The sequence below is a fragment of the Sinohyriopsis cumingii genome, chromosome 1 (assembly GCF_028554795.1).
Source record: "Sinohyriopsis cumingii isolate HCF-2022 chromosome 1, ASM2855479v2, whole genome shotgun sequence".
Lineage (NCBI taxonomy): Eukaryota > Metazoa > Mollusca > Bivalvia > Unionida > Unionidae > Sinohyriopsis > Sinohyriopsis cumingii.
Genome location: NC_142961.1, coordinates 131838330 through 131963138, shown reverse-complemented (window position 1 = coordinate 131963138; position 124809 = coordinate 131838330). Strand labels below are relative to the sequence as shown.

Below are 124809 nucleotides of genomic sequence, written 5' to 3'. Positions count from 1 at the left end.
ACACAAACGTACGCGAACGCATACAAACCGCAAATATACTATCCACACTCGGGAGGAAGAAGAAGAAAAAGAACCAAATATGCGATCTACACAACGTACGCTAACACACACACACACACACACACACACGCACACCACAGAGGGAAGAAGAAGAAAACCATTATACACTATCCACACGCAGTGAAGAAATAACCCTTTATATATATACTATCAACAGAGAGTGAAGAAAATAACCCATTATATTCCATTAACACAGAGTGAAGAAGAAAAAGTTTTTTGAAAGCACCTAAGCCCTCACCTGCAATGACCAACTCTGCCAAACACCTACACCCCACCCACCCTCACTCCCAACACTACAAAACCCATTTAACCCGTTATTTTATGGCATCAGTGTGTGATTTAGGAAACATCAAGACACAAAATGATGGACGAATAGACTGACTATTGTTTACGGACTTGCATGCCTAAAGAGCGTGCGTGAAGGAAAACATCCTTCCATTTCAATTCTAACTAAAACATGATCCAGAGGGATAGAGAGAGGTGAAAGAGCACAATTTCATAAAGTGTGAGTAAAAACAAAACACGCCATCCTTATTATACAATGTCAAGACCAAGAGACACTTACGTTTTCTTTCTGGTCTATTCTCTTTTAGAAGGTAGTATGAAATTTCACATCAGGGCCAACGCATCGGCTCACATTGTCAATTTTTCCATTTCCATGTTTTTACCGGCACAAGTTCTTCATCATCTTCAATTTCTTCTTCTTCTGAATCCCTCTTCTCTGTTTCGTCTTGTTTTTGTTTCTTCTCTTTTCTCGTAGGGCACTCTGAATTCCAGTGTCCTTTCTCCTGACAACGATATTAGGTATCTTGACTTTTGTCTCTTTTTCTTAGACGAAGCAGGTATTCTGGAGACAAATACCCATTTACCTTTGCAGATATAGCAAACTTCATTAGCACTTACACACTTTCGTATGACTCTCATCAAATCAACGACCAAAAGAGTAAGTTTTGTTGCCACTTTCGCATGTGAATTATGCTTTCGTATGACTTTTAGCAAATATTTGACCAGCAGGTCGATCTGTGCTGACTCTTCCATCTTCTTGATCGTTTGAGAGCGGAATGAATACTCTGACGCTAAGACACTCTCCTTATATACATGGACCTGCTGCGTATGAAACCTAGTCAAATGTAATTTTGCAATAAGATGAAACGATTTCATTGAGGAAGTAAAAAGCAATGATGTACCGTATCGCCTCACACAAAACCTGAAGTTTTAGTTCAAATCCGTGTCAGCGATTTCGAAGACGACATAACTGAGCTTTAATCAATGCTCTCCAATTATGCCACAAAACCACGAGTCCTGATTCACGCCAAAAGAAATTTCGTTCGGTCCATAAAAAATAGTATCACATCTGAGAAACGCAAAAACGAACTTCGAGAAAACTGAGAACGACGGCTTACACCTACAACGTAAATGTGTGAGTTCAAGTAGTGCGTAAAACTTAGTCAAATTAGATTTTTATAGTCAAGACGAAACGATCTCTTTTCGAACAAGAAAGCAGACACCAAGCGACAATGGCGATCCGTGTCACACAACACTTTTCAAAATGTATATTATCAGAGGTTTGTTCTAGCGATCTGCACGGTTAAATTAAATGTTGATGTATTTTGCAATAAGACGGACACAATTTCCATGGGATCGCCCATGGTACGATTGTTCGTGCATTAGTTTAATTTTTAAAAATATTTTTTTATATAAATCGCCTATAGGATAGACCCAGTAAAGCATGGCCATTCTCGTCACTGTCTGAATAGCTACTCAAGTCAATTCGAAGCGAACGCGGTAAGAAAATAAGTATAGCCAATGAAATGGCTTACAACGGGTGATGCATTGTTTTGTTCTAGGGCTGTGTGGCATAATAATCCCTATGTTCTTGCGTTGTTACCATTACAGTGCAGACAGACTGAAATGTGAACTTACAAGCCCTCTTTGTGTGTGTTGTACCATTTCCTCTTACCACATCAAAATACTGAGCGTCACAGTATTGGTTCGCGTTTTCAAGCTGACCATTTTTTTATATCTCACTTAAACATTTCGACATAAACACTCACATCGGTAGAGTCAGAACAGACGTGTTACAGTATTGAGGGGCATGCTATCTTTTCTTTTTCAAACTAATAAATTTGGGGTTTGTATGAAGTAAAGAACCGAAAGTACAGTGAAACTCAAGGATGATGACCCAATCTGTCTGTCTATTGATGCGTGTATTTACTTAAGAAGAAATATGACCTCTAAAACACAAAGAGATACGGCAAGCATGATTAGATTAAACACAACGATGTTTTCCTTCACGCCCGTGTAATTTAGAGTTTCAATCGTCTTTGAAGACAAACTTGGTCTCCTTTTGTAGGGCTTGAAATAATAAAAAAAACTGAAAAATCTTAAGCACTTTGCTATAGATAATTTCATCAACAGACCAAACAACATAAATACCGTTACAACAATAGAAAGCCTTAAATCTTCTATCAAAAAGAAATGCATGAAAAAAATTAAAGATTAACGATAACTAACCAATGAAACCGAATTTAACAAAGGCAATGACATGTGAAGAAATGCCTCTCACTTTGGAAAGGTAGGCGAATGTACTCTGTCATGCACCGTCAACTTGAAAAAAAATTATAAACAGAGAGAAACCTGAATTCAAAATTCAGTTGTTTCTTTTTCTTCAAAATTATTTCGTTTCTTTTCTCTTTTTTTTTTGGAACAAATCTAAGCACTAATATAGAGTGGAAAAGGGAAAATGCACATACAAGCTTTGATATTTCTGAAAAAAGGAGGGGATATTTCTAACGTTCATAACCACCTATATATGCTTGGACTTGTCTGTGACTTATCCACAAAACAAGATATACATATTTCTGGTCAAGCTGCAAGTGTGTGCGTGTTTTTGAACAATCGTACCATGGGCGATCCCATGGAAATTGTGTAAAATACATCAACATTTAATTTAACCGTGCAGATCGCTAGAACAAACCTCTGATAATATACATTTTGAAAAGTGTTGTGTGACACGGATCGCCATTGTCGCTTGGTGTCTGCTTTCTTGTTCGAAAAGAGATCGTTTCGTCTTGACTATAAAAATCTAATTTGACTAAGTTTTACGCACTACTTGAACTCACACATTTACGTTGTAGGTGTAAGCCGTCGTTCTCAGTTTTCTCGAAGTTCGTTTTTGCGTTTCTCAGATGTGATACTATTTTTTATGGACCGAACGAAATTTCTTTTGGCGTGAATCAGGACTCGTGGTTTTGTGGCATAATTGGAGAGCATTGATTAAAGCTCAGTTATGTCGTCTTCGAAATCGCTGACACGGATTTGAACTAAAACTTCAGGTTTTGTGTGAGGCGATACGGTACATCATTGCTTTTTACTTCCTCAATGAAATCGTTTCATCTTATTGCAAAATTACATTTGACTAGGTTTCATACGCAGCAGGTCCATGTATATAAGGAGAGTGTCTTAGCGTCAGAGTATTCATTCCGCTCTCAAACGATCAAGAAGATGGAAGAGTCAGCACAGATCGACCTGCTGGTCAAATATTTGCTAAAAGTCATACGAAAGCATAATTCACATGCGAAAGTGGCAACAAAACTTACTCTTTTGGTCGTTGATTTGATGAGAGTCATACGAAAGTGTGTAAGTGCTAATGAAGTTTGCTATATCTGCAAAGGTAAATGGGTATTTGTCTCCAGAATACCTGCTTCGTCTAAGAAAAAGAGACAAAAGTCAAGATACCTAATATCGTTGTCAGGAGAAAGGACACTGGAATTCAGAGTGCCCTACGAGAAAAGAGAAGAAACAAAAACAAGACGAAACAGAGAAGAGGGATTCAGAAGAAGAAGAAATTGAAGATGATGAAGAACTTGTGCCGGTAAAAACATGGAAATGGAAAAATTGACAATGTGAGCCGATGCGTTGGCCCTGATGTGAAATTTCATACTACCTTCTAAAAGAGAATAGACCAGAAAGAAAACGTAAGTGTCTCTTGGTCTTGACATTGTATAATAAGGATGGCGTGTTTTGTTTTTACTCACACTTTATGAAATTGTGCTCTTTCACCTCTCTCTATCCCTCTGGATCATGTTTTAGTTAGAATTGAAATGGAAGGATGTTTTCCTTCACGCACGCTCTTTAGGCATGCAAGTCCGTAAACAATAGTCAGTCTATTCGTCCATCATTTTGTGTCTTGATGTTTCCTAAATCACACACTGATGCCATAAAATAACGGGTTAAATGGGTTTTGTAGTGTTGGGAGTGGGGGTGGGTGGGGTGTAGGTGTTTGGCAGAGTTGGTCATTGCAGGTGAGGGCTTAGGTGCTTTCAAAAAACTTTTTCTTCTTCACTCTGTGTTGATGGAATATAATGGGTTATTTTCTTCACTCTCTGTTGATAGTATATATATAAAGGGTTATTTCTTCACTGCGTGTGGATAGTGTATAATGGTTTTCTTCTTCTTCCCTCTGTGGTGTGCGTGTGTGTGTGTGTGTGTGTGTGTGTGTGTGTGTGTGTGTGTGTGTTAGCGTACGTTGTGTAGATCGCATATTTGGTTCTTTTTCTTCTTCTTCCTCCCGAGTGTGGATAGTATATTTGCGGTTTGTATGCGTTAGCGACGTTGTGTGGATAGTATATTTGGGGTCTGTATGCGTTCGCGTACGTTTGTGTGGATAGTTTATTTGGGGTTTGTATTATATCCCTTCTGTGTTGATAGTGTGTTTGGGGTTTGTATGCGTTCGCGTACGTTTGTGTGGATAGTTTATTTGGGGTTTGTATTATCTCCCTTCTGTGTTGATAGTGTATTTGGGGTTTGTATGCGTTCGCGTACGTTTGTGTGGATAGTTTATTTGGGGTTTGTATTATCTCCCTTCTGTGTTGATAGTATATTTGGGGTTTGTTTTTTCCTCTTCCCTCTCTGTGTGTGTGTGTGTGTGTGTGTGTGTGTGTTCGCGTACGTTGTGTAGATCGTATATTTGGTTGTTTTTTCTTCTTCCTCCCGAGTGTGGATAGCATATTTGGAGTTTGTATGCGTTAGCGACGTTGTGTGGATAGTATATTTTGGGTTTGTATGCGTTCGCGTACGTTTGTGTGGATAGTTTATTTGGGGTTTGTATTATCTCCTTCTGTGTTGATAGTATATTTGGGGTTTGTATGCGTTCGCGTACGTTTGTGTGGATAGTTTATTTGGGGTTTGTATTATCTCCCTTCTGTGTTGATAGTATATTTGGGGTTTGTTTTTTCCTCTTCCCTCTGTGTGTGTGTGTGTGTGTATGTGTGTGTGTTCGCGTACGTTGTGTAGATCGTATATTTGGTTGTTTTTTTTTCTTCCTCCCGAGTGTGGATAGTATATTTGGGGTTTGTTTTTTCCTCTTCCCTCTGTGTGTGTGTGTGAGTGTGTCTGCGCGCGTATGTTGTGTGTGTGTGTGTGTGTATTGGTCTCTGTTTGCCCCTATAAAACTCACTTTATCCCTATCAGATACACTCTACCTACCTACCTACAGTAGCGCGTATTCAGGTCAGCCACTTACAACACTGTTGCCGTTTATCCCTAGAGTTCAGTACAGTGACGTCACTGACGCTGGAAATTTTGAGACTATAAATATCGACTTGGGGATTTCCACATTTTGTAGCTATAAATATATACTAGAATTCATAAACAGGAACGTCACTCAAGCTGAGGCTATAAAAAGATAGTGGGATTTTCCAAAGGAAAAACCCACAAGTTGGAGCTATAAATAGATAGTTGGATTTCATAGGAATTTCAGCTGATTATAGATACATAGGTATTTATCCACGATCGTCACAGAAGTTGATATTGTAAGTAGTTACTAATTTTATCCATTTTAGTCTAAACCATTGTAACTTAATTTTCGGGGATATGTTTATTTTCCTTTAAATTCTGGGACAATTTCGTCATTTTAACGTTACTTTTAGTCACATTCATTTTGTCGTTGAGCATTTCCTTGATTATCGCTATTTATAGCATCATTACAATTATGCAAATTTTTGAACACCCCATCAAGATTTCAGGTCTTGGTAATGCTTTATATATAAATCTCACGCTTGTACTACTGTATGTATGTCTCTGTCTCTGTTGTGTTTGACCCTCTATCATCATTGTCCCTAGACAGTCCCACCATGTTCAATTCCCCTTGACGCTATACAGATCCACCATGTTCAATTTCCATATGTTCAATTCCCCTTGTCCCTAGATAGACCCACACTTTATTCCCCCATGTTCAATTCCCCTTGAGGCTAGAGTGGCCCAGGGTTTTTTCTCCATGTTCAATTCCCCTTGAGGCTATAGTGGCCCAAGACTATTTCCCATGTTAAATTCCCCTTGAGGCTATATTTGCCCACGATTTTTCTCCATGTTAAATTTCCATTGAGGCTATATTTGCCCAGGGGTCTCTGTAATGCTAATTCCCATTGAGGCTCTAGTGCCCCACCTTACTACTTCCAGATTGTGAGAACTTAGTCGATGTTAGACAGTGAAAACTTGTGAATGATAGTTTGTTAGCTATATTAAAATCAAGATAAATTTCAAGCTTCTAAATCAAGGATAATAAAGAGTACATGATATTGTTTCCTTTACTTTGTTTTCAATATTATATTATATTTTATTAAAAATCGCCAAAGTCTCTTAGCTGAACCTATAAACCAGTCTGCTCGTCAATCGCGTGGCACGCATATTTAAGGAATGTCACAAATGTTATACTTATTTAAAGATATTTGGCCTTAATTATCACCGATACCAGTGATTTATTGGTGTATTCCTTAAATATGCGTGCCACGCGATTGACGAGCAGACTGGTTTATAGGTTCAGCTGTTCTGGAGAAGAAGTTGAAAATAAGTGATAGAGTGACAGAACATTATCTTCAGTAACATTCACACCAAGTTTGTTGACTTAGTTGTTCTTTAGAAGATGAAAATAAGTTTTCAAAACAGTCCCTATGGAAACCATACCACGGAGAGCCTTCCAGCACAAGCTTTTGAACAAGCATGTCATAAGAACCATTCATACCATCAAACTAGGTCAACCATTCTAGAAAAAGAGCCTAAAGTGGATTTTACATCAGGTTGCTAAGAAAGCCACACCACAGCGAATTTCCCATCAAACCTTCACATCAAGCGTGAACAAAATTGACTCAGCTGCTCAAGAGGGACCTGAAAAATGGGTTTTTATATGCATTTACCCTAGAAGCCACAGGGTTTCTAGAAACATGGTCACAATTCTGATGGAATATGAAGTACGAAACACTCCTACCACGTTTAATCGAAACTGTCTCAGTCAGTCTAGACACATCCTTACCAAGGTTGATAAAAAAAATTCAGACGTTCTGGAGAACATGTCAAAATAAGTTTTCCATTTTATTTTTGTGTGTCAAGGAAGCCACGCAGTGTTAGAGGATTATTTTTTATGTCATGGAAGCTACACAGTGTTAAAAGGAACCACCCAGAACAAAATATTGGTATATCATATCCTGATAAATCTTTGGTTTGGGTGCCCGTAATTGCTATGTGACTCTTTTGGTTCTTTATCGTTATCTAGGATATGATCGACCTTGGTGTTATTGCCCGGATCGAGTTGTTGTTGTTGTTGGGTTTGACGACATTTCTCAGCACACGATATGCTATACATGGCGGCCAGTAATAATGGTGGAGGAAGAACCCGGGAAATCCCCGGAAAGAACCACCAACCATCGAGAAGCTACTGGCAATCTTTCTCACATACCCACATTGGCCGAATCTGAGACTCGAACCCACGCAGACAGAGGTGAGATGGCAGTGATCCGTAACGGAGAGCGCTTTAGACCATTCGGTCACTCGGGGCCCCGCCCGGATCGAGTAAATAATCAAATAAAATTAATGAATGGAATAACGGAAATCTGAGCAAAGATATAGAATAGAACAAACACGAGCCTCCATGTATAAAATATAACAATATAATCAATTATATAAACAAAATGAAAATGAACATGACATTTGAACGATACATTTTCTCTTAGAAATAAAATTCCAAAATTTATAAGAAATGCAATTTGCCGTTCTAGTATACCGATAAAACACATTTCATCATAAAATCGAGCGAACGATCGAACTCGTTTGTTTAGTATGCCTGCATAACCTGGTTGCTTCTGGAGTCGATGTTTTCCCACCTTATGTGATGTTTAATTGAGAATGGTTCTAGTACACGTCTTCTTTCTTTTTAATACCTTTCTGTTCATACATTCCAATTTATAAACAGAGAGATCACTTTCACGCACTAGTCCTGTGACACGAAACAATTATGTCGCCCAATTAGGCAAATAGCTTTGTCAAAAGTGCACTGTTTTTTCAGCGCAAACGCAACAGCATGTGCTGAACATTTCTGTCTTTTTCTGGTCTTTTATTTTCCGCTGGAGAAGTAAAAATTCCTTTAGAGATTTGTTTCCATTTTTTCATTTAATTTGGAAACATTGGTCTTAAATAATTGGCTGGCATAGTAGAGTAGAGTAGTAGAGCCATGGGGTACGGTTACAGGTCGAGATTCTTGGGTACGTGTGCGTTTGAGCAGCATTACCTGCATTTTTTTAATGAGTCGTTTTAATTTTGTGATTTCTTCTTCTTAGAGTGTAAACTCAACTCGCTGCAGTCTCCTCACTATTGTCTGTCTTTCCGGTTTTGGTTACTTAGATTCGACTTTAGGATCGCACCGTAAAAATGAACGAATTCTGACGCCATCTAAAGAGCTAGTTCCATCTGGTTTCAAGGCGATTTGTTTTTGGTTTGAATATTGATTCTTGGATCAGCCAGTTTTGACATAGTTATTTTATGTTTTTTAAATTTTTTTTTTTGTCATGACGAATGATGTCTTGAAATAAATGACATGCTGTCAAAGTAAACCATTGTAATACTTGTTTGGGACTAGCTTATGTTAAATGCACACGTACTTGAGCATATATTTTCGTGATTGAAAGCATAAGGTGCACGCGTCAATTTTGCGCAGGAAGCTGCGTACCCCCGAGTGAAGAAGACATTCGTCTGACTTTATCTATTCTTTATACTTGCCAAGAGGTGTGCATAGCGAGTAGGCAATATCATCTTTCTGCCAAACTGATTCGTCACTGGGCGCCCTTCTTGACACCAATCGTAAAACAAATTGCACGTAGTCTCTAATAATCTGGAGTGGTGAGTTTTAAAATAAACACGTGGTATAGTCATAAGCATAACTTACGCCAAGGTGTTCCTAATTGTGTGGACAAAATTTAAAGCTGAGATTTATCTCCTGGAGTTTTAAACAACACCACATAATGAGTACTTAGACTGTGCGATGGGCTTTACTTTGTTGAAATATATTTTAAGTAATGTGAATAATATTTGCTTTACGATGATATTCTCTTCACGTAAACCAAAGATTATTTTCTTCTTCGTCTACTTCTAACATGTAATTAAAGATGACAATCATCTTCGATTTTGATAGCCAAGGTTCCGATATGATGATTCTATTTACACCTTGGCGGATCGAGCAGATATTTTAATGCTTTGTTCTAACGACATCTGGTGGATTTCATGAGTTGCCTCCCTTAGTATGTAATGCCAACTAACCAATAGTGTGTAACAGCGGTGCATTGTACATCGTCTGAAAATGGTGGAGGCAAATAACTTTAAAAGGATACTTTGTAAGTTTAACATCAAAAGTATGACTACATATCTTAGAGAAGCAATTACAGGTGTATTTGAGCGAAAGGTATTTGTACAAACACGAACCCGCAGTGGAAAATTACTTATTTATCAGACCATTAAAGTTGTGTGCTCCCCTTGTTTCGATCATGTAGGAACAGTGTACAAACTTAATTATGATTGGATGCGGTAGCCTGCTGCCGTATCCAGTGGAATTCGTAGACCCGAAGCACAGAAATATCTGCTCGATCTGCCTAGGGGGAAAATAGGGTTATCATATTGGAACCTTGACTAGCGAAGATGGATGACAATATGTCTTTGACTTAATCAAGTACGATCCCTGGTACCCCAAATATGTTTCAACATGGCGGTCGGGTATTTGTAATAGAACATTTCTCGTTGTGCCACATATCAATCCACAATATTAAATTCGAGAAAATAGGCACATCCCACATTAAATATTGGAAATTATTTGGAATACTACTGGAATTCAGTTGGAACTTCTTCATGCAATTGGACTTGTGATGGAACTTTTATGATTTTTTGTGACTTAATTCACAATACTGTAAGTTCTTTTTTAAATTTTCACTTTGTATTCCAAGGAAATAGAAAATCAAAACAACAACATTTGTTGGTTTAAGACCATATAATCTTAACAATGTGCGTGTGTGCGTGTGTGTGTGTGTGTGTGTTCTTACGTGTTTAGGCACTTTTAAACAGTAACAAAAAAAGAATGAAGACAACAAGCTTCGTAAAATTTAAAAAACAATTTATTTCCCTAGAAAAACGAGGCAAAAATTAGAAAAAGAACTTACGGTTTTACGACTCAAATCCAAACATAATCAAAGAATCATCCAAGAATAAAAAAATAGAAGTCCTAGTAATAAAAAGTCGTTATGAAAATGAGTTCGAATCCCGATGAAATCCAAAATGGAAGGCGATGACGTATGCTGTGGTCAGCATCGTACTGATGTATCAACAGTTCTTTCTTGAATAACAAAAAATAATATTCGTGTTTGAATTCTGTGTAAAGTTCGATAACTGTTCTTGTCCAAGAATTAATTTAGAGCGCAAGTATTTCAATGGAAAAATAATCTTTTGGAATCCAAATAATTTGAAGAAAACAAAATAATTAGCCAAAAACAACTGGTCACAAAATAAAACACTTAAACTTCTCAAGTGTCAAGGCAAGTAATGACTATTCTTTCTCAAAACATCAACAATAAATCTAGCTAAGGCCCAAAACAGTTGCCCGGATGCGGGTCAATCCACTGGAAAAATAACCTAATTGATACATGTCATCTGTCACGTACTCCAAGTATGGCCTCGAATGTACTTTATGAGTCTTATTCTAAGAAAGAATTTTAAAAAAAGTTGTTTACATTAACTCTTACTGATTCTGAATCAAGTTCAGGAACTAGATCAGCTTTAAATACAAATTTTGTATCATTAGTTTTTACAAAAAACAGTCAGGTAAAAAAGAACTGAAGTGAATTTCTGGAAAATGTAAACTCCAGTAAATAAAGTTACATTACTTTAGCAAGTAATGGAATATAAAAAAATTAACCTAACAAACAAACAATTAAATCAAATATAAATTAAATGAAATATGCATAACAGTATATCTACTCCAGCTCCCCTATACCTTCACTACTGAGATTTTCATTATATTTTTTACACAGTCACTTGTCGTATTTTTAAAGTCTTGGCTTTTGCTATTGTATAACTCTCATCGTCATGACATGACAAAACAAATACAAATTAATCTTACCACTGATGAGAGAACCTCATTCAAACATCTTGATAAAATTTCCATGTGAGACTATTGATTTATCGACATAACACTTTTTCAGTTCGTCATCAACTGTGACCTTAGTATATTTATTCTGAGATATTGGATTGTAAAGAATATCGATATCATCAGAAAGCGAATCTGTAACCCAAGCAATCTTACTAAAATATTCCGAATCCTCCTTGTGAACCAGAGACAACTTTATCTTATTTGTGTTTTTGAAGTGCGTGCTGTACTTTTCGTTGTCAAGCATAAGTGTCATATGATTATCTCGGAAAAGAGTTGTTTTCATCTTTAACGTAGGATCCTTTATTGATATTTCTTTCATATTACACATTTCACACAAAATTTAATGAGCATCGTTTTTCGTATCTCACAGCTCTATTCGGTGTCATATAAACTAGCAATCGTCTTTGACACTATCTACTGTATCAGATCTAACATAATAAACTTCTCACCTCTTATACAGTCTCGAAGTTGATTAAGAGTTTTGTTATAGGTCGCTATTGCTATTTTACAAGACGTATATTTGTTCATATTTTTTTTGCTCGATGTTTTTATTTATTGCTAATAATACAATATCTGCTCCTGACGCTATCAGGAGTAATGGATTTGTGGTTCCGCCAGCTGATGCAATTCCAGTCGTTGTAAGTATCATTGGAATATAACTGAGTACACCAATTATTGTATTGTAATATTGTCTGGCTTGTCTGACGCAGTGAAGTTTCTTTTTAAAATTGCTGCATTTGTTCAGCTCGTCCCTGTCGTTATCTTGGAAACTTGATGAGATATGATTGAAATCAAATAAAAAATTGTTGTCATTTTGAAACTGTTTCAGTTATTTTTTATATTGACGTAGTAAAGGTATTTGCAGCGGCAGCTTTATCAACCATAGCACAAAATTTACTATTAACAGGATCAGCAAAATATTCTCTGTACTTTTCATACACGTCAGATGAGATATAATTAAATCTGATATCTGTTAAATCTTTACGATCTGAGGATAAAACTAGGGTCTCGAAATTTGTTGGTATTTTAGTAATATCATTGACTCTATCAAATTAAATATCTTCTGGTTCATCGATATAAATAACAACATAACATAACTGCCCCAGTTTAAATCTTTAAAGTACTAGATATTGCCTGAGAATTACACCTGCTGTTGCAAAACTGAAAACACCGCGAATATCTGCCGCTTCTATATTTATGTCACTGACGGGTACGTTTAGGTATCCAACAATCAACTCTTTGATATTTCTGTATATTAGATCTGTCAGTAACTTTCCAGCTTCTGTTTTATAGTTTTTCAGCGCAATTTGTTAGAACTACGATGCGCGTCATAATCTTCGTCAATACTAGGTCCTACATTTGCAATATCGTCAAGCTTTTGATAAAATATGTCTCATTCAGCCTTATCATATGACTCAGTCCTATGCTCAGTATCTGAAACTACGTTTAGTGTAGCGCTAATATGATATACGTTATAATTTGTGTGATCGCGCTGAGTATTAAATATTAATTTTCTGCCGATATCTATATTTACAGTCATAGTTCCACCAGTTAGTAACAAGATGTTATTATCGACCACGCTACGCTGTGCATAACTTACCGCTTGTGAGTTATTTATTTTAGCAGGAGAGGATTCTGTTTGTAGATTTACTATTTTTCCCATTCATATTGATATTTCCAGTCATTTTTCCACCTCTCAGCAATAATTTGCTATTATCGATCCTCTTAGGTTGAGCAAAACTTACAGCTTGTTTGTCATTTACGTTAACAGCAGGAAATGTTGTTTCAAGGTCTAGCACTCGCTGACCTTGACATACTTAAATTACCTGTCATTGTATCTCCATATTTTTTTTAGATAATTTGTTAAGTCTGCGACAGCCGCGGTGGTTGTAGTTACTTCTGTCTTTTATTCTGTTGAGATTTTGATTAACTTACCACATCTTGTGTAATAGCTCATTCTTATTATTACTGAGCGATAAAATTTAACTTTGACCGCCTGATAAAATTTAGTTTTATAAAATGCAGTTTAAAATAGAATGAGAATAATGAACGTTGACACGGAGCGATTAATCAAACATCAACACAACCACGAACTACCAGATTATCATTATCTGATAGTAGGACGAACTGGATCAGGCAAAACTAACCTGCTGATGAATCTATTACTTAACGACATCTAAGATTGAGTTTATATTTACACTATAAATCCACAGTAGGTTAAATATGGTTTGCTTAGCGAGTATAACGAAGAATAAAAAATTGAACAACGCGTTGGTGATGATAAATTTATCATAAAACAACCAGAAGATCTGATTCCAGTTACCGAGCTAGATTCGGATGATCATAAAATAATTGCATTTGATGACATACCGCTGAGCAACGCCGAGATGGATAAGATAAAATCTTATTTTTCACTGTTGCATAACAGAAAATGTAATGCACTTTACCTAGCACAGGGTTTTGATAATGTCGATCGATTTGTCAAACGAAATACAGGTTGTTTTGTATTATTCGCTGGACTCGATAACATTTATGCACAAAATATAGCATCAGAACAGTGCGGAGGTGTATGAAAAGACAAATTTGCTGAGCTTCATCATGACGCTACTGGGGGGTGGGGGCGGGGCTCTAACGTCGGAGCAGCCTACTGTTCAGGGAAATTACAATTTCTTTGTATTTGATAAGCAAGCATTATTTTCAAATCGCATGTTTAGATGTGGAATAGTGAAGTTTTTAGATTGTGAAATCTAATCTTACATATACGTATAAAAATGGATGCGAAACGAATAGAGGTTCTATAGAAATTTGTTGCAACAAGAGCCGCATTTAAGAAAAAGGTTGAAGAGGAACGCAGAGGGCAACAACAAACTGCAGAAGAAACTGCTAGACTTTTTAAACTAGTGACTGAAGCTGTATTGGGCAAACAACCAGATATTTCTGCGGTATCACCGCTGAAGATAAAAAAGTATTGGAGAAAGTAATACTTGGCATGCTTGAAGAAGGACAGAAGAACGTTACTGAGCAAGTAGGAGATTCACCTGTAACAGAAGCAGAAATTATACGACAAATTAATGAGCAGAAGAAATTTGATAAAGAGCAAACAGAAAAGCAGCAGTAATTTATTGAAAGAGTAGATGAAGAAAAATTAATTAATTATTATCAGAGTCATGTTAATGATGAAATAAAAGACAAGGAAGATGATACATTTGAGGAAAATTGTATTGATAAAAAATTCGTTCCTCTTAATAAAATAAAAATCTGGTCTCTTAATAAAATTTTGAATTTCTTAAAGATCTAAAAGAAATGACAGAAAGATTAGATATTGCTAAATCTATTTTAAATAACGCTAAAACATCTTATGAGGCTGGTGAGGCTTATAATGCGACACGAATTGCTACTGTTGCTGACATTTATACGAAAGTTTCTCCAAATATGTTAAGAGGTGTTCCGGTTATGACGCACGACACAATTTTAAGCCTACGGCTAAACATTTACTGATGCTAGAAACGTACAAATGGTAGGTAAAGGCGTCAAAATCTATAACTCTCAAGCTGAAATAGTTGATCGTCTGATGATATTAGTCTCATCAAAAGAAGCTGGAAATGTGAGCTCAAAAATAGACAACGTAATTGTTGAAAGTTTAGATAATCTCAGATCAAACGGTTATCTAACATCCGCCGAATATTATATTTTGCATAGTGATCTGATTCGCTAACCGCAAAGTACTCCAAGTTTTATCTATCAAATAAAATAAACATGTTATCAACTACATTACTGCTTGATTCATCTCAGATTACGGCGGACAGTTCAAACTTTTCTGTATTTTACAGCTCAGTTATTGAACTTAACAGCGATAAACAATATGAAATATTTTAGTATCAGCTACTGCTTGGCACGCCATGGCAAATGTTAAAACTAGCATCAATGATGATTTTGCATTCGGAGTAAGATAAGTAGGTGTTATCGATTGTAATTATGTTAAGATAAAACAAGGCGCCTACAACGATACATATCTCAACAAAACAATGAAACATCTTATAACCGCTGGCAGCAGCTGTACTTATCAGATAATTTTGAGCTCATTCCAAACTATGACACAGTAGGATCAAGAATAACGCTGAAAAACAACCTGTTCATGGATCTCAGTAAACAAGATACAATCGGATCATTACTCGGATTTAATAAACAACAGTACGGATCTGCAACTGTTGCAACAATACTATATGATAGTGAATTAGCTGTCAGCATCACATAAATAAATGCAATTTTAATAAACTGCTCTATAGCAACTGGATCGTAATCAACACGAGGTAGCCAAGGACAAACAATTTATTGTTTTGTCCTGATGTTCGAACAGGTTCACTAATGCAAGTAAATTCAGGACAGATATTATACTATCATGTCAGTGTCGAAAGTCAAATATCATCTATCACAATGACGCTGACTGGTCAATCAGGTCGACAGCTCAGTCTCAATAATGAAATTGTAACATATTATCTTCACTTGAGGTCTGTGAGCTAGTAATTACAGTCAATATTATCAGACACCTTTGTATAACAAAATGAAACAACGAAACATTTATCGCAGAAAAATCGTAGGAGGTTTCTTTGGAAATATTGTCCCTAAAATAATTGAAAAAGTACCTTGAATTGAAAATAAAATAGCACATGTTGCGTTTGACGCATTAAAAGCTTTTGCCATAGGTGCCTCATCTCCAGCAGGTGCAGTTGTCAGATAAATGATTGCTGATAAATGTAAGGAAACTCCACCTATCGCAAGCGATAGTGATATAAAACAAGTAATTTCTGAAATAGCTCAAACATAAAAAGCAGCTATTAAAAACGACAAAATAAACCCCCAGCTATCTCCTCCAGGCGAAGAAATTATTAGAAAATTAGTAACTAAAACGAGGCCACGTCCAGATTTTGCTGCGTTCTAGAGATTTGTATCGAACAATTACAAATAAAAAATATCTATCAAAAATTTCATTGACCTGACCGAGGAAATAACAACAGATAACTCAACAACAGAATTTGAGTATGTTGAGTATCTCGACGAAAACTCAACCGAACCTAACAAAATGGGCAAACGAATATTTAATATACGCGATGAAGATGTGTTTATGCTGCCTTATAAAGCCGTACTTGAAGTAAGAGGAAGTGTAAGAACAGCAACAGGAGCTAATTTTGCTGCTCTTACTCAAGTATCACTTGTGAACAATGGTTGGAGTTTGTTCAAAAGCGCCAGATATCAACTAGCTAATCAAACTGTAGAAGATATTTCTATGCATTTACCAGTAACAAGTACTAGTCTTAACGAAATTTCGTTCAGCGATGATTACTCACGATCTGTTGCAACAAATATGATATGGTTTAATGATACAGGAGTTGGAAATACAGTTTCAAACGAGTTTGTTTATTTTGATACACTTAATGCTGGAGCTGATGCTGCTGCCAGAGCAGTTATAATAAGAGATTTTCTTATCGCAAACGTCGCTACATACATTTGAAATTGTTGCATCAGTGCCGATGCAAATGAGGCTGATGCAATGACTTCGCTGATAGCAGTTTGTAATTTTCTTGAAATTACCCCACCTGGAGCCGCGGCTGATGGAGCTGCAATATTATAAGTAGCAAATCGTATTATAAATGAGACTGTTATTAGAAATCGTCATATAATGAGGGTTATGCTAAACGAAAAAAAAAATCACAGACAACTCAAATCAAATAACAATGATGCTTCTGCTTGGCACACTATTTGGATTTTGCAGAGACTATAATGAGGTATTTCTTGGTATAAAACATACACTTATGCTTGGCCGAGCTGATCAAAGCGATTGTCTGATGAGAAGTACTGCTGTTGCTGATTATCAGTTTGTAATTTCACGACTAACGCTGTTGATGTCATGTGTCGTTCCGATAAAAAAATCGAACTTAAGGCGATGTTGACCACGATGACCAAAAGAATTTCTTTTATGCAAAATAGCATTTATCAAATAGTAGTACCAAATTCGACTGATAACATCTGGCTAATAAAAACAGCGCCAAGCGAACGCTTACCAAGACATGTGTTTACTGTGTTTCAGCGACAAGATCGACATCATAGTCAACTACAAAACAATTCTGTTTTTGATAGTCCAGATGTCCAACGTATATTTATCGGAATAAATCCTGAACAAACAATCGAACATAATTTTACAGCTGACGCAAACAGGAACATATCACGAGCTTACATGTATCTTATGGACGCCATGCAAAAATATCAGGAAGCTCATAGAGGATCTCAAATTTCAATTGAAGAGTTTAGGAAACTTTATCTGTTATTTCACCTTGATCTCAGTTAAGCCAGTTAGTAATCTAGTGATTTTGTCTAACGAATATAATAAAAAATGCCTGGGAAACGTAAAACAGTAACGGAACATCAAACAACTCGAAAAACGAGAAGCTCAAAGACGAACCTCAAAGCGGTCCAAGGTAGATTCATATGGCCGTTGCAAACCGGAATGTCGGCAAGTTTACTTCCGAATCTGCTTCGGATAGGACGTGGAAATGGACTAGTTTTACCTGGTACCCGCCGTTAAACAACTTTGAGATTCTAGATAAACTGAAAGATATCAATGGATTTCGAGGAGTATTTTCTAAAGATGAGTTATCACTTAACTCTCTGCCAACAGCTTCAGCAAGCTATGTCATAAATATACAAAGCTTTAATGATGGATCTGGTACACAACAAATCAATTACTCTTCTAATCAACTGCAGCCATTTGGAACTGCAGCTTGTGGATATGATTGTGTTATGTTTATCAAGCAGATGTTCGGGACGCAAGAGCAGAGTGGAAAGCAATTCGACGGTGATTTTCTGAAATTTGTGTTACAATTTACACCTAAACCAAAGTTGGAAAACGACAAAATTGCAATTTTATCTAACAAGCAAATATACAAATGACTTCATATTGCCTCAAGTGCAAAAGGAAAACGGAAAATAAAATACAAACATAACTATGGAAACAACAAAAATAACAGATAAATGCTAAAATATGTTTGTGCTACCTGTGGAAGAAAAAAGAGCATGTTTCTTAAACGTGACTCACTACCTGGAGGAATGTAAAGAAGTCTTGATATTATTTTAGTCGACGATTACATTATAGTAAAATTGCAGAGCCAATTTGCAAGCAAATCATGTTACTGTAAAGCTGACTAGGATCTGTGTATAGAGGAGGATACAAAAATAACTTACTGTCAGTGTTTTAATCAATGAGTTGTAATAGGATCCGGCTTAGATAATCACAAATTATTTGGCAAATTACCGAAACCCCAGTCGTGGATGGACATTGCCATTTTACAGGTTCACAGGTCTATGGAACCCGTTCGATAAGCATCTTGATGAAAATGACAATCCTATTCCAGGAGAAGAACGGTATAATCAGATTGATGAAATTGCAATGCGTCATGACACATGTTTCCAAGACAACGAAAACGATAAATCTAGTTGTGATCGTATTATGCTTCACGAGCTAAGAGATATGAAGCCTAGTGGAATACGAGAGCGAATTAATCGTAAGCTAGTACAAGGTATCAGTGGAGCAAAGTATAAACTCGGGCTTGGAAAGCCTTGACTTGGTAAGGATCATGCGCCTCAGCTCCCGCTCGGAGATGTCAGATTGCAACGCACTCTCGCGCATGAACTTCACAAACTAAAAAAGTTTCCTCGACGAAGGGTAGTCTCAAATGCAGTTGATGACATTTGGGCTATAGGTCTAAGTGATATATCGAATATTGCTAAGTACAACGACAGCAAAATGTACCTGATGAGCGTAGTTGGTATTTTTTAGTAAATACGCGTTTATTGTACCTGTTGCAGATAAAACAGGAAAAACTATAACTAACGCGTTCACAGATATCATTATCAACATGGAAAGAAAACCAAATAAAATTTGGACTGATCACGGAGTGGAGTTTATTGATATACAATTCTAGCAGTTTCTAACGCAGAACAATGTCATCACGTATATGAACGGTAATGAAGGAAAAAATGTCATTGTCGAGAGATTTAATCGCACGTTAAAAGAAAAGATCTATAAGCAACTCACAGCTGAAAACACTGGTAGGTATGTTGATGATCTGCGAAAGATTGTATCGGATTACAATAACACTTAACATAAAACACTTTAAATGTCGCCAAACGAAGCAGTCACAAATCAAATACTGGTGAATGAGAATATGCACCGAAGACACATATTTAAAGTTGGTGATCGTGTTAGAATTTCGTTAGTGAAGAAACCATTCGAAAAAGAAATTCACTCCAACTTGTTCCGAGGAAGTATTTATTGTGGATAAAATTTTAACAACAATACCTGTAACTTACAAACTAAAAGATCTAGCAGGAGAATAAATTATTGGAAGCTTTTACGAACAGGAGCTGCAGCTGATAGAGCAGGATATAATCGTCATCGAGCAGGTAATAACAAGATAAGGTAAGCGAAGTTTGGTTAAATTGAGAGGTTATAGTAATAGTTTTAATAGTTGGATGCCGACTAGTGAAATAAAAAATCTTTGATCAGATCGCTAGCGATCTAATCACAGTATCTCTTTTCGTATTTCAAACGGACAGACTTGTCTTTCTCTGGCCTGCACAATAATATCAAATGTTGTTTTCGCGTTGTTTATATTTTTGACGACCATAAATTTCTAGCTGTCCACGACTCATTAGCGGCTTTAACATCTCCCAGAATATCTGATGCTCAGAGATAGCAAAATGAAACTTTTTTTTAGCTACGTGATATTTTACATTGTACCGTGATTTTGTTGCTACATAAACGTGTTCATATTGAGGTTTTATACCTGGTTCATCAGCAAATTTATCCTCGACGACAGGAAACAAATAAGTTTCTGGATCAAACTTGGGATTCCTCAAGCCTTGATTGATAATGGTATTGAGATGCTTTGCATCTTGACTGCTAACAGTATTGGAATTCTTCAAATCCTGATGCAATACACACTCGGAGTGCTTGCACTCTACAGCATCACGGTCGATATCAGATAAAGATCTGACAACCTTTTTTTGAACAATAAAATTGTTTGAGACATCTTATACATAAGACTTTTATCTATCACTGCAATAAAATTTCAAATGATATAAGAAGCATCGTCAGACCTAAAATCTTAAATATAAACCTGTTATTCGACGCTGTCAAACTATTTATGAGCAATGAAAAAACAGAACAAAAATATGTTGATTTTATGGTTAAATACGATTCTTACTCGGCATTTAGCTTGTTACTGACAGATTCTGCGGTATCACAACTTGAGGAATATTTAAAAAAATATTTTTCGATATGACGGGGATACTGTTATGAAGTGGGTTCACTTTTATTTGACAAGGGAAGATCTCAGAAACATTCTGAGAATTTTTCCGTAAATAAACTGCTAGCCGTGGGGTGCAAAGCATTCTAATTTCGTGGTAATGATAAAATATGGATTGATTTGTTACTCAAGCTAATTTGGTGAATCCTTATCAGCTAGAAGAGTCTATAAGGAATATGTTCCGTGGCGTTGTTAACGCTGTGGGTGAGAACGGAGTAGAACGAGAAAAAAATAATAATCTGATTTTGTTAAGCAGCATAGAACTTGATCATATGTTGAAATACGGCAAGATCTCTGTCGAGTATGATAGAGAAACGCTGAACAAGTATGTCAATTTTTGTTTGACAAATAGCGACATGGCACAAATATTAGACAGCAGATGATTTGTAGCAACAACAAAAAAAAAAAACAAACAATTCTATCCCTACTTGTTTTTGAGAAGGCGTATTTGCAGTACTATCAAAGACACGTTTGATTGATGCTGAACAAATGTTAGAGTGTTTCGATGCTGTATAGACTGATGGAAATTTTATTTCTTCACCTGTGATAGAGTTTGTTTGGACGGACAGATTGTTTAAGATTTCCTCGACGAACATTTTCTTGTTGCGACACAAGGTCAAGGATCTCAAATCGGTTTTCAGTTCAAATGCCGTTCCGTACAACAACGAACCACTAGGAATCAAATCATGAAAAACTTCAAACACAAACCTGTGAGATCTGTAACAAATATAATCAGTGCCAGTTCCTCGAATGAAATTTGTAGATAACCAATCTCATCAACATTTCCAATAATATTTCTTGTTTTAATATGTCTGATAATTCCTCTGTCGTTAGCCTCGCAAAGATCATACATCAGATGTGGTTGAAACTCGTCTTGCAATGATAAATTACTGATATTATTACCATTTACCTGATCATTCATATGACAAACACGTATTTCATCTGGAATCTCCTCACAGAACAGAGTGTAAATAAAATTCTTAATAAACATTTCAGTGTACTCGGTATCATCAGCACCTTTCACTTTTATCTCATAACCCGCTGAAGTTCTAATTCCAAAGAAAGCTTTAGTTTTAAGATTAATCACTACTCCCAGCATACTTCCTGCATAGCAGTTGTACTTCTGGCGATCGTAGAATATCTCCTGCTCACTAGCCGTTGATATAAGTTCACTAAGCATAATAATCTTATAATACTAGCGATTTTATTTATGTAATTGACATTTTCGTATAATAGCGATTTTGTTTATCTAATTGACATTTTCGTATCGTGCTATTAGAGAACTGTAAAAGAGTATATATAGCGATTTTGAAATTGAGTGATATCGCTAAGAAATGTTTATTCTCGACAGAAAGCTATCAACCGAAATAAATTGCAATTGCATCTGTTGGGTTCGATGATAGGTGGAGACTGGATAATAAACTTTTGCTAGTACATTTCTCTGCCACAAACTTATATCATCCACTTCTGCCAACAATTAAATCCGAGCTTGCCGCGCAGAAAGGTCTGAAAATAATAGTACAATTTCATATTCAGTTTTCTAAGCTAAATGTTTCTTCGGAGCAGCAAGCTGCTCTGACGCAAGAATCCCAACAGCAACTCGAGGAATTAGCTGATCCCTATGTCTCATCAAAATCTAGTCGAATTTTAAATGGGACAGATTTGATGTCGTCGTCAGATAATATATTTCAGGAAATATTAAGAAAATCTATGAGTACACAGCATGAGGATCAGGTTGAAAACTTGATTAAATAACAGAAATACTATTTCACACTATGAAATATAATCCACTGCAAGGTAGCTTATATGTCGAGCTTCCAACTAAAATAAACAACTTAAAATGTTGTGTTAATGTCAATAACAATGACGACAATAAATGTCTTCTATGGGCTATATTATCAGCATTATTTCCAGCAGGAGATCATCCTTATCGAATATCGAATTATATTTGTCATATTAACAATATAAACTTTAGCGGGATTAACTTTCCTGTTGCTGAGAATCAGATTCCAAAATTTGAAAAACAAAACAATCTCCTGTTATCAGAATGTATTAACGTCTTCGAAGTCGATGACGAATCACAAAAGATATATCCCAGATATATCAGCGATCGAACATCATCAGATCTCGCGAGACCCGCACAAACAACAATAAATTTATTGTTTTATAAAAAATCATTAAGCGTGGATAAAAAAAATTTACCGGGCAAGACGGAGGTCAGTATAACAAGTATAAAGAAAAGAAATATTTCTGTGTTAGATGCTTGCACGGCTGTAAGTCTCACCTGGTACTCGATCGACATCTCGAGTATTGCTCTGACATACAGCAGATATCTATGCCTGGCGAAGATGAAAAGATATTATAATTTACAAATTACAGGCACAATATAAAAGTTCCTTTTGTTATTTACGCAGACTTTGAATATATTTTGCTAGGAGCAAGAAATAACCCTGATAAATCTTCGACAAGAAAAATTCACGAACACATACCTTGTGGAGTAGCATGTAAAGGTGTCTGTGCTGCTGATAAACGTTTATCAAAATGAATAAAGATTTATCGTGGAGTGGATCCTTCTGTCTGACGTCTGAAAAACCTTATCAATGAGATTGATTTCATCCTGATGTTACTCGTTAAGACAGCAGCAATGAAACCGCTGACAACTAAACAAGAAGCTGATTATACTGTAGCAAAAATATGTCATATTTGTGAAAGGGCGCTTATTCAAGATAGTGTAAAATATCACTGTCATATAGCTAGAAAGTATCGCGGTCCAGCACATGACAAATGTAATTTAAAATATACCGCATCAGATTTCGTTCCTGTTGTCTTTCACAATTTCAGAGGATATGATTCTCATATTATAGCTGAAGCATTCGGGAATAAGAATATAATAAACCGTCTGAAAATTAACAACAACGATGAAATAAAGTGCATCCCAAATAACACTGAAAAATACATGTCTGTGACACTGTGTAAGATAAGATTTATTGATAGTTTGCAGTTTATGGCTGCATCATTGAACGAACTTGTAAAAGGCTGTGGTAAGTTTGATAATTTGACTGAACATTTCGGTGACAAGTCAAGCTTGTTGACACGAAAAGTAATTTTTCCTTATGAGTATCTTGATGATTCGAGCAGATTTGATGAAATAAAATTACATGACAAGGAAAAGTTTTATTCTCGGTTAAATCTCGTGCGTGTCAGTGATGATGATTATGCTTATGCTAAATCGATATGGGACTCGTTCGATATGGGACTCGTTCGATATTGGACTCGTTCGGCTGTAAAAAAAAAATTGGTGACTATCATGATTTGCATATTATCACAGATGTGTTGTTGCTCACATATATATTTGAAAATTTCAGAAATGTCAGCGCTGATAACTACTGACTCTGCCCAGCTTGGTACTATTCTGCACCGGGACTAAGCTGGGATGCATTACTGAAACATAGCAAGAATGTTTTTTAGAGTTATTAACAGACCCAGATATGCTCTGTTTCATCGAGTGGGGGATCAGGCGGAATAAGCGTCATAACAAAAAATATGCAAAGGCTAATAATAAATATTTACCCGACTATGATAATACAGCGCCATCAAGTTTTATAACCTATCTCGAAATGAACAACCTGTATGTGTATGCCATGTCCGAATCTATGCTTGTTTGTGGTTTCAGACGGATAAGTGAAAACAATTTTTTGATGAAACTGATAAAACTAGACTGGATTATATTAGTTATTTTGTTGAAGTTGATCTTGACTATCCTGTTGAGAGATGCACGATAAACATAATGACTATCCCTTTTGTCCAGAGTCGATGTGGATAGATTACAGTTTATTATCTGATGAACAGAAAAATTATTGCAGTGTAAATCTATCTCAAAAAATTATGTTGTTCATAAACTAGCTTATAATCTGCTTGACAAACGGAGATACGTTTTACCTTATAAAAATCTAAAACAAGCAGTTGATCATGGTCTGTATTAAGAAAAGTTCATCGTGTTTTAAGAATTTAATCAATCAAGTTGGATGAAAGATTATATCGGCGTTAATACTAGCCGAAGAGCAGTTGCAACAAAGGAATTCGAAAAAAAACATCACTTTTTTAATTCATTAATAACAGCGTCTTTTGCAAGACAATGGAAAATATCAGAAAGCGAGCCAATATTGAGATCGCTAATAACGTGGAACGTCATACTAAACTTGTTGCATCTGATGATTTTGTTAGTATGAAAATATTTAATGAAAATCTACTTGCCGTTCATAAAAGAAATACTGATTTGAAGTTGAACAAGCCAGTTTAGGTTGGTATGGCAGTCCTTGAGACATCAAAGAAGTTAATGTACTGGTTCCGCTATGATTTTGTTAAGGTTAAGTGGCCTGGTGCAGAAATGTTATTTACTGACACTGACTCACTAATGTACAAGATGAATCTGACGATATTTATCAAGAGTTTTACGATAGCCAAAAATTATTTGATCTTTCAGATTATCCGAAAAACAACGGATTTCACTATGACAATAACAAAAAGGTAATAGGAAAGTTTTAGGATGAAACACATTTTGTTCCTATCGTCGAGTTTATCGGATTACAAAGTAAGATGTATTGCTTAAAACTGTCAGATAATAAAATTAAAAAACGAGTACAAGGCATCAAAAGAAATGTAGTATGTAAGGAGATAGGATTCGATAATTATAAGGCTGCGCTAGACGGATTTTCTAGTTATGTTGAGATAATGGCAATAAGATCAAATTGTCATAAAATTGAGACTGATGTTATTATAAAATGTGGTCTGTGTAATTTTGACGATAAAAGATACTGCTCTGATATCATTAACACATTCGCGTTAGGATATAAAAAGTATGATGCTGACTTTGGCAAGGTGGACTTTTTAGATTGTTTATTACAGTAAATTTTGTGTAAATGTTAGGTATAGCAAAGTTTTGTGTGAAATATAAAATAAAAACTGCAGTAGTCTTCTATAAGGGGATTGTTTCTGAGCCAACCCTTTTTTGTTTCACGACTATGATGATTTCTCTGATGGGTCCTTCAAGCTTTGTAATCGATAATGAAATCAACGCTATTGCAACAACAAAGTTGTTTTCGTAGTTTGTTTAGACTAACGCGTTGGGTTTGGGGGACGGGGAAATCTGAGAGGAGTGAAATCATGCTGCCATCAAAGTCCAAAATGGGGGTTTGGCTCAGAAACCCCCTATTAAAAGACTACTAAAGTATCTTCCAGAAGGGAGGAAAATCCATTCATAATAATGCGATAATGACACAAGCCAATATTTAGGCAAGCTACAAGCACATATGAAATACCAAAAACTAATGTGATATGCATGCAGCATATTAAGGCATTATACAATCTTGAATTATCCTTATAGCAGTCTTGCACTATTTGTGCAAGACGGTGACGATTTCCCCACATTTAACCATTTTTATTAAAAACAAGATGGTTTGCTTAACTAAAATTTCAATACTAAAACTTAATTATCCAAATTTTCCATTATCTTTGCCGTGACTTCAAAAATATTGATATTATCTGAAGCATTATAAGCAAGAAAATTTAAAATCTCAATTTCAGGGTAAATTCTTAAACTTTATGTAAAACTGCTGCCATGTGATTCTTTTTGTAAGTTTAAATGCTAGCATTTATATAACCAGAAAATCGCATTTGAGTAAAATATATTTACGTTATTTGTTTAAATATGCTTTTAATAGAAAACGATTTCGAATACGATTGAACGATTAAACGAATGAACGATTGAAACAAATGTTGCATCAACGAAGGCGTGGTCTATTATCAAATGGTAAACTATTTGTTTCGTGCGCTTGCGCCGAATGTTTCAGTGTTTAGTTATTTCCGGTCCACATGATAAAATTAACCTAGAAAAAGTGTGCAAAATTCATTCATGGTTACGGGTTGTAACTGACGGTGAAGGTAAGTTTTAATACTTGTTTCTAAACGACGTTTTAAAGCACTGTCACATGGCGTTTCAGTAATTTTAATGAAGTCTGCCTGTTGCCGAAAAAGTATTTCAGATTTTCGTCTTTCATAGATCACCCAAACAGCTAGGCCTACTGTATACTTGGCTACACAGGGGTTCGTACGAAGAAAATTGGGAGTATCCTCCATGAATCAAGGGATGGGGTGGGGTGGGGGGTCTAACCTGTGTTATATTGTTACAGGTTAGACCTCCCCATCCCTTGATTCATGGAGTATACTCCTAATTTTCTGTGTAACGAACCATCGGCAATAGAACCTTTAAATGGATTACTTGTCCCAATACACATTCTGTCACAATACTTGCAAATATGTATATTTTGATATTAAGAACGAGTTTCCGCCGCCATTCTTGCATAGGTTCGATTAGTTACATCATTAACCGTTGTCAGTAATTCAGCAACCCAGATTTGTAATGGTAAAATATTTGCTGACTCATTGACAGAGGCGTAGCTATGATATTTTATGCCCGGGGACGAACTATAAAATTGGCGCCCCAGCCCCCTCCCCGTTTAATCACATTTTTGAATATTACCCTTGTTTACTTATTATAATGTAACGTTGTAAGCCTCATTTTGGCGCCCCTGTACCTTGGCGCCCGGGGACATATGTACCCCCCTGCCCCCCCCCCCCCCCCCCCCAGCTACGCCTCTGCTCATTGACATTGACATTGCAGTACATGTCAGTTTCAGGTGCATACACCATGCGGCAGTGGCTTAAGAGCGTCATCTTGCAGGAACACAATAAAAACTTGAGTTTCCTCTGACCCTTTCCACCCCATTTATAACACCATGTTGGCCAATGCTGCATGTCATGTAAATCTGTGCAACGATATGACATTCCTGTAAACAGTGGATCATGTGTTGTTTTTGGTTGAATAGCAATTTGTATCAAGAAAGAACGATCGTCCTTTAGTTAAAGAAGTGACATTCATAAAATGTACAAAAATATCACACATTTCTACCCTAAATATATATGAAAATTTGATTTTAAGTGTCAACATGAAGATCTACTCCATGACCTTTATGAACTTGTAACCCAGAAAATCTGTTTTCCTATGTATCTTTTAGAATAATACAGATAAATACAATATATAAAAGATGGAAATGTATACCTTAAAACAATACTGTATTTTAATCCAAGTTTACAATTTTGCAAAAAGTTGTCCCACATATACAAAATCATCTGCTATCCAAAATGCCAACTTGCCGCTAAAACAGGATTCTCAAGAAATTCCCCGGCATATATTCTGATTCTAAATTCTTTAGTAATTTTTTCCCCCTAAACAAGACGTTGTAAACACATTACATCCTATTCATTGTCTGCATGTGAGTCACAACACATGGCAACAGAGTTGGTGTAAACTAGTACAGTGGCAAATATTTTGTTATTTCTGTGTTATGCATGGCATTAAAAAGAAGGCATTTAAATGGCATATAGCATGTATCACCTCTCCCCGACAGTTATCACATGGGGCACATATCTTTGAAGTTTGGTTAACTTCCACCTATCAGTTTAAGTGGAAATTTGGTTGTGTGCAGCTCGATGAATGTACATGCATGATATAACCTACTAAAGCATGGGCATACAAAAGAACTTAGTCATAATTTCTTGAATTTTAAGGAAATGTTTAGTTTTAATGGTTTCATTTCAGTCATACAGCAGATATGTACTTTTGGACTGCCCATCTGTACATCAGTATCTTGATGAAGGCTCCATATAATGTGCACAAATCTGTACACATGGTCAGTTTGTTGTGTTTCTCAAGAGTGACCGTTCAGTCTTTATGCTGGTAACACTAATTTCCTGACAGAGTACTGGATATTGTATTTGTATTTTATTGAAGCAAATTGACTAAAACTGGATACGTAATTTTTTTTTAATGCATCTTATTACTTAAAACTCTTTAATTTGAAACATTATTCTGAATCTGTCTACATTTTGATTCTACCAGAAGCATACCCTGTGGTTTATTATGGTATATTCGGTCAATATAAACTATGCTGTTGAGACAAGTTTCGGATTTTCCATGAATATTTCTAATGAAGTACGTGAAGGCTGTGAGAAAACTCATTTAAACCGAGACATAATTGAATACACCCTGACCAAAACATGTATAATTATTATCTTGATGTTTAGGACCCGGTCTGTTTTGTAAGTTCATGGTTTGTGTTGTTTGCAGCATAACCCATACAGTTTTGAAGAATGCAATTAAAGTTAGAAACCAGGAAGTAAAGTACCAGATTCATGATATTCTTGTAGAGTTCTCATTAATGTGCTAAATACATGTTTGACACAGTCAGTTTTTAATTAAAAATTTTAGTATCAGTTTTGGAAATAAATCCTTTCCTTTTTTTATTGAACTTAAGATACCCCTTAGGCTTGGTGGGAAAGGACGAGTCTTTGGTACCAAATATGGCAATTTTCTTAAAGTAACTGACAGTGATTCATTATATTATGAAAGACAGATGTATATAACACAAGTCAGAGGTGTTAATTGGTTGGTCTATTACTGTATTGAAAAGCAATATGTATTTCAGGTCCATATTTTGGGGTTGCCTAGCAGCCTCTTAATAGAGTTGCCACTTTATTGTTATTTTTATTAACCCAAGCATAAACATGGAAGGTACATGTTGTGTTGCCTTTGTCAATTCATCCATCTGATCTGTACAGTTCATCAAAGCTTGCTTGAGTTTCACATTTGGTTCAGGCATTGTACACGTAAGTCCCAGAGCAATACACTTTGTATATACATGTATCTTTGTATTGGAGAGTATACTGTGCATATTACCCAAAGGTAGGTCACTATGACCTTATGTTTAACTCATTAACTTGGTTCAGTTTTGTGTTTAGGTCAGTTTTTATGGTATTATTGGTCACTGAGTCATGTGACTTGGGATTTTGATGCGTACTGGTCAGTTCAGTATCATCATATCAAAAGTAGGTCATTGCGACCAATATGTAATGCTTCAGTCACTTTGGTTCAGCTTTACATTTAGCAAATTATCTCAGACTTTATTGCCCACAGGGGACCGCTCTGGTGGCCTAAGTGGTTAGAGCGTCCACCTCGAAAGTGAGAGGTCGTGGGTTCAAACCCTGTTTGAGTCATACCAGAGACTTCTAAAAATGGTTCTAGCAGCTTCATCTTTTGGCCCTCAGCATTTGGAGGTTAGTGTTAGGACTCTTTGGCCTGATGTTAGGATAGTTTGACTTGGTGGGATTCTTTATGATACTACATGTTTGTGGCTTGATGCCTCAGTGCTAGACATCATTATAAACTGCCACACTGCAGACATCATAGCGACATGACTGAAAAAATGTTAAAGCTACATTAAAAATCACAGACACGCACATGAAAACACATTGACCACAGGGACATGCAACTTTGGATGTTAATGTTTCTTGGCAAGTACATTAATGCCCAGCAAAATTCTGGTTATTGTGACCTTCATGTGTGTTGATGTATCTGGGTGAGTACAAATGCACCATACCAAAATTAAGTCACAGCAATATATAATTTACATCTGTGACTCAGTATTAGTTTTCCTTTTATTTCAGTTTTTCATGCACATTTGACTGCAGGTTTGTGGAGAAAAGGCATTTTTGTTTTTGAAGTTTCAGCAATATACTTGAACAGATTTGCAGGTTATTACAGGCTTAGAATTCAGCATAAACTTATAGCCAGAAAGACTAGTGTGCGATATGTTTCCAGTACCACTCTTCATTGTGCAGGTATTGGAACTACATCACTTGACTCCAAGAAAGCCTTTGATCTTGTTGATCATGAAATTCTGCTGCAAAGTTGAACTGTTACAGGTTTGACAATCCATCTTTAAACTGGTTTAGCTCATACCTAAACCACTGGTCTCAACAAGTAAGCATTGACAATATTAGCTCTCAACTTTGACTATTCATTCAGGGGTCCCTCAAGGCTCAGTTTTAGTTCCTGTCCTCTTCCTTATCTGTATCAATGATCTATCATTAAATAATGAATCCACAAATACAGATTTGTTTGCAGATGATGCAACTGTGTATACATCTAGTTCTGATACTGAAATTATTAAAATGAGATTTAACTCTGACCTTATTAGAGTCCAGAACTGGGCACAACAAAATTGGATGGTAATTAATGAAGGTAAAACAAAATGTATGATTTTGGAGACATCACAAAAGCTACACAAGTAAGGGAACCCAGAACTATCTTTTGCAATAAATAATCATCTGTTAGAAAATTTCAAACATGAAAAGCTTGTAGGTGTGACCGTAGATAATAATTTATTATGGAATGACCATATTGATAAGCTTAGTAAAACACTCATCCAAAATTGCCCTACTCAGCAGAATCAATAAATATTTACCTATGGAAACTGGCAATATATACTACAAGTCATATATTCTTCCAACAATGGATTATTGTTTAAATGTATCGGGAACATGTGCTAATCTCAGCTTGACAGGATTTATAAACTTCAGAAAGAGCAGCACACCTAATTTTAGATGCATCTATTGATCATCCATCAAAAGCATTGTTTACAGAACTCAAATGGTTCACAGTATATGACAGGTTAGATTTTCACAAGGCAGTTCTTTTATAAAAATGTCTACATGGAACTGCACCAGAGTATCTTCAGGCCTTATTCAGGCCTTTTTCAACACAATACCAGTTGAGATCAATACCACATGGAAACCTAGCACCAAAACCAAAAACAGCAATTTAAAAAGAGCATCCAATACTCTGGTACAGTTCTGTGGAACAAGCTTCCGCTACATGTGGGGCCCCGAGTGGCCGAGTCGTCTAAAGCACTCACTGTTCCGGATCACTGCCATCTCACCTCTGTCTGCGTGGGTTCGAGTCCAAGGCTCGGCTAGCGTGGGTACGTGGGAAAGCCTGCCAGTAACTTCTCATGGGTCGGTGGTTCTTCCCTGGGTTTTCCAGGGTTCTTTCGCCACCAGTTATACTGGCTGCCATGTATAACCTATCTTGTGCTGAAAAGTCTGTTGAAAATATTGGAATATTTAAGAAGAGATATCATGAGCATGTATGTGTTTCTAATAGATAATGGAATTTAGTATTTTAATACTAAACATGTTAAAATAAACAGTAATTATTGCTATCTTCATATAATGTGCATAGTTATACTCTCCTTAAGAGGGCCTCAGGGGAGAACAGGCCTTGGCTAATGAGTCACCCTCTATAAATAAAGCATTATTCTTCTTCTTCTTATTATCATTATTATCACAAGACCAAGATGCAACAAGCATTTTAATTGGCTGATTGAATTTCCCTTCGCTACTACAGTGGTTCCTTGACTTACGAGTGTCCCAACTAACGAGTTTTTCGAGATACGAGCCGTCTCTTGGCCGATTTTTTGCTTTGAGTTGAGAGCTAAAATTCGGGTTACGAGCCAGCTTCAGATACCCCACCACTAGTTGGCGCAGCGAACGCCACAGTGAACGTCGCAACATCCACCCAGCATCCCGTGTCTCACTCGTTCACTTTAAGCGGTTAGCTCGCAGTGGAAGCATCAGTGTTGTGCGCGCATTTGTGCTTGCAGTTAGTTTGCAAAACTTCGTTTTTGCAACCATGGATCCAAAGAAAGTGAGTGCGAAGGACAGTGCTGAGAAGAAGCAGATGATGTGCATTGAATTAAAGAAAGAAATTATCGAAAAACATGACCAAGATGTGCGTGTAGTCAACTTGGCGAAGCAGTACGAGTGTAGCACTTCTATGATCTGCACCATACTGAAGCAAAAGGAGTCGATAAAGGCTATAACGCCAGCCAAGGGTGTTAAAATAATTTCTAAGCAGCGGACATCTATCCATGAAAATATGGAGAAGCTGCTGATGGTGTGGTTGATGGAGAAGCAGCTCGCAGGAGATACCGTGATGGAGGCTATAATCTGCGAGAAGGCACGAGCTATTTATGCTGATTTGCTGCAGCAGACCCCAGGCACTTCAACGGACGAGGCATCGGGCGAACAGTTTAAAGCCAGTCGGGGCTGGTTTGAGAATTTTAAAAAGAGGATCGACATTCACTCCGTTGTCAGGCATGGTGAGGCAATGAGCACGGATATGAAGGCAGCTGAAGATTACCTCAAAACTTTTGCAGAAATTATAGCAGTAGAAGGATACATCCCCAGCAAGTCTTCAACTGTGATGAGACAGGACTCTTCTGGAAGAAGATGCCAAGGAGGACTTATATAACGGCAGAGGAGAAGAGGATGCCAGGCCACAAACCCATGAAGGATAGGCTAACTCTCGCACTGTGCGCCAATGCGAGCAGCGACTGCAAGATTAAGCTGCTGCTCGTTTATCATTCGGAAAACCCCAGAGCCTTTAAATCACATAAAATTCTGAAAGAAAAACTGCAGGTTATGTGGAGGGCAAACCCGAGGGCGTGGGTCACCAGGCAATTCTTTGTGGAGTGGGTGAATTTGGTCTTTGGTCCTGACGTTAAGAAATATCTCCAGGAAAATAACCTACCCCTACAAGCCCTTCTCATCCTGGACAATGCACCTGCTCACCCACCTAACCTCGAAGGTGACATCCTCGAAGAGTTCAAGTTTATAAAGGTTCCCTACCTTCCACCCAACACCACCCCTATCCTGCAGCCCATGGACCAGCAGGTGATTTCTAATTTCAAGAAGCTCTTCACCAAGCACCTGTTCCGCCGCTGCTTTGAGGTGACGGAGAGTACAAACCTCACCCTTCGAGAGTTTGGGAAGGACCACTATAACATCGTGATATGCCTCAGAATTATCAACATGGCCTGGCAGGGTGTTACAAAGAGGATCTTGACCTCTGCGTGGAAGAAGCTGTGGCCTGAGGTTGTGTCTGAAACGGATTTTGAAAGACTCGAACCCGAAGCGGCAGTGGTGGAGGAGATTGTATCCCTCGGCAAGTCCATGGGCCTGGACATGGATGAAGGTGACATCAACGAGCTCATCAAGGAGCACTCCGAGGAACTGACAGCGGAGGAGCTAAAGGAGCTACAGACGCAGCAGCACACAGAGGTTTTGAAGGAAATAGGTGACGCGGAGGAGGTTATCTCTACAAGTGAGATAAAGGAAATGTTGGGAATGTGGGAGAAACTTTCAGACTTTATTAAAAAGAAACACCCAGAAAAAGTTGCAACTGGGCGTGCGACAGTGCTATTTAATGACACTTGCCTAACTCATTTCAGAAACATTCTGAAACAGAGGATGAAACAGACCTCATTGGACAGGTTTTTATCGAAAACCCCTGCAGATGAAAGTGAGTAAAGCGTTGCAAAAAATGAAAAAATCAGCGAATAAGATTCAGTTATTCACTTCGGCCTCTCTTCTCCACCTCCGTCAGCATCTTCAAGTCATCTGATCTCCAAGGTAAATGCTGTACATTATACTTAATAAAACCAGTTTATTGCAGTACATTCTATTGTATTGTGTTTTTATACAATATCCATTATTTATAAGTACATTTTTCTTATTTAAAAACATGTAACAAAAAAATTGCGGTGTTTTTTGGGGATCCGGAACGGATTAATGGCATTTCAATTCATTTCAATGGGGAAAATTGATTTGACATACGAGTAATTTGAGTTACGAGCTCCGTCACGGAACGAATTCAACTCGTAAGTCAAGGAACCACTGTATTTTTAAAAATATGTCTGCAATGACAGATTCATGTATTCATGTTGATTTCAGTCACAAAGACAGAATATAGTGGTCATTCTAAATGGAAGTTTCTCATCCATGGCAATGCAAAAGGTATTATTAAATTTAAAGTAAAGAAGAAAAAAAAGAAAAAAAGAAAAAAACCAGCAGTAATATAATTTCAGTAATTTACCCAGATTTGAAAAATATTCCAAATTGCCATTTATATCGATTGGAAGCATCTTAACTTTCATAAATGTAACTTACAGTCCTGTGTTACAAAGCTTCAAGTTGGTTCATACGTTTATAACTGTTAATAGTAGGCAAATTAAGAAAGAGAAACTACCAGTCCCCCAATCTACCAAAAGTAATACCTTGCAATGTGTAAATTTGTGTTGTAAAGTGTAGTCACGTTAAATCTGAAATATCCTTCTATTGTTTTCAGTAAATGTCAGTACCAAAATATCTTTCCCTGGTATTTTGTAAATGTCAGCATACATAGATGGGTAAAACCCAAATACTGTATGTACTTACTTATACGAGTCCAATTGCAGATTGGTCAGACCCAGATCTGATGTTGCATAATGTGCTGGCAGATCTGGGTCTGTGCAGTTTGTTAGGAGTAGTCAGTAAAACAAACAGCATAGACCTTGATTTGCAGGGGATTGTGCTACAATATTAGGGTCTTTGTTGTTTGCAGTTTGACTTGAATTATAGGTGAGTAAATATGATCCCCCCCCCCCCCCAACCAGTATATGGTATACATCACTACCTATGGAAGGGAAAACAATATATACATATGGTGTGTTTATCTGCATTATGGTTAATTGCAGTTTCCAGCTCATGTATTTAGAAATCTATTTCATTTTTTTTATTCTTAATTTTCTCTGGTCAGGTGCTAGACTAGGATGAACCTTGTTTTTGAAAATGCTGACCTTTTAAGTGTGGGAAGAAAATATTACAAGTAAAGTCCACTTGTATTAATTAAACAATCTTGCATCGGATTGGCTCATCTTACTACCAATCACAAAAATGTATTTTTGATAAAATTTCGAATAAACAAATTTATATCATCAAGATGTTCAGCAAGTTTTATTATGAGCAAGCTGTCAAGATGTTTGCAATTTAATGAAATTCGGTGCAGGTAGAACTAGTTCTCAGGTTTGGGTGACACAGAGCCTTTTTTATTACAAACCAGCCACCAGCTCAATTACTGTCTAGTTTTCCAGCTGAGCTGTCTGTTTCTAGAACATTTTTTAATTTTATAGTTGCATTGGCTTAGCCTTGTACATTTAGTTTTTAGCAGGTTACTTTAAAACGTAATGAGAAGACTGCCAAGTTCATCTGAAGCAAAAAACTAAACCAGATTCGTAAAAAAAGTACATTTTAGAATACAAAATGCATAAATTTCAGCAGAACAGTTAATGCCATAGGGATAACAGTGGATAATTTCTAATTTATACCTGACGAAAAAGTATAAAATTTTAAATGTAGTTAAGAAAATACAGAATTTCATACTTGTCATATACTTTAGAGGTAGATTTCTTTACAACAGTAAAGGTATTATTAAAATTAAATCTTTACTTGCAAGTAATTGTGTCTTTTTCTGATATTGATTTTACACTAGACAGAAAATATTCTTGTATAAGTTTATACATATATTTGGAGGGAATTATTTCTGAGATTTATGCCACATTTGAAAAGTCAGACGGTTTGATGAAACAGAGTTTAACTGCTGATTGTATTGCCATCTCTGTTAAAGCGCCATTTCATATATTCAGTGTCATTACTCAATTTTACCCAAAAGAACATATTTTTAGTTAGTTTTTGATAAGCAGGATTAACCAGATATACTTTTCTCATGAAACACGTTAAAATAAATTGCAATGATTGACAAAACCAATGGCCTTACACCTGGAAAACCTGTGAAATCATAATTAAAATTTGTGTGAAAGCCATGGGAATCTGTATGCCGTAAAGTAACGCTTCATTTGTAAATTTCACCTTTAATGATCTTGGTTAAGATCAAATGACTCCATAGTAAATATTTATCTTTAGAAATAAAGGGTTTTTACGATCTGCATAAGCTTGCATATTGAAATGGTCAACAGGTTAGTTATTTAATCCATGAAAGATATCAGGGTGACTTGGGCCTCTTTTTTACTTTGAGTTTTCCTTTCAGCTATAATATTTCTTTTTTTTCTTCTTCTCTGTACCCCCCCCCCCCCCAAAAAACCACAACAAGTTCATTTATGAAATAACATAGGACATATATATAGACATGAGGAACAAAAATATGTTTCTCCACAAAGGAGGGGACAGAATTATAACAAAAGAAAATATTCCAGCCCCCACCCCTCAGTCTCCTTGATAAATTAGTTGGTGGTTAACTATACCTTGCTTGTGTGTGCTTTCATGTACTGCAGCTCCTTTGCCTTTTCAGAAAATGGCATAAAACTTTAAAATACAAAAATTAATATTTAATGTTAATTTGGTTACTAGTCTTGCACATATAACTTTGATCAATAAGTTCCAAGCTTAACGACACCCTTTTGAATTTACAAGAGCGGTTAAACAGTGACATCTAAAATAAAAGGGAAGATTGAACTTTGCTATTAGTTTTTAGTTTATTGAGAAATTTTCACATCTAAATGCATAGTAAAAAGATAATTAGAATAGCTTAAAATAAAGCTCGAATTTAATTATCTTAACAGCAAGCATGTTTTCATTTTTATGATAAGATAATTCAAACATAATTTTTTAATACAGCTGTTGTATTTGTTACAAATTGATTTTAAATATTACAAGTATAAAATTGTGTATGATCGTTTAATCTTATGTTTGTCACTGTCACATGTGGCAAATGGGATGTTGTGAAAGCTTTTCGAGCCCAGTCATCTTTTAGAAGATTGGGGGACTTTGAAGAAAAACAAAAAGTCATTTTATAAGTTGTTTTGTTTAAGTTAGTTACCTGCATATGTGAATGTGTTGAGTACACACATTTATTTGTGGTACTGTGAATCGTCCTAAGATATTTAGGAGAGGACATTAGTTTTGTTTGAATTTGATGTAATTTCTGAAGGCTCCTAAATATTTTCTGGTTTGTTGAGTAAGTTTATTTTATGTTTATTTGACCTAGACTGGCTCTCTCTCAGAAACATCCTGCCTGGGTGTTGGCATCCCACTCATCCTATGTACCATGTCAATGGTGTAGCTAGTAAATTGTTGGCTTCAGTGTCAACACTTCCTATATTTATCAACAAGCTCTCTAATGTTAGCAGTCTTTCACACGGTGTCAGCTATAGTTAAGCTTAATCATCCCACTTTTGTTACAGTTATTAGATTACAACTTTTATGTGCCTATGAACATACACATAGCAAATTCCTCTACTTTTAGATAACAGCTTTTGGGTATTGGGTGGGTCTACTATTTTTCTTTTGAGCTGAGAGATTGTTTTTAAACCTCAAGATTATAATTTTTGTCAGAAAATAAAAATTATGGATATAATGTGCTGTTATTGTGCTACTACTCAGCACAAGATTATTGTTCCAGCTATTATTTGACAGAATTTTTTAATTAAAGAAATTGTTAGGCCCCTGCCCAACAACATAAATTGTTGGCCCCTAAGATAATTGTGGCTTAGGGTGGTACATAATTTTTCATGGAATCCAACTCATTTCTAATGACCATTTGTCATTTTTAATGGGCTGTTTTACAAAACTGAACGCACCGATGACCCATGGACCCTGTCTTTCCTACAGACAGGCACAGTAGAGCTAGCTGGAGTGCAGTAGTGGGACACGTAAGAAATTAAATCATTAATTTGCTATGAATTTTCAACAAAATATAAAGGAAACATTTAGGTTGAAAAGAAAACCCTTACTGTAAATAATATATATATATATATATATATATATATATATATATATATATATATATATATATGTGTGTGTGTGTGTATGTGGTCCTCTGTACAACGAGACATTTATCACTTCTGTTCACCAGAGAGAATACCTTTATTTCCAATATAACAGAGGGTATTGGTTAGTTCATGGATACAGCAGCTTGTAAAAAAATTATGCTTTGTCACTGAAGACTAATTAACTGTAATGGGGCACAACTGAGTGTAAAATAAAATGTACTTGAGGGCCATTCACGTTATTGGATGCTATGAGAGGATCTGCACGTAGACAGAATAAAACAGTATTAGATTATGGATAATTACATTTTAAGCAGTGTTTACATGGTAGAGATTTCTCCAAATGTTTGCTTTTAAAAATGAGCTGCAGAATGACCCCTTCAAGGCCGGCTCAGTATGACTCCAGTAGACAAAAAACTGACACTCGTGATTAATAAGATGCCAGTTTCAGAGGATGCAATACAGTTTGGTATTAGACTGTGTCAGTTAGAACTTCTGACATATATTAAACATAATACAAGAGCAGCATTTATGCATTGTCCATTAGATATATTTAGTTCCTGTTTGATGCCATTTATCAGTAAATTCGGTGTAAACCATTGATATTTATTTTTCTTTGAAAGAAATTTACAGTTAGCAAAAACTTAAACTGATAGGAAAATATTTTCATTAGTTTCTTTAGTTTCATGAGTTTCCTTATTAATTTGGGGCATTGCATTTTAACGAGGTTTTTGCTCGCAGAAAATAAAATAGGGTTACATATTTTGTATCTAAAAAAAATCTGATACTGATTTAAATCAACATAATTATTTGTGTCTTTTAAGTTGGTAAAAATAAAGCAACATAAATTTGAATAGATAAGCAGTAATGGCAATTAAACCAAATACCCAAAATGCCATTCTGCCTGTTAAACGAAACATATGGGTTAATTGTTCTTTAGTTTATAAAAAACAAGTCAACTATTTTTGAATCTAGTAGAAAAAATACTTGTATACCAAATGTATTCAAACACTGAATTTAGAGTCCTGTAATCACTGAAAGTATATATACTTTCTGAGAGCATACATCAACATGTCCACTCCCTCCTCGACTTCATTCTAATGATAATTTAAATACATGTATTTAAAATATAATATCGTAATATATGACACATATGCTTCAGATTCAACTATAGATATAATGCACACACATGCACGCTACATGCTGTGTTAGCTGAACAGTGCGAACAAAAACATGATCAATGAAAAATATTATTAACTTTCCAAATCAACATTTTGATTAAAAAGCAAAGTTTATTTGAGAAATTGTGGTGCTCACACAAAATGGTACAATTAAAGCATGATAGTATTTTACATTCCCATTCAGACATAACATGGTTGAACAGAAGGTTTTAGATTGTGATGGTAAATCGAGATATAGAGGATCAAGTCAAACTGATATTGACAAATCTCTATGCAGGGTCTCATCTTGAACAGAAAATGTGTATTGGGTATACCCTTTTGAAAAGGGAGTGGGTGGATTCTTTGATTAGGAGAAATGTAATGAAGTAATGAAGATGGGGCTTTACAGTATAATGCATTATTTTGTACATTTTGGTAAATTTCATTGCACCATTAAAACAAGGTTTAGCATCATTCCTGCAATCATATGTTCTGGAATAGACCTTATGAATAGTAATGGAGGAGGCATAATAAATCAATGCTCTGCCATTGTAAGTTTTTGTGTAGAACTTGGATTACAGTGTCCAAGATTTGTTGAACATTCTTCAGTATAAGATAGCCTCCCTTACTTATGAATCCTATGAATGTGCATGTGTGTCTGTGTGTCTTGGATGGGGTGTGTCCTACACTTCTGATTCCAGGCTGCAGATTTGTAGAAATTTGGATATTATGAAATCCCATTTCATTAGGGGTCAAAGGTCATTCAGTATTTAAAATTTCTCTGTAAAGGCAGGCAAATTTTCAGTTTATGGGTCATAAAGAATAGCCATATATAGTTTCTTTTGTTTCTTATTCATCACATCATCACAGGGCTTCCCATATAAGATGAGGGTCTTTTAATTTCTGTGTATTGAATAACCAGCTAATTCAAATAATGTTTTTGAAGTGTGAATAGTTGTTGTCAAGTGCAATTTATGCAAGCTGGCTGACCAAGGAATCAGTCCTGTTTTGCGGTCATGTATAAACTGTCAGTCAGTGAACTAAATTTTTTTCAGAGTGCACAAAACATTAAAATGCTCTGAGTGTTTAAAGTCCGTGATGATTTAATTTTATGAGCAGGATACAGTAATTTTTTGTCAAATATAAATTTGGGAGAGGACATCATATATGCATATTTTGAATTTTTTTTTAATATTGTGCACATAAATCAATCATACATGGTATTTGTTCAAAAACCAATTTTGATGTGAAAAAAGGACACCTGTGTGCAATGGTTGAAGTCCAGAGCAATGTTGCTCCAGGATGTGTGGTTCATTTCTCCTAAAAAAAATTATGCTAAAAAATCGTGCATTCAGATTGCCACGAGCTTAATGAAACCTGTAATATTTATTATTAGTAACAATGCTCAGTCCTTATAATAAAAGCGATTTTGCAGCTGAGTGTTGAGATAGATACTTGTATTCTAGTTATTAAAAATTGTGTTTTACAAACAGCACTTGGTGTGGTAATGTCTCTGTTGCTGTTACATTCAGTTCTAATGAGTATGATGTGTTGTTGTCATAACCTGTTTATTATGGAAACCAAGTTCATGAACAGTTCATGCCAGTTCATGAATTATTCATGATCATTTCGTAGGGGATATGGCCCACCAAGCCGAATCCTTTGTCATGCAAAATGATTGACTTCACAAGGTTTCATGAGAGATAAAAAAGGTGGTGCAGCCCTCTGGTCATTGAAAATGCCCTCAGGGTTGTTTGAGTTTGAAACCCATGGTATAGAGCTTTCCGATCTTTTCGATTGTGTAGAGCCTTCTTTTGTTTGGAACTTTAAATTAAACTGAAAGCAGCCAAAAACTAATAAAAATGATATGTCTTCAGTGCTCTGGATATGAGGAAGTAAGCAGTGCATTTAAATTCAATCATTTTTTAAGTGATGTCTGCAACAGTAGCATTTGCTACAACAATGCAATTCAGTAATGAAAGATTTAGGGCTCAAGCAGTGCTCTCAAAATGTTTTTACATGGTCAGGCTGAGGGTACATGGCACATGAAGAATCACTTGTCCAATGTACAAATCTGCTTACCATGAAGAATTTAAGGTTCTGTTAAAAAAAAAAATCAACATGCCTCTTTGGCAAGTAGCCCTTGGAAGAAGATGGAGCCCATGTAAATGTGCATGCTCTCTTCAGTTTTGGATTTAGGGATATTATGTAAATGGGCTGATGGTTGTTTTGGGTCAATGTTTTAATGTCATTTTTCTTTTTTCTTTAAAATGGGAAAAAGATGCTTTTTATTTTTTAGTAATTTCACAATGTAATTCCTGATAATTGTTCTTATTTTGGGTTTTTATCATAGCTTTAACGATTTTTCAGTCATATCGCTACAATGTTTTCACTGTGGCAGTTTATAATGATGTCTAGCACTGGGGCATCTTGCCACAGACATGTAGGATCATGTCCCACCCAGTTACATTATCTTGACACCTGGCCGACCAGTTCTAACACTAACTTCTTAATGCTGGGCACCAAGCAAGGCAGCTGTTGGTACCATTTTCACAAGTCTTTCATTTGACTTGGCTGGAACCTCCTGCATCTGAGTTGGATGCTCCCACCACTTATGGTCTGATGTTAAATGTAAATAAATTGACAGAAAAAATAAAAACTCTTCATTTGAATCACATAATTGTGTAATCTGCATTCATTCCATATTCAGTGAAAGGAACTATCCACCAGCAAAATTAGATGTTTATGATGGATTCCTTGCAAAAGATAGGCCATTTGTGAGAGATGTCAGAAAGTTTTTCCAATTTATTTAATGCTAAATTTAATTTACACAAAGTGTTTTACTCATGTGCCAGCCAGTATTTTTAACTGGTCATTACTCAGAGCTGACATGTTCTTGTGTTCTTTTTCTGTTACAAGGGGATTAAAAAGTAACTTGAATCTATTTTACAAAAGCAGAATCTAATGTTATCTAAATGAGATTCAGTTAAATACAGTATATTCTTCTATCATGTGAACATTTTAAAATTGATGACACTGAGAGTCAAAAATACACACTTTGACAATGATGTTTTTGCCATGGTTGTAGCATGGTTGCCATGGTTGTAGCATGTGTTTCCAGCTCATTTTGTTACTGCTCAGATTTATTTCTTAAAATTCAATTTTATTCATTTCTGCAATTTTTCACAAAAGACTTTTAAGTATATTTGCAAATCACCTCTCCTAAACACTCAGTTTACGTTTAGTGTGAATGGTTATCATTTTTTTCTTCTGTTAAATGTGAATTCACATGTACAAGACTATGAAACCATTCTAGCAAAAGTATCAGTCCTTGTAAGCAAAATAAGTATATACATCACAGATGAAGGGCTGAACTCATAACCAGGAACTTGGTTGAGATTTTATACTGACACTGCTGTGTGGATGTGTCTTTCATATTTGAGTGGGCAATTTATTTTTTGTGCACTGGTGCAAAAATGCAGCATACAGTAAGATTTTGAATGCCTCTGGGTGTAGAGCACCATCTCATCATAAACTTTTAAAAATAATAAGTCCCAGTGCCACAGTTTTAAGGCCCTACCATAACTATAGAAGAGTCACAGAGTATTACTAATGTAAGTCAGGTCAGACACAAATTTGTATATTGTATAAAAGTTATAATGGCCACATTTTCTTAACAAAGTAATGTAAAAAAAATGTGTTAATCAACAGTAAATTGAACTTTATCTTTTTAGGACAAAATATCTAAATTATGGGGGGAAAAATGGCCATAAAATTTAAATTTGGGCAATGACTATCGCTGGATATGAGTCTGATCTGGAACAGGATTCAGTAGTCCTATGCTTTTCTTGTACAGTAGTTTTCAGGGCCATATTTTGATTCTACTGGAAAACTGTAGCACCGACCTAGAAGTATTGGCAATTTATTTCAGTCAGAAATTAGTATGAAACAGCCTGGGTTAATTGCAACAATAAAATTTTGGGGCCTCCATCCCCAGTGACTCTGCTATTAAATACTTTATTTTTCCAAAGAAATAAGTTTGTGCAGATGGAATAAGTTTCGGTTTGAAATTAAATAATCCTGAACTAGATAATAACTGTGCCAGGTAAATACTTTTGAAGACCAGAAGTAACATGTGTGTGTTTGTGTGTGTGATTTGGATTTTAACGTAGCTTTAACAAGTTTTTAGTCATATTGCTGTAATGCCTGCAGCATGACAGTTTATAGTGATGTCTAGCACTGGGGCATCATGCTGTGGACATATTCCATGATGTCCCACCCAGTCACATTATCCTGACACCTGGCCGACCAGTTCTAACACTGACCTCTTAATGCTGAGCGCCAAGCGAGGCAGCTGTTGGTACCTACTACCATTTTTATAAGTCTTTGGTATGACTCGGCCAGGGATCCCAGAAGTATGGGTACAGTTCATAATGGACTGGACTCAAGCTATAGAATAATGAACACTATTTAAAACTACATTTCATTTTCAGTAATAAAAAAAGCATGAAATAGAATGTCATAAAGAACATTATTTTGTAACATTGTTTTGTTCACTATAGAAGTAAAGTTGTTAAAGTCATTTTACATTTAATGCTTGTCCAAGCATACAGTGGCAGATGGATCTTGGGCCGTGTGTTGTCCTAAGGAAGATAATGATTGAATAGCTGTGGATGCATTCCCTCCCATCTGCTTGGGTGGTCAGTCACTGCTGGTTTCTGACCATCTTCGTTAATTTTGTAACTTATGAGAAGGAATATTTTTGGTTGATTCATTTATTCAGCTGATTGCTTTGCCTTCTCAGTGAGAGGTTTATGTACCCTTAGTTGCCAATGAAGCTGGTATTGCTACAAGTTAGGTTGTGTGGCAGTCATAATGTCCCGACATATTTTTACAGCATCTGGGGTTTCGAACTATTGTCTTTCAGCCAGGTTTCAGCTAAATGTTGGATAAAACAATTTTGGTTTTTTAATTAGCAGCATAAACAGAGAAATGACTAGAAAAATCTTATCATTAATCATGGTTCATCTCAGGGCAAGGACTTTACTTGAATTATGTACCCTTAGTTGCCAATGAAGCTGGTATTGCTGCAAGTTAGGTTATGTGGCAGTCATAATGTCCCGACATATTTTTACAGCATCTGGGGTCATTTATCATGGTGTATCTTGGGACAAGGACTTTACTCTAATTACAGCTTGGGTCATTTATCATGGTGTATCTTGGGACAAGGACTTTACTCTAATTACAGCTTGGGTCATTTATCATGGTGCATCTTGGGGCAAGGACTTTACTCTAATTACAGACAGGGCAATTTATCATGGTGCATCTCAGGGCTAGGGCATTAATAATAATAATAATAATAATGACTTTATTTAAAGAAGAATTTCATTTGATCACCAGGCTAATTTTCCATGAGGGATTCCATCCACTATTTGTATAACTTTTGCGGTGTTTGCAAGTTGTGGTGACTTTAGACAACAAAGCTATTAAGTAATAGATAATTAATCTACTAATACATTTAGTATAAAATATGTACAGGTCATTGCACAGACGAGTACTTACAATTTTTTTATATAAAGATTATCAAATTTGTCTAGCACATTACAGGTGAGTATATGAAAGAACATTGTTTTTAAGAAGAGTAGTACTGCATTGTACAGAATCATACAGATGACTGTTTTGTAGATGTTGACCAAGATGCTTCTTAACTGGAGTAAAGTCCTTGCACTGACATGCACCATGATAAATGATCCTGGTTGTAATTAAAGTCCTTATATATATATATATATATATATATATATATATATATATATATATATATATATATATATATATATATATTACCCTGGCTGTAATTAGAGTTAAGTCCTTGCCCAGAAAGCACCATGATAAATGATCCTGGTTGATCCAGTGGTTCAGTTTAAACCTGCAACCATTTGGTGACAAGTCCAGCTAGCTAACCACCTAACCACTGTGGTTTCTGTCTCCATTAGATGCCTCTTATGACAGAGTATAGTGCATTGGGCCTATTTTACATCCACAAGCCCATAGGTTGTGGAGAAGAGGGGTGGGGGCCAAAAATCCAAAAGCATGGATCAGCAAACATTAAAGATTTTATGATTTTACTTTATAGTAGACTGTCTCTTAGACATGGATTTAGATGCCTTGTGCCTTGTTTTAGGGTCCCATGTGCTGTCCCTCGATGCCAAATGAGTCCCGATCCTTGATAACATTTCAACATTAGTGATTTTCTGTAACACATATAAAGTAATATGTTATATGCCTTTTGTTATGTTAACAGTTGTGCATAATCTCTTTAATGTATTTTTTTGTTTCATTTCATTTCAGTTTCATATTAAGTTTTCAATTTCTGAGCATAGTTATCACCATATACATTGAAGGACCACAAGTGAGATTAGTTTTATAAACTAATTCAGTTACTCTCTGTAAATAAAGACTATTATTATTATTATTATTATTATTGTACTTTTCAGCCTTTGATTATCTTTTTCTTGCAACCCTTTGCAATTCAAGTTTGGATTCATTGGATTCATTTCCATTGCTGCATAGGTATCACTTGTTTTATAATTTAATTATATTTTAGTCTTCCTCGCTTACCATTTATGTGCTACCTTGGCCCCCAAATCATACACATACACCAGTACTGACTTGTGGAGTAGGTTGCTGAGTTCAGGGTATTTCTATTACATACAGATTTTTTTTTATCTTACTATTTTTAAAAATGAGTACAGGTAAAATTTTCTTAACTGAATTATGTTTGTGATAAGTTTGCATTAGCTCAGTGAGCAGAAGATCTTGCCTGTGGTGCCATCTAGCACTTAGATTGTTTGTCAGTCCCATTGCGTCATTGTAAAATTAAATTTCATGTTACAATCTCATCCAATCATTGTGAAGACTCCTTGGTGTGTCTTTTCATATTTTGTGTACAGGGAATACATTTCTGGCATCTCAGTCTGCCTACCTTTTTGTGTCTCCTGAATGTTGGCCAGTATGAAATTAAATATACATGTAGATTACAAAAGAACTTGTTTAATGTTACAGATAATTACGTCAAAATTAACCCTGTTAAAAGCATGCATCGTTAAAATGCAATCCAACTTGCTGTTGTTACATTGCAGTGCAAGGAAAAAAATAGATGAGTCACAGTGGGTAATAGATTTTAGTTACATATGAAACTGAATCCAGATGGCATTTGTTGCATCAAGACAAGATAGTGACATTGAATTATATTACCTATCATGATTAATATTGGTTTACATGTAATGCAGTTAATAGCAGTAATAGATGCACAGGACTTTTGGATTGAATATATCAAACTTTATGTGAATTGGTGTGGTAAATGATGAAAGATAAAAAAAAAGATGCCAGGACCTATCATCGTTTTCATCAAATACATATATTAGACAAGTTCAAAGATGGGCACAACAGAATTTGATTGTAAGGCAAATTAAAATGTGTGTTTCCGGTCAGCCTACTGTCCCTGTTTTTTGTTGCTGACTCTAGCACATTTTTCACTCAAGGTTTAAAAAAAACAAAAAAAATTAATGAAAACAAATTTAAAAGAAATTTGGAAACATTAAATTTCTGAAATTGATTTGTGCATCTAATTGAGTTGGTTTTGCCCAGTACTCGAAGTGCTTAGTCATTATATATCCCAAATATTATAAAATATTTAATGTTTTATTAAACACCCCCCCCTCCAAACCTACCCTAATTTTAAAACCAGTTCACATATAAAGGGGTGGGGGCCTAATAAATGAAGATAAAACAAAAATGCATGATATTTGGTACCTCACAATATTTTACCCAAACAAATTAGGCAACCCAACACTATTTCATATAATAGATAATCATGAGAGAATAATAATTTACAACAGGATGACCATGTTGACAAATCCAAAATGCCCTACTCAGCAGAATCAAGAAATATAATACCAACAAAAACATATATTTTATATTACAATGCATATATTCTTCCAACTCTGGATGACTGTTCAACTGGATGTTGAAACTGTGCCAAATCTCGGCTTGATAGGATTTATAAACTAAAAAAAATTTCTGCATGTGTACTTTTAGATGCAGCTATTGATTCATTGCAAGCATTGTTTACAGAATATGAAGAAGAAGAAAAAAATTGATTTTCACAAGGCAGTTTGTGTATATAAATGTCTACATGGAGCTGTACCAGAGTATGGTCAGGATTCATTCAAGTCTAATATTCAGTACACTGCCAGTTAAGATGACACCACATGGAAAACTTCATCCACCAGAACCAAGAACAGAGCTTCCAATACTCTGGTACAAGATTTCACTGCTTGTACAATCTGTAGAAAATATTACAGTATTTAATTAGAGATATCATGAGCATGCATGTAATACTATTAGATTAGGCCCCCAAAAATGTATGCTTTTGGTTTTGGTCAGCTGACCATCCTGTTTCTCTTTGCTGACCCTAGCTAACACTTTTTTCCCCCCATGGTAAAAAAAGACCTTCCCCCATTACGTTAAATATATTTAATTTTTTATAAAAAAAACTGCCTACCCTAATTTGATTAACCAGTGCAGTAGGAAACGCACATATTTTTTTTGCCTTGTAATACTAAAAATATGTTTAACTAGTCATTACTGTTGACTATTTTATGATGTACATTGTAATGCTCTTTAGAGTGTTTCAAGGGAAAATAGTCTTTGACTAAATGAGTCACCTTCTATAAATAACTGACTGAATGAGTCACTCTTTATAAAACTAGTATTATTATTATAACTTTTTAAATTTCTTCTAGTTTGTTCAAGAATTAGTTACAGTGAGCAAATTCTTACCTACCTCATTTTTGTCAAATTGCACATCTCCATTATGTAACATTTAGCTTTACCACAGAAGCCCTTATTTAAACAAATATGTCATTTTAAACATTTAGATATTAAACAAATTATCTGCAGGTATCTTTATTCCAGCAGGTTTTAGCATGATTTAGTTATTATAGTTTGAGCAGTTTTATATGTTTGCTACTGGAGGCCAAATTACATTTGTAGCTATTCAGTTTTCACTTCCCTGTGATTGGAGTGAACAGTTTGATAATAATAGCAGATCTTTCACTAATCATTAGTTTGTCAATAATGCCTTGTATACACCTGTGTTTGTCAGTAGATTACCTTTAATGTCACTGCCATACCTACATTTGTATATATGAACAGTAGATGAATCAGCAGATTTTTATTTATGTTCCAGACAGCAGAAGGGTTTTAAAAGCAGCTACACTATACCCGTATAGATTTCAATCTTCTGTTACGCCTCTTTTTAAACTTCTTGTTCAAAGTGGTTGGGCTTCGTGTGTGGACAGTGAAACTAATCTCAATCTAAAGTTAAACTAGATGGCACAAATAATTTCATTGCAATTAAATGCCAGACAGTGCTCAGGGAAGGTATGTAGATCTAGACTGCCTGTTGATAAATATTGTAAGGGTTTCATGAAGGCTTATTGCCCTTATACTGGTGAGTAAGACAAATTTAGAAATGATTGTTGTTTTTTTTAGTTACACAAAGTCATTCATGCATTAAACATGCTGTCATGATTCTTCCACTTGTGATACACATGGTCTTGGAGGACTTGGGAATTTTTTTTCATTTTTGGAGTTCGGTGGTGTAGTAATATTACAGTAGATCGTGGATTTTTTTTTTCTTCCTGGAAATTGTGATTTCTTAGCAGTGCCATCCCCTTGCTGTCATTGGCAGATACAGTGTCTCACAAATACATTAGTCAGTTTTTTTTAAAATAAAAAATAACCTTGGAAACCTTGGTTTTTCAGAAGTAGGTTGCTGAGAAATTTAAATTGTGCAACTAGTGGTCCAGGATTCAGTGAAACATGGTACACATGTTGAACTGGTGGTCCACATGTGTCTGTCAAACATGGTACACATGTTGAACTGGTGGTCCACATGTGTCTGTCAAACATGGTACACATGTTGAACTGGTGGTCCACATGTGTCTTGTCAAACATGGTACACATGTTGAACTGGTGGTCCACATGTGTCTTGTCAAACATGGTACACATGTTGAACTGGTGGTCCACATGTGTCTGTCAAACTTGGTACACACATATTGAACTAGTAGTCTGTTTGTGTCTTTTACTATTCACAGTTCTTCAATGTCAATATCTTTAATGTTTTTATGTTTTCAGTCCAATTACCCATCCAAGTCATAAACTATCTACATTCTAATTTCCAGGGAAAAACCATCATTTATGATATGATAGGGGCCCGGACAGCCGAGTGGTCTAAGGTGCTTGCCCTTATTGATCTCTTATGCCTCACGACAGTTCACTTGGGTGTTAGTCTTAGCTTGGCTAACATGGGTATGTGAGAAAGCTTACCAGTAACTTCCCGTGGTTGGTTCTTCCTTCGGTTTTCCTGTGTTCTTCCTCCACCAATATATATTGGCTGGCATGTATAGCCTGTCATGTGCTGAAAAATGGCATCAAATCCACAGAAACCACCACCCATTATTAAATGAAACTTGGTACACATAGTACAGATATGCTGTTTGCTATTCACAATTTTTTGTTTCAATATTTTTAATGTTTTGTTCTGTTTGTCTTTTGATCCTTCCATTATCCTCCATCTCCTAAGACTCAGAGCTGTTATCTGTATGAATCTGTGTACACATTATTATGAGGCTTATGGTGTATTCGTGTCTTTTGCTATTAACAGTTCTTCAGTGTCGGATTTTGAAGCATTTTCATCCACTTATCGGTACCAATCTAACTGCAGAAATTCTGAATGCATTCTGTCTCTAGATCGAACATGATCTAAGTCAGAGGTGGGCAAACTTTCCAGTGTAAATGCCGCATACACAAATTTACACCTTGTCGCAGACTGCATAGTTCATTAAGTAAAATAATTAATATTTGAAATAGCAAAAACAAAAGGTTTTTCTAAATAACATCATAATTAATTTTCAGTTGTTAATATGTTGTTAATATTTGAAAACTTAAACTTCAAAAGAAGCACATTTATTTGCTAAACAGAGTAACATAAACAGAGTGCGAATGATGACTTGTTCCTAGGCTGCATGAAAACCCTTGGCGGGCCGCATGAAAGCTCTTGGTGGGCTGCATGCGGCCTGCGGGCCGTAGTTTGCCCACCCCTGATCTAAGTGTACTGTTAGAGAAGGACAAGGGTCTTTGGTTGAACTCTAGATCCTCTCTAAAATAAATATGAAGTATGATATGGAAAATCACTGCCAAAAATAAACACACCTCTATCAAATACTTAAAGAAATCTGATAAATTTGTCAGCAGCCTGCCAGACATTTCAAATACATTGACAGAATCAGTCTCCAAACTTTTTGCAAAAGAACCATTTTTTAACTTCTGCAAATAAGAAAAGTTTCTTTCAATGTCAATCTGCTAAAGTTGAAGATTACAATAAACCTTTTATTCTTTGAGAACTACAAGACCCTCTTGAATGAGCATATAGACTTCTGAGCACCACCAGATATGTATACCTCTGTACAGCTCTCAATAAACTTCTAAACATTTACAATAACATTTGACTTTCTAATGTTTGTTGAGAAGCATGTGATACCAGTACCAAAACCCGAAAAGGAACATGCTAACCCTTCCAACTATTGTCCCATATCAAGTACAAACTTACCTGAAAACCCATGGCAGTGAATCATGAATGGCAGACCCCTGGTATCTGCAGTCTAACAGACTATTACCTGACATTCAATGAATGTTGATTCTCATGCCTGAGAAGCACAGTTGACCTTCGAGTCAACTTTATAAGCATTTTTTGGACAAATACTTTCCAAAAGAAACAATTTATAGCAGACTTTTTTTAACTTGGAGAGTTCGGCTGAGACCTCTCTTGCTTTGTTGGTGGATATCAACTTCTCTAAGTCTGACTTAATATTAGCAGGGACACCGCTTTGTAGGTCATGGTCAGTAGGGGAGATGAAAACATTGATCAGCATTCCTCTACCTCCACTTTTCAAAGTAGAAAAAGGTGGTGGTGGGGATTAAATTGGGCCTGTCCATCCATCATTCATATGTCCCACTTTTGTTTCTACACACTAACTTTCATAATTAATTAAGGTATTTCAACTAAATTTGGTTTGAAGCTGGATATGAATGAAATCTTGGCCAATTTCAGTTGTCACATTGTTTAGTAGAGGTATAGCCCATGATTTTAAAGTCCAAACTACTTTCATTTCTGCAATATAATTTCATTTAGTGTATTCACTTTTTCACTGATGTCATGATGCTGAAAAAGATGTAAATATCGAAATCATTAATGATCTCTTGAGATTCTGATTTAACTCACTCGGCCCAGGAGGTTTTTGTCGTTTTCACCTGAAATGCTAGTTGGAAAGACATTTTGGGGACTATTTCAGAATGCATCATAATACATTGACTTTCAACAGATTTTCCATGAGACTGATGCCTAGTTGTATTAGAAACATCATTTTCCATTGGTTATTTTGCTTGTGCATGAGCAGAATGGTAAAAGTTGGATTTTTTTTTTTTGCTTAATGGACCCATCATTTTCGTATGGAGACCACTCTTTATTCCAAATGCCCACCTTATCCTAGTTTTTGCAAATTTTCACCGATCTGTGAGCATTTCAGACTGGTCTGCCTTGGATCTGAGACCAAAAGGTCTAAAATCCAGACATGAAAGCAGATTCTGACCATAAGCCAATTTTGGGTGAGAAAAAAATTGGGTCCAAAAAATTTGGTTTTTCCCTCTGTATTTTGTAGTGCAACTAGAACGTCCATATTATTTGGTATCATTGTAGAGCTATATCTGTCTGCTTTTTTGTAATACCACCCACTTAGGTGTACCTTGATGCTGCAGAGCTCGGAAGTAGGGTACAGCCTGAGGCTGTCTTCATGCCTACAGACGGGATTGGGGCTGAATGAGTTAAGAGGAGCAATGTTAAATTGTTGCACATTTACTTTTCCTTATTAAAAATGATTTATGACTTTTCACTGAGATTTTTATTTCTGACATATATTTGCTTGTAAGATGAGTCCAACGGCAAACTGCACAGTCCCAGATCTGCCATCACTTAATGCACCTGCAGATCTGGGTCTGTGTAGTTTGTTTAATCAGTATAACAGACTTTTTTTGTATTAAATGATTAAACAGAAGTGATTTTTATAAAAGAAAACGATGGACTAATACACAGACATGCCCTATAGAAGAAAGTTGCGTAAGTGATATTACTGTGGAATGTTCTTGTGGTAGGAAAACGTCTTTGGTTTTGATGACTCTTCAAGTCAACATGTATGGAATTCCCAGTTTATACCAAATTAATGATGTTGGGAGTTCTAGTGCTGAACATCTTATATTTCATGGACACATAAAATGAGCATTACCGGTTGATTTGTCAAACCCATAAAAAGAACATGTCCGCAGGTGTAAATTCGGGTCAAGGAGAAACAGGGTGGAATCCAGATTAGCTGACAAGGTCCTCTTTTGCAAAGCTTTGATTGTTCAGTTTATGAATTAGCCAATATACACCTGTTACAGTACCAATAGTTTCTGTGAAGCTCTTTATCTATACATTGAAAACTGAAAGTTGGCATTGAAAAAAGATTAAAAAGGAATTCCAGGAAGATACGTATACTTGACCAGTGCTGTGTTCATTTTTCTTGGTTCATTTGCTAATATTTCCTAAAGCCTTGATAAATATTTTATCATATATAGTTTGTACTCCATGAAGCTACAACAATTCATTATACAACATGCTTGCTCACCCATGTTCTTGGAATCAAGGCCACAGACATAGACAATTTCCTTTCAGGTTTTTGTTTAAGTTTTTGTATGCCTGTATAATGTTCTGATGTCCATCCATCCACTCATCCTAGTACACATATCCATCTGTTTTCAGTTTTGTTTCTGCACAATAACTCGAGTTTTCCACCATCTACAGTTACTAGACTTTGTGGATGGGATGCATTTAGGGTAAAGAAAAAGCTAATCAGTAGTGGGGTCATAAAGTCAAAGGTCAAGATCAGTGTGGCTGAAAGAATAAAAATGATTTCCACACAATGACACTAATGAATTTTACAACAGATACTTGGATCACAATTTGGGGATAGTTTGCACTTGTGGCAAGAAAGAAATCTATTAATTTTTGGGTCAAAGGTTAAGGTCATTGACTGAAAGAATAGGTTTCTGCACAAAAATGTCAGTTCTCAACCATGGACCATCACCAAAATTTGTGGATGATTTACACATTGGATAGGAAAGAAGTTACGTCTGTTGATTTGGGAAGGATATGGGGTGGGTAAGAAGGTCAATAGCCATGGTCACTGACAGAAAGAAGAATAGGTTTTGGAAAATAACGTTAGTTCAGGACCATGTACATTAATCAGCATTTGTGGGTCAAAGTTCTTAGTCATTGTGACTGAAAGAAAAAAGTTTTTTAAAGAATAACTTTGTTCTCAGGTGAGTTCAAACTATGTAGACAGCTTGCACATTGGATAATAAAGAAAAATACATGTATAGATTCTGGTATCTAGAGTCAGAGGGCATGGTCATGATAAATCTAAAAAGAAAATAATGGCATCTGTGCATTATGTTCAGGGCTTTCCATTAGATAGTTGGATGGTGAGTTGCCAAAGCAGGCAGTGGTGTTTGGGGTTCTCCTCCAATGGGGATATGTTTTTTTTATAAAGCAGCAAGGTACCGATAAGGAAAGCCCTGTATATTTAATTCAAGACTGCATACTCTGATCAGTGTTTCAGGTCGTAGAGACCCATATGTCAGTAATAATATCCATGATGAGCTACTGGTGCCTGCATAGAGAACTTATGAACATCTGCCAGGTACATAGCGTGCCATTCATTCACTGTGCTCTTGCTTCGTTTGCTCATATTTCTGAAACTTTTTGATAGATTTTCTTAGACTTGCAATAAATCATTATGAAAGTTAGTTTATTTTGTGAAATATGCATCAAGTACACATAGAAAATATGCATTTAGGCTTTTGATCAAAATTTGTCATTTGCATATATTTTTCTTCATCCTTAGCATGATTCATTATGAAGCCAAAACAATTCATTGCACAACATGTTGTTCATTCAACCTTTTGACCTTTGGGTCAAGGTCATACTTTTTACAGCAGATCATGGACTTGGCATGCAGTCCCAGGCCTTGTTGCTAGGTTACTTATTCGTTAGAAAAGTAGATCAGTTGTTTGAGGATCAAACTTGTAATCCAAGGGTTGTGGGTACAGTACTCACTCAAGCCAGCACAGGTTGGCTGCCTCACCGTGCCTTTGGGAAAGACACTTTGCTCTTATTTTCTGGGCATGATGTAGTCAGTTAGATGTTCTGTTAAAACCAACTAAGAGCTTATACAGAAAACAATTCACATATACTGTGCAGTTGAAGTGCCTGCGGGTAGCAATAGTCTCCTTGACATTAGAATTAACTATACTTGTCATCTTAATGAACAAAAAAACTTTATTTTGTGATATCATCCCACGCATGCTCACTCATAGCTCTCATACTGTTGTTGGATTTAGACTGTCTATCTGATCATGCTGAAGACAATAAGCCACTGGCTCTGGAATTTTATGTACAGCACACAACCTTGGGAAAGATGGGTAAGGTCTTACTAATTTGTTTAGTAACTTAACAGTGAACATTCTGTTTCAAAATTTTGTAAATTTTTTTTTATGATAGTTGAACAAGTATTACACAGTATATGCTGTGAATCACAAAATTTTCCATGAGCACTAAATTTGTGCAAATTTAGCAAGACAGTTGAATTCACGGAAACGCCTTTCATGTAGTATACAGTAAAACTTAGGTAGCTCATGTGACATTAGTCGCAGATGCTCATATTTTGTATTGTCTCTTCTTGGTACTGTATAGCCAATTTTGTGCCAGGGTTCTTTTAAAAGCAATTTCACACATTGTCAAATACTTATTGTCACTGAAATTAATTTTGTAGTGCTGATGTTAAGTCTTTTTCTTACCTGTGACCCACAACAGCTCATATCAGGTGAAAATGCAAAGAAAGACTTTGGACCACAGCACATACAATTTTCGTACTTATGCTGTATATGGAGAGAGTGTGTGTAACAGCGGGAATGCCAAAATATTGCCTTGCTTACATGGCAGCCATCATTGTGTAACGGCGGGAATGCCAAAATATTGTCTTGCTTACATGGCAGCCATCATGGCTAAGGTCTCTCATTGTGATGATACGTTTTGTTCTTGTTTAATACATGGACTGATATCATGATTTTGGAGGGGGAAAAAAACTGAATATTTTTCATTGCACTTTTTATTTCTATAAAATATTGTTTTGTCTTCAACATTTATTGCAATGGTTACGAGTTGTGACCATGACGAAAAATAATAATGCCACAGTAAACAGTATCAAGCTAACCACTCAGACTTATCTCTGATAACTCTCTTACAGGGACCAGCATTTCATTGTCATGGTTACTTTTGTCTGAATTGATTTTTGTTTACAGGAGATGCTTTGTTCATAAAAGCCATATACCATATACATGCTTAAAAGACAAGTCCAACTGTAAACTGCACAGATCCAGATTTGCCATTGCATAATAGACTGGTATATCTGGGTCTGTGCAGTTCATTAGGAGTAATCAGTAGATAAACAAAACAGACCCTGATCAGTATGTGCATTATACTATGGTAGATCAGGATCTTTGTTGTTTGCAGTTTGACTAGACTTACAAGTGAGTATATATGGTTGTTTAACATCTTATAATGAGACTACCTTATAATAAGGTGCATGATATAGTACCCCCTAATTATAATGTCCAGATATTTTTACCCTGGTTTCATTTACAGGGCTTTCAATGGTTTTGCATTGCAACTTATTCATAATTATTTTAAATAACAGAAGTAATTTAAATTTTATCACATTTATTCTAAAACATGTGTTTTTTAAATGAAGATAATAAATATTTTAAACTCAGCTGCACCTTTCTTTATTTATTTATAGTTATTTCATATGTGTGATTCCCATAAAAAGGCCATCCCTCTTATAAAGCCACTTGTATGCTGCCGAAGGAGTGGCATTAGTAACAAAATTTTAATAAATGTCTTTCACAAATATGGACCTTGCATTGAAACTTGTGTATCTGTTATTTATTCCAAGATTATCACAAAATTTCTGGATGCAGACAGTTCAGACAGTGATAAAAAAATTCTGTCTTTCTTGCATCATTGCTGTAGCATACAGGTGTGACGCACAGGTTTTGATCTACACTACTTCAGGCAGAAACCTTAATGTTTTCTGTATATAAAATCTCAGAGAAATCAAAATAGTGGCAGTATTTCCCATAGTTTTAAAACTGAGATAGTTACAAGTGAAAACATGCTTTCAGTCAGATACTATAACGTAATGCAGTCACATGTCCAGGTAAGGGATGATTGATTAATGTAGGTCATTTACCTGGTGGCTTGTGTAATTATCTGTTCAGACCTAATCCCAGTGCAGATAGTTAAATCAATACAGAAATTGCTATGTCATTCTTCTACTGTTTTATGAAAAGGACAAGCCCCTGTATGCAGACTTGCCAGCTATTCTCAGAAACTGTTTATGATGCTAATATTGTTAATTGCTCAGGATTGTTTGTGATCTAATGATAGTTGGGATAGAATCAGATCTGCTAGGAAACCTTAAAGTTTTTTTTTACATTTTTGTCATAGATATAGCATTTTAGAGCTTTAAAACTACATTTGCATAATGCCATGTGCACAAAGCATGTCATTTGAATCTCGCTTATTTTCCAGAAAAATGGGTGAGAATAATGGGTCTGCTCATATATATTTTTGTATAACCACTTGGAAACCATGACCTCCAGTAGCTTTATAACCACTTGGAAATCTTGACTTTCAGTAGTTGTATAACTTCTTGGAAACCATGACCTTCAGTAGTTATATAACCACTTGGAAACCATGACCTTCAGTAGCTGTATAACCACTTGGAAACCATGACCTTCAGTAGGTGTATAACCACTTGGAAACCATGACCTTAAGTAGTATAGATAGATAAGAAGCATATTTGCATATTTTATGCACACAAATATAAATTTTGTGCACATTTAAATTCTGAAAAAGCTTCGATTTTAAGCATTTAGTTCAAAGATGTAAAGGTACTGACCTTGTTCTATGAGCACTTGATTCAGAGCCAAATAATCAAACATACCCTGAATTAGTATTTGTCATGAATCCACATGAAACATTAAAAAAAGCATGACAAGCGTCCTCAGTCATATAACATAAGTTTGTAGTCTGTATTCAAACAACTGAGCAGTCTCTATATTCATTGTGAATTGTTGTAACCATCACTCAGATGCATGCAGAAATGTTTTCATTTACGATCATGTGCCGCGCTGGTGGCCTAGTGGTTCAAGTGTCCGCCTTGGATGTGGGAGGTCACGGGTTCGGTCCCCGGTCGAGTAATACCAAAGACTAATAATAATGGTACCAACAGCTGCCTTGCTTGGTGCTCAGAATTAAGAGGTTAATGTTACGACTGGTTGGCCTTATGTCATGATAATGTGACTTGGTGGGACATCATGCTACATGTCTGCAACATGATGCCCCAGTGCTAAACATCACTGTAAACTGCCACACTGCAGACATCGTAGCGATTTGACTGAACTTTTTTTTAAAGCTGTGTTAAAAAAACAAATCACACACGCTAATTTGTGATAGTGTAATGTTTACCAATATGTTACACACCGAGCTTTAAAGTTACAGGGAAATGCTGTGTAACAGACAACAACCAAGTAACAGTGGTTAACATGAAATTAATTTTAAAAAAATAAATGAAGTCATTGTATTCAAAGTTTAAAAAATGAAACAAATCCTTTCACAGCAGTGACAACTACATTTTGACGGTAATCTGTTTTTTAAATAAGACTGTTATTCCTCATTTATAAGAAGAGCACCCAAGGAGAGTAAATCTTGCTGGAATAAATTTCCTTTAATAACAAATATAGATTTCCATTAATGAAAAATATACAGGAAGGCCATTAAGAGGCAAGAATGAGATTTGTATAGTTTGGAAAGTTAGAGTTTTGCCATTTTTCCAAACACCCCATCCCAAAAAAACAATGCAGTTCCAAGCCAGAAAGTAAAGTGTCCAGTTTGTTAAATTCCAATGTGGAGCTGATCATTCGGTAAGAATTTATTATGTAAATACCCAAGAATAAATGCAAAACCTACAATATTACAAACATAACTTCACATTGAAATACATACTGTACATTGTAACCAGAGAGCAACTTTTCTGCAATAAAATCACCTGTTAAGTCCCACACCATAATTTCTTTTATTTTAACACCTGTATGCAGAAATCGGTGCCCGTATTCATGCTTTGCAAAATATCCACCCATATTTGTATGTCTGTCTCTATATTTAGTGCTTCCTCATCCTTTTATATTTGTTTCTTTCAAATTTACCATGTTATCAATTTTAGCTTAGAGCTTTCATTATATTGATTTGACTGCTATGGTTGTCAATTCTTAAAGGTATTTGATGGGAATGACTAATTTATTGTGATTAGAAACCCCTTTTCATCCATGGTGTAATGGCATTAGTGTAAAGGGACACACACACACACACTTTTAAACAACCCAAATGCATTCTTTTAACAGTGAAGGAAACTGTTTTCCTGAAATCATGTACATTGGGCAAAATTGAACTTTCAGTATCACCTCCAAGTAATTTCAATCTGAATGGAAGATGCTTCTGCCACATATGTAGTCTAACTTGCTTCCTTCCATTTGTCTTGGATACCTGAAGAAATTTATTTGGTGGCATGTGGAGTGGAGCTTAAAAGTTTCATGAAATTGTTTACAATCCATTTGCCATTTATATCTGTATTCACATAAGGTAATAAAATATGTTGAATCGCCACACACATAATAAAAGTGATCTTTTACTTCTGACAAAGGCTACTGATAGGTATTCAGAGTTTTGGTTTAAAAAAATTTTATTCAACTCACTGAACTTAAGTAAAAATTTGAACAATTGGTAGAAAACAAGAATGAAATTTCTTAATAAACCAAAACAAACCCAAAACAAAACCCCCAAACATTCAAGAAATTATAAACTGGCATCTACTCAAAAGCAAGTTTTATATGACATCAACTTCTAATATGGACAGCATAGTAAAACCAAAATGTGCATGATTCAAATGATTGAAAGGTATGTGATGATGATGATAATAATGATGATGATTATGATAGTGATGAAGATATTTAAATTGTGTTATGATGTTGATGTTAAGAATGCCTTCATAATATAATTGTAGCTGTGATATTATTATTATTATTATTATTATTATTATTAGTATGTGAGAAAGCTTGCCAGTAGCTTCTCGTGGGTCGGTGGTTCCTTCCGGTGTTTTCCCGGGTTCTTCCTCCACCATTAATACTGGCCGCCATGTATAGCCTATCGTGTGCTGAAAAATGGCATTAAACCCCACAACAACAACAACAATAATTATTATTATTATTATTATTATTATTACTATTATTAAAAAAGATAAAAAGGGAAAATTCTCAGCCAAACTGGACATTAATGTATTAATCATTTCATGAATTTAAAATGGATTGGATAAAAAGATTTGAATGATAGAGTATGAATTAACATACACATTATGTTCTATGCGTATTTACTATAAAACTACCATTTACAAATTGGTGCATAGAAATGCATATTTACTACAAGAATTACCTTTACACAGTGGTGTGCTATGCATTTTTACTACAAGAATTACCATACACAGTGGTGTGCTGTGCATATTTTCTATAAGAATTACCTTACACACAGTGGTGTGCTATGCATTTTTGCTACAAGAATTACTATACACAGTGGTGTCCTGTGCATATTAACTATAAGAATTAACATACACAGTGGTGTTCTGTGTATTTATTTCTATAAGAATTACCATACACACTGGTCTTATAAAAATTACTTTACATTGTTTTGTTCTATGCTTATTTACTATAAGAATTATCATAGAAGAGATGCAGGTGTTTTATTGGTAATGATGATTGTGTAGAACAGATGATAAAATTAATATGGCAAAACTGCCAAAGCAAGCAACATCGTTTCATTTGTTATGACTATTTTTGCCTCAAGTGTCGTACATGTAGTAGTATTCTTTTTCCCCATATGAAATTGTGTGTGCCCCCCAGATTTTGAGGAAATTGATACATTGTTTTTATTTGGCCTTGGGCCCTTGATGCAACACTTAAAAACCAAATTTTTGTGATTTCTCTTGGGTTGAATGGTATCATAGCTAAAGCTGCAAGGTTTATCAAACTTGACAAATATATGCATGAAGTATTTATTTTGATGTGGAAACACTGAAGAAACTTTATGACGGTGAACCATTTGAGAAAATCTTGGACTTTTAAAGGGAGTGTAGTTTATATCACAAATTTGGATCCAGTGTTTTTGAAATTGTACCTGTTTTATCTCTGTCTTTTATTTTAGTTGCCTTTTGATTAATGTTAATACTTTATATTAGATTGGTGTCCTTCATGTTTCAATTTTATGAAAGGCTTTAATACTGCTGCCCACACCTTCCTGACAGTTCTTCAAGTCGACATTTCTTTTTAACTTTACTTTTAATTTGCGCCATATGGGGCTACCATTGGGGTCATGGAACAGTACATACTTAGATACATAAATATGTACACACTACGCCATTTGAATAATGACCGATCCGGTGGCCTAGTGGTTAGAGCGTCCGCCTCGGATGTGGGAGGTCGTGGGTTCGATCCCCGGCCGAGTCATACCAAAGACTTACAAAAATGGTACCAACAGCTGCCTCGCTTGGCGCTCAGCATTTAGAGGTTAGTGTTAGGACTGGTTGGCCTGGTATCAGGATAATGTGACTGGGTGGGACATCATGCTACATGTCTGCGGCATGACGCCCCAGTGCTAGACATCACTATAAACTGTCACACTGCAGACATCGTAGCGATATGACTGAAAAATTGTTAAAGCTACGTTAAAAATCCAAATCTCTCTCTCTCTCTCTCTCTCACACACACACACACACACACACACACACGCACCATTTGAATACGATGAGCAGTAAGAGAGTCGCTGATGGCTATTTTTATAGGTAAACCATTGAGGCAGCTTCTGACTGTTTCATTAAATTCATCTCTTAGGACATACCTTTGCAGAATATACTTGCTTACAAGGCAAGCCAAACTTCCAACAACAAAGATCCTGATCTGCCAGCACATAATGTGCGGGTAGATCTGGGTCTGTGCAGTTTGCAGTTGGACTGACCTTATAAATGACAATATAGAGCATGACGGTTGTTTTGTAAATTGTCCATGGGATGAGAAAATCAATGATGCAACTAACGGGATATGTATGCAGTGCTTTTTTAAGTTTTGTGATGACTGAGAAACTACAGTATTTCTCCAAAATAAGATCTTGTCAAAGGTTCTGTTTGCAAACATGTTGTTCAAAAGGTAAATAATGTACCTTTGAAGAATTTTTTAGTACGATCATTCAGATCAACCCAATTTGTAATGTGCATAACAAGCAGTTCTCTTCAGCTTCTGCGTTTTTTTTAGTGATGCCACATTCGATGTAAAATCTTCGAAGCTTTAGGAAAAGAACTAAAAGAAATGTCTTTCTCAACAGTATTAGCAGAGATATGGAAATGTATCATTTAATTGGAGCGGATAGTTTCTGCCTCACTGGCAGCCAGAGCATGTTCATTTACATGTATACATTTATTGATTTTGTAAGTGTTTACAAGCACTTAACTAAACTAAAGCATTTACACGTGTAAATTTGGCAGCCGTAATCGCAGCTACTAGAAGAAAAAAAACATGAAGATCGGATTGATTAAACCAGGCTTTCCTTGAACGCACGCATACACATGCAAGGTCACGTTACTTCAACTTCATAGATACTACTTTGAGACTCGAGACTTTTGAACCTTGTGATAAGAGAAAATTGTGCTGTGTCATTCTTGCTTCCGTACTAATTTGCATGAAATAGACAAGCCCCTATTTAAAGTCACATCAACCTTTCAGAGAGTCATGAATATTTTGTTAATTGTCGACATGCTGTGCTGTAATTAAATAATTGTATTTAGTACACGTCACTAGATATTGGGTCGACCCAGATCTGTAGTAAACTAGCAGTAACTTTCTATGACACCTTTAGGTCTAGTTGATGTGCTGTTTAGTTTGCAGGAATCAGGTTAAGGTTATTTCACCTGTCCATACATATATGTATGCATGATGTACAATGTGATGCAAATGCTGCAGTGTTGTAGTACACATGCAAGTCCAAGAGACTTAAGGGGGCCCCGAGTGGTCGAGTGGTCTAAAGCGCTCTCTGTTACAGATCACTGCCATCTCACCTCTGTCTGTGTTGGTTCGAGTCTAGGATTCGGTTAACATGGGTATGTGAGAAAACTTGCCAGTAGCTTCTCTTGGGTTGGTGGTTCTTCCCGGGGTTTTCCTGGGTTCTTCCTCCAGCATTAATACTGGCAGCCATGCATAGCCTATCGTGTGCTGAAATATGGCGTAAAACCCCATAACAACAACAACCAAGAGACTTAAAGCCTAGGAATATGTGGGGAAGTTTTGTATGCGGGAAGGTGTTAGATTTTTGTTCCACAATATCCCCACCCACAGAGATATTTTTAGTTACTGGATAGATCAATATGATAGTAATCTAAAAAGAAAAAAAAAATTGAAATGTTGTTTTGCAGTTCAAATGTTTTTACTTATCTCTTATAGCCAGTTGTAACGTGTAACCTTTGAAATGTCACAGAAGATAATTCCTATCATTCTTTTGCAGGAAATATTTGAAATATTTGTAGTGGGAATGTTGGATATATATTAGGTGTCAGTTACCCTCCTTAAACCTACATTATCTTATTTGCATACTTTTGCAGGTGTGGAATTTGCTAATCAAGAAATGTTTTCTCTTTGTTGTGGACATGAAAGTTTGTGTAGGCAATGTGTCATGTTTCTAAACGAGCACCATTGCTTTCATAAAACTGCATGACTTTGCAGTTATTCTTTTTGAAATTGTACAGACTGCCTTAAATGAATTTTTGAAGTCCTGAAGGATTGCTTCCAAAACTAATTGTCATACAGTCAGGAATGTAATGCAGAGGTGAATTTTGTGGGTGGGATGATGGACTTGACTGCTGACATTTGCCAGCATTATTCAGTGATAGCTGATAGTGCTGCCAGACATGTAGAGATGCAAATTATCCAGGATATTTTTTATGTTACTCCTCGACTTCTCCACATTTCAAGATGTTCCCCATTCCTTGTTCACTAGGAAAGAGTTAAAATAAATTGTTATGAAACTTTGATTTTCTGTTTACTCTTTGATATAATTTTGTACTTTCTTCAGATTTTTCCATTATATTGTAATACATATTACAATAGACTGTCCTGGATCACAAAACAGTTTTACTGTAAAAAAAAAATTCTGGCAATAACAAAATCTACCACGTAGTGGGAATTGGTCGGATGTTGAACATTTTAGCTGTCTTGGAGCTGAACATCTGTATTCATTAAAATGCAACTTTTCAAAAACTTAAACTCCCATTTTTTGAACGAATTCCCAAATTTTTCATTGTTAGAAAGACAACCTAGTGTATGAGAATAATTTTTAAGCCAATCATAAAAATAAAGTATTCTACAGCTTCACAATTTACAGAATTAGAGTATGCTATTGTCAAACCTTTCTAATATTTAATGGGAATTTACAGAATTAGAGTCTGCTATTGTCGAACCTTCCTAATATTTAATGGGAATTTACAGTTTTTCTTGCGGTGCAGTTATTTTCATTGGATGTTGTGGTGGCTTCAACACAACAAAAAATTTAAAGTACTGTAGCTGTAATATATGCTCAGCTATGGTGAAATATTATAGTCATTTTTCTAGAAGCAGCGACAATGGCAACAGTAGTGATGGCATTTATGTTGGAAATGTTTTGCATCAAGTTTTTTTTAATGCCCTATAGCTTCGGCACTTGCTGCATTCAGTTGAATTTCTTCGATAATATCACTCAGTATGGGTCTGTAGTTTATGTTGTGGTATGCTAGGAAGTTTCTTTCATGCCTTTCTCATGCACTTAGCGTAACAGTCAACAATGTTAATGATTTTGAAAGTCACCCATTATTTACACCACTGGATGCATTCAACTGAATCTTTAGGATTTTTATTGTGGGTCTAAACATTTATGTGTGTACTTTGATATTCTGGGAAGTTCTTCTCTTGTCTGACTTGGCTGCATAAGCAGAAAATTTAATTAATTGTTATGGATAGTGGTAAAGTTTTGTGTCAGAAAGTAACAGGTATTGTTGCATATATTAAAAACATTTTGCTGATATGAAAAGATATTGCTTGATCAGGACTGACTTGCTCTCTTTTGCAGAAAGCAGGTTTTTTCACTGTTCACAAAGTTGAAGTTTCATGTAAACATTTCTGAAAGCTACATTTCTTCAGCACATTCGTTGTATTCATCGTAAAATTTATAATAATATTACTGGAGGTTTAAAGTTAATCTGGTGATATGTCAACAAGTTCCTGTCATGTCTGTCTTACCCATATATTTTGGGGAGCCCCAGGTGGCTGAGTTATCTAGAGCACTCACCTTTACCAGTCACTGCCATCTAATCTGTGTCCTCGTGGGTTCGAGTCTTGGGCTTGGCCAGTGTGGGTATGTGAAAAAGCGTGTCAGTATCTTCCCATGAACCAGTGGTTCTTACCCAGGTACTTCCTCCACCAGTTAAACTGGCCACCAAGTATAGCCTATCAAGTGCTGAAAAAATGGCATTAAACAAACAACAACCTTAATCAGTATGGTCAGCAGTGGTCAAGTTTTATGGATGCAGGTCAAAATGTGAGAAAATGTCATTCAGTGCAAACTGCAAAAATAGATAAATGGACAGTATTGTTTTTCCTTCAGTATTATCATAATGGACTTTCCAGAATTGATCAGAAGTTTTATAATTTTCTGTGTTATTATATTGGACCTTTCCAAAACAGAAATCTGCCATTGGAGGATATACCTCAAAATATGATAACTGTTATTTGAAACCTTAGCATTAATTTGGGTTAAACCAAAGCACTTGCATGATGTTGTATGGGTGCATTTTCTTAGGATTCCTACCATTTGGAAATATTCCATTTGCTTTCTTTTCAGTTAAATGATAAGGCAGGAAAATTAATTCGCCAAATATCACTTGAAAAAAGTAATTCATATGCATGAATGACAGCAAAACTTATTGCAGATTCCATTAAAAAAAATATTGTTCATAGTTGAAACAGTAAATAAAGTGCTTTACTCCTGCTATTCAGTGTTGTAAACACATACACACACACACACACACACACACACACACGCACGCACACACACACACACACTTTTTCCTTGTATTTCATTCTCTTTTACATTCAGTTTTAGTCTATTTTTCAAGCTAACTGGCCTAGTACATCAAGAGTAAAACCTTTGTGCACTAAGTTTGTGGTATACAGTGGTATACTATGCAAGAGATATTGCCCGTGTACAAAAACTATACATTTATCAGTGTGGGTCTATCACCCATAGCATTTTAAAATCCTACTAATAGTGGTTCTTTGTGGAACAAGTAATTTATACCAATTAGTATGGACTAAGATTACTCATTGAATTATTGACCAGGGTTCTTTACAGTATCCACAGCATTGATGACTGTTTACAGCCTTCACCGAAGTTTTAAAGCTGTTGGTCTAGGTATGGTATGATAAAGCCTATTTACACACTATTCGAGGTCAGATGATCTGCTCTTCCCCCATTCACCTTTGTTGTAATCTACGAAGCATAGAGCTTACTGCACGTTTCACTCACTACTGGGCATGCGCCAGATTTCACCTGTCATCAGAACAGTATTGCTTTCCGATAGCTCAAGTTCATGGACAGGAACTAGCCGTGATTTCACTATTATGCCCATTATATTCCCTCCCAATCAGATTTGACATTTTTGTCAAATCATGCTGAATGAATAAGTTATAGAATGACATTACAGTATTGATATATTTATGCAGTACTGTTTTACGACTGAACACAATAGTGGCTACATGGTGCCAACCAAAAGTAAAGTTGGAAAAATTAATTGCATTGCAAAACAAAAATACAAAAAATACAAAGATAAACCCATACATATATGTGCAAACATGAAAGTCAGCAAGATAAAATGTGAACTGTAAAGATATTAAAATTCTGTTTAAAAAGTATATACAATAAAAGATAAAGGAAGCACCTTTAAAATCCATAAAAGATGTCATGAAATATTTTAAATAAACCATATTCCCTCAAAATGTTTTAAATAAACCATAGTCCCTCAAAATGTTTTAAATAAACCACATTCCCTCAAAATGTTCAATATTGTACATCATCACTTAATGCACTTCACATCAAAATATTTTACATACTGGGTAGCCAAAAGAAAAGTTTTGTGTACTATGATACATGACAAATGTGTGTGTGTATATCTATCTATCTATTTACTTACCCACCCACCCATCCATCCTCCATCCATCCATCCATCCATCCATCCATCCATCCATCTATCTATCTATCTATCTATCTATCCAAAATTGAATTAAAATATTTTCTTCATAATTTTTTCATAAATTTCTTGGAAGAAAGCAATGTTTTTAGTAGCTTGAAGTACCAGATAATAGCAATATAATTACATTATGATGCTTTCTATACACATGATTTGTTTTCCACATTATTTATGTGATTGCAGCTGGAATTGGATGACAAAACATTGTAAATACAACAAAAAATTGAGCATAATGTGCTTAAATTTTTAGTGATATATGTATTTATAATGTGCAATTACTTTAAAACAATTATAAGTAGCGTTCGTACTGTTTTAACACATTACACTGTACTTGGAGTGAAGATTACAGATTTTAAATTTGCAAATATTTTTCAAATGATTATTTTATAGTAGTTGTTCATAAATAGTTATAGTAAAACCTGTGCTGAAAGGCCAGTGTTTTGAAAGACCACCTTGCATGAAAGATCAGATTGCTGAAGCATGGATCCAATCACCTATGGTGATAAACTCAAATGAGAGATTCCTGAGATAAGGAACAGAGGGTGGTCTCAAGACAAGTTGTACAGTATATACCACAATTCTCTTATGAAAGGACCATACTCTGTAAAAAGCCTATTTCTCAATTTTTTGATGTTATATAGAAGAAAACATTTTCCATTTATAAGCCAACCCCCATTTATCAAAACCCATTTATCAAAACATTAACAGAATTTCTTTTATGATATGACCAGGAGGCCAGACTAATATATTTTGTGACCCCAAGTGTCCAAATGGTCTAGAGTGCTCACCATTACAGATCTCAGCCATCTCACCTCTGTATGGATTTGAATCTCAGGCTTGGCCAATGTGGCTATGTGAGAAAGCCTGCCAGTAGCATCCTGTGGGTCGGTAGTTCTTTTCAGGGTTTTCCTGGGTTCTTCCTCCACTATTTATACTGGCCACCATGTATAGCCTTTTTTATGCTGAAAAATGGCATTAAACCCCATAACAACAACTACTAATATTTTTTTATCAAAAGTAGGGTGTCTGCTTATAATCGAACACAGATATATTAGTAGTGTTTTGGATAAAAAATGAGAATGGGATTATTAACAAGCATGGAATTATCAGCAGATACATATTGTATAGCCCTTCTCTTCTGGGATTACAAGAGAAACTGAATATACACAATATTTGCCAAGCCATGGATATCTACTTACTTTAGCTATGTGAGTTGAAAACAAGAATACTGAAAACACTCACTATGATACATGGACTGTTTTAACACTCAATATTTAAGGTTATACACCCCCTTCAGTTGAGGAAAAGGAGGAAATCATCTAAATTGGGGATGGAGTGTAGGGTGTGTGTGCGCGTGCGCGCGCGTGTGTGTGTGTGTGTATTCAGTGATGAAATAAATAATGTGGGGATTGCAGAATGAATGATTTTTGTGCATTAAGTTCATTTTTTGTGCAATGTTTTAGAAATTGCTAGAGTACCTTGATTGTATTATCAAGAACAGACTAATAATTATATTCATTGTAAGCAGTGAATGACTTTAAACTTGTATCCAGTGTGAGCAGTGAACGACTATATTTGTCTCTGGTGTAAGCAGTGAATGACTTTAAACTTGTATCTAGTGTGAGCAGTGAATGACTTTATATTTGTATCCAGTGTAAGCAGTGAATGACTTTATATTTGTATCCAGTGTAAGCAGTGAATAACTATATATTTGTATCCAGTGTAAGCAGTGAACGACTTTACACTTGTATCCAGTGTAAGCAGTGAATGACTTTATATTTGTATCCATTGTAAGCAGTGAATGACTTTAAAATAAACTTGGATCCAGGCTATTACTTTCCATAATTCTTAGGAAGACATTTTCATTTTCAACTGACCCATTACAGGTTAAGCTCACTTTGGTGGAAGTTTGACTAAAGCATATGTGTACAACTGTGTGTATGTCTGTCTTTCTGTCTATGTGTCAGATTTGTCTTTCCAAAATCCAGGATTAACCTCAGTGTTAAAATTTGGATGAACATTGATTTTAATTTTTTGTGATTGCGAACAAAATATTGTTGCTGGTTTCACTAAGTGTAATTGCTGGTTTCACTTTGTATAAATTTATTCCAGTCACAGGTTTTCATTTCATAAATGCTGATACACTTTTTCTTTTTGCTGTTTTGTATATTTCTTGTTGTTAACATCTGTTGGCAGTCAAGTCACTCCTGGTACAATAATCACTCTGGTTTAGAAAGTGAGTAAAATAATCGGATTAACATCTGTTGGCAGTCAAGTCACTCCTGGTACAATAATTACTCTGGTTTAGAAAGTGAGTAAAATAATCAGATGATTGACATTTTTCAGTACATTATAGGCTGTACATGTTAGCCAGTATAGCTAGTGGAGGACACCCCACCCCCATGGTATGGAAACATGGGAACCAGTCTGGAAATGGGTGACCATAAAATAGAGTATATATAAGTTAGGCAGACCAGGATTGGTTAATAATGTAAATTATGTTGTAGGAAAAAGAATCTTTTGAGAGCTTATCCTAGTTGTAAGTGAATTTTTTTATAGAGAATTTGTTTTATTGATGGAATTTCAGTCTTGAGTTTGGAACACTCATTACTAAAATTAGCACTTGACTCTATGGTGCGGAATTGAAAGCACATGTTTCAAACACATGCAGGTCCAGAAAATGCCGCGGCTCATATACTCTTTCCTCTACACAGAAGCTGACATCCAGGTTTCATCTGTACTGATAAATGTAGGTTTGATCATGAGCACTCAAAAATTTGAAGTTATTGAAATTTTAAAATCATGGTGTTTGCATAGGTTTACTATGGGAACTGAATCAGTACTGTGAGTCCTGGAGGAAGAACCTGGGAAAACCCCAGGAAGAACCACCCCCCACCCCCAACAGGAAGATACTACAGTCTTTCTCACATCGGTCAAGAGCGAGACACCAGCCACCGCAGATAGAGGTGAGATGGCAATGATCTGTAAAGGCGAGACTTTTAGACTTAAGACACCTGGAATCCCAGATTGATATGTAGCTGGGGGCATTTAAATACATACAGTACTCTCGCATTTTAATGCTGTTCATTGGAGCCACTAAAGTGGACTGCTTTGTAAGTGAGGTAACCTTATATTGAGGTATTTTTTAAATAAATAATATTACCATTAAATAATACAGTGTTATCCATGACTATGCCTGCCTTATAAATAAGACTGCTGTATAATGAGGTATCTACAGTGATTGAATACTGTACTTTTTCATGGTACACTAGTATATATATAAGCTCCATGCCAGAGGTAATTATTGTATTATTTTCATATCATTTGCTTCGATTCAGAGTCTGTTGAGTCATTCTTGTTACAAAGGACCCACTGAAACTTTACTTCAGCTCACATCCGCTGTTCCAGTTACCAATCATTACTTGTAAATTTTATAATGGGGTTGAATTTTCTACAGCAGTTTGGATCAGATCTGCAAAATGGCATCACATTCACAATCAGTGAGGAGCAATTTAATTTTAAAAATAATATCTACAGCACTTACAATGCAATCTTGACATTTACATTTTATTCTTAAGAAATGTGTTGCTATTAATCATGAACTTCAGTATTTTCAGTTGAATTTCAAATGTAATTAACTTTTGAGTATAAACAGAAAGTTACAATAGAGGTGGGTGGAAGTGGAAAATGTACTGCTATAGTTGGTTTTTGAGGATACCTGGTGTAATTTTTAAGGTGGTTCAACCAATATTAATTCTTAAGTGCCCTCATACAGCGCAGTGTCTGCCTTTCAACAAGACTTTTCTCTTAGTGCTTTTTATGAATTTTCTTTTGAAAATTATTTTCAACTTCCATTTTCATATAAATACAATTGAAAGTCTTATGTATGGGAGATATGTTATAAAATCAGATTAAATACTTTAATGCTATGCCTGTATATTTAAAGAATTTCTATAGTTCATGTACCCGTAATCTGGGTTTTTGCTTGAAATTTCAGAAAGTTTAATGGTACAGAAAAATATAAACACATACTTTACAGCCCAAAAATGGATTTGACTATTGACTTAAGTGTTCAGTCCTGACACGTTACTAAGAACAAAACACCCATTATACCTATATTCGGTGTTTAGTCCTGATACATTACTAAGAACAAAACATCCATTATACCTATATTAGGTGTTCAGTCCTGACACCTTACTAAGAACAAAACACCCATTATATTTATATTCGTTGTTCAGTCCTGACACGTTACTTAGAACAAAACACCCAGTATACCTGTATTAGGTGTTCAGTCCTGACACGTTACTAAGAACAAAACACCCATTATACCTATATTCAGTGTTCAGTCCTGATACATTACTAAGAACAAAACACCCATTATACCTGTATTAGGTGTTCAGTCCTGATACATTACTAAGAACAAAACACCCATTATACCTATATTCGGTGTTCAGTCCTGACACATTACTTAGAAAAAAACACCCATTATACCTATATTAGGTGTTCAGTCCTGACATGTTACTTAGAACAAAACAGATTATACCTATATTAGGTGTTCAGTCCTGACACGTTACTTAGAACAAAACAGATTATACCTATATTAGGTGTTCAGTCCTGACACGTTACTTAGAACAAAACAGATTATACCTATATTAAGTGTTCAGTCCTGACACGTTACTTAGAACAAAACAGATTATACCTATATTAGGTGTTCAGTCCTGACACGTTACTTAGAACAAAACAGATTATACCTATATTAGGTGTTCAGTCCTGACACGTTACTTAGAACAAAACAGATTATATCTATATTAGGTGTTCAGTCCTGACACTTACTAAGAACAAGACACCTGTTATATCTATATTAGGCAGAACTCTGTCACTCTAAGCCTGAACATTTAAATATCTTGGCTTTCTTGATTGGGAAGATTCAAGCCATGACATAAGGAATGTCGTATTTAAGGACAAGTTCTGTGCAAATTAGGCAGTTCAGACTCCAGTCTCATGTGCTGGAAAGGGTTAAAATGGATTCCTTTAGCCGATTTGTGGAAAACTGCTTAATATAGGTGATCTTTCTACCAAGTTTGACTATTGACTCGACATTTCTGTGCTGCAGTGTAACTGCAAATTGTATTATGTTCACTTGTTGAAAATATGTGACAGTATGGTTAATGATAATCAATCTCAAATATTCACCACAGTGCAATGTTACTGACTGAACCATCTGTTTCATCGGGTGTTGTATTGAAAGACTTCAGCGATGCACTATGGGTAAAGACTTATAGTACAAAATTTCTATGCTTATCTTACTCACTTCAAGTTAGATATTTGGACTGTTATGTTGGGGTGGAGCATAACTGCCCAAATATCTACAATAGGGTTGGAAAAGGGTCAGAGAAAAATTAAAAAGGTCTTTTCCTGCCTGAGTTGTCATTACAAGAAAGAAAAGGTTTTATATCAAACTTGGGTCAGTTTTCATCAATAAGAATAAATAATTCCTTTTCTCAGACCAATAATAAAGTCTGAGGGTTGAAACTAATCCTACAGAAGGTCAAGAATTGTTCAGTAGATTTTTTTTACAAAAATTATTTTTGTGTGTTGATCTTAAGGAAGTACATCATGTGGCATCTTTGTCCACATTAATACATTTGTCAGGTGTTTTAAGTAGTTACGGGATGATTCTGATCCATATCTACTTATCTGACAGACACACCACAAGTTTGTGTTCTGTTGATCTTTCATATTCCTGATCCATTTCTTGGTAGTAACATGTCAGATCCAATTTTTTATTTTGTGTTAGGGTGAATTGTTGTTAGAACATCACGTTCTGAATGACATTTTTCATTTTTGTGAATGTGGAAGCTGTAATTTGAATGGGGAATTGAAAGGTCAGCTGAAGATGACCTCTCATTGGTGTTTGTCAGGTCTCCATTATTTCCATTCCCTTGCTAATATAATAAAATACCGTGATAAAAGTACTGTTAGGGACCAATGAACTGCTCCAGTGCCTATTGGTTAGAGCTTCCACCTTGAATATGGGAGGTCGCAGGTTTGAACCTAGGCTGAGTCATACCAGTGACATATAAAAATGGAACTATCAGCTGCCTCACTAGGCACTCAGCATTAAGAGGTTATTATTAGGATTGGTTGGCCAGGTGTAAGGGTAATGTGACTGGGTGAGACATAATGCATCATGTCTGCGGCATGATGCCCCACTCAGTGCTAGACTTCACTATAAGCTATCACACTGCGGACAATGTAGCGATGTGACTGAAAAATTGTTAGAGCAACATTAAAAATAAAAGAAACACACACACACACACACAGAGGAACCAACGAGCAACATTATATTTATTAATTATAATTTACAAAATTGTGATTCAAACAATAGAAGAAATTGAAATTGGATTCATAAATGAGTGTGTTAAAACTGTCTAAAGCAAAACGTTTTACTATTTACAATATAAATTCTTCTATGCACACACACCCTTGACAAATAACATTTATAATGAGGTAATTTTACACATATCTATCGTCTTATGTATTTAAGGTGTTTATTTCAAAGAAGTATTCATTTTCAAACATTGCATAATAGTTCCTGTATAAATGAAAACTTCATTATTTGTGAAGAAATCTAATTGAAAAAAAAGGTGATTTAAATGCTTGCAACATTGTATTGGGCTTTTGATTGGCTACTTACCTAGGAGACAAATGAGAATGAATGTGGATTAAAAGTTGTCCCTAGAATGCTCAGTGAAGCATGCAATCTGTATCACGTATCACTCAATTACTTGCAAAATATAATCACTGCCAATTTATGGGAAAGGGTGACAACATTATTCATCAAGGTTAGAACATTGTTCACTGTGTTCAAGTTCATTTCCTAAAAAAGGTGTGGATGTTGTCATTCATATGAAAATTGAAATGCTGATGTCAACCTTCCCAGTCAGTGGTAAGTTTATTAGCTTTATTTTCATACATTTGATGCGACCCTTTCTTACAGAAAGAAATGGGATAGCTGAATTACAATTTGTTTAGTTCTTATAGTTCATTGATTAATCATGTCAGAACACATTGTTTGGGTGTCATGGTGGTTGTTGGTGAGTTTTTAAGAGCATTCTTTTTGACTATTTTATGCCAAGGAAATGGGAGTTGGGTATCTTTCCCCAGGACATGGAGGCAACTGATCCAGTGTTGCCTGGGCAGGTATTAACCCTGTCATCCTTGGATTAGGAGTCAAACTGCTCCCAAACTTATTCATATGTGCAACGTTCTAGACAGTGGCGAGGTGGGGGTGGGGTTCAGAACTAATTTTTTTTGTGGTTGCAAGGGGGTTATTGTGCTTGGCTTTGGTATGTAAATTTATATAATGAATACATTTTTTTAAAATTAGTGATAGTAATCTGTTTTAAATATAGAGGAAATAAGAAGATTAATACTAATAATTTATTGATAGCCTTTTGAAAAATGTTCTGGATTTTACATAACAATTAAAAACATTAAAACAAACTTGTTGTTACACTATCAATGCAAATATTCTGTATAATTTTATTTTATCTTGCTCATCATTATGGTAATGACTATTAAAAATTTGTAAGAAAATGTCCCACAGTTCAGGTAACGGACCCTTCCAGTCTCCTAGTGGTTTGAGCATCTGCCTTGAATGCGGAAGGTCACACATTCAAACACTGGCTTAGTCATACCAGAAACTTATGAAAATGGTACTAGCGGCTGCCTAGCTTGATGCTTAGCATTAAGAAGTTGGTGCTTGGACTGGTCGGCCTAATGTCAGGATAATGTGACTGGGTGGGACATGATGTTACATGTCCATGGTATGATGCCCTTGTGCTAGATATCACTATAAACTGTAACACTGCAGACATTGTAGCTATATGACTGAAAAATTGTTAAAGCTATGTTAAAAATCTAAATTACACACACACACATACACACACACACACATGACAGTCCTGTAGATTTTTGTGATGATCATCTTTTTCTGGACCAGCACATTCAAACCATGTTTTGAATCATATTGCCCAGTTACTTCCACTGCAAATTACATGTCCCTTCCTATATAGTGCTTTTACAAGCAGTTATCCCCGGTAATATGCATTCAACTGGATGTAACAAAACCAGTTAATTGTTTGCCTATATATTGTTTCTGGCATTAGTAATCTCCAAATGCAAATGTCAAGGTGTTTTGTCCATTGCCTATTGTCTGTTGTCCATTATCCATGTACTCTAGCTTGTAAACACTCCAGAAACTTTACTTCTGATCATCTTTTGAATATTTAAGCTTGTATTATCAAGACCTTTTATGATTTTGGTAATGAGTGATATCCATTCCTATTAATGATGTGACTTTGCATCAAATTTACTGAGCTTGAGGGGATATTTAGGATCAGATTTTGATCGGATTTGACATGTAAGCTTGTATGATCAGGATCTTTGGTGAGCTTTGTTTGGTTCACATATATTAATTAGGATCCATGCTTATTATAAAGTGAGTATCAGACCTGCAACCTTCTAATCATGGGTCAAATACCTTAAGTACTGAAACACTGAGCTCCCATAGGCGGGAATCACAATGATATCCAGATTATTACCACAGAAATGGGGCCCTGAGTGGCCGAGTGGTCTAAAGTGCTCTCTGTTATGGATCACTGCCATCTCACCTCTGTCTGCATGGGTTCAAGTCTCGGATTTGGCTAATGTGGGTATGTGAGAAAGCTTGCCAGTAGCTTCTCGTGGGTTGGTGGTTCTTTCCGGGGGTTTTCCAGGTTCTTCCTCCACCATTAACACTGGCTGCCATATATAGCCTATCGTGTGCTGAAAAATGGTGTTAAACCCTACAACAATAACACCAACCACAGAAATATGTCCCCAGGAGAGTATGAAAAGATCCAGGAATATATTAAGGTCATCTTGCATGTGATTGGGTAAGTTTCTGATCCATTTGTTATCAAGCTTGGTGAATGGGATTAAATCATTAAAGTTTGGTGTAGTTTGTGGGGTTTGCCACCATTTAAGCACACAACATGTTGAAAATAGAAAGGCATCTATACAGCTAACAGATAAAGTATCCTGGTAGAGAAAGTTTTTCAGTATTGGACAATTGATGCTAATATTGGACAATTGATGTTAATATGATGCCAGATATTATAAAGAAACCTTGAAACAGCAATTTTCATAACATATGCAATCAACAGCATTAGAAGAAAATTACTTCAAAAATTATTGTACTGAATCATAGACCGCTTTGATAGCCTAGTGGTTAGAGCGTCCATCTCAGTTGCAGGTGGTCGCGGGTTCCAACCTCAGCCGACTTATACCAAAGACTTATAAAAAGGGTACTAGCAGCTGCCTCGCTTGATGCTCAGCATTGAGAGGTTTGTGTTAGGACTGGGCAGCTTAGTGTCAGGATAATTCGACTAGGTGGGACATCATGCTACATGTCTGTGGCATGATGCAACCGATGCAAGACATCAATATACAATGCCACACTGCAGACATCATAGCAGTATGAATGAAAAATTGTTAAAGCTATGTTACAAATCCAAATCACACACACACTGAACCATATTTGTTGGTTAAAGAGAAATCATTAAGCTGAGCAATCACAGGCACCTTTGGACCATTTTTCTTAACTTTATCAAAGCTATTTTTAGTTCACCTGGCCACAAGGCCAAGTGATCGTACAGTATTGCCCTGTGCCCATTGTGCGTTGCCCATCATGTTTCCTTCAGCAATTGCTTTTAAAAACTTTTCTCTTAAACCACTCACCAGTTTTTACTAAATTGTATACAAAGTATTTTAGGTTGAAGGGATTTCAGTTCATATAAATGATTTCAATTTGAAATTAATGCATGGTCACCATTACTAAAAATAGAAAATTCTTTAAATGACTTCTCTAAACTGCTTGACAGAATTTTACCAACTTTGTATTTAAGAAGATTTAGTATTCAACAAAAACATTATAATGATTTGCCATCAGATATGGATGAAGATAATAATATAAAGATGCCTTGAAACAGTTGCTTCTAAACATATATGAAGTTAACAGCAGAGAAAGAATTTCAACAAAAAGCATCTTGTGTAAATTTCTTGACCAAATGTTTCTCAGGGTTCCAGCATCCTCCTGTTTTTTTTAAGGAAGTCCTCGAATCCAACTGAAATTTGAAGTCAATGAAAATATCCTGGAAACCTCCTTTTGTCATAAAATGTAATGGAATTTGGTATTAAAAAGCTAAACTAAAAACTTTCCACAGCATCTTTGCATCGAACCATTTTGCAACATTCTGCACATTATATTGGTAGCCATGGTTGAGTCTGATAACTAAGAGATTTTGCACATATGCTTTCAACCGCAGTATTGTGTCTTTAATCAAAGTATCAGACTTTAAAAATGACTTATGAAGTTTATTGTTCTCCTTAATGTCTCCTGGCAATCTCCTGGAAAATAAAAATCACTTGGTGCAGGAACTCTCATTCTTGCATATAACTGTTAGATATGAGCTAATTGAACAGTCTCAGGCCCGCTTCAGCCTATGGATTTTATATGTCCACCATAAAGAAAAGTCTATAATGTTGCGATATATGTCAGTTCATCTGTTTGTTTGCTCTTTAGCTTCTGAACAATGATCATTAACTCGAGTTTTCCACCATGTGCCATTACTTTATGTATGGTTTGCACTTTGGGTAAGGAAAATGCTATCAGTTTTGGGGACAAGACATTAAAAGTCCAGTCCACTTTGACTGAAAGAACAAAAACGATTTCTACACTATTGATTTGGGGGTGGGTTACTATGACAGAATATAAAAAAATAGTTTCAGCAAAATAATGTTAGTTCTATGTCACAGAAAACTTTATGGATGGTTGGCACTTGGTGTAAGGAAGTAGCCAAATGATTTGAGGATCAAAAGGTCAAAATCATAACAATCAATAATGAAAGAAGTAAAATTGTTGCTACACAAGGACATTCTACATCACATATTTGGACCAAACTTTGTTGATGGCTTGCTTTTTGGGTGTGAAAGAAACCTGATGATATTAGGGTCAGAAGGTCAAAGGTCAAAGTCAAAGTTACTGGAGCTGAAAATGAATTTTTGTTTCAGCAATGAATAATTTATTTTTGAAGGTGTTTTTTAAGGCAGATAAGTTCAGATAAGAGAAAAGACTGACTCAAAGAAAAAAAGTTTTACGTAATGGCTGTAGTTTTAGACCATTTACTTTGAATCAAAGTTTAGTAGAGGGCATGCCCTTAAGGTATGGAAGAGGGCTTTTGATTTTGTTGTTAAAAGGTCAAAGGTTTTGTAAGAGTTACTTTTATCTTAATTAAGTTCCTTGACCAAACTTTTCAGATTAGCTTGCACTAAGGGAAGTAAATAAAACTTGATTTGCGTATTTTGAGATCGAAGGTCACAGTCATGGTGTGTTTGGTAAGGAAATAACAGTTCCTGCACAGTAGGTTTAATTCAGGACTTTGACCAAAGGAAGGGATCATTGAGACTTATTGGTTAATAACCATGCCTTACTAATGCATTTAGAGACAAAAAAAATTCTAAATAAAAATGTTGGTAATTGTATTAAGGGGCAACATCTCATTTGCAAAAGTAAGCATTGGAGCCATTAGAATTTCTGTTTAGTTGTTGTTGCTGTTGGGTTTAATGCCATTTTTCAGCACAAGATAGGCTATACATGGTGGCCAGTATAACTGGTAGAGGAAGAACTGTGGAAAACCCAGTGAAGAACCACTGCCCCATGAGAAGCTACTGGCAAGCATATTGGCATCATTGTTGTTAGTTACAATATCCAGTCAGATTATGTTATGTATTATTTATCAGTAAGAAAGTATTTCTACTTCTGACCCAGACGTTATATGGTATAAAAGACAATGCATTCATTGAACCATTATTGAACCCTTATCTTATTTGAAAATTCGGATCTTTGAGCAGTGAGATGCCCAGTTTGTTACTTGGTATCATTACCTTTATCACAACCCATGTACTAGATAGAAATTGGTTTTATAGGGTTATGATCAAGTACATCCTGTTTGTGAATGCCACATTACATTTTGGGTACCAATGACTGTGTATTTTACTTCCCACATCCTGTCAATCAGTGCCCTATGATACCAATATCATGTCTGTGTAATACCAATATCAAGTCTTTGTAATACCAATACCAAGCCTGTGTAATACCAATAACCAAGTCTGTGTAGTACCAAGTCTGTGTAATAGCAATACCAAGTCTGTAATACCAATACCAAGTCTGTGTAATACCAATATCAAGTCTGTGTAATACCAATACCAAGTCTGTGTAATACCAATATGAAGTCTGCGTAATATCAATACCAAGTCTGTGTAATACCAATACTAAGTCTGTGTAATACCAATACCAAGTCTGTGTAATACCAATACCAAGTCTGTGTAATACCAATACTAAGTCTGTGTAATACCAATGCCAAGACTGTGTAATACCAGTACCATTGTCCAACCACTGATGGTTTTGTTTGAGCTTAATTTCTCAGACAATCATAGTTATGGAAAGTTTTTTTCTTTTACATAAGGTAGGTAGTTTTTATTCTGATCTTCTAGTTCATGCAAGTTTTACACTGGGATATCTCTTTCCTCAGCACACATTTTTGTTTATGCAAATTTTACTCTGGGACATCTGTCTTTTCTCAACATTCAGTTTTGTTTATGCAAGTTATACACTAGGATATCTTTCTTCTATCTTCACACAGTTTTAGTTTTACATGTGGGTATCTCTCCTTCTCTACACACAATTTTGTTTATGCAGATTTTACATGGGGATACCTGCCTTCTCTCTACTCACAATTTTGTATATGCAGGTTTTACATTGGGATATCTCTCTTCTCTACACACAATTTTGTTTTGCATGTTTTACATGGGGATATCTCTCTCCTCTTTACACATAGTGTTATGTATGCAGGTTTAAAATTGGGATATTTCTCACTTTCTCTTTACACACATTTTTAATTATGCAGGTTTTACATTGGAATATCTTTTCTCTACAAACATTTTTTAAAATTCTTTTTTACACTGGGATATCTCTCTCCTTTTCTCAATACACATTTTTATTTACTGGTTCAGCATTGCTCAAGAATTTTAACTGCTGCCTTTCTTGAGTTAAACAATTGAATAAATGTACAGTAGATAATCCAAAAGTGCTACAGGCCACCTCCAAACCCCCAGTTTTGTTTGAGTTCTAAATTGTTTTTTGTTTTGTTGTTGTTATTTTCTTTTAAGTTATGATCAAACAGAACAGCTGTTACTCTAGGACTGAACAAGTCATGCAAACAATGGCCAGATATTTTGTTTATTGTATGAAAATGAAAATTTAAAGTGGGAATTTGCTTCTTTATTTAAAGAAATGTGAATTACTAAATATAGGGGAAATTTGTTCAAGTGTGTGGACTTGCAAATGTTACATTTACTATTTGTGCATTTTTTGGTTAGCTTTTGGTTGTGATGCTTTAGAAATTAGTGGGAATTCCACAAGCATGCATCCATGATTAATGTTTGAGTTATGGATCTTTTACAGAATTAAGAATGCCCGTTTCATGAAAGCTAGAAAGTTTCCACAGGTTTATGATTGAAATGCTTTACTATTTAAATTTACTGCATTTTTGGACTTTCAGCTTGGGCTTCATGCTCAAAAAACTTTTTAAGAGTATAGAACCTGTTTTAATGAAATAATAATTTTCTTTATGCAGGAGTTGTAACCCAAAGTTTCCCCATTTTATGTTCCCACTTTAGGGTGGAGATTTTGTTCCTGGTGTATTATAGAACACTGTTGAAGGTAACATGAACAGGCTTTTAATTCTCCATGAACTATAGGAAAGGAAAGAAAAAAAATGCTGCATCATGAAATGAAATTGGTAAAGGTCAGCAGACCTGAAACAAGCCTATCTGTGTTTGTTTTGCATGATCTGTGAGATATCTGTGTAACTAGTATGTTTACCTATATGTTAAGCAAGCCCATATTCAGTTGGTGGCGGGAGTGGGATGCTATAAATTGTCAAGTCATTTCACACATACCTTTTCACTGCCAAGTTTCTGGTGTTCATTTTATTTTTGGATTGCAAAGAAATAAAAAATACACCGTTTAATTCATTAAATGAACTTTTATTAATGCTTTCTTAGTCAATTCAGAGTTTTGTGACGTAAAATGTTGATGAGTTTTGTTGGCTGTTTGCTTGGTTAGCAGCACTTTTAGCATAGCCAAAGCATTGGTTGCTACGTGTTTCTCAGGGACACAATGAGGTTGCTTACCTGGGCTGGCCTGCGTGGTTATCCAATCTGCAGTCCTTGAAAAAGAAGTTCTTTGAAACTGTACCAACTTAGATACCACAGGTCAAGTTTGTGGATTAATTCTATGTTTGGGCTGACTAGATGTGATAATTTGCAGTCATAATGTAGATTTTAATCCCATGTTTTTTTGTCAAGTTTAAAAAAAATAAATATTGATTTACAAATGATTGTAGCTATAGTAACCAGTATTCAAATGACATGTTCAGATTTTAAAACTGTAATCCCAAACAGGAAATAATACATGGCCAATTTTTTTTAAAAAAGAAAATGAAAGCAAAACTCTGATTAACAAAAAATTTAATGTATCAAAGTTCTTTAGACCCTGTCTGTTGCAAAATTTGTTCAGCCCCTTTGTCTATTTTAAACTTTTAAGCACAGTTCAGTTGGAGCTCAAGATGTTATAAAAGCATAGCTAAACCTTCAGTTTAATCAAGGAGGATGAGTCTGTCCTGAGCAAAGAGTCGACAACAGTTATTTTTTGCTGTGGGTGTTTCAAACAATAAAATACTTTAGGCAGGAATGCTGTAAAGATTATATTGGCACTAAATTTACTATGCTACAGTTTTGGTACCTTTCACTGTTAATCATCATGCCTAACTCAGTTTACTTTTTAATTTGTTCTTATTTTCAGTATCTTCCTGATAGGTCATACATGTTGTAACATAAGTATATATTTTCCCCTTTAGATCCAGTCAGACAGTAGAACTCATAGGTACTGGAAACAAGTGGTGGAGCAGACGACAGGGTAAAACTATTGGTGTGCCGTGAGACCTGTAGCAGACAGCATATTTCTTAGTAGACATATCCCAAGGCTTTACCACAACCTGATAACATTATTGACACTTCTGCTGGCAGATTGTGTTGAGGGCCGAAAATGGAGCGCCCGAAGGTAGGTTAATGTAATTCAGAGTACAGCGGTATAATATTTGCTGTGTCATTGTAGGTGGTATTCACCAAGTATGAATGACTGCAAGTCGAATAATGCAGAGAGAAAAGTGTGAACGTGATTTGAGTTGTGGGAATTATTTCAACGACTCCTAAGAACAGATAGGGCCACCAGACAGCACTTGTATGGGCCATGAGTTAGCTTTTTTTTAAACTTTAAAAGACTTCATCTTTGCCAACACTAGTGGAGCATGAAGGATGAAGGAACTCGTTATTTTCAAAAGATTTTTGAAGTAAGTAAGATTGAGTGTTTGGTATCTTTAATTATAAACGTGTTAACTAGCAGCTGGATGCAGGTAAAATTACTAGAGGAGTTGCCGAAACTGATTTCTTGATTTCTCTTGAAAAGTTTATGGTTTATATCGCTTTTAAGTTATTGTGTGTTTTGTCACTGTGAAAACAAAAAGTAGTATAGGTAGACAGTATTTGGTTTAAGCGGACCTTTATAAATCATGGATATGTTTGCTTCACAGTGAATTGATTGTAATCGCAGCAACACATAATAAGGACTGCATGTGTACCAATGGATGACTTGATATTAACAGCAGAAATTCGGATGACTTGGTGATATAAATGGAACTGAGATTGTCCTTGTGCTTCTGACATTTTTTATTTAATATGCAGGGAATTGAGAATCAGCTTAAATACTGATTACATCATATGTTTGATTAAGGTAAGATATAATTTTAGTCCCAGGAAGGGCAGTAATTACAGTAATATATATTGGAAGGTCAGTAATTACAGTAATATATATTGGAAGGTCAGTAATTACAGTAATATAAATTGGAACATTATCACAATCTTATTTAAAAAGTAATTTTTTTCATTTGATCTCGCTGAAGTTTGAAATGGAACATGCTGGATCGGTGCTATGTCAGCATTCTGTTAATGGATCTCTCTTAACATGAATTTAGGAAAACTTTATCACTGGATTGGTACTAGGACAGCATGCTGTTAATGGATTTCTTATTTGACTCTTTAGGAAAGTTTCATCAGAGTTTAGACCCACTTATAATGAAGAGGGTTTCCAAATGTTATGTTTTCCACTTACAATGAAGAGGGTTTCCAAATGTTATGTTTTAGATATACATGAACTTTTCTTTCGGGGCATAGCTAATGGCTCTAATTATTGTTAATGTATTTGAAGGTTCTCAGATGTAACAGTGGCTAGCGAGGATAAACATGGGAGTAATAATTCTCATCCTGCCTTAATTTTTAAGTTTGACATGTATTTTTTGTACGTGCACTGCCAACATCAAAATGTATAATGTTAAAGTTGGTTCATTCACCTCTTATCACAGTTTTGTTTCATGCAGTTATCTTTCAGGAAAGATGAAACACTAAGGGATGATAATTTTATTTACTGTCATTGTTTCCATCATTTTGGGGAAAACAAATCAGTTTTTTAATTGTTTCTATTACATTTCTTTTCATGACTGAATCATAGCAATGCCATTCAATATCCAAGTGATGCTCTTGATACAAGTGATACAATTGATACAAGTGCTACTATTGATACAAGCAATACTATTGATACTAGTGATACAGTTGATACAAGTGCTACTATTTATACAAGCAATACTATTGATACTAGTGATACAGTTGATACAAGTGCTACTATTGATACAAGTGATACAATTGATACAAGTGTTACTATTGATACAAGTGATACAGTTGATACAAGTGCTACTATTGATACAAGTGATACTATTGATACAAGTGCATGCAGCTCTACAGTCAGAATAGCAGTAATTTAACAGTATCTAATCTTGAGGTCTAAATACCCAGCCAATTACTGTAATTGAATAGATTCATTACTTAATGTTATAGACTTAACAGTTAATTGGAAAAAGAAGTAAAAATTTCTTTTTGGATTTGTCTTGTCTAAATTAAAATGAGTAAGATTTTATGACAGGATGTTTTTATTATAAGTTTTACTTTTAAAATTCCTTGCATACATGATCCGCATTACTTTTTATGTGAATGAAAGCATTTGCTGAAAAACAAGTAACGGACCCATTTGACAAGCTATAAGGACTACCAAAGTTCTTCAGGTATGTGAGAAAGCTTGCCAGTAGCTTCTCGTGGGTTGGTGGTTCTTTCCGGGGTTTTCCCGGGTTCTTCCTCCACCATTAATATTGGCCGCCATGTATAGCCTATCATGTGCTGAAAAATGGCATTAAACCCAACAACAACAACAACCAGTAGGGTGTGGATTCAATTCTCACTAGTGGATTAGCCCTGAGTAGCTAGGATGTTGTGTTTTGAGCAAGATGCTTTAATCTGTTTGCCATTGGACAGTCCAACTTTAAACGTCTTGCTGTACCATAACATAGCAGCCAAAACCAAACTATCATTATGGGTTTGTTGTTATATGAGAGATCTGTCTGTTGTAGTATTGCACCAAGGATTCTGGGGCCAGAAGACATTGTGTCCATCTTTTATTGGATTTTTTTGGAGCACACCCAAAATGTCAAACTGATGAAGAAGTATACTAAATCGATAGTGGATGTACTTAGTGCACTAGTAGTGATCAAGAATGGGAAAATCTTGTGTTTGACAATTTCGCCTCCTTAAAATTTGACTCTTTTGATTGGCCAAAATGAGTTTTTAAAATGAAAATTAACTGCCATCATAGGGTTCAAGTTTTGACTGTACCAAATTTGGTCATTGCTTGAGCCAGCAATGAGTAAGTGGAATTTTCAGTTTTGTTCCTGGTGAGAAGCGAGTTCAGGGGTACATAGGAAATTCTGCAATTCCATACTCATGGTGTAACACCATGATATAATTACTCATGTATAAAGCACACCTAAATGCAAACACTGTAGACCTTGTTCCGCCATTGCATATTTGGACTGGTAGATTTAGGAATGTTTGTATTAGATCATCAACAGAATGAGCTGGATAGGCTGTGATCTGCCATCTTGCATCGGACTCGCAGATCTTGGTCTAGTATTATTTTCTTTATCAATAGAATGAGCAGGATAGGTCATGATCTTCCATCTTGCATTGGACTGGCAAAGCCTGGTCTAGTGTTATTTCCATCATCAATAGAATGAGCTGGATAGGCTGTGATCTGCCATCTAACATCTAACTAACAGATCTTGGTCTAGTGTTATTTCCATCATCAACAGAATGAGCTGGATAGGCAGTCATCTGCCATCTTGTATTGGACTGGATGATCTTGGTCTACTGTTATTTCCATCATCAATAGAATGAGCTGGATAGGCTGTGATCTGCCATCTTGTATTGGACTCAAAGATCTTGGTCTAGTGTTATTTCCATCATCAATAGAATGAGCAGGCATGATAGGTCATGATCTGCCATCTTTTATTGGACTGGTTGATCTTGGTCTAGTGTTCATTTCCATCATAAATAGAATGAGCAGGCAACATAGGTCATGATCTGCCATCATACATTAGACTAGCAGATCTTTGTCTGAATTTTTCACTTTAATCATCAAAAGAATGAGCAGGATAGGCCCTGATCTGTTATGTATTGGACTCACAGATCTTGATATATACTGTTTGCTTCAAATCATCAGAATTCATTGACCCAGATCTGCTATTCATGTTGGACTGGCAAATCTTGGTCCGTGATATTTACTTCAAACCTAAAGTAGAACAAACAACATAGACCCTTATGTGCTGGTGCTGTTTGCCATGGCAGGTGTAGGTCTGCATTGTTTGCAGTTGAGTTTGTACAGTATGATATTCAAGATAAAAGTTTATTCCCGGTCATGATGTCACACACTTACATGCTATCTGGTCTAGAGTTAAATGCAGGTAGCCATTTTATTATTTGCACAGTGCCATTGATTTATATCAGCAGCAAAGTAAAATGCACTTACTCATTACAAGGTCAAGGTCAGGTTGGAATATTTAGGTTGTTGTTTGCTTAATGTCTTATCTCTCACGTTCACATGTAGTAAATTAGTTTTGCTCTTGTTTACCTTCCTAAGTTTCATTTTTTATCCTAACCATCCATGCTTTGAAATGATTGTCTTTTAAAAGTTTTTTTAGCATGATTTTTTTCATTCTAATAATTGACTTTGGAATTAAAATTTCCATATGTTAAAGATTGCTTTAAATGTTTAAGATCTCTTCCACATGATGTAAATTATTCATTTTCCTGGAGTTTTTTTATAATTTTTAATTTAAATCAGGTTTGCCAGTATGAAGTGGACAGGTAGAGAAACGAAAGTGTGTTGACAGCTTTCATAAATGTGCAGATAGACATTGGGTCAAAACTTTTAGATGTATAGATTGAGACACCGCTAGAAGGAATTGTACAAAAGGCCAGTGGCATCACTAGGGTTGGTGTCACCCAGTGTGGTAACTCATGGTGTCACCTCCATGGACCTCCTTCCAGCACAAAAATTCAAAATTGTTATAGACAGTCATGTGCAGTACTTGTGGTGTTACCCCCATGTACCTCCTTCCTGCACAAAAAGTTTTTTTTTTTTTTTTTTTTTTTAGAACGTCATTTTGGTGTTACCCCCTCTGATGGTGTCACCTGGTGCGGTCCGCACTCCCTTGTGATGCCACTACAAAAGGCAGAATATTGGCATTGCATACTGTAGCCTTGTTAGAAGACTTGGAAGTAAGCTAGTGTGTTATTTTTTCAGCCTAATAATAGTATTTCAAACCACTTGCTTGTAATCTGTATCAAAAGAACTAGTGTTTCTTAGAAAAATAGTGCATTTTCAAATTGTGAGAATAAAGTATAAGTGTTGTATCGCTCACTTTCACCCCGAGCTTGCAAGTTTATATAAATACACGATTATAAGTCAAGTCCAACTGTAAACAACATAAACTATGGTCTGCCATTTCCATTTTCAAAATATCAAAAACTTGAGATTTTTTACCTATGCAAAGAATGTATCCTCAACAAAACCGGGTTGGTTTGGTTTGGTGTTTTGCAGCACAAAATCAGTAGGTTATTTAGTGCTGAAGCATTTGGAGTAAAGCACCTTGCCCAAGGTTGCACCATGGTAGTCAACTTGGGCTGCTCCACAGGTGACCTACGCCCTTTTAATTATGAATTTGGCACAGTAATCACCAAGCCACTGAGGCCCTAATCTCAGTCACCTTTTACAATATTTGGGAGGACACATAAGACTGTTCTACATCTCCAAGTGTGCAGAGATGTATATTGCACAGTTAAGTCCCATGACAGTTGCATCATAGAAATTCCTTCTGTGGAGAAGCAGGCCATGTAAAGACCAATTTCCCAGAAAATAACTCACTTTAAACATTGTCAGAAATGAGGAAAAAATGAAGCTGCCACAAAATTTTGCAGCCATTCGTGTACCATATATACTTGCTTATATGTCGAGTCCAACTGCAAACTGCACATCAGTTCTGGGTTTGTGCAGTTTATTAGGAGTAATCAGTAGAACAAACAACATAGACCAGATCTGCAGGTGCATTATGCTATGGCAGATCAGGATCTTTGTTGCTTTGCAGTTTGACTTGACTTATAAGTAAGTATAGGCAGTACATATTTGACCAAAACTCAGTCTTGATTCCAACTAGCACAGGTGCCTTTCTGCACTAGAATCTTCCCATTGGGAATAGAACATGAAATCGTGTACATGTATTCTTCACACCACTGCAAATACTGATGGAGACATCGGAAGATGTAGCATGGTTGTCTCTGCAATATAAAAATATATTCAGTAGTCAGTCATATGAAACTATTTATTGCTGCTGTAGTTTGTTTTTGTCCATCCGTCTGTTTGTATGTCTGTCTGTCACAGTTTCTATTGGACACCATAACTTCTATATGATTTGAGAGAAATGAGTAACAATTGATATAGTTAGGTGTGATCACTAGTGTGTTGGAGACCAAGTTTTGAGTCCTGTCTTGAAAGTCCACGTCAGACGTAATATTTTTTCAATTTTGAATTGAGTCCTTTAATGTATCACATCTGTACATCGCTATGAGAATATGCGTCAGATATGAGTATCACATTTGGGTTGTGTCGTCAAGTATCGACACACCAGGTGGAGGGCATAAATTCACACAATATTTTGCTTTACTTTGTACTCATTTCTCCACGAAACACCACGAAATGCAGAAGTTGTAAAGTTGGTTTGCACCAATTTTATTCAGTGTTCTTATGTTTAGGACCTCAAAACACTGCATCTTTCAGAACAAAGCAAAAAATGATTTCTGGATGTAGAGGTCTGCACTCCAGCTTACATGGTTGCAGTATAAACAGTACCAATAGATTTTTCCATCAGTACTCGAGTGCTCTTGAATATAACTTGCCTTGAATTCATAAGATTATGTTAAACTATTTTTTTTATGAGAATGGAATGAAAAGTTGCTAATCAATAGGAAAAAATAAAGCATGCTTGTTAGAGGGAAAATTACTTTGATATATATAAAAGTCTAAATTTAGGTCACCACATTACCATAATAGTTATTTGCATATCTTGAATTTCATGGTTTTAAAATGTATTCTTTTTTGAAACCTAATGCCATAGATCCAAGGTCATGGTAACTTTCACAGTGTAAATAGATTACAACACTAGGGTCCTTTAAGATTATATTTGGACAGTGACATCACTGGAATGGCATTTTGAATTGTCCAGGGTGACTTCATTCAGATTACATTTCAAAGATCTTGTGTTACCAGCATTGATTAAATTACACACTTTTTAGACTAGACAGCTCTTGGTAAATTTGCAGTGATGCATAACCATTCTGATATTTTATATAAATACATTTAAATACTCTGCATTTTTGGTCCCTATTATTTTACCATATTATGTTTAAAAAATTACTATAAGATCCAAATATTTTACAAGTGAAGTATATGCATTTTTTTTTAGTCTTTTGAAAGCGGAATGAAAAAGAACATTTCATGATCATCAGATTGGATATTTTCATGAGTGTTTTCAAGTTCGAAAAATAAAATACATGGTATAAAATTAAAAAAAAGCATATTTAAGGAAAGAGAACATATTAATGCAGAGAACATTGGAAGTTTAAAAATCTGTTGAGGACCTTTAAATACATTTCAGCTTTAAAATGTTCAAGGGAGGTAACTTTGTGCAAATGAATTAATACTCGTGAGTTCTGATTCCACACAAAATATTAAATATTTTATTAAAGATTTAAATCTTCAATAGCTCCGATCAATATAAGCAGATTTTCATGTAAAAAATATGTCTGAAATAGTACACATTTGTATTATTATTGGAATATTTCAGCAATAAATAAAATAAGAATTTAAAGTATTTAACAACAGTTTTCAATCTAAATATGATACTTTCCATATACATCTCACCATGTCAAGTATTTAATTGTACGCAAACTAAATTTACTGATTTTTTTGTCTTTTAAATCTTAATAATGTTTATAAATATTTGGATAAATATTTACATTGAGTACTTGCATAAAAATTTAATTGCCTTTCTTTTACTTACTCATAGAATATTAAAAACATGTATTTCAAATTTATTTTTTTATGTGACATTATCAAAATCAAATGGTCATTACTTTTCGTTAATGATCTTTTAAAATTTAAAATCCTTATAACTTTTAAACAGTTTGCCCAGTTTTAATTCAACTTTCTTGCTATTCTTGTGAATTGTACATTCTATCTATATATCAGACCACTCGGGTGGCCTAGTGGCTAGAGCGTCTGCCTTGGAAGCAGGAGGTTGTTGGTTCAAACCCCAGCCGAGTCATACCAAAGACTTACAAACAAAATTCCCGAATCTTGGAAGAGCATTGTAAAAACTGAGATCCAGATTTGTTGAAAGAAAAAGTTCAGATTAGGGCAGGTTGTGCTAAATAAACACTCACTTGATCTACCATTGACCTTGAATGTTATAAGGTCATTTATTACGAATAAGTTGTTCACTTATATTGAAATACTCTGCCTTTTTTTATATCTTCTACACTTTGTTGCATATGGTTATTGACCTGACAGGACAATACTTACTGAAACAATCCTGGTGTCAATTTCTCAACATTGGGCCAAGGTATGTAAATGATACTGTTTTGAGAAGTCAGTTTTCATTGTGGGTGGTTGTCTAGGCTTGTTTACGATTGTTTTTGATTTACAGTAGACATTCAGTATTGTTTTAGATATACAGTAGACATTCAATATTGTTTTAGATTTACAGTAGACATTCAGTATTGTTTTAGATATACAGTAGACATTCAGTATTAATGTTCGCTGTAAGAGCATATTTTTTGCATACTATATTTGGTTTCATCTCTCAGTGAAATCATTCTCATTAATTCTTCACTGAATATCAGCAGAGGATTTTTGTTATTTCTTGATAGTGTTAAATTAAAAAATATGTGAATTATACTTAAGTTCTTACAACCATGTCATTTCTTGGAATCCAGTATATTATCATTCTTCTGAAGTGCCTAATTTATAATTCTGTTTTTTTCTCCATATTACTTAAGTTTATTTAATTTCTACAATGCTTGGTGGATTCACTTTAAATATAAGCCCAGAGTTTAGGTTCTTGGAAACGGAAGCATTTCTTTTATGCTGTAGATAGTTATTCTGTTGTGTTTTTTTTTTTTTACCTCTCCATATCTGTTCTTGAGTTGAGCTTTCTTTCATTCTTTCACAGTCCTTGTCCTCAATAATAAAGTTTTTTTTTTTTTTGTGGTGGGGGGGAATAGTTCTGCAATTGGCACCTTCTGGTTGCAGGGAAAGGTTAGGAGGGTGATGAGAAGGGCTTTTAGGGTCATCGTCTTCAATAATAAACACCATTTTTGGAATGTGATTCATGAATGAACAATTTTTAAAGTGGGGTAACTCTTTTATTCCAGGGAGAATGTAGGAGTGCACCTAGGGCCAGTACGAACCTGTGTAAATGTATTAATAATTTGAAGAACAAAATGGGAGGCATTGGTCTTTATGGTTTCATGAGTTCTGACACTCGTCATACATGTACCTTCCATGTTTACGTTAATACTGTTTTGACTGCAACTTGTGCTCACATTTTTATTAACATTGATGTTAAAATTATTATTGGTTGTTTCTTGTTTTGTTTTATATTTATGTTCGTGTACAAATAATTACAAGTTAAAAAAAAAAATTATTTACAATTTTTAAGTACTTAAACATTTCAGAGTTTTAATAAGAAAGTATGTCGCTGTTTCACAAGTTAGAGGATTCAGAACAATTGCAGTTGTTAAAGATTGATGGTATATGAAATGTGTATGAAAAATATTGATGTCTCAGTATACAGTTTTGGTCTCATTCCAGTTATCTAGTTACTCCATAGTATGACACATATTGGAACCACCTGTTGAAAAGTTTTTTCGTAAGGTGAACTAGTTTATCCAACAGTTCATTTAGCTGACATTTTAATGACAGTAGGTAATGTAAAATTATTAGGATTAGACTGCAGTTGTATGGTCTTGACACCATCTTAACAACACCATCTTTAACAAAAATCTATCTTGGATGCAGGTTGGCAGGATTTACACTGATTGATTGAAAAAAATCGTACCAGAAATTCAACTGAATGTGTGAAAATTGCAAATCAAATTGGAAAACCCTAACATTATTAGCTTACATGGTCCTGCATATGATACCAAGATGGAGCCCATATTTCTGATCCAGTATTAATCAGATTTGGAATGTGGGCTTACATTGTCAAGATCTCAAACAAACTCAATAATGAGATGCATATTTGCATAATAATGAGGTGATCTTACATCTGATTGGCTGTGCTTGTTGCCACACTGGAGGCCATATTTCAAATCAAGTTTTGATCATATGTCGTGTACAATCTAGGATGAATTGAAATAAGAGCATGATGAATGTATATTAGTGAGATCATGCATCTGATTGACTAAGATTGTTACCACTCTGTTAAGTCATATTTCCCCGGCTTTCCTCACTGATTATACTGGCTATTTAAAAAGACCTTGTGTATAATTCAAAGAACCTTTAATTCCCTTTATTTTGGTTGTTGTTGTGGGGTTTAACACCATTTTTCAGCACACGTTAGGCTATACATGGCGGCCAGTATTAATGGTGGAGGAAGAACCCGGGAAAACCCCGGAAAGAACCACCGACCCACAAGAAGCTACTGGCAAGCTTTCTCACATACCCACATTGGCCGAATCCGAGACTCGAACCCACACAGACAGAGGTCAGATGGCAGTGATCCGTAATGGAGAGCGCTTTAGACCACCTTTATTTTGGTGTATGATTGATGGGTGTAATATGGGTTATAGAGTATACAGCTTGGCTTTACTCCATATGTGAACCTTTCAAAAAAGTGCTAGCTCCACTTGGTCATTTTCAGAGGTAAATTGTATAAAAAAGAGCAGATAACTTTTTTTTTACATTTTATATATTTGGTAATTCATTCATTGCACTTTCAGTAGCTGGTATTGTCTAGTCTGGCAAAATTCATTTTCACTATTTTAACAGCTGCTATGCATAGTGTACTTTACACTAATTCAGTCTGATTTTTTAGCACAAGGGAGCAGTCATTTTAGTTTGCAGTGTGCTTAGATCATGTACAATTTCCAAAAGTACAATATCCAATGAAATATCATCCACATTACATTAATGTAGCATAGAGGTATGCCAACATTCTCTCCATTGTGCATGTTTTAAATGCAAACAACTTCACCTTACATACGTCACTCTCTCAAAAGTACATAACAACACATAAGTCCAATTGCAAATAAAAAGATACTGATCTGCCATAGCATAATGTGCCTGCAGATCAGGTTCTTTGTTGTTTGTTCTAATGATTACTCCTAACTGCATAGACCCAGATCTGCCATTGCGTTATGTGATGGTGGATCTGGGTCTGTGCAGTTTGCAGTTGGACTCATAAGTGAGTACAGATGATACTGTATTTAGAAAATAACTTTGTTTTTTCAAACTTGGGATAGGGGTGGGGGGAGTCCACAGAAATTTTCATTACTAGAATAGATGAAGAAGTATCAAGAATATCAGACTCTGTCCATCAAAGAAATAAGGTCATTTTTCTTTTTATTAATTGCTGTATAGTTTACAATGGTGAAGGCATTCAGTCACTTTGATGTCCATGTCATTGTACATCTGTTCATCCATTGGTCTTGTTTTTATTTGGCAAGTGTAGCTGAATGATAGAATCTGCAACAAGAGTCTCCTGTTTTTATTGACAAGTGTGAGTTTGACTAAAAAGCTAAACGCTTTTCTGCTTTGGCCACTGAGTTTGAAATGTAATGCAGCAATATGTGAAGTTTTTAGGAGACTTAATTATTATTGAATCAAAGATAATTATTATTGAATGAAAGAGTCAGAGATATCCTATTTTGAACCTCACTGCTTGACAGAACAAGCCTTTTGGCGGTGTTCTTTGACCCAAGGGGGAATGATTAGACAAAAGGACATAAGATATGTGTTCATTAGATTGATTGCAAGATAAAAACACCCCCTGCTGGGATTAAGTAAATAATAAATGATAAGATACAATGTATTAATATAAGCTATTTGCATTGAAATGTACCTTGAGAATCTATTTTGATGATTTGCAAATAATATATTTTAGTTTATAGAAAGAGCAAAAGGTCCTGGATTAAAATTTAAGGAATTTCAGACAAACATATAATGGTATATGATACTTTTTTTTTTCAATGACGTATTGTTGATTGTAGGTTATAACCAGCATTGTACATTCTTATGTACATATATTTTTTCTATTATTTGGATCAAATATTCTGCGGAATGAAAAACAAATTTTGGTTTATGCAAGAGTAATTAGGAATATTGATAGCTTAGAATTTCAAGGTATTCATTTGTGTATAAGGGTACATACAGCAGTAATCAGCATTTGACTCACTTGTATATTCTCTTACAGGTCTGGTGCAACTGCAAACAACATAGACCCCGATCTGCTATTGTATAATTTAAATCAGATTTTGTACGAGTCTTAGTAGAAATTGGACCTTGCACAAGTTTTGATTTTCAACATTTTCTGATGAAATTTGGTGAAGTTACTGTCCCACTTTGATTTTGCTATTTTCCTTGTCATATTGATACAAGTTTTCTTCAGTTTCACCATATTGGCAGGGGTATTTGTGTCGCATGGAGCACTAGATATGTATTTATTCTTCACACATGAAAATCACCCATTTGGTCACGATTTTAAACCTGTCTGGTCATGGTGATACTGTACTGTAATCAGATTTGTACAGAAAAAAATTAATTTGTCTTCAGTCTTATTTCAGACTCAAATTTCATTGAAAGTTCTCATTTTAGTTCCGTCTGGATAAATTGCATCTTTCTTTTGAGGAAAGAATTGATCAGATTACCAAATTAGTTGTATCTCTTTGTAACTGGGTCTCTGTTTCAGTATTCACACTAGCACTACCAGTACACCACTGAAAATACCCCTAATCGTTTGACTTGTATCAAGATAAGGTTACGGGAATAGCATGCAGGCATGGTTGAACACATCATTTTTCAGATGACTTTACAGGTTTTTGTAACAGCTAGATGTATTGGCTGCCTTTGTGCCTGTACTTAGACATGGAATTAGTGACAAAAGAGTTTTAATTCCTGTGCTAGCTGGAGTTCTTTGCCACAGCATTGTTAACTTGTTAATCAATAATGTTCAAGTCGCTTTGGAAAAAAAAATGTAGAAATTGTAAGAATATTTAATGCATGCTGTGGATTACAGTGGCAAGCATGGATGTATTAAATGTTGTTTATGGATTTAAGTGTTTGGAAAATATTAGATTTAGATCTGAAAACTTATTTGCACTTGTAAGGTATAAAATGGACAATTTATGTGAAATAACTTTTTCTTGTGGATTTTCATCCTGATTGAAGGTAATAACATTTCTCTATTATTTTTAGAAAAACTTGTAAAATGTACTTTATGAATCTGCAGGATTTTTTTATGCATGTACCAAAATGATATATGAGTGTTAAACAAAAAGTCTTTCTTGTTGGTGTTAAATTCTTTTATATAGGAATGGTGGTAAACTTAAAGAATTTACCATCCTTTTCCCATTGGTAATTGGACCATTTAGAGCAATTTGTCCATGATTAATGGCTAGGTTTGGTTTGAAGTGGTTTACTGTTTAGTACAGTAATGAGTGTTAATTTTTTTTTCATCTCTGACCTAAACTGGCTATCTTCCTAAAAATCTTTTTTTGAGGGTAATTTTTGATCAAACTGCAATTAGCCAACATTTACCCATGATGTAGAGTCAATAACATTGCATTTAAGTAATAAACCATTACATTTTCGTTACACTTCATTGCTTGAGATTTTGTTTTGCGTACTTTTTGGAATTATCTACATCATTGTCCCCACAGAAATTCAGACTTATTGTATCTACTGTATATATGCACTTATAGGTTGAGTCCAGATCTGACAACACATTATGTGCCAGCAGATCTGGGTCTGTGCAGTTTGTAAGGAATAATCATAGAACAGATAACATAGACCCTTATATGATGGCAGATTATGTAACCAGTAAGTCATTGTCTTTCTTGTTTGCAGTTGGAAATTGGCTTATGAGAACCTACATATGGTACCATTAGATTTAGTGTTGCCTCGGTCTTTACCATTTTGCAATGCAACTTTAAGAGTCTTTTTTAGAACAGATGATTCCAGGATACATACCAATTGAAAAAATATATCTTAACAGAAGAACGAATTGAATGTGCTAAAATTGCATATTTTCAAGTAATCTCTTTATTTCATCATAACCGAATATATCTTATATAACAAAATCCCCCTCTTTTTTACAATAAGAGTGTGTGTGTGTGGGTGTGGGTGTGGGTGTGCATTTTCTCCCAAGAAATTATAGTTTTAGAACATAGTGAAATTATACATATATGTCTGGCTTGTGATGATGCATAATTAAACTTGATATATGTATACATACAATTATTGATCTTGCAATAACGTTAGTAAAAATGGCATACAGTAAAAAGTGGAAATCGATGATTGTAGTGATGCTTTAGATAAGCATTAATTTACATCTTTTATGCAAACACATTGATGCATGCAGTTTAAAAAAAAACACAACACATTTTGGTTTCATTTTAATCATTTAGTCCAAAGTTACATATTGCTCATCAATTAGCATATTCCATGTTCAATAATGGCACAGTCAGTGAGTGTAAACTTTGTTTTCAGGACAAATTTGGGATGTTTCATGTACGCTTGAAATGGTGGTAGATATCTGTGAGAACTCTCTCACTCAGATAGAGGCACATAATCAAACACACCCTGATTTAGCCATGGTCACTAAAATGCATGATTAGCAGCTTGAAAATTAGGACTTAGACTGCTATCATAAATTTGTGATTCATTTGAGTTCACAAAATACCCCTCAATATTTAAAAACTTTACAGTTTCAAACCAGGGAGTTAAGACCTAATTGGTTACATTCTTTTCTTGAGCTCTGATTAAATGTTATTTCAGGTTAAAATATTTCTGAAATAATCTACAGTCTTAATAAGAATCCTGAAAATGGTAGATGCGTGTTCTTACATTGATATTGACTTGATGTAGATTTATATTGGTCCCCACCTCAATATAATAAATGTTTTGTTGGCTGTTTTTGGTCCCTCATGTTTTCTTAGTGATGGAAATCAATAGATCTCAGTTTGGAAACAGACTTGATACACTGCACTGTGTGGTCATTCCATTTGTATATGGCAAAATTAAAGACATGTTTCACTGTCATAACTACTATCCCCACCACCACAAATACACACAATATCCCCCCCCACACACACACACATATAGAAGGTGTCAACTCAGGGCATTCCATCTCCTTAATTTCTATGCCAAATTGTGTAACTTGTTAATGACATACGGTGAAACATCGCTGGAGGGAGTTGACAGTACTATGTGGTTGAAAAATACCAATAACGGAGTGTGTAAAATACAACTTACACCAGAGGCTTGAACCTCTGTCACAAATGTACCATTTTACATTCCATCACTGTCACTCTTACACTATGTGGTATTGTGGGTTCACCCCAGCATTGGGTTAACCAAGTCATTGACATTTTACCCTCATTTTACATTTTACCCTCCGTCTTTGACAATATAACAAGGTCTGGTATGCAGGATGTTATCTCATGGGCTTGCATTTGGATGTGATCTGTATCATCATCCATCAAGGCATGGGAGATTAGGTTGTGTTGACATATTTTTGGGATTAGTGACATACTTAGCGCAAAGTGACAATGACATTGCATTACATTTCATTTCATGTGGTTCAGGAAGTTAATGCTTTGACAATTTATGCACACTTATTTGCTCTTCTTTTTTTTTTCTTTGGGTATTTTTGATATGGTACCATGTGATTTAAATGATCACATAGTGACAGTAATCTTGATAAATAAAGGTATACACTTGAGAATCCTTGGGGCAAAACAAACAGTTTCCAGCTAAATTGAAACTTGTCTATAAAGGACACTGAAGGGACTACCAATGGAGCTGTCTACCACAGCAAGTATAAAAAGTAATTTTTAAATTGATAATATTATCACGAGATTTTACTCATATCTTGACTTTACTGGCAAATCAGATAATTCTGTAGAACAAACAACATAGACCATAATCTGCCATTGCATAACATACTGTCGAATCAGTCTATGTTGTTTGCAGTTGAACCTGACATATGCAAATATCTGTGGTAGTAGTTTGTGTCACTTAGGTACTTTCTCTGTTTTGATACATACTGTACATACTTAAAACTAAGTCCAACTACAAAAGGCACAGACCTGAAATCTGCCATTGCATAGTGTGCTGGTAGATCTGGGTCTGTGCAGTTTGTTAGGAGTAATCAGTATAGAAACATAGACCCTGGTCTGCAGACACATTATGCTATGGCAGATCAGGATCTTTGTTGTTAGCAATTTGACTGGACTTGTAAGCAAGTATATACACTGTTGAAACACTGTTTGAATTAAGCAACATTCATTATCTTGATCCATGTTCTTGATCTTTCTTTTCTCAGATTTTAGACGGCTTTCATGGTCACAAGAATGTGTTTCATGTGTGATGTACATCATAAGATTGTCTTCAAGGAAACCAGAAAAATTCACAATGACGAATCCAACTTTGGAGTTTACTGAGTTTGAAAAGAAAATTGCAGAGAGGGCAGGAATCTCCTCATGTTACCTGCCCAAACCAGTAACAACTGGAGACTCTGCAGACGGAAGCATGCATTTCACCATAACAAAACATCCTAAAGAAGCTTTAGAAGTTATGAATGTGCTACGGAGATCATCAAAGCTGTGTGATGTGACACTTATTGTGAGTGAGGAAAAATTCCTCACTCACAAGATTGTTCTTGCCTCGGCGAGTCCCTATTTTAGAGCAATGTTCACTGGCGGTATGAGAGAAGAAGAAATGACGACTATTCCTTTACATGGAATTTCACCATGTACTTTGGCTGTTCTTATTGAATTTGCATACACAGCAGAAATTCGAGTGAATGAAATGAATGTTTGTTATCTTTTGCCTGCAGCGACTATGTTTCAGATGAACCATGTAGTAGAAGCATGCTGTGTGTTTTTGGAACACCAATTAGATGCCAGTAACTGTATCGGCATTGCGGACTTCGCTAGTGAGCATGGTTGTGTAGACTTAGAAGCCAAGGCTAGGGATTATATTCATAAACATTTTTCAGATGTAATATGTTGTGATGAATTTCTCATGCTTAACCCATGCCAGTTGATAAATTTGATAAAACACGATGAATTGAATGTTCGGTGCGAATCGGAAGTGTTCAATGCTGTGATTCGGTGGGTGCAACACGATTCCGAGAAACGACTCTGTAAACTGGAGAATATGTTGGCAGCAGTCAGATGTCAATTTCTGTCACCAACATTCTTAGAAAAGCAATTGAAACATTGTAATGTTTTGAAAAAGATGCCACAGTGCCAAGAATATTTATCTAAAATTTTTCAGGGATTAAAGCTTCATCAGACTTTTGCAGAAAAACCCCGAAAACCATGCTCACCTCTTGCAATATTCACAGCTGGTGGCTACTTGAGGCAGTCGCTTAGTAACTTTGAATGTTTCAATCCACAAACAAAACAGTGGTTAAGACTTCCTGACCTTCCAACTCCTAGAAGTGGACTAAGTGGGTGCTTTGTTAAAGGTTCTTTTTATGCAGTTGGAGGAAGGAATAATTCACCAGAAGGAAATATGGATTCTAATTCATTGGACATGTATGACAGTTTACGAAATTCATGGATTCCAAAATGTCCAATGTCAGTGCCAAGAAATCGTGTTGGAGTTGGTGTCATTGATAACATGATTTATGCAGTTGGTGGCTCACAAGGACAGCATCACCATAACTCGTTAGAAAGGTGAGGTCCAGTTATGATTAAATTTTTTTATCCAAAAGTATTTTCAGAATGAATGTTTTCTGGTCTTCCAAATTTTCTTTCCTTTGGATGTTGTATCATAGAGCAGTAAATTTAGCTCAAGTGTGGTGAAGGTAAGTAATAACAAAAGTCATTTACAGTTTAGGAACACTTGAAGCAACATGGTAACCAATACACGAGTACTTCTTTTTAATTACGAACTTGATTTGCTTGCTAAATTTCAGTGTCCTGGATGCACTTTTGATTTCATATCTCATAATCTGACTTGGGTTTGTGGGGGGCGGGGGCCCAAGTGGCTGAGTGGTCTAAAGTGCTCTGTTACGGATCACTGCCATCTCACCTCTGTCTGTGTGGGTTCGAGTCTAGGATTCGGCTAATGTGGCTATGTGAGAAAGCTTGCCAGTAGCTTCTTGTGGGTCGGTGGTTCTTCCCAAGGTTTTCCTGGGTTCTTCCTCCACCATTAATACTGGCCGCAATGCATAGCCTATCGTGTGCTGAAAAATAACATTAAACCCCACAACAACAACAACAACTGATTTGGATTGTTATGTCTGACCACAAATGTGAAGGGGTCATTTGGTGTTATTGTATATACTCAATTTTAAGTCCAGTCCAACTGCAACCACACAAACCCAGACCTGCCAATGCATTATGCACCAGCCAGTCTTAATGTCTGCATATTGTTAGGAGTAATGAGTAGAACAAAAACATGGACCCTGATCTGCCTGTTCATTGTGTGATGGCAGTTTGGGATTTATGCTTGCAGTTTAAGTGGACTTTTATGTGAGTACATACAGTACCTTGAATTTGTCTATCATACCATGGTTATGTCCATACCATTTGTCTATCATACCATGGTTATGTTTGTTTTAGGAAAGAGGGTTGGTTGACTTTTGAAACCAAAATTAACTTTTGCATTGGAAGAGCAATGAACTGGTAAAAATTTATCTTGGTTCTTTGAGAGGGTTGCATTGCAAATGCTGATATTCTTTGGGTTATCAGGAATTCCTTGAAGTGTGGTGACATGAAAGAAGCAGAAGGGCAATTTAGGAATAAGAACCATAGTTCCCATTGGCATGGAGAGGTTCAAAAAATCAAACAATTATAGGTAAAAATTAATGACCCCATTTTCTAATAACAGATCTAAGTATTTAGGATTTTAAAAAAAAATAAAGTAGGTATTCAGAAAAAAAAATTTGTTTTACCTTGCTGCAAGCTAAAAAAGACCATTTGCATTTATGTACATATACCATCGTGTGCTTAACATATCTGACAGAGATGATAGTTGACAGGGGACATACATTGGGAGACATTGGCATAGTTATAGGTAGATGAAATGAAAAAATATACAGATATGATCACTTTATAATTTTTCATGGCCTTATTAATAGCATTTTTATAGTGCTGTCAAGATTTTGATGGAAAGTGTACATAACATGCTAGACAGTCAACACTCTTCACACAAATGATTTCACAAGTGGTATGAAAATTTACAAAAAGTTACAAAAACTATGTACCAGGGTAATGTGTGTGTGTGTGTGTGTGTGTGTGTGTGTGAATGAAAAACTTACTAAAACCATATGCCATAGTAGTATATAATGAACTGGCATGAAAAGCTTTGCTAAAACCATGTGCCATTGTGGTATGTCACAAATGGCATGAAAAGCTTGCTTAAACCGTGTGCCATTGTAGTATGTCACAAATGGCATGAAAAGCTTATAAAACCATGTGCCAGGGTAGTATATATGAACTGATGGAATAAGTATTTACAAAAATGTACATGCACATATGTATTATTTTTAGTGTAGAATAAGAATTTTTACCTGCAGTCATGGGCTAATTTTCTAATTAAAGACAGGGATACTTAGAGTTCCTGATAGTGACAGTCCCAGCTTTCTGTGTACCCCAGGTGTTAGAGCAGTCTAAGGCATTCACCTTTACAGAGCACTGATGCCTCATCTACGTCAGCATGGGTTTGAATCTCTGCTCAGCCAATTTGGATATGTCAGAAAGCTAGCCAGTATATCTGTGGTTCCTCATAGGGTTTTCCCAGGTTTTTCCTCCTCCAGTTAAACTGGCTGTCATATATAGCCTATCATGTGCTGAACAATATTGCTAAACCCAACAAAAACAAATCAAACCCAGCTTCCCAGACCTCAAGCTTCTGGCCTAGATTTTTAAAAACAACTTGCATACAGTTTTCTATAACCAGACTGTTTCAAGTCAACAACTTTCATTTCAGAATCATGAAGCTCTGATACTTCTGAAATGTCTGACATGAAACTAAAACTCTTACTTTTCAATGGACATGTTTGACAGAAGTCATCTATGTCACTCAGTGTGAAATGTACTCAGGTTTAAATTTCACAGGTTATAAAATCCTGTCGAGCATGTCTTGGAGGATGTACTGGTTCCAGAAAAACTATTTTCTACTTGCCTTCTTTTTGATGTAGACAGTGACATTTTCATCTGTGTCGTATGATTTTAAATCGATGTACGAAGTGTTGCTATAGTTATATTCGGCATCACAAAGTCAGATTTATTGTTCTTTACGTTATGAAAGGACTGGGTTATAAACTTTATATAGAATACTAAACACTCAGATTAAAACTCTGCTGTAATGGGGATATGAACTTGTGAGATCCTATTGTACCTTGTTGTGTTTGGAATATGTACTTGGGATATCCTTTAATGCTTTACTTTGTTGGGAACATGAACTTAGATGTTTTAATACTTTGTTTTGTTTTGTTGGAGTTAATGAACTTTTCTGTATTGGGGATATGAACTTGGGAATTCCTTTAATACCTTTTTGTTTTGGAGATTTGAACTTAAGAGATGCTTTAGTACTTTTTATGTTGGGGATATGACCTTGAGAGATGCTTTAATACTTTTTATGTTGGGGATATGATCTTGAGAGATGCTTTAGTATCTTTTTGTGTTGGGGATGTGACCTTGAGAGATTCTTAACTACTTTGTTTTGATGGGAATATGAACTTGAGATATTGTTTAATACTATGTTGTGTTGGGGATATGATCTTCAGATTTTTTAATACTTTTCTGTGCTGGGTATGTGAACATGAGATTCTTGAATAATTTGTTTTTTATGGATAGGAACTTTACATTGTGTCCAGTTGTCCACTGATTAATATAAGACAGTGATGCATACAAGTTAAAAGGGAGGTTTTTATTTATTTTAACTGCTCATGGTGGTGTTCACACTTACCATCTTCATTTTCTTTCCTGCAAATATGTAGTTATAATTAAAGGGATTATCTTATTCAGCATGAATTGTTCCAGCAGTCATTGGCTGGGTATGGTCAATGTTAAAGCTACATTAAAAATCCAAATCACACACACATACATGCATTGTTGAAAGATATTAAAGAGCACAATGAAGGCTACTGGCTTGTTATGACATTGCTTTCTAAAGGTACGTCTAATGAACAGACAGATCTTTCCCTACATTAAAAAATAAATCACAATTCATCAATGGAATATAAAGGGCACATGAAAAAAACAGAAGAAATATAAAGCCTAGTAAAACTAAGAAATTTCTTCTGTGTCACCTATAATCACTGTAATTAGTGATTATTTTATTATTTCTAATGGTAAATTTTATATTTTTACTGAGTAAGACAGGATCAAAGATTTTCTTCTGCAACATTTTGGGTTGACTTTTTTTGAGACATACGGTATTTTAATAAATTTTACAAGTCACTTTCACATTTTTTTAATTTGACTATAATGATAATATTAATAAGATCACTTAAAATGCATATCATTCTCATTAGGGCATCATAGTTCATTATGAATTGTCATTGTTCTTGATGACAACAGCAACAACAATATATGATTAAATAAGGTGCTCTTTTGAGATTGATATACATATTTAAGGTGCCATTTTTGGGAGGATAATTACGGTGTCCATTTTCGGTTGTGGGGGGGGGGGCATGAAAAGGATTAAGGATTCCCATCTTCTGAAAGAATTTTTTTAAAGAGACATGAGTTCAGATTTTATTGTTTATAACCTCCTTCACAAGGAAATTGTTGGAGAGTTGTAGTTTGCGTGTTGTGAGGATGTAAGTTTAACTTCAGTGACATCATGAATTGCATTATGGGTAACAACTGTAACAAAAGATGTGGGCACTTAGTTTCTATATCACAGAAACTTAAGCCATCAAAACACTAGCTGTTAAATAAAGGAAATTGTAGAGCATGAGTTGGCAAACTTAGTAGAACAAAGAGCTGCCATATAATATGCCAGTGTGGGGTAAGATTGAAGTTATTGGGACATTTGGCTTATGATTTTATAGCACACAGATTTTATCACAGGTACTGGAGTATAGGGCTATCAGAATTGAATAAAAATGCTTGCAAGATAGTTTAAATAATTTGTGATTACCATTGTGAACAGGAGATACATTTGGGTAGTACCATGCTGGGGATTGACTGAACACTGCAGTTAATTAGAATTTGATTAGCTGGATGCAGATACTCCTGTTCTTATGATTCTGCAGCACAGAAGATTTTAATTGTGACATACTCACTAATTATTGAGTTTTTGTAGTTTCATGTTGCCACATGCAGGTTGATCATACAGCATGTGGCCTGTAATTTGTATTCAATAGTTCTCACACATGTACTGTACCTTGGCATATTGCAATTTACACCTTTGAAGACATTACTGCCTTTTGAATGTTTATTCTTTATTTGAAGCCATTTCCAATCATGGGAAAGAATATTAGATATTGTCAAAATGAGCATCCAGAATTAGGCAAGCTACTGTCTCTTTGATCTTGTTTGTTCTGTCTGACTCGTGGGAAAGGTTCCCCATAAGGTCAGGCAATATTCCGAGTAATAACGATCAACTGATGCACTGGAAAAAAAATATAGGAAAATGCTTCTATTCATTTGCTTATGTATTTCTTTTAAGTGGATGGTTTTCATTTTTAAACATTTTGCATTGATTGATTATAGATTCATAAATATGTTGTGAAAATAATGAAAATTGGATGCAAAATGTCTAAATAAATGAATTGGTACACGTTTTATACACTTTATGTGTATAGCCAAGTCCAACTGCAAACACCATAGACACTGATTTACCATCACATAATGTGTTGGCAGATCATGATCAGTGTTGTTTGTTCAGCTGATTACTCCTAACCTAACAAACTGCTTAGACCCAGATCTACCAGTACTTTATTTGACTGGGTCTGTGCAGTTTACAGTTAGAGATAACAAGTGACTACATGTATATAGAAATCTTGGACTAGCAGCACATGTTCTCGGTATTTCCCTAGCTATGTTTAGTATCAAATGAACAGACTCCACATTCATAGAACTTCTCAGCTTGAATACATATTTAACCCAAAATTTTGTCATGCTATAAAATTGTCATCAAAGGTCAGTATTTCCATGAAATCCCTAAAATAATTAGCACACAAGTTTAATTCCAACAATCCTATTATAATTTGCCAATAACCAATATGCAAGTTAAACTGCAAACAACACATCCTGATATGCCATGGCATAATGTGCCTGCAGATCAGGTCTATGTTGTTTATTCTACTGATTTGGTCTATGCAGTTTGCAGTTGGTCTTGTCTTATAAGCATATGTATACAGTACCTTCACTGAAAATGTGGTAGAAGTTTTCTTAAATTTAACATTAAAACTGCTGGTCAGAAAATTAATCAAAGACAAGATGTTTAAAACAAACCTCCAAGTTGATATTAGCATACAGAATGTATGGTCGTAATATTTATTTAAAATTTCGGTCAGTTATAGGTCAGGTCCAACTGCAAACAATGTAGACCCAGATCTGCCATTGCATAATGTGCTGGAAGATCAAGGTCTGTTTTCTTTATTCTGATTTTTTGGGTTATAATAATTATCAAGTGGGTTTTTTAATACATGCAGGTTGGGGTGGGGAAACTTGACTTGGTCTTCATCCATCCAGAGCAGTATTTTAGCAACATTTGTACAGTTACCATTAATCTGGGGGCCCCGAGTGGCCGAGGGGTCTAAAGTGCTCTCCGTTACGGATCACTGCCATCTCACCTCTGTCTGTTTGGGTTCGAGTCTCGGATTCGGCTAATGTGATTATGTGAGAAAGCTTTCAAGTAGCTTCTCGTGGGTCGGTGGTTCTTTCCAGGGTTTTTCTGTGTTCTTCCTCCACCATTAATACTGGCCGCCATGTATAGCCTGTCATGTGCTGAAAAATGGCATCAAACCCTACAACAAGAATAACAACAACAACCATTAATCTGTTAATTGTTTCATGCAAAAAATAAAATTTTCATGGGTATTTTAATTTGTGGATTGGAGAAGGTGTCGTATGTTTTTCACTAAATGGATACATTTTATTGGATCTTTAGATTAGTAGCCTGAGACAGCCACCACAAAATCCACACAGATAGGATCCCCATGAAAAAAAACTTTTTATTTTCACAAAACCACTTGAAGTAGACAATAAAATTTTGTATGTGTTGTTATATGCATATGTAGATAACCTGATTGGATTTCATGCTCTCACTGCAATTTTTCATATTTTTTAATATTGTCCTTTCTTTATTCTGCAATTTAAACACCAATCTAGTATTTCCAAGGTTTCTTTGTGTGTATATATATATATATATATATATATATATATATATATATATATATATATATATATGTGTGTGTGTGTGTGTATATAATGACTCATTGTATTTTATTTGTTTCAGCTATGATCCAGATGTAGACAAATGGGTAACGCTTGCACCAATGTCAACGAAAAGGATTGGTGTAGGTGTTGCAACTGTAAACAGATTGTTATTTGCAGTTGGAGGATATGATGGACAAAATAGGTTGCGCAGCGCAGAGTGTTATGATCCTGAAAAAAATGAATGGAGAAGTGTTGCACCCATGAATTCAACAAGAAGTGGTGCTGGTATGCTCAGAATTATCAGATTTTTAGTTTTGAATTTTTGAATTGGCTTTTGTCGAATGAATTGAAGACATTGCAGAGGTTATCAGTCTTCACACCAAAATGGAGCTTATTGTCTTGTATTGTGCCACAAATTATGCAAGTCATTATTTTTTTATGTCTAATACATTGTACTAATATTTTCCCATGCTGTACTGTAACAAATAGGGTTGATTTTCTGCTGCACCCTGAGTATGTTTTCTTAAATAATGTATGATTACCACTAGAGGTAGATATGGACTGGAAATCTTTTCGAAAATTCAAAATCGATTACATGAATTGGGAGGCAGACGCCCTAACCTCTAGGCCACTAGAGCCTTTAAATAATATTGAAAGATAATTAAAAATGTTAACATAAGTTGTTCGTGAATATTGGTCGTTCAGCATGACTGGTGCAATGTAGTCTTATTTCATTATCGTCCATTTCTTTATTTTCTTGCCAACCATTTTAAAAAGAACAAAAGTCAAAGATATTTTTGTATTATAAGTGGGATTGCATGATATCCAGCCATGGATTAACAAGGGAGTAGTCTGTTTGCTACTTGATTAAATTTAGGCTTCATGGAATGAAACACTGTTGTTTGTTTCCCCCTACCATAAACAGAATGAATGCAGCTGCATCCCCTACATCACATTCTTTGATTGAACATTAACACAAGATTTCCCTTTCTTTTCTCAGGTGTAGCTGCCTTGGATGGCTATTTATATGTGGTAGGTGGCTATGACAGTAATTCCCAGTTGAGAACGGTGGAACGTTACTGTTTGAATTCAAATCGGTGGGAGTTTGTGGCACCTATGAGAAGTCCCAGGAGTGCATTGACTGTTGCCAGTTTAGGAGGAAATCTTTATGCTATAGGTATGTATAATGAGAATTTAAATTAAAAAAATGCTGGTCCTTGATAAAGTATGGAAAAGTTGTATGAATCTGATCTACCCAGTATGAATACCATATATGCTCACTTACAAGCTGGGTCCAACTGCAAACAACACAGATTGATATCTGCCATAACATAATACATCTCTGTAGATCACGGTCTGTGTTGTTTGTTCTACTGATTACTCCTAACAAACTGCACAGACCAAGATCTTCTGGCACATTATGAGATGGCAGATCTTGGTCTGTGCAGTTTGCAGTTGGACTCTACTTATAATTGAGTATATACGGTAGAGTTGTACTTTGACCATGCCCAGGAATAATCACCCACTGAGAACCACTTAGAATGGTTTAGACAATTTGTTCTTAACACTTTTTAACCACAAGCTGAAGCTGATGTTGAAAACGGTGAATTCAGCTAATGATCATTGGAGCAACCTCGTAAAAAATTTATTATGAAAATTGAGGAATTTTACAGTTCTATTATTATGGCTACTATCTGTTGGAATGGAAGTTTAAGCAATCAGCAATCAAAAATAAATAAAGTATTAAAATAATTACTGTGATGGATACTAAATAAGAGTTATTCCCAAAAACTCATCCAAGTTTTAGTACAGATATGACGGATTTTGGTATTGATTTCAATTGTAAAGGAAATTAATAAAATTAGCCATTAGAATCTTTATCTTTGAGAATGACAGTTATCATATTCAATATTGTTGCCCTCACTGTAAAACGCCTCATTATAATGTTACTTTAATATAACAGTTGTTGTTGTAGCTCTGTTTTATTAAAGTGGACTAAAGCCCTCACCGTTATGATCACTGCCATCTCACCTGTGTCTGTGTGAGTTCAAGTTTTGGATTTAGCCATTCTGGGTATGTGAGAAAGCTAGCTTCTCATGGGTCGGTGGTTCTTTCTGGGGTTTTCCCGGGTTCTTCCTCCACCATTTATACTGGCCGACATGTATAGCCTATCTTGTGCTGAAAAATGGTGTTAAACAGTATAACATCAACAACAGCAAAACTGCCATATATCATGGGGTGGGTCCAGCTGCCAAAAACATAGAGCCTGACTTGCCATGACATAATGCATCAACAGATCAGGGTCTATGTTTTTTTTCTTCTGATTACCCCTAACAGACTGCATAAACCCAGATCTGCCATCACATATGATAGCAGATCTGTGTCAATGCAGTTTGGTCCAGCTTATAAGCGAGTACATGTATATGTGGCCGATGTATCATGGAAGTTTCATTTTAATCATGGTTGGTCTGACCGAAGTCTGATTTAGTCATTTTGATTTGTGTATATTTTGTGAGATAAGATTAATGATGGTGCAATAGTTTTAACAAGAATATTCCTCCTTTTCAGGTGGTTATGATGGTACAGATTTCTTGTCATCAATCGAGTGTTATGATCCTGACAAAAATGAATGGACAGATGTAACAAATATGTCTTGTGGTCGAAGTGGACATGGTGTGGCAGTTGGGCCAGAACCAGTGAACAGCTGACCAGTGTGGAACACTATCATATTGTTGGCAGCTGAAAAATATAACCCATAGGGGCCCAGACTATTGAGCTGCTGTCTCAATTAGAGAAGCTCAACGCATACCAAGATTCAAACATCTGTAAGTAATCCTGGACTGGCTGCATTCCCATCACGCATTATGGTCTCTTCTGGATATCTCTAAATTGGTGGTTAAAATCCATGTGAAGCATTTGGAACTTTCCAGTGGGAATAACTGGAGTCTCCAAGGAGAATGGACTGAAGAAAACCCAAGAGGATCTGGAAAATCCCAGCTTATCCGATGGCCAGTCAGTGAGAGATAGTGATGTACACTGCATCAGTGGAGAGTAGTGGAAGGGGTGTTGGTGGGGTGGGTGGGAATTGTGAAAATAAACTTTCCAGGAAAATATGCATGCGACACATAGTACACATTAGGTTTCTCTCCATCTGTATCTCTTCAGGATATATCCAAAATGGTGCTAATAATCCGTGTAAGTTAGCTGAAACTGTATAGTGTGAATGACTAGTTTCTATGGTGAGAATGTCTTACTAGAACCCAGGAGGAATGGGAAAATCCCTGCTTATCCAATGGCCAGTCAGGGAGAGATGGTGTTATGCACTGCACTGAAGAAGCGGGTGGGGCCTACGAATATAAACTCCAGGAAAATGATTTGCAGACATGTGTTACATGCTAGGTTTTGATCCCTTTCCATCTGTATCAGCAACATTTTCAAGAGAAAGTCAAGATTACATTTTAATCATTGAAAAGAAATGCATGGAAAAAATAAATTAGACACTTGTTTGTGTATTCCAAAACAAGAAAAACAAGATTAGCAGTAGTCTGTGAAAGCAAAAAGTCATAGGAAAGCACAATAATTTGGATGTATATCATTGGTTTTGGTTTTATTTGTGATTTTGGGCAATTGAATTATTGAGTTTAAATAATCGGGGTTGTACTGTATTTAGTCCTAAACTACTTCTGGAGCAGATACCATAAATAATTAAATTTATTTTATATATATTGATTTATTACTTGTGATCTGCCAAAATAAATCACCATTCTGGTCCTGTAAGAACTTAATGGTATACCAAAAAAAGTTATTCTTTAGAAGCTAAGGTTTCATATTTGGCAGCTTTAATATATCTTTATTTACTTATTTAGTGTCTCAAGGTTTGACCAATCAGGTTGTACGCTGTAAATAATGAGCCTAGGAATTCTCTAGCAAAATTATACATGTCTTGCTGAAACAGAAGGGAAGCTTAAGGACTGAACAACTTGCATCAGTACTTATAAGCTTTTGACTTCAGTTTGCATCCAATGTATATTGACGTCCCCATTGTCTTTTCTCTTTTGATACGTTTGTTTTCATTCATCACAAAAGGATAGACGATCTGTTTGAAGCTTATTCAAAACAGATTCTTCCTTCTCACTTTTCAGAAAAAATGTAGTGAATGTGCAATCCTTGATATGCATGCAACATAAATCCCGTGGCAGTCTTGAGACTTCTGATCTTGGGATAACTGAGAAGACGGTTCAGATGATGTCTCTGAGCTGCAAATTTTAGTTTTATTTGTAAAACTTCTTATTTCAGCCAGTAGGAAAGCATTTATTTTTTAAAAGATATTAAATCCAGAAGATTTTCGACTGAAATTTGAAACTTATTTTACTGATAGTGTGATAGAACTTCACAGGACGACGTCTTTAAGATATTTTATGCAGGTTAACACAGTCAGTCTTAAAGTATTGCACATTAATATCGAGTTGGTGTAAAAATAGCTTTAAAAAACTTCAGATTGTAAAAGGAATATTTAATGACTGTTTTGAAGCATTTAAAGTTTATAGATGTTTGCTTTCACTGAAATTGTAACCTTCAGAGAGGAAATTGTATATTTTCAACCTTTATTCTCCTACTTGCTGATTTTTTTGTTGTTGTTGTTGTCTTCATTCAACTAAGCATGGTTTATCAGATTGCCATATAGATCAAAAGCAAATGGAGTAACATGTTTTTTTTCTCCATCAGTTAACAAGATGCTTGGAAATGCATTTTTTTCAAAACTATCCTAACAGATCACCATTTATATTTGGACATTTTTAGTAAAGAATTTAAAGCAAATCTTTTAAAATTTGTAAGAAATAATTATACATGTCAAGGATGAACAGAGCTGTATCATGCTTTTTATATGCTATATTTGGAGTAACCCTAATTTTCATTGGGGATTCAGGCAGAAGGTAAAGTAATTTGTGATAAAATTTTGTGTTGCCAATTATGCATCCTCAGTAACTTATTGATAATGTTTCTTGATCCTTATTAATGTTTTTTTTTTTCACTGCTTTTTTATTTTTAGTTTTGGCAAAGTTAAAACGGTGCCACACTGCATCAGTGCTAGACAAGCAAGCCTGAGCACTCCTTTTTTTGTAACTCATAAATGATTAATTTCCTCTAAAATGCTGATGGATTTTTAATCGCTGCCAGTATACTGAGTTTGTGTTGTGATGCCTTACGTTGTCCTTAACTAATTTAAGTCATAATTTATATGTTTTGGTGTGTTGATTATGCATATTATTATGATTTGTTTTTTTTTATGTATTAATATCTGTCATGGGCTTTCATTTCCTGTATTTGTAAATAATGCAAATTGAACATTGAACTTCAAACTGCATAGATAACTTAAGATCATGTGATTAATATATTGATTGTTATTGTTGAAAACTACTGTTTCTTTTTAATTGTAAGAATGTTGTATTAGACGTTCTCGGGCCTAAAAGTCAGATCCCTTTTTGGTCTTCCTATCCATCAGTCTAATGGCAAAGGGATTTAAAAATAAAAAATCTTAATGCTATTTGGAAATACTTTTTACATGCTCCAGAAAATGGTTCTTGTCAGTGGATAAATGTACTGTTTTCAGAGCAGCTGAAATATATGGGTGGTTATGATGTCACAGATTTTGTTTTATCAGCTACATGTAAGCTGAGCCGATAAATTGTAAAAATTTGCAATAGTATCATTTCTGATATACATGTATGTAAGCAGAGTACATTTAAGGCTGCTGTAGCATGAGCATGTCAACAAACAGCCAAACATGTCAACAAATAGCCAGACATGTCAACAAACAGCCAAACATGTCAACAAATAGCCAAACATGTCAACAAATAGCCAGACATGTTTTCATCAATGGAACAGTTATAAGGAGCATCATGATGTCACAGTTAGGGCTGTCATGTTTACACCTGCAAATGAGATTGTTTCATGTTTGTCAGGTAAACATAATACAAAATCAATATTCCATTTAAATGGATAATGCATGTCACCTCTTACATTAAAGAAAATGAAATGCTGGTAAAATCAAAATGACTGACAAACTCAAGTTTTAATTTATTTTTACAAAGGTAGCTAAAAAGTGGAAAACAGGTGAAATAAATTCCATGTGTAGTTTTTGGTAGATCGTGTGATCAGATGAAGCATAAACATACATCCCTTCAGTGTCAGTAATTCAAGAAAGATCCTGAATTAGCAACCAAATACAGCTTTCACAACTTCATTGCTTCCTGATATGTTGAATGTGAAATGGCAAAAGTACACTGGAAAAACAAGCCATGGTGTATGTGTGTGTGTAACCTGAGAACTGTCAACATTACAGTAATGTTATTTTATACATTGTTGGATATGCTTGCTTATAAATTGGGTCAGACTACCACCTATTTGATCCAGATCTGCCATCTATACAGTTTGTTAGGATTAATTAAAATAAGTAATAAGACTGGAACTACTGGCACATTATGCGAAGGCAGATGAAGGTGTTTATTGTTTACCCTTGGACCCAACATGTAAGTAACATGATTGATGCTATTCTCATATTAATCTGCATCAGGTGTGCCATGTGGTATTTATATACATCAGGTGTGCCATGTGGTATTTATATACATCAGGTGTGCCGTGTGGTATTTATATACATCAGGTGTGCCATGTGGTATTTATATACATCAGATGTGCCATGTGGTATTTATATACATCAGGTGTGCCATGTGGTATTTATATACATCAGGTGTGCCATGCGGTATTTATATACATCAGGTGTGCCATGTGGTATTTATATACATCAGGTGTGCCATGTGGTATTTATATACATCAGGTGTGCCATGTGGTATTTATATACATCAGGTGTGCCATGTGGTATTTATATACATCAGGTGTGCCATGTGGTATTTATATACATCAGATGTGCCATGTGGTATTTATATACATCAGGTGTGCCATGTGGTATTTATATACATGTCAACAGAGAAATCAAAGTAATAAATTTAAAATCTAGAGTAGCAATTAGTTTAGGCTAAAAGATAAATTTAGTCCAGTTACTGAGATAATTACATTGATGAAGTGCCCAATCAGCAGTTACCAAGGTGTCAAGTGAAAACTGGCATAGTAATGTATATTCAACATCAGTTGCTTAGATGTGTCCACATGCTGCCAATATATTTAAAAGTTAAGGGTGTAACTTAACAAACTTATTGACTTTTTTTTTATTGTATAAAATCTTCAAACTTGTACACTTTCCCAAAAAGACTAATTTTCATTTTGACTTTCCTGTTAGAAAAGGCCAGCTTCATTATGCTCTACTACAAAAATGTAATATTGCATTTAAATAGATTGATTTCTTTTCGTAAAAGATGTGTAAATGTTTACAATTTTTGGTGAACATGACAGTCCTAGTTACAATGGTGCCCGAGTTTCCAACTGTATGTCTTGAACTAAACTGCCAGGAATTTTAACATTCATCCATTCACAAAGAATGTTAAATTGAAGGATGTGTTTGAATAACAGTTGTACATTTTCTGCTTCAGAAAAATTTTGGTCGATTCAAAGTGATTGCCATAAGAATTTGTTTATTAATAGATATGTGTTATATTTAGATTAATAAACTCATGTTATATATCCATATTACACATATGATAATACCTCATAATCCTAAAATTGACTTCATGATTCCAGATAATGGCAAATGCGAAATGCCCAAGTCATCTAAATCCAGCGTCATTCACTTCACTATTTTGTAACTGTATTAAATAAAATATTATAAAAAATCAGTGCATTTGTGTTCATTTAAAATGAAATTTATAAAATTCAGTAAGTAATTTCAGTCTCTTGCTTGCAAGAGATTAACATCTTGTTTCATAAATATCATTTGGAAAGATTACTCCTGTCAGATTCTCTATACACAGGTTTAAACCTTCAATTAATTTGACATCATTTGGAAAGCGGCCATGAAATCAACAATAATGTAAAAATTTATAAGGTGCAAATGAAGAAATGAGAGACCTTCCAGAAAATAATGTTTGAATTTTAATTCTGGCTTGAGAGAATTTCAATTTTTTTTCATGCCTGTGTAATAGTGTTCATTCTCTTGCACCAAATATTTATTGCCAATAATAGTAACAAACGTTTCTAGTCATAACTTGGCAAACTTGTATAGAGCTGATGGCTTGGGTGAAGTTCTTTTATTATTTTTTATGTCAAGGGAGGTAACTCAAATTTAGGTAACGATTAGACCTGACAGTAGTTACCTCCCGTGAATGTTTCCGCTGAGCAGTACTTGAAACAATTGTAGAACATGCTTGTAAAAGGAAATGACCAAAAAGTAAATCAATAATTCCTTAAAAATATTTCAGCTGTAAGTATATATTCCCTTTTGATATAAAATAAAAGAAAATTTGGAAACTGTTATAGAGACAATTTAGAGCAGTATGTAAAAAAAGGACTATTGAATTATTTTCTTCCAAATGATCGCAAGTAAATCAGCATCTCTTCAGCCCACAGAATGGTTAGTATTCTCAATACTGTGACTTAACTCTGTCCCTGTTATGTTTTGTCTAAGCCATAAACTGTAATTGTGACAACTTAGTTACTAGTCACTACATATTTATGATTTTGTGTTTGGAAAAGAAACGAGAGTAAGATTCCTATATATAACAGTGTAAAAATTGTCATTTTAGCTTGTTTTGTATCTGGTTACATATATTCATAATTTGTTAATTATTGTAAGAATTGTTGATACCTCGTCAAAGAAAGCTTAATATCCTAAATAAAATATGAATACAAATTTTTCAGTATTTTCTTCCCGTATTTGCTTAATGCACCTCTTTTCTGTATGTATCTATTCAGACTGGTATCACATTTAGACTAGATTCAGTTCTGATCTATGGTTATTATGGACTGGAACATAACGCTAACAACCAGTCAGAACTGAATGCAGCATGTTCATGTGTGACACACCTCCAAACATCATCCAATCAGACAGATAATTACGGTAACAAAAGAGAAAGTTTGAGTCAAGATGGCCATTAAATGATATTTTTTTTTTTACAGCAATACAAGTTCTGAGTGGCTAAACATGCAGATGGTATAAGAAAAATATCAAGGAATTGGCAAGGCGTTAGATTTTGAACTCTGTAGGATAGGAGTGGATGTTGTGACCTGCATTCTTGAATTAATTTGACACTTCTACATCCTGTTTCTGCCAAACTAGAATTGAGGATAAAGATATTTCTTGCTTTAATACTCAGGTTTATTTAACACTAAATGAACCATACTGACTTGTGTTGCAAAATAGGGGACATTTGTTATCTGCTCATGCATGACTCCAGTACCTATTTGCACTGTGATTTTGCTTTCACACTTTGTCATTGTTTATTCTTCTAATGAGATGTATATGTGTGAGTGAAAAATTCAGTAACTTTTAAAGGTTAGTTATGGAGGTTTCCGTTTTAACTTTTTTTTTTTTGAATTCCATGCAAGACAAATCTATATTTGTTGTTTTTATAAACTTCAATTGCATCAGTTACAATAATTGCATTGAAAATTAGGAACCCAGAAAAGTTGGGGCACCAGCACTACTCCTGCAGTCAATGTGGTCATCAACAGATCAAAAGCAAAATTAAAATTCGCAACAATTACTGGAAAGAATTACACAACTAATGTGCTTTAAAACACAAAAAAATGATCACAGTGTACTTTCAAACTTTGATATTTTATAAGCCACATTGGGGAACCATAGGTTAGATGCTAATATTTAAGGTCAACATTATCAATGTTAACTTTAAAAAAAATGTGCACTTTGAAATTGTACATGGATGACCCTACCCCTATATAATGCAATCCTATTCTACTTTGGTATTTGCTAGTAATATTTATCCATCATAAATGTACAAAACAAAATCTCAGTTAAGGTATGGGTCTGAGGTTTAAATTTCTGGACCCTGTGACAGGGGATGACTTGATTTTGAATTCTCTCTTTCTCTCTCTCTATCTCTTTTTCTCTCTCTGTTGTATTCCTTCGATGATTGCCTGAATGAAATATACAGAGCCTTTTTTTGACATTTAAAAAAATTGTGATTTCATTGCCTGTAACATGCTTACAGAAACAAATATCAGAATGAGAATTTGGGCTTTCTCAGAAAGTTCTTCATAATACCTCCTGGATCAACTCAAGTATAATCAACTTTGCCCCACTTTTGGCATCTTTTTTTAATTTAGAAATCAAGGCAATGCAATAATCATCCTGTTTTTTATCACAATTTATGATCATATACTGCAAAAAAACTCATTTGAACTTGAAATGACAGCGTGATCAATACTAAATTGGTGGGTCGGCTCGTTCTCAAAAGATGTCACAAATGGAAGCAAGCTGAACCTTAGTCAAGGGAGGTAATGCATTCAGCAAATTTGGACACTATCTTCTTAATTTTGACACTACATTGTTGGGAATTCACTGAACAAATTTTACTAGAGAAAGTTTTTTAAGAATCACAATGGTCCACAAAAAGCATTAAAATTGACAGTTTGAGTATTTTCATTAAATATGTGTTTTAAATATTAAAACTTTGGGATGAAGAAATTGGAGAAAGTACAACTGGTAGCAGTGATACAAGAGTTTAGACATGGGTAAAAAACAAATGGTTTAAAGGTTTAAACATCCCCAAAACAGTGAAAACATACATGTACCAAAAATATTGCTAAATTTCTAAAACAACCACCACACTCAAGTTACAAGGCCATATATATAATGGTCAAATGAATATAAATCTTCGTGTGTTCATCATGGTGTTGCTGTTACTGTGTCACTAAGTAACAAAATTACATCATTACCACCAAGATAATCAAATTCATTTTTGATTCTCTTATGTATTGTTGAAACTAGACAATAATGTCTTCAAATGTGTCCTAATCTTTCTGTCCTAATATTAATTCCATACCATTTTAACAGTGTATGATGCTGTCAAAGCTCCATAGCTTTTTAACAGTGTCTGATACTGTCAAAGCTTGATAGCTTTTTAACAATGTCTGATGCTGTCAAAGCTCCTTAGCTTTTTAACAGTCTGATGCTGTCAAAGCTCCATAGCTTTTTAACAGTGTCTGATGCTGTCAAAGCTCCATAGCTTTTTTTACAGTGTCTGATGCTGTCAAAGCTCCTTAGCTTTTGAACAGTGTCTGATGCTGTCAAAACTTCATAGCTTTTTAACAGTCTGATGCTGTCAAAACTTCATAGCTTTTTAACAATGTCTAATGCTGTCAAAGCTCCTTAGCTTTTAAACAGTCTGATGCTGTCAAAGCTCCATAGATTTTTAACAATGTCTGATGCTGTCAAAGCTCCATAGCTTTTTTAACAGTGTCTGATGCTGTCAAAGCTCCTTAGCTTTTGAACAGTGTCTGATGATGTCAAAACTTCATAGCTTTTTAACAGTCTGATGCTGTCAAAGCTCCATAGCTTTTTTAACAGTCTGATGCTGTACAAGCTCCATAGCTTTTTAAGTCTATGCAACTGTCAAAGGTCCATAGCTTAACAGTGTCTGATGCTGTCAAAGCTCCCTAGCTTGTTAACAGTCTGATACTGTCAAGCTCGATAGCTTTTTAATAGTGTCTGATGCTGTCAAAGCTCCCTAGCTTTTTAACAGTCTGATACTGTCAAGCTCGATAGCTTTTTAACAGTGTCTGATGCTGTCAAGCTCCATCGTTTTTTAAGTCTGATGCTGTCAAGCTTGATAGCTTTTTAACAGTAGCTCGATAGCTTTTTAACAGTGTCTGATGCTGTCAAGCTCCATCAGTTTTTTAACAGTGTCTGATGATGTAAAAGCTCCATAGCTTTTTAACAGTGATGTTGCCAAAGCTCTGTAGCTTTTTAAGTGTCTGAAAATGTCAAAGGTCCATAGCTTAACAGTGTCTGATACTGTCGAGCTCCATAGCTTTTTAACAGTGTCCGAAACTGTCAAGCTTTATACCTTTTTAACAGTGTCTGATTCTGTCAAGCTTTGTAGCTTTTTAACAGTGTCTGATGCTGTCAAAATTGGATAGCTTTTTAACAGTGTCTGATTCTGTCAAGCTTGATAGCTTTTTAACAATGTCTGATGCTGTCAAAGCTCCTTAGCTTTTTAACTGTGTCTGATGCTGTCAAAGCTCCATAGCTTTTTAACAGTGTCTGATACTGTCAAGTTCCGTAGCTTTTTAGCATTGTCTGATGCTGTCAAGCTCCTTAGGTTTTTAACAGTGCCTGATGCTGTCAAGCTCCATAGCTTTTTAACAGTGTCTGATACTGTCAAGCTCCATAGCTTTTTAACAGTGTCTGATACTTGTCAAGCTCCATAGCTTTTTAACTGTCTGATGCTGTCAAAGTTCCATAGCTTTTTAGCATTGTCTGATAATGTCAAGCTCCATAGCTTTTTAACAGTGTCTGATACTTGTCAAGCTCCATAGCGTTTTAACTGTCTGATGCTGTCAAAGTTCCATAGCTTTTTAGCATTGTCTGATAATGTCAAGCTCCATAGCTTTTTAACAGTGTCTGATACTGTCAAGCTCCGTAGCTTTTAACAGTGTCTGACACTGTCAAGCTCCATTGCTTTTAACAGTGTCTGATACTTGTCAAGCTTCATAGCTTTTTAACAGTGTCTGATACTGTCAAGCTCCATAGCTTTTTAACAGTGCCTGATGCTGTCAAGCTCCATAGCTTTTTAACAGTGTCTGATACTGTCAAGCTCCATAGCTTTTTAACAGTGTCTGATGCTGTCAAAGTTCCATAGCTTTTCAGCATTGTCTGATAATGTCAAGCTCCATAGCTTTTTAACAGTGTCTGATGCTGTCAAAGCTCCATAGCTTTTCAGCATTGTCTGATACTGTCAAGCTCGATAGCTTTTTAACAGTGTCTGATGCTGTCAAGCTCCATAGCTTTTTATCAGTGTCTGATGCTGTCAAGCTCCATAGCTTTTGAACAGTGTCTGATGCTGTCAAAGCTGCATAGCTTTTTAACAGTGTCTGATGCTGTTAAAGCTCCATAGCTTTTTAAGTGTCGGATACTGTCAAATTAGACTTTGTAATAGATCTTCTGTGCTGTACCTGTGTACCTATGATACAGATGATGAGTTAGTACTTTGATTTAACCTTGAAATACTTCTCATCATTCAAACCATTTCTATCTTGATGAAAGGAATGTGTCCAACCTGTTTATACATCTTCTTCTACCATGAATTTCATTTAATCAATATACATTGCTCTGTAGTATTGAACAGTACGAGCTCCATTGTTGTTATTGTAGTGTTTAATGCCATTTTTCAGCACACGATAGGCTGTACATGGCGGCCAGTATTAATGGTGGAGGAAAAACCCGGGAAATCCCCGGAAAGAACCAACAACCCTCAAGAAGCTACTGGCAAGCTTTCTCACAAATCCACATTGGTCTATTCCGAGACTCGAACCTACGCAGACAGAGGTGAGATGGCAGTGATCCGTAATGGAGAGTGCTTTAGACCACTTGGCCACTCGGGGCCCCCGTACCTTCTCCATATTAATATTTATGATAATGAGGGACAGACACAACAGCAGTTTGCAATGTTTCTTTAATCATTTTAAATGCATCATTATGTTCAAATTAATGTAAAATTTTGCCCTTACAATGATTGAAATAAAACAGCTACTTCAAATATTGAATCACCATGTGCTGTTTTAAATAAAACAATTTTTACATTAATTCACGTTTTTTTTTAAATCACTGTAGATTGACCTTCTAAAATTTACAAGTGCCCCAAGTTGTATCCTAAATTCAGCCAAATGCAATTTCTTAATTTAATTGCATTAAATACATAATCAGATTTTCCTTTTTAATACCAAATTGTTTTAACAATCATGCTTCCAAGATTGGCTATGCCTGTCTCAATGTTGTCTTTAATAAATGTCATCGGTAAATCACAGGTCCTAAAACATTGCAGAATATCATTTATGAAATCAAAAAATTAAACTTTGTATTCTCTTGCATGTCATTGTGTAACACAGGTAGCTTTGACCAAATTTTTATTCCATCCAAAACTTGCACAACATGTACATGTTATCTGTTGAGACTGAGAATTCATGCTTTTGTATTAAACTCATGAAATATTTATAACACACCTATCATAACTGTTGAATAATTGACAGTATAGCATTGTGCTGTTAGTTCAGTTTTTTTAATTTATGTTTTTGCACTCTCCTAACTGTTCAGTTCAGATTATAATGAAGTTGAGTACCTTAAGATCTTTGTTGTTTGCAGTTTTACTTGACTTTCAAGTGAGTATATACGGTAACTGCAGCAGGTTTAGTTGTGTTCTAGAAATTTATCAGTGCTCTAGAAATGATGTCATAGTGATATGAAGATATTTCAACAGGTTTTAACAGGCTGAGTATTGGATAAATTTATCGGTGCTCCATCATATTTAGAAAGGTCTTAACAAGTAGTAAGATGCATGTTTCAGAATGTTGTCATATAGTAGGTACATCAATGTCTCAACTGTTTTTTAAGTTGTTGTTGTTGGGTTTAATGCCATTTTTTCAGCACACGATAGGCTAACTGTTTTTAAGCTATGTCTGACAATGTTCTCATGTATATGAATATTTAAACCATTTCTAAACTGTTTCAGAATTCATACATCTTTACTGCTCTTCTGCTTGGAAGATATTTTTCTTTTCAGTGGTGATTTTTGAGCACATTTGGGAGACAACATATATATTACATAGCCTGCTACAAATGCAGAAGGGACATGTTAAAATTTACTGTTCCTGTGACTTTTGAAATGGTTCTTGCCGTTATTTACTTGGCACCTGATATAGTATATAACATAATTTTATGAATCTGTTATGATGAGATTTTCCTCATAACTTAAGAAAAGGTTTCACTCCTAATAGGGTAGATATGTCTACATTCTCGGGGAGGCTGAATGAGAGGTAATGGGAGCGAGTGTATGGAGAGGCAGAGCCATCTGATTCTCAATAAACGAATTTTATTTAAATAATTGGTATATTTAGAGATACATCTATACAACTTTATATTTTAAAATACACGAAATACGTATAAACTTACACTTTTCCTTTGAGCTTACCAACTCACATACATTTGTGTAATTTCTTCCTTTTAGAATATAATACAGATAATTAGATCTCGACTAAATTCATGATAACCAAAGAGTATAAAATTCAATAGTTGCAACAATCGTTTTAAAAAAATGTATTTTATAATTAAAATAAAATACTAATTTGGAATAGCTTACTTAAATATCATTCTTTATTACTTAAAGAATCTTTTATTTCCAAATTAAATCTAAACATGAAGTTGGTAGCAAATTCATCTTTTCCAATAATACATACCATAAATACAAATGAATATAAATATTTTGAAACAATTAAACATTCCATTACATTATAATATAGGATAGTAAGAACTCACAAAAATGTTGCAAAAATTTGAACTTTACCGTGAAAATCTCTGACATTAAAAAAGTCCCCATACTTTAAAGAAGTTTACGAACACAGACGATTCTTACCTGTAAGGAAAGACAGAGCCTTCTGATGCTCGATGAACGAATTGATTTTGCACAAGCTTGTTTTCAATTTATATGCAGTACTTGTTTTCGGGCATTTCGATTCAGAACAAAGCTCTTGTCCTTTCTCTCGGGAAATGCATTAATCGTCTAGCTTACTCATCCATTAGGGATTTAGGAATTTGTCTGTTAAGCAGCTTCCCACCAAGTCTAAATTGCTGACCTTTGGATGCAAGATAAATGTATTTTATGGGTTTTTGCATTTGCTCATAAAGCGCAATCTTTATTAACATAGTATACAGTTATAGTACAGAAATAGATAAAAATTGATCTCAAAATATTTTTAGTGGAAAATTACTTTCAATATAATTTAATGAAAAATTACTTTTAATAAATTTCAATCTTAATAATTTTGCTCAAAATTTTTTTCCTAATAAATGCAACAAGTCTTACAGTTTTTATATGACTGTCATGAAACTTTGTACAGATGGTAGTATTATGTATATTTTAAATTGGATTTTGTGTTGGCTTTTGTCCATGATTATATGTTATGTATATCTATATTGTGCGGTCGACCATGGTCTTTAATTGGATGTAGGCCATACCTGACTAATATCTTGTTATTTTGTAAATAACGCATTACATCGCTAATATTTGTATTTGATTTTAGATTATACTTTAAGATCATTAGTATTTCGAGGAAAACACATTTACTAGGTTTGAGTTCTAGATACAGCCTGTTTCTGACTTTACAAATTTCATGAAATTAATTGTATTTACAGTTTAGTGGACAATTACATAGTAACTGACTTAGATCCAGGCTTTTTGTTGTGTCATAAGTCAGGTGACAGTCTGTTTAGGAGTCTGAAGTAAACAATTAATAATTCCATATATAAATATCAGTCTTAGTGGAATAAATTTTAGTTGTGTCCTGTTGAGGAGATTTAATTTATTTCTTTAAATTATCCATTGGAATTACAAAGTACTCTTTGATTTAAGACTAAATCAATATTTTGGAATTATTGTGAAATCATTTAAGGACATTTTGGATTATATCATTGTGATACATAAAGACCCTGGATATTATCCATACATCGTCGCTATTCTAAGTGGACCACTTCGGTGGCCTAAGTGATTGGAGCGTCCGCCTCGGATGCGGGAGGTCGCAGGTTCGAACGACCGAGTCATACCAAAAACATGAGCTTGGTGCTCAACATTAAGAGTTTAGTGTTAGGACTGGTAGGCCTGGTGTAAGGATAATGTGACTACGTGGGACATGATGCTACATGTCTGAGATACGCATGTTGACCAAGCATTGTACTCGCACTATTTAAGAAGGGTTTTGCACCTTTTTAAAATTTAGTTTATAAACTTATCGTAATCGTGAGGGTTGAAGGTAGGATGCAGGAGAGGCCAGGTATATTTACATGAGCAAATCTTGAACAGTTTTTGGGAGTTTTTTTTACCCATCTGACCTGATGGCCAAATAAGCTTAATTCTGGCTAGGCCTGGCGTCCAGCATGCATCGTTCAACCGATGACATTAGCGGTTTGCTATTTCAGGAAAAAGAAAATAGAAAATGCTCGGTCCCTTTGAATCATGTTACGGGAAGTATTCTAGCAGTAATAAATGTAAAATTTTAACAAATGCTTTCGATCTGCCACCAGATCCTGACTCCATTATTAAAAAAAACGTATAGAACCCTTCTCGTCACCAACTATAGAACAGTGATCAGAACAGGACAAAACGTATCCTTGCATCATGGCATCGTTTTCTATCGAGTCATTTTAAGCCTCACATAACTTTTGATGGCTCGAGAAAAAGTGAGCAGTTTTAAGATTATTATTATTATTATACACATTTCTTGGATGGTCCAAATCTTGTCTGATCTCAAGAATCTCAGATGTTCTAACTTTACAATTGGCTATGCAAATGAATTATCATCATAATGCCCCAAAACCCTCGAAGGTTTGGAGCATTACCAGGGTAATTTAATAATATAACAAATGGAGAGCCCAGAAATGGGGTTGTTTTAAATGGATTGGTTACTGCAGAATGCAGGTTCCTATGTACAAACTCAGTAACAAACCTAAAAGGAGGAAAGTTGGGAAATGGCGGTCAATGTCTGGAAATTTAGTGATATTTCTTGATTGTGATTTTGAAATGGGTGGAATCTTATTTGTTTAAAGATGGCTTCTTCCTCGATTCAAAATGTACTCAGATATGTTCACCCTTTCAGTCTATATTTTCCGTATCAGTTGGTAAAAATATGTCCTTAGTATGAAACAAACAAATTGCTGTATCCCTGAAGAAAGCAATACCGTAATGACGGCTAGCGAACTAAACATTTAGCAGATGAAAAATAGACCACCACCCCCTCCAAAAAAATAAAATGCAAAAGAAAAATCTCTTTCTGGAATAAAATTATTTTCGCCAGGTAAAGAATTGTTCATGAGGCAAGTATTAATTAACAAGAGCTAAAATTACCGAAAACCACCTAAATTAGTTAGATATAAAATTCTGTATATTTTATTTGCACCTCCTTTCATCAAAGCAGTAAACATAAGCTAATAGTTGCAAATGACATTGAAAGTAAGTTTTTCATCAACTCAGCTCGTCTACTGTACTTGGGACAGACATGAACAAATGCGAGGTGGTTTCGATCCCACCGCATGAATAAAAAGGGGTGTCATCAAGTTGTACACGACATAGATAAGCTTTTAATGAACTTACATTA

The 124809-nt window shown here is 35.3% G+C and overlaps 1 protein-coding gene across 6 annotated transcripts; it reads left to right on the top strand.

The window, feature by feature from the left end:
• The first annotated feature begins 26738 nt into the window (after positions 1 to 26738).
• Positions 26739 to 115341, top strand: LOC149807875 (kelch-like ECH-associated protein 1B). 6 transcript variants are annotated; one of them, XM_089971461.1, is made up of 6 exons: positions 26739 to 26823; positions 82272 to 82474; positions 98514 to 99873; positions 106619 to 106824; positions 107540 to 107716; positions 109108 to 115341. In XM_089971461.1, exons 3-6 carry the CDS (start codon positions 98558 to 98560, stop codon positions 109245 to 109247), a joined length of 1839 nt encoding a protein of 612 aa, XP_089827587.1. In that variant the 5' UTR covers positions 26739 to 26823; positions 82272 to 82474; positions 98514 to 98557; the 3' UTR covers positions 109248 to 115341. The 6 variants fall into 6 exon arrangements, with proteins under 6 accessions (XP_089827587.1, XP_089827595.1, XP_089827601.1 ...); XM_089971469.1 differs by lacking the exon at positions 26739 to 26823 and adding an exon at positions 48948 to 49045; XM_089971475.1 differs by lacking the exon at positions 26739 to 26823 and adding an exon at positions 55150 to 55240.
• Positions 115342 to 124809: the final 9468 nt, after the last annotated feature.

Coding starts and splice junctions, on each gene's coding strand:
- LOC149807875 (XM_089971461.1), top strand. CDS start 98,558: ATGTACATCATAAGATTGTCTTCAAGGAAACCAGAAAAATTCACAATG. Junction 99,874..106,618: donor CACCATAACTCGTTAGAAAG/GTGAGGTCCAGT, acceptor TATTTGTTTCAG/CTATGATCCAGATGTAGACA. Junction 106,825..107,539: donor TTCAACAAGAAGTGGTGCTG/GTATGCTCAGAA, acceptor TTCTTTTCTCAG/GTGTAGCTGCCTTGGATGGC.